Source organism: Cibotium barometz, chromosome 14 (genome assembly GCF_041138505.1).
Source record: "Cibotium barometz isolate CiBa-2024 chromosome 14, ASM4113850v1, whole genome shotgun sequence".
Taxonomy (NCBI): domain Eukaryota; kingdom Viridiplantae; phylum Streptophyta; class Polypodiopsida; order Cyatheales; family Cibotiaceae; genus Cibotium; species Cibotium barometz.
Genome location: NC_141059.1, coordinates 59,198,632 through 59,342,810, shown reverse-complemented (window position 1 = coordinate 59,342,810; position 144,179 = coordinate 59,198,632). Strand labels below are relative to the sequence as shown.

The 144,179-nt window shown below is 41.1% G+C and overlaps 1 protein-coding gene and 1 long non-coding RNA gene across 5 annotated transcripts; both read left to right on the top strand.

Annotated features, from left to right (window-relative positions):
- Positions 1-45,664: 45,664 nt before the first annotated feature.
- On the top strand, positions 45,665-100,969 carry LOC147632241 (uncharacterized). Of its 4 annotated transcripts, XR_015267434.1 has the most exons (4): positions 45,678-45,944; positions 56,690-56,778; positions 83,212-83,330; positions 98,926-99,159. XR_015267434.1 is itself a non-coding variant. In XM_086808923.1 (3 exons), the coding sequence occupies exons 1-3, from the start codon at positions 45,796-45,798 to the stop codon at positions 98,949-98,951; spliced, it is 294 nt and encodes a 97-aa protein (XP_086665049.1). In that variant the 5' UTR covers positions 45,665-45,795; the 3' UTR covers positions 98,952-99,159. The 4 variants fall into 4 exon arrangements, 3 of the variants coding, with proteins under 3 accessions (XP_086665049.1, XP_086665048.1, XP_086665047.1); XM_086808923.1 differs by lacking the exon at positions 56,690-56,778 and having other exon boundaries at positions 45,665-45,944; XM_086808922.1 differs by lacking the exons at positions 56,690-56,778; positions 98,926-99,159 and adding an exon at positions 100,835-100,969 and having other exon boundaries at positions 45,666-45,944.
- Positions 100,970-103,606: 2,637 nt separating this feature from the next.
- LOC147632240 (uncharacterized) lies at positions 103,607-107,526 on the top strand. The gene is made up of 4 exons (XR_015267293.1): positions 103,607-103,828; positions 103,987-104,097; positions 104,162-104,236; positions 107,277-107,526. It is a non-coding gene; the product is annotated as an uncharacterized LOC147632240 (long non-coding RNA).
- Positions 107,527-144,179: the final 36,653 nt, after the last annotated feature.

The following is a 144,179-nucleotide window of genomic DNA, read 5'->3' as shown; positions in this document are numbered from 1 at the left end:
TCTGTCTCTATCGATAATATATAAAATGTCTAAGTCAAAAGCAAAACTCTCTAGATTGATATGAATAATCATGTATCGATAATATATAAAATGTCTAAGTCAAAAGCAAAACTCTCTAGATTGATATGAATAATCATGTGTCTCTTATGAGATCTCACCTTAGTAAAATCAACACTACCATCATGCTCAAATATATGCACTATACCCACATAAACACTGCAAGGTAAACTATGAGAACTACGTGTAGTGGTATCACAAATATCTCCACATACAAAAGCCCTAGAAGAATAGCTTGATAGATCTAGCACAAGAAACTTAGGCCTACGCTCATGTGTATATTGTGACTCCACATGCAAAGTAACATTAACATCGTGTGTGCTAATGGATGCATCAACAATGAAATGCTAATTCACGAGATCATCTAATGAATGCTAAGCTATGATCCCTAGGAAGGTAGGTATGCCTAGATATATGAACACTCGTAATGCTCGATGACATCCCTACCCTCAAGATCATGACCACATGATCTATCTCACAACATCATGTGCATAGGTGTCCATGTCATCATGGACACATATATCACTATCATCATGTGCATGTGTAATATCATCACGTACACGTGTGTGTGATACGTCAATATCATTATATGTGTGTGTGTCAATATAATCTACACCATCAGAATCATGGTGACTCAAGAGTGTGGACACTCATACAAGTCACCAAAGAAGACTCGTCCCATGTGAACCAAGTCGAACCATTTGTGTCGAGGTAGCCAAGCAACTAGTTGATGAAGTCTCCGTATGCAAACCATTTGGACCATATATCCTCCTCATCAAAATAACACCTCATATGACTAGGCAACAAACCCACAAGCTCAAATATCCAACTGTGACATGCATATGCCATCTCCTCATAGAATGAAGTTTGAAAATGAGAGTATCGAGGTCTAAGCCTCGAAGTACCAAATGTATGTATGAAATCGGCAAAAAATATGTGAACCATGACACAAAATGGCAACTCAAAATATCAATGGTATAGCCATAAAGTCAATGCCACTCCTACGATTAGGATTTGAGATGGTAATATAGTGATGTGGATGATGAGATGGGGTGTAGAGTGTCGCTCAAGTGAATAACCCATAAAACTCTCCACAAAGTACCCTTAAATGTGTGAACACTCCACAAAGCACACAAAAATGCGTGAACACGCTCACAAAGCACTAAACGTATGAACAATCTCTAGAAAATCCAAAAGTGTGTGAAACAAGCCCAAAATGCATTGATAAGCGGGAACACTATGCCACGAACACACCCTAACAACTCCCAAAAGTGTACACTCATGCAAAAGAATCATAAGCGCATGATCCTACCTTAAACAATGCTCAAAAGCGAGCTCAACAACTCACAAATGGAAACACATACAAATAAACACCAACTGATCACTAAAAATATGCTCCACTCACCCGCATGTAACATGCTCAATAATCACTAAAAATATGTGCAATCAAACCTCACGTCCGCTCCAAGTGAGTGTATGCACAATCTACTTAAAAACAACCTCAAGATTACAGCACTAGTGTAAAGGAGGTGTGAATGAATGCGAGAAAAAAATTGAAATGAAGTTTATGCTGAAGATAAAGAAAAACCTAAAATTTTAATGGAAATAAGGGCTCTTCTTCTTATTATTATTATTTTTTTCTCGTCTCTTTCGTCACGTGTAGCGCTGGCGCATTCTTCTCACTGGCGGCGGCCAAGCTTCTTCTCTTCACAATGGTGCCACTGGCTACCCAAAGTCTGAGAGTTTGCTATAGCTCAATGAGGCTACATTAAATTTTAAAATTTTATTATAAAAAAAACTGAATATTAGAGCGATATGAAGCTTCCTCTGTACTGAAACCTCTGTTGTTGTAACATCTGCTGTATCTCTGTCCCACTCCTTTGTTGTGCTAGGCCTCTTGCTGCTGCTGCTGTATTTCAGTCTTTGAACAATACCAAGGCAATGAAGCGCTCGTTTGTGTTTGGATGATGCGCTCGCTCGCTCTGCTTTATATATATATATATAAACAATGAACGTTGATGATGTGCTCTCTACCACACCTAAATGATATGTGTGTGTGTGTGTGTGTGTGTGTGTGTGGGTGGGTGTGTGTATATGTATATGTACATCTACATGTATGTATATTCATAACCTCTATTGTTAAATGGGGATGCATATGTGATCATTATTTACACATGTTTATTTGGGATATTCTGTTTTGAATGCACCTTTTATTTATATCATTTTCTAAGATTAATCTACTTAATCAACTCTGTGCATTGGTATGATCAAAGAAGAAGAAGCAACCAACTGTGACGACTTCTGTCTCGAGCAATAGGGTAATCCTAAACATGAAGATATTTTTGATGATCTAGGTATGCCTAAACCTATTGTAAAGAAAGTTTCACCTCATATGCTTCTAAAAATGAAAGTAAAAATTATCGATAAGTAAATATCTTGCATGATGACGAAAGTGCGCATGATTTCATTTTCAAAAATCTTGTGCATTATCTTAAGTTGAATGCTATTTCTTTAAAGTATAAGATTAAGATTGCTTTTCAAGGAATAGAGTGCAAGTACACTAAGGAAGTGAAAGATGTGGTTTTATCTATTGCACCATATAGACAATCTCGCACTTTTCTTATTGCACCTTTACACTCATATGATATTATTCTCAGTATGCCATGGAGACATGAGCACAATTCTTACATTAATTATGATTATTCTCATGACTTATCTTTTGCATTCAATGGCAAGAATGTATGTTTGAAATGTTACAAGAATCTAGTGGTTATGTACTCCTTAGCTATACCCAAGCCAAGCGAGTAATAATAAGGAAAAAGGAAAAGACTTATCTAGTCATGGTTAATGAGCTTACCGCCGCTACTAAACTAACTTCTAAGGACACCTCATATGAGCCATTCATTTCACAATTTTTAGATTGTTTTCTCAATCTAACCTCTATGGTCAAGTGGAGACGCCTATGGAATCATTATGTACATATGTTTATCGGAGATATTCTATTTTGGATACACCTTTTTTTACGTCATTTTCTATTGAACTTAAATCAGGTTATCATTAGGTTAGAAGGGCCAAAGAAGATGTCTATAAGATTACCTTTTGTACCAAAATGGGTCATTATGAGTTTTTAGCAATGCCTTTTATACTAATGCTCTAGCTACATTTTTCAAATTGACCTCAAATCAGGTTATCATCAAGTTAGAATGGCTGAAGAAGATGTCTATAAGACTACCTTTTGCATGCAAACAGTTTGTTTTATAAGTTTTTAGTAATACCTTTTGGACTTACTATATATTCCTAAAGCACCAACATTTTGTGGTTGTTTTCTTTGATAACATCTTGGTCTTTAGCAAAGGTGAAGATGAGCACAAAACGCACCTAGAGACAGTATGCAATATTTTGAAGGAGAACTAACTCTATGCCAATCTAGACGCAAATGATGCACCCAAAGGAAAATGTAACAACTCCATAAAACATATGGTCGTGTCGACAATCATCTCGCAGGAAGCAAACGCACATAGCTCATAGTCAGCATCATGCAAAGTTAGTTGGGAATCGATGCCATCACTCGATTTAGCATAACTCGAAACATACGAGGCATGATCCACTGTATCTATACGTATATGCATGATCTAAACTATGCATCACATCCTCATGTGCAAATTCCTCTATGTGTGCATGATCCTCCAAAGTCAGAATATGATTAACATGATCATTATAAACGTCACTGTCACTAAAGATTGACAACATATCCACATGTTATATGTACATTATGTGTGCTATGTTATATACACATTATGTGTGCATATACTAGGAGGTTAACCCACATTAGACTTGTGAGCATGGGAGCATGGGAACAAGGTCTAGTGGAGCATGGGTTAGGACTAACCTTAAGGGTTAAGGTTAGGGTCAGGCATCCAAGGGTCACACATGAGGAATGGAAAGTCAAGAGTCACTCGAGGGCCCTCCTATATAATAGGGGCATGGGGCACACTCAAGGGGGCTTGGAGGCTAGGAAGCTTGAGGCTTATGCTATGGTCTCTTATGTAGAGGTCCATATCTACTCATCTACCATTTCACACTTTAGCTACATGCTATTGGATTGGAGCTATACCTCTTGATGGTATGGGACATCAAGGTAGAGGTATGATGTATTTCATTTATTATTCATGTGTGCATCCCTTGGGCTCAGGGGTGGTTGGGTGGTTGAGTTTATGCCTGATTTATGCATAACAATTATCTAGAGAGATCTTAGGGTTTTAGCAGTGGTATCAGAGCAATCTCTATTTAATTGTTGTTGATTTTTTTTAGTAAATTTTAATATTTACTAATAAAATATTATTTTTTATTGATTTACGTTGATGAATTGCACGTGGATCATCGATTTGGTGATTGGAACGTGTGTAACTACAATTCAATGGACGAATCGACGTTGCGGGGAAATTCCGTGAGTTAATGCTATTTTTTCCTATTTTTTATGGTTAAAATCAAGCATTAATGGAATTTTTTACAAAAATACCATAAAGTTTATGGTGGATATTTTTGTAGAATGGATTCCCTAAATTTCTAGAAATTTTAGAAATTTTATCCTAATTTTTTAGGAATTTTTTGAGCTTTTTTTTAATTTAAAATGTATTTTTATACATTTTTTGCGGGTTTTTTCCGCGGGAATGCGATCAAATTTCTGTCAATTTCTACTGAAATTCAGTAGTAGGGGACAGCGTGTTGATGCATGAGATGCTCTCCCATGTGCGTGGGACTCTCTCCATCTCTCAAAATCTGATTTTTCCTTCTTTTTTCTGTGAGAAAATCTCTTCAAAATGATTTTTTTTAACATTAATGATAATTATGATTAAAGAAAGTTTAATTAAAAACTTTAATCATGGATTAAAGTAATCTGTGATTAACAGAGGGGAGGAGAAAGAGATTGGAAGGAAGAAGAGGGAGAGGAAAGAGGGGAGAAGAAGGAGAGGAGGGAGTTTTCACTCCCTCTCTCACTGTTTTTCGCGCAGGCGGCGTGAGTGGGGGACTGCGCTGCAGCCGGGCGAAAAAAATCGCCCCCCCCCCAAAAAAAAATCAAAATGGCTATAAGCTTATTAAAGCTTTTTTTTTTCATTTTTTTAAAAAAATGAGTTTTTTTATTTAAAAAAAGCTTTTGGATTTATTTCAAAAAAAAGCTTGGAAAAATCCTGGAAATTACTGAAAAATATGGGATTTGAGGAAAAAAATCTTTGAAAAATTCCTGGAAATTTCTTAATGAAAATTTTTGGCTTTTCATCTTCCGAAAAACCTTTGGCTTTCCGTTTTCCCGAAACCTTTTGGCTTTTCGAACTCCGAAAAAACTTTTGACCTTCCGTATTCCGGAAACCTTTGACCTTTCACATTCCGATTTTTTTTTTGGCTTTTCATTTTCCCAAAACTTTTGGCTTTCCGTATTCCGGGAAAACCGTTGGAATTCTGAAATTTTTTGACCGTTCGTATTCTAAATGCGTTCGGGGTTGATTAAAAATTTCAAAAAAATTCCTGAAAATTAGTGAAAAATTAGACAAAGGTTATTTTAAATTTCGGAAAAATGTGGAGTTGGTGTTTGGCATGTGGTGTGTCCATTCGGGCGCCCGTGACCATTCAAATTCCTTTAAAATTATATTTTTTGACCCAAAAATTTAGAAAAATCCATTAAAATTAAAAATTTTCATTGGATTTGAGAATTGTCGAGCGGAATTGAAAATTTCGTGAACGATGGGATTCTTAGGAAAAATTAGGAATATTCTGAAATTATTTTTAGAAATCCTTAAAATTGATATTTTTAAAATATCAATGGTATTTTGGCAAATTAAATTGCTAAAAATTTTCTCAAAAAATATAGGTTTGGAATACCATAAGATAGGTTTGGTGGAATTCAAAATTATTATATTTTGAGGTCCTATAAATTAGAAAAAATTTAGAAAAGATCATGATAATTCTTTTTCTCGAGAATTTAATATTTTCGAGGGTTATTTAATGTTGAAGTACGTTTTCTCGTATTGACATTAGATTGATGCGGGTTATTCGCATATTATTAATACGATTTTTTCTCATATTAATGGATATTTATGTTTGGATTAATTCTAAACGATGTATTCATGATTTTTTACCATTGTTTAGCCATTCTTTTTGGACATGTTCCTTATTTTCTTTTCATGGCTATAATTTACGTTCAAAGTGTGTTTCACCTTTGACACTTTTCCATGATAATTTATTTTGCACTTATTTAAGTGTGATTTGTGCTTAATTTCTTAAGCCTCTATCATGGGTTAGTTGATCGGTTTATTTTGGTGGATTTCTATTGGATGTTTTCCAAGTTTTATATGGACTCATCAGGTTCTGCCTAGATCACTTGTGTCTAGGGTTTTTTTTTATTGAGTGCTACACACATGTGTTTCATTTTCTTACTTTGGAGTTTTATTTGAATAACATAACGTTCATATACTCCAGATTGATGAGTTGGCCACCAATTTTAAAGCTTCTTTTGGCATGATTTATGTCCATTAGATAGTATGCATTGATTTTTATGATCAACTATGGTTTTTATGGATTTAAGGAGCTTCTATGCTTTTATCCATGGTTTTATAAGGATCTTTTGATCTTTTGAATAATTACATGTGCTTTGAAGGTAGCATTTGCCTTCGTTTTTTGCACGTAATTTTGGAGTATATTTCTTATACTCTTATATATATTCCAACTCGGATACCTAGTTGCTTATATATCTAGGTGAGTTATTTTTCTACCCTAACTTTATTGTGTTTTGGGTAGTTATCATTAGAAAGGCGCCAATAATACAATTTCTTTTCTAATGATGTACTCAGAAGAAGTTATTCCTTGATGTAGTCTCAAGTATATAGAGACAGATTTAGTATGTGAAAGTCTGGATAAGGCCATCTTATTCCTTTTACACAAGATTTTATTCATATTTTCCTAGACGGCATACTAGGGAGTTTCAAATTGTTAAGGTATGTATGGGTGGTATCATGGTGGTATGGGACGCTAGTGATCCCTCACATATATTATCTTATGGGATAATTTGGGCTCAAGATTGTTGCTTTGCTTACATCACTTAGCATGTTGACCTCAACATTCAAAGACAATCTTATTTTCTAAATTCACTAGAAGTTATATTGTGGGCATTCTCTAGATAAATTTCTTTTATCTATAGCCTGCATGTTGTGATGAGGGTAATCTCATCGGTATTTTCACATATTGAAATCTCTTTCTTTAGAGTTCAAACAAGTTTATCTTGTTGTGTTCGGATAAGGAAATTTGGATTCTTCCTTTGTTGGCATTTCTTTCTCTAGTTCCGTACTTTAGGTGATTTACACAATCAACCTGATAGGTTTACGGATGGACATATGTGACTCATCGAGACGTTGATGACTCTATGTTGATATGGGTAACTCGAGACGTCGATTATTCCATATGCAGATGTGGGTATGTCGGGGCGCCGATGAATCCCCGGTTTCTGCTGTTATAATGCTATGCTTTCCTACTTACCAAACTTTTGAGCTGCAACCAATGATCCATCTATGTCTTGTTGGAACTAAGAAAGCCACACATCTGGACTTGTGACAGAGAAGGTGAAAGTGCTTGTTCACTCTAAGTACTCTTGTTTCATATGCCTACTTACCTATAGAATCTTGAGCTATCTAGCATGATATTCTAAGGATTAAAGCAAAGGAGCTGGACAATGATTAAAGCAAAGGAGCTGGACAATATCAACTCAGTATTTAAGCCTTGCCCATGTGGGACTCTCGACTTTGCCTCTTTAGGGCCCACTGGCATCAACTCAAGCTCTTAAAGAGCTTTTAGATGGCATACAACAACACTTCTATGCCAGTGCTCGAAAAAAATCTATTTTTTCAAAAGTTAGAAAACCTTCATATATAAAATTAAAAAATTATCAATGAAGAGTTTTATTTAAATTTTTGAAGGTATTTGTATTATATTCCCTCAAATTTTGCAAGCATTGGCACCTTCAAGCTATAAATGTGCAGGGTATTTTTTTAAATTTGAAAGTGATATTACACTAAACCCGAGGTTTTTTTTTTGCGCTGTGAATCTATGTTGTTGTTGCGTTGTGGAGTGGGCATATAAATCAGATCTCTATGGTGCCCACTGAGGACAACATAGCGCTTTTTCTCTAGGCAAAAGGCGGATGTTACTAGTTTTGGTTGGTACTTGCAATTGCACATCTGACCTGTTAAAGTCTTAACATCTGTGACGGCAAAATCCTGATAACAAGGAGCATCAGTACCACTAGAGGAATCAGGTGTAAGCCCAATAGCAGAAAGGCTTTGGCTCCAAGGAGATGCTCACGCGACCTCAAACTGCAACTGAGGAAGATCACTCCGCACAAGATCCTTTCCTTTCTTCTCATAGTAGTGAGCGAGCGCATCCATCATCGCTCTTTTTCACAGTGATTGAAGCATATAAGCTCATCAGAGTCCTACAGCAGCCTCGGGTGTACGCTCCAACAGCTCAACATTTTCAATTGCAGCTGCGATATTGAAGAGAAAAATTGGATAATGAGCGTAGAGTAGCAAAAAAGTAATAATAATGCGGACATGCCTGCAGGCGACTGCAGCAGATCTCTCTTTTAATAAGAGCAAATATAGGCGACAGCGTTGCAATCTCTCTCCGACTCCATTTCACTACTCGTAGTGCTCGTATAGGCGTCTGGAGCAGCAGCATTGCAGTCTCTTTCCGACTCCATTTCAATACCAGCAGGCACAACGGCTGCATGGAGTCAAGGTGTAGAGATAGCATTCTTATGGGTAGAGTTCTTGTATTTGAGAAGTCAGGGATAGTGCATGAGAGTAGTGATGAGAAAAATGAGAGTAGTGATGATTTTTCTCAGGTTAGACCTCGTAGGAGAGGTCGGATTATACATATGGATCTAGAGAGCTTTATATTTGATGTTGACATTTTTTTAGATCACGTGTTGAAGGAGATGGACGCTACCTATGAGAATGACCTTAGTGATCTTGGAGATTTTGGGGATAGTGATTTTATGGAGGATACCACTTATCTTTTATGTGTAGATACTTTATCAGTATTCAGTGAGATGATGATGCTTATGATGGGTGGTGATCCTATTGATCATGTCTTTGCTTTGGGGGACCACACATATACACAAAGTTTCACACATGAGGGCATGTTACATATTGTGGATCGTGCCTACATACACATTGATGCAGTGGATCATGCCCCAGATGATTCGAGCTATGCTATAGTGGATGACGACATTGATTCACATGAGTTCCTACATGATGCCGACTTTGAGATGAGGTGTCCATGATTTTCTATATGACCCTAGTTTCTTTAGAGCCGGGACATTCATCTTCGGGTGTGCACATCATATGCCACTTAGGATGTATAGTAGTTGATTATATGACATACCATTCTGATGCACTTGTGACATCTCTTGGTTTTGATCTACATGGACTATTCGACATTTCAGTTAGGATTTTTTCTTCCATTTGGTGGATACCTTGGATGTTAGTTCCATGTTTTAGCCGTGAGGATGGGTTTATGAGCTTTCCTTTTGACCCAGGAGCTATTGTCCATTAGGAATCTTTTGGACCCAAAGAGGGCCTCTTGGATTAACTTTTGATTAGGAATGGACCAATAGGAAGAGGGCTGGGTGCACATTTTTTACTTCTTTGACCCTAGGGGGCCTAGGCTTTGGTTTGCTAATGGGGCCTAATTACTACTCTTGTCCCCCCACCTCTTGGGCCCAAACTTAGAGGTCCCCCCACCTCTTGGGTCCAAACTTAGAGGTCCCCCCACCTAGACTCGCGCAGATAAAAAACCCTAAAAACTGAAAATTTTTAATTTTTTTCCCAAAAGTGTGTTTTCCCTCTCAAACTTCCCCCCAACATACTCTAGGTTTGGAAAGCTCATTTTGAACCTCTTTCTTCCTCTTCTAAGCTCTCCATTGCTGCAGAAACTCCATACCTCTCAAGCTCTCCCTCCTTGTCAAGCTTCCTCAGTCTCAAGCTCCCTCTCCCTCTTTCTTCCTTTTCTAAGCTCTCCATGGCTGCAGAAACTCCATCCCTCTCAAGCTCTCCCTCCTTCTCAAGCTCCCTCCCTCTCAATCATCTCCCTCTCTCTCTCTCTCTCTCTCTCTCTCTCTCTCTCTCTCTCAAGGTCCCTCCCTCTCCATTGCTGGTGTGCAGAAACTCTATCCCTCTTTAGTCTACTCTAGGTTCAGGAAGCCTATTCTCAAACTCTAACCCTCTTTTAAGCTTTCCATTGCTACACTGAAAACCCTGAACTTTCTCTCCTCTCCACTCTTCTGTTGTAAAACAAGCTTTTCTTTTCCCTTCTTCTCTTTTCTTACCACCATGGCCTTTTCCAGTAATATGAGAAGACCTAGGGAGAAGGTGGAAGAGCTTGTGCTGCATAACACAAGAAATGAGAATGGAGTTTGGGCTCCAACAAGATTCAGGGTTGGGGCTTGGGTCTACATGCAACCAAGCTCTAAGGGACCACATCGAGTGCGTCAACTAGGGAATATGCTACATCATTGGAAAGGAACCACATCGAGTGCGTCAACTAGGGAATATGCTACATCATTGGAAAGGGCAGCTACAAGGCTTCAAGCATACTAAGAAGGAAGGACTAGTTGCCATAGTGCAACATGTGTATACCCTTGGAGACCTGTACATTCAAGGCCAACGACCAAGGTTTCCTTCAAATTGTCAGTGTAACATAAACACAGCTTTAACAACATGCTAATATTGGATTTTTTGTTTCAAATTTTCTTATGATTCTCCATTTTCTTATGTCTCTCTGCAAATATTTTTCCCTCTAATTATATTGAGGAACAACCACTCCAAAGCCTCACTGGAGTTTTCTATGCTATGCATGCATCCATTGGAGAGGCAATGTTTGTATCTCAAAGCCCAAGTGATCTTGTATACAGAACAATATCTTTTTCTTTTCTCACTCATATTTTGTAGATAAAAAACCAGGTTTATTTGGCAAGCTAGAAGAGATCCCTAACCCCCCTCTTTTAACAATCCCGAATGGCCCAAACCTGATGCTTGGACCATCTTATGCTTAAAGTTTAAGATGGTAAGTGATATCAAGACATCACTCAAGCTTTCAAAGGCATCTAGGTCAGTAGGGCTAAATTAGTTTTGTCCTTTACATATTTTTGTGCACATGTTCAATTCCATGCCAATGCACCAAACAAAAATAATGTATATTTGTAAGGAGGTACGGTCTGACCTCATTCAAGGATAACTAAGAGAGGCTTGGGAGGTTAATGAGGGGTCACATCAAGGTGATGTGTACAAGTGCAATGTAGTAGATTCTATAGTGTCTTTCAGGTTCTTGAAGGCACGCTCTATTTTGTACATGCGTCTGCACTACCAAAGATGGATGCAAAAGCACAGGACATGGATCCCACTTCAAGCCTCAGAAGAAGAAATTATGCCTATTGAGGTAGCTGTGATGATGCAAAATGGATGGATTGAGCGAGTGGTAGCAAGCAAGCATTGGAGCCTAACAGACCTGCGTCAACACTTTAGCATCATAGGCTTTGACAATGTGGAAGAGTCAAGTTTCAAGTTGATGAGAAGAAAGGTATATCTGATTCCACTTCATGTCTAGAGTTAACCCTTACACTTTCTGGTTATTGTGCCACTTTCTATATTTTTACAGATTGAGAAGCGTAAGGAGGGGACAACCATGGTCTCTCAGAATCATGGCAAATGGGGGACCTTGAATTTTCAGCAGAGCAAGGTGCATAGCCCTACCAACACATAGTAGACATGTGGAAGAGCTTGAAGATGAACTGAGTATATGGGAAAATAGCCTCTGTTTTGATGCACGTGGTGAGGGGCAAGAGTTTCAGGATCGAGGTGAAGGCAATGACAAGCTTTCAAGTCAACAAGGAGATGAAGATCAACATGAAGTAAATGTCACAAGAGGGGCAAAAAATGAAGACATTATAACAATTTTAGATTAGATAACATGCTTGTAATTTTGTAGCAGGTTCTTTTTTAACCAATCTTTATTTAATTGAAATCTTAATATTTTTACAAACTGTAATTTTTTTGTCTAGCGGTCTAGTGTGAAAAGGCCAAACTTTAAATTTTAACTATAAATAGCCAAAGGTACCTTCTTTCTCATTTTCATGCAATAGAAACCAAGCACGAGCTCACACTATCTCTTTGCATTCACATGGATACCCACTTTGACAACTTTTGTGAGTTCCTCTCCACCACCCCGTGGGTGGGCAAGAGCGAGCTCTTTGTCATGTTCTCTCGTGAAGTCGACTTTGAAAAGTCGCTCGCCCTTGCATCCCAACATTATGAGACACATATTGCATACATGGAGCAATACTTGGCTCCCCACTCCATCTCCTTTCCCCATTGCCGCAATGATCGATGGGTGCCTATTGAGCTGCTTAAGTGCATTCAACAAAATGCCCACCCCTACATCCAGCGCCTTGAATGCTTCATCGACATCTGCATCCCCGCAAGAGCTTACTGTACCTTCAATAAGCAGGAGGTGAAGAGGTTGGGGAAGGGCAATTTAGGAACTAGGTTCCTCTCGTGGCTCACCACTTTTGCGTTCCTCATCAGCGAGCGATGAGGATTCGGATGAGGAGGTAGAGATGCCTGCATTGCAGTTGGCAGGGTATTTGAGGGATGACAAGGAAGTGAAGGCAGTAGGAACGAGTGCTGGTGTAGAAGAGCAGCTTGTATCAGAGCACTTTCTAGAGGGTGCACAATCTGCAGAGCTGAACAGCCCACTGTAGTAGAAGATGCGGGGCCATCTTCCCCACACGAGGAGCGCAAGGTGCTGCTAGAGCTTGAGATCAATCTCTTGAGCACCATTGTGGGTGGAAGGTGAAGAATACTTATTTCTTCATGACCTTGAAAGGACAGTTGGCTTGAGAATGGATGAATGCTTGGGCATTATATGCACGTGATGTGAGGTGGACCTTGATACGTCCAACCTCGGTCCTCACCTAGATAGTGCTATATTACCCCTTGGAGAATCTATCGCAGAGACAGTTACTTTAGTCTGTGGTTGAGACCGTGGAGCAAGCCCTAGTTCTTCCAGAGGAGGAATTCACAACCTTACAAGACAAGCTAGAGGCTGAAAAGGATACCCTTGCTCTGCTGCTGGAGTAATGGAGGAGACCAAAGCACCAAAAAAGGATGAGGCTAAGTCCTCGACGATTGACCGCCCCACCAGCACCCCCACCAGCACTTTGGCAAAAGAAGACATTGAGCAAGAGGTAATAATTGACCTTTTACAACCTAGAAACATTTGTAATTATGTATAGGAAAATATTTTGATTTTTCCTTTGATTGCAGAGGGTTGTTGAAATTGACGCATTTGCTGGGAGAGGCGGCAGAAGCAGAGACCAGGCCAAGGTCCATGGACATGATGCTGCGTTGGCACACTATCTTGGTCGACTTCCTGTGGTGGATGGCATCGCCATTATCCCCACAGGGACTACACCCCTCAATCTGCCTTCACTCTCTTCTTTTTGAAAGCCCTCTCTAAGGTGCTCTATGTAGCCTCTATGGCACAGAGCACCAAATGTATAGTTCTGATTAAAAAATCCCTTGCCTTCGATGTTTTTGGTTCTGGATTTAGGGGTAAGCTTCTTGCTCGTATAAGTATAGCCAAAAGCATAGGCATAGAGGATCCTCAAGAAATAGCCCAATCACTCCTTGAGCAGCACACTTTGCCCAATAACAAGAGAAGGAAGCTCAATATTGTAAGAAAGCTTTTGTAAAGATGATGTATCATTTCTTATTATGAATACAATATAATTTTTGCAAACTTATTTTCATCAAGTATATCATTGTTTTTTCTAGTTTGTACCATCAATGTTTTTGTGAATGCATTAGAAATGACCCTGAGAGCCTGGGGGAGTAGTGCCGCCAGAACAGTGCAAATTTTAAGCCTGCACCGTTGCTGTATTCACACTGTTTTGGCATAGCTTCCCCAGCCCTTCAGGAGCAATTCTAATGCATTGAATGATAAATAATGTATTTTTACACATGATTAAAGGTATTTTTATCTTGTAAATTATTGTTTCTCATAATCAATGTACTCAACTTGATTATAAATGCATCAAAAATGATTCTGAGTGGCTGGGGGAGCAGTGCCAGAACATTGCAAATTTTCAGCCTGCACCGCTACTGTAGAGCTCAAATTCACACTGTTTTGGCATAGCTTCCCCAGCCCTCCAAGAGCAATTATGATGCATTGGATGACAAATAATATATTTTTATACATGATTAAAGGTATTTTTATTTTATAAATTATTATTTTTATAATTAATGTACTCAACTTCATTATAAATGCATCAGAAATGATCCTGAGTGGTTGGGGGAGCAAAAGGTTACAAATGAAAACCTAACTAAACTTACTTTCTTAGCCTTATTACATCTAGATTTATGCTGGTGCGTGCACAACCCAACGCCTCCCTTGTATCCTCATTCGTGCACGCCAAGCACCATGCCTATGGGGAGCATTGGTCTGCAACCATTCAAGCCGAGCAGGACTTTTTGTAGCCTTGCATGCCTCTTGCGCAAGCTTAGATTGTTGGGCCTGCTCCCTAACCAATACCCTTCTAAAGGTTGTGCGTTAAAATCAATTGAACATCTCTTGTAGATAGTGTGTTCCTCCTACAAAAGCTCCTCCTATAAAATCAATTGAACACACTATCTCTTGTAGATAGTGTGTTCCTCCTACAAAAGCTCCACCTCCATGTCTTTGATTTTTGAAATAAACTCCTCTTGCTTTATAATGTGATTTCTCCATCCCTTGGGTACTCATGTCGAGCGATTCATACTTGTTGAAATACGCACCATGCGTATAAACTATGTGATGTACACATGACAATAGAATTTAATTAGAAAAATTCAAGGTTAAAACACCAATTTATTCTTTTATTGTACAACTTACCATATAGTGTGTTACTTTACTCTCTCCCCAAGCACCTAGCACACTTTTGGTGAATTCTATGATATGTTGTTGGAATGATGCTCGTTCTTGGGCAGTTGTGCTACTTTGATTCATAATGCGAACCATGTTTATGAAATTTATCCAAAGCTGTTTGCGCGCATATTTACAAGAGCTGGCATTGGACAATCTACATTTGTGGTGATTGCACACAGGTCTCTCCAGAGTCCCCAAGTCTTCTTTTGCTGGCTTCTCCAAAAATCTCCTTGCCTTTGATCCAGTCATGGACCTTTTGATGAGCAACCTCGTATGACATACCAGAGGCCTGCTTATTCACTCCAATTTTCACGTTTCTGCCATGGCAGCCCAGAGAATTTAAAAGATGCTCTAATTTACCAAGGGCTACAACTTTCCTCTCTTGTGTAGGCATTGTGAATGCATAATCAATATGGCACTTAAGCAATCAATCAAAGATTCTCATGAATGCATGAAGTGTACAAAAGTGAATATTCTTTAGTGGAAAATTGAATATTCTTTAGTTGAAAAGTGAATATTCTTTAGTGGAAAATTAATGATGGGGCTCCAATTTGAATTCCTGTTTGGTTCTCCTAGCATATCATGAGACATGACACCTTCCACCCATCTTGCATTTGGTTGTTCCTCATCTTCATATCAGTTGACTCGGTTGGATCTTCTGCATCTTCTTGTTGCTTCTTCCCTTTCTTGGGACCTTTCGAGGCATCCTTCCCAACAAAACCAACCTTCTGTATACCTTTTCTATTTGTCTTTTTCTGCCTAGGAATATCAATATGAGCATTGCAATATGGACAAGGCCATCTTGATGTCACGCCTTGAGCACAACCCATCATGCATTTAATTGTCTTCAAATCTCCCCCAAGATGCCAATCCACCTTGAACTTTCCTATGTATTCTACATCTAAAAGTTGACCATCAATTTGCTTTTTGATTACATCTGTTATCCAGGGAGTCCTTTCAAACATCCATGTCAATACCTCATGTGTCTCCTTCCGTACCTCGAATGCACCAAGCCACTTAAGGGCCCTCTTATATAATAGGGACATGGGGCACACTCAAGGGAGGCTTGGGGGCTTGGAGACTTAGGCTATGGTCTCTTGTGTAGAGCTCCATATCTACTCACCTACCATTTCACACTATAGCTACATGCTATTAGATTGGAGTTATTCCTCTTGATGGTATGGGACATCAAGGTAGAGGTATGATGTATTTCATTTGTGAATCCCTTGGGCTCAAGGGTGGTTGGGTGAATGAGTTTATGCTTGATTTATGCATGTTTATGCATAACAATTATCTAGAGAGATCTTAGGGTTTTAATAGTGGCATCAGAGCAATCTCTAGTTAATTGTTGTTGATTTTTTTTTTAAGTAAATTTTAATATTACTAATAAAAATGTTATTTTGTTGACTTGTGTTGATGATTTGCACGTGGATCATTGATATCATGGTTGGAATGTGTGTTACTACAATTCAATGGACGAATCGACGTTGCGGGGGAATTTCGTGAGTTTAATGCTATTTTTTCCTATTTTTTATGGTTTGAAATAAGCATTAATAGAAATTTTTACAAAAATACCACATATTTTATTGTGGATATTTTGGGTAGAATGGATTCCCTAAATTTCTAGAATTTTTATGAATTTTTTTCTAATTTTTTTAAAAAAATTAGAGCATTTTTATAGTTAAAAATATATTTTTAATACATTTTTACGGGTTTTTTCGCGGGTATGCGATCAAATTTCTGTCGATTTTCTGCTCAAATGCAGTAGGGGACAGTATGTTGATGCATGAAATGCTCTCCCGTGTGCGTGGGACCCACTCCACCTCTCAATTCTGATTTTCCCGTGTGAATTTCTCTTAAAAGGGATTTTTTAATCAAACATTAATCCTAATTAATGTTAATTATGATTAAAGATTTAATTAAAAACTTTAATCAAAAGATTAAACTTAATCTCTCTGTTATAACAGAGAGAGAAGAAGGGGAAATTGGGTGGAGAAGATGAAGAGAAGGAGTGGAGATGGAGAGGAGAGTTGATACTCTCTCTTTCTCTCAAATTTTGGCGCACGCCTGGGGGGGATTGCTGCAGGCGGCCAGCGAAAATCGCCACCCCTCCCCCAAAAAAATCAATTTTATAAGGTTTTGAAAAAACCTTAGTTTAAAAAGTTTTTTTTTTACTTTTAAAAATATATAAAACAAGAGTTTTTATTTCCAAAAAAAGGGCATTTTGAAAAAAGCCCAAAAAAGAGAGGAAAATCCGAATTTTGAGAAAAAAAATTCTCTGAAAATTTCTAGAATTTATTTTCTTGAAAACTCTTGGCTTTCTGCATTCCCGGGAAACCATTTGGCTATCCGAATTCCGGGAAATCTTTTGACTTTCCGTATTCCGGAAACTTTTGACCTTTCACATTCTGTTTTTTTTTTGTCTTTTCATTTTCTGAAAACTTTTGGCTTTCTATATTCTGGAAAAACTGTTGGGATTCTGAAATTTTTTGACCGTTCGTATTCTAAATGCGTTCGCGAGGGGGGGGTTAATTTAAAATTTTAAAAAAATTTCCTAAAAATTAGTGAAAATTTAGACAAAGGTTATTTTAAATTTTGAGAAAATGTGGGGTTGGTGTTTGGCATGTGGTGTGCCCATTCGAGTGCCCGTGACCATTCAAATTCCTTTAAAATATATATTTTTGACCCAAAAATTTAAAAAAATCCATTAAAATTATAAATTTTCATTGGATTTTGCAGGCGGAATTGGAAATTTCATGAATGATGGGATTCTCAGGAAAAATAAGAAATATTCTAGAAATTATTTTTAGAAATCTTAAAAATTAGTATTTTTAAAATATCAATGGTATTTTGGTAAAATTATTTGCTAAAAAATTTCTAGAAAAATATAGGTTTGGAATGCCATAAGATAGGTTTGGTGGCGTATTTTGGGGCCCTATAAATTAGGAAAAAATCATGATAATTCTTTTTTCTCGAGAATTTAATATTTTCGAGGGTTATTTAATGTTGAAGTACGTTTTCTCGTGCTGACATTAGATAGATGCAGGTTATTCACATATTATTAATACGATTATACCTCGTATTAGTAGATATTTTTGTTTGGATTAATTCTAAACAATGTCTTCATGATTTTTTGCCATTGTTTAGCCATTCTTTTTAGACATATTCCTTAATTTCTTTTGATGGCTATAAATTGCGTTCAAAGTGTGTTTTACCTTTGACACTTTTCCATGATAATTTATTTTGTACTTATTTAAGTGTGGTTTGTGCTTAATTTCTTAAGCCTAAGATAAATTCTATCATGGATTAGTTGATCGGTTCGTTTTGGTGGATTTTATTGGATGTTTTCCAAGTTTTATATGGACTCATCAGGTTCTACTTAGATCACTTGTATCTAGGGGTTTTTTAATGAGTGCTACACACATGTGTTTCACTTGCTTACTTTGGAGTTTTGCTTGAACGACACCACGTTCATATACTCCGAATTGATGAGTTGGCCACCAATTTTAATGCTTCTTTTGGCATGATTAATGACCATTAGATGGTATGCATTGATTTTTATGATCAACTATGGTTTTCATGGATTCGAGGAGCTTCTATGCTTTTATCCATGGTTTTATAAGGATCTTTTGAATAATATCATGTGCTTTGAAGGTAGCATTTACCTTTGTTTTTTGCACATAATTTTGGAGTATATTGCTTGTACTCTTGTACATATTCCAACTCTCAGATACCTAGTTGCTTATATATCTAGGTGAGTTATTTTTCTACCCTAACTTTATTGTGTTTTGGGTAGTTATCATTAGAAAGATGTCAATTAATTCAAAATTCTTTTCTAATGATGTACTCGATAAGGGTTATTCCTTGATGTAGTCTCAGGTATATAGAGACAGGATTTGGTATGTGAAAGTCTTGATAAGGCCATCTTATTCCTTTTATACATGATTTTATTCATATTTCCTAGACGGCATACTAGGGAGTTTTCAAATTGTGAAGGTATGTATGGGTGGTATCATGGTGGTATGGGACGCTAGTGATTCCTCACATATATTATCTTATGGGATAATTTGGGCTCAAGATTGTTGCTTTGCTTACATCACTTAGCATGTTGACCTCAACATGCAAAGACAATCTCATTTTCTAAATTCACTAGAAGTTATAGTGTGGGCATTCTCTACATAAACTTCTTTTATCTATAGCCTGCATGTTTTGATGAGGGCAATCTCATCGACATATTCACTTGTTGTAATCTCTTTCTTTAGAGTTCAATGAGTTTATCTTAATGTGTTCGGATTAAGAAAATTTGGATTTTTCCTTTATTGGCATTTCTTTCTCTAATTTCGTACTTTAGGTAATTTATACAGTCAATCTAATGGTTTACGGATGGACATATGTGATTCATTGAGACACTGATGACTCTCTATGTTGATATGGGTAACTCGGAATATCGATAATTCCATCAACAGATGTGGGTATGTCGGGGCACCAATAAATCCCTGGTTTCTGCTGTTATAATGCCATGTTTTCCTACTTGATTCCAAATGGTTTACAACGAGGAAGTTACATTGAATGTGAATTGCTCTGATCATCCGCAGTCTGATGGGCAAACAGAGCATATGAATCAGATTGTAGAGTATATGCTTTGTGTATATATCTCTAGAAAATCATCATATTGGGAAAATATATTCCAATGATGGAATTCGCCTATATCAATTTTAAACATACGGCTATTGATTTTAGTCCGTTCATGCTTATGTATGGGTATTAATCCAGGGCACCTATTGATGTCGGTCTTAAGGGCATCAAGCTTGATGCATCGAGGGATTTCTTGCGTGAAATGCTGACCGAAGCTTGGGATTCTATCAGGAGTGCTCAAGATAAGGCACGGTTTTATGCTGATAGGGGACGCTCATCTCAGTCTTTTGAACCAGGAGCATTGGTTTATTTAAAAGTTCTTAAAGATTTTCAGACTTTGTCAAAAGGAAAATGCTCGAATTTATCTCCTAGATATTGTGGTCAATTTCGAGTTATACATCGGATTGGCACGGTTTCGTTTGAACTAAAACTACCTCCAATTGTTAGAGTTCATCCAGTCTTTCATATCAACAATAGATTGAAAGGAAAACTGGGAGGTGAGGATAACACAGTTACTCCTCAAGAACTCGTTGAAGTCGAATATTTATCCTATGTTCCACATGAACCTGATAAGGTACTTGAATTCAAGGAAAGGAAACTTTGTAGTTGACTAATCCCTGAGGTTAAAATGAGGTAGAAAGATAGGGAAATAGAGGATTCGACTTGGGAGTCGGTTGATATTGTTCAGTGCAGTTCTCCTTCTTTTCATTGCAAGAGTGCAATGTTTTGAGAGAGGGGAAGTATGTTATATGCACATTATGTGTGCATATACTAGGTGGCTAACCCACACTAGGCTTGTGAGCATGGGAGCATGGGAACAAGCTCTAGTGGAGCATGGGTTAGGACTAACTTTAAGGGTTAAGGTTAGGGTCAAGCATCCAAGGGTCACACATGGGAAATGGAGTCAAGAGTCACTTGAGGGCCCTCCTATATAATAGGGCCATGGGACATACTCAAGGGGCATGGGACACACTCAAGGGAGGCTTGGGGGCTTGGAGGCTTAGGCTATAGTCTCTAGTGTAGAGGTCCATATCTACTCACTTACCATTTCACACTATAGCTACATGCTATTGGATTGGAGTTATACCTCTTCATGGTTGGGACATCAAGGTAGAGGTATGATGTATTTCATTTATGATTCATGTGTGCATCCCTTGGGCTCGGGGGTGGTTGGCTGGATGAGTTTATGCCTGATTTATGCACATTTATGCATAACAATTATCTAGAGAGATCTTAGGGTTTTAACATAAAGCCCGAGGACAAAGTCAATTTCACTCAGCTTAAGAATATGTATTTCAGTCTTTGAACAATACCAAGGCAATGAAGCGATCGTTTGTGTTTGGATGATGCGCTCGCTCGCTCTGCTTTATATATATATATATATAAACAATGAACGTTGGGATGTGCTCGCTAGTTCCCTACCACACCTAAATGATGTGTGTGTGTGTGTGTGTGTGTGTGTGTGTGTGTGTGTGTGTGTGTGGGTGTGTGTATATGTATATGTACATCTACATGTATGTATATTCATAACCTCTATGGTTAAATGGGGATGCATATGTGATCATTATTTACATATGTTTATTTGGGATATTCTGTTTTGAATGCACCTTTTATTTATATCATTTTCTAACATTAATCTGCTTAATCAACTCTGTGCATTGGTATGATCAAAGAAGAAGAAGAAGCAACCAACTGCTTGAGTCAACATGATTAATGGTGTGAGAAAGATGTGGAGGGTGACGACTTCTGTCTCGAGCAATAGGGTAATCCTAAACATGAAGATATTTTTGATGATCTAGGTATGCCTAAACCTATTGTAAAGAAAGTTTCACCTCATATGATTCTAAAAATGAAAGTAAAAATTATCGATAAGTAAATATCTTACATGATGACGAAAGTGCGCATGATTTCATTTTCAAAAATCTTGTGCATTATCTTAAGTTGAATGCTATTTCTTTAAAGTATAAGATTAAGATTGCTTTTCAAGGAATAAAGTACAAGTACACTAAGGAAGTGAAAGATGTGGTTTTATCTATTGCACCATATAGACAATCTCGCACTTTTCTTATTGCACCTTTACACTCATATGATATTATTCTCAATATGCCATGGAGACATGAGCACAATTCTTACATTAATTATGATTATTCTCATGACTTATCTTTTGCATTCAATGGCAAGAATGTATGTTTGAAATGTTACAAGAATCTAGTGGTTGTGTACTCCTTAGCTATACCCAAGCCAAGCGAGTAATAATAAGGAAAAAGGAAAAGACTTATCTAGTCATGGTTAATGAGCTTTCTGCTGCTACTAAACTAACTTCTAAGGACACCTCATATGAGCCATTCATTTCACAATTTTTAGATTGTTTTCTCAATCTAACCTCTATGGTCAAGTGGAGACGCCTATGGAATCATTATGTACATATGTTTATCGGAGATATTCTATTTTGGATACACCTTTTTTTACGTCATTTTCTATTGAACTTAAATCAGGTTATCATTAGGTTAGAAGGGCCAAAGAAGATGTCTATAAGATTACCTTTTGTACCAAAATGGGTCATTATGAGTTTTTAGCAATGCCTTTTATACTAATGCTCTAGCTATATTTTTCAAATTGACCTCAAATCAGGTTATCATCAAGTTAGAATGGCTGAAGAAGATGTCTATAAGACTACCTTTTGCACGCAAACAGTTTGTTTTATAAGTTTTTAGTAATGCCTTTTGGACTTACTATATATTCCTAAAGCACCAACATTTTGTGGTTGTTTTCTTTGATAACATCTTGGTCTTTAGCAAAGGTGAAGATGAGCACAAAACGCACCTAGAGACAGTATGCAATATTTTGAAGGAGAACTAACTCTATGTCAATCTAGACGCAAATGATGCACCCAAAGGAAAATGTAACAACTCCATAAAACATATGGTCGTGTCGACAATCATCTCGTAGGAAGCAAACGCACATAGCTCATAGTCAGCATCATGCAAAGTTAGTTGGGAATCGATGCCATCACTCGATTTAGCATAACTCGAAACATACGAGGCATGATCCACTGTATCTATACGTATATGCATGATCTAAACTATGCATCACATCCTCATGTGCAAATTCCTCTATGTGTGCATGATCCTCCAAAGTCAGAATATAATTAACATGATCATTATAAACGTCACTTTCACTAAAGATTGACAACATATCCACATGTTATATGTACATTATGTGTGCTATGTTATATACACATTATGTGTGCATATACTAGGAGGCTAACCCACATTAGACTTGTGAGCATGGGAGCATGGGAACAAGGTCTAGTGGAGCATGGGTTAGGACTAACCTTAAGGGTTAAGGTTAGGGTCAGGCATCCAAGGGTCACACATGAGGAATGGAAAGTCAAGGGTCACTCGAGGGCCCTCCTATATAATAGGGGCATGGGGCACACTCAAGGGGGCTTGGAGGCTAGGAAGCTTGAGGCTTATGCTATGGTCTCTTATGTAGAGGTCCATATCTACTCATCTACCATTTCACACTTTAGCTACATGCTATTGGATTGGAGCTATACCTCTTGATGGTATGGGACATCAAGGTAGAGGTATGATGTATTTCATTTATTATTCATGTGTGCATCCCTTGGGCTCAGGGGTGGTTGGGTGGTTGAGTTTATGCCTGATTTATGCATGTTTTATGCATAACAATTATCTAGAGAGATCTTAGGGTTTTAACAGTGGTATCAGAGCAATCTCTATTTAATTGTTGTTGATTTTTTTTAGTAAATTTTAATATTTACTAATAAAATGTTATTTTTTATTGATTTATGTTGATGAATTGCACGTGGATCATCGATTTGGTGATTGTAACGTGTGTAACTACAATTCAATGGACGAATCGACGTTGCGGGGAAATTCCGTGAGTTAATGCTATTTTTCCCTATTTTTTATGGTTAAAATCAAGCATTAATGGAATTTTTTACAAAAATACCATAAAGTTTATGGTGGATATTTTTGTAGAATGGATTCCCGAAATTTCTAGAATTTTTAGAAATTTTATCCTAATTTTTTAGGAATTTTTGGAGCTTTTTTTTAATTTAAAATGTATTTTTATACATTTTTTGCGGGTTTTTTCCGCAGGAATGCGATCAAATTTCTGTCAATTTCTACTGAAATTCAGTAGGGGACAGCGTGTTGATGCATGAGATGCTCTCCCATGTGCGTGGGACTCTCTCCATCTCTCAAAATCTGATTTTTCCTTCTTTTTTCTGTGAGAAAATCTCTTCAAAATGATTTTTTTTAACATTAATGATAATTATGATTAAAGAAAGTTTAATTAAAAACTTTAATCATGAATTAAAGTAATCTGTGATTAACAGAGGGGAGGAGAAAGAGATTGGAAGGAAGAAGAGGGAGAGGAAAGAGGGGAGAAGAAGGAGAGGAGGGAGTTTTCACTCCCTCTCTCACTGTTTTTCGCGCAGGCGGCGGGAGTGGGGGGCTGCGCTGCAGCCGGGCGAAAAAAATCGCCCCCCCCCCAAAAAAAAAATCAAAATGGCTATAAGCTTATTAAAGCTTTTTTTTTCATTTTTTTAAAAAAATGAGTTTTTTTATTTAAAAAAAGCTTTTGGATTTATTTCAAAAAAAAGCTTGGAAAAAGCCTGGAAATTACTGAAAAATATGGGATTTGAGGAAAAAAATCCAGTCTTTCATATCGATAGATTGAAAGGGAAACTGGGAGGTGAGGATGACACAGCCACTCCTCAAGAACTCGTTGAAGTCGATGAATTATTCTATGTTCCACATGAACCTGATAAGGTACTTGAATTCAGGGAAAGGAAACTTTGTAGTTGACTAATCCCTGAGGTTAAAATTAGGTGGAAAGATAGGAAAATTGAGAATTCAACTTGGGAGTTGGTTGAGATTGTTCAACGCAATTCTCCTTCTTTTCATTGCAAGAGTGCAATGTTTTGAGAGAGGGGAAGTATGTTATATGTACATTATGTGTGCTATGTTATATACACATTATGTGTGCATATACTAGGAGACTAACCCACATTAGACTTGTGAGCATGGGAGCATGGGAACAAGGTCTAGTGGAGCATGGGTTAGGACTAACCTTAAGGGTTAAGGTTAGGGTCAGGCATCCAAGGGTCACACATGAGGAATGGAAAGTCAAGAGTCACTTGAGGGCCCTCCTATATAATAGGGGCATGGGGCACACTCAAGGAGGCTAGGAAGCTTGAGGCTTATGCTATGGTCTCTTGTGTAGAGGTCCATATCTACTCATCTACCATTTCACACTTTAGCTACATGCTATTGGATTGGAGCTATACCTCTTGATGGTATGGGACATCAAGGTAGAGGTATAATGTATTTCATTTATTATTCATGTGTGCATCCCTTGGGCTCGGGGGTGGTTGGGTGGTTGAGTTTATGCCTGATTTATGCATGTTTTATGCATAACAATTATCTAGAGAGATCTTAGGGTTTTAACACCACACATGAGAGAAGTGGAATCATCATCCCAAAAATCACTAACCCTAGAATCTCCAAGGTCAGTGAAATAATCCTCATAGGTAGAGTCTATCTCTATCGATAATATATAAAATGTCTAAGTCAAAAGCAAAACTCTCTAGATTGATATGAATAATCATGTGTCTCCTATGAGATCTCACCTTAGTAAAATCAACACTACCATCATGCTCAAATATATGCACTATACCCACATAAACACTGCAAGGTAAACTATGAGAACTATGTGTAGTGGTATCACAAATATCTCCACATACAAAAGCCCTAGAAGAATAGCTTGATAGATCTAGCACAAGAAACTTAGGCCTACGCTCATGTGTATCTTGTGACTCCACATGCAAAGTAACATTAACATCGTGTGTGCTAATGGATGCATCAACAACGAAATGCTAATTCACGAGATCATCTAATGAATGCTAAGCTATGATCCCTAGGAAGGTAGGTATGCCTAGATATATGAACACTCGTAATGCTCGATGACATCCCTACCCTCAAGATCATGCCCACATGATCTTTGCGTTTGGTGCCTCTTCAACTTCTTTATTTGGTAGCACTATACTCTATGTTTGGACAGTCTGCTTCGTCATTTGGAAACAGTTCAACTCCAGCATTTGGTAGCACATCTGTGTTTTGAAGTGGGGGTGGAGCCTCGTCATTCGGAGCATCTAGTACTCCTATTTACTTTGTTGTTATATAGATCCGAGTATGGTTTACCAATGCTCCATCAAGATCCTTTGTAGTGATGATTAAAGTCAATCTTTACCATGGTCACATTTCAAATTTTTGCATAAAAAAGGTCTAGGTATGTAATCTTTACTTCCTATTACTATTTTTGAAAATCTATGTGCAACATCTTTAAATCTCGATAAAGATTCAGATTCAAAAAGTAATATAAGTAGTTTGGGATAAAGAAAGTGATTACATTAGTGGATTAATATTAATCTTTGAGTGATTAGTGATAAATATGATAGTAAAATTAAAATTGAGTTCTACAACATAATAGTACAAGAGTCTTTTGCATTATTGAGCTTTGGTTAAGCTTTCACAGAAAGAGGGCAAATAATTGGATAGTGGACAACACTATTATGGTGCATTTTTCATCAAGAAAGGGACTAAATGAGTAATGCAGATTGCAAATGCGAAATCTAAGGGCCATTACAATGTAAGAGGCTTGGTGGCGGTCATCAATTCCAATGAGAGTTTTGGCAACGAATCTACATGATGCATTACCAAACTTTTGAGCTGCAACCAATGATCCATCTATGTCTTGTTGGAACTAAGAAAGCCACACATCTGGACTTGTGACAGAGAAGGTGAAAGTGCTTGTTCACTCTAAGTACTCTTGTTTCATATGCCTACTTACCTATAGAATCTTGAGCTATCTAGCATGATATTCTAAGGATTAAAGCAAAGGAGCTGGACAATGATTAAAGCAAAGGAGCTGGACAATATCAACTCAGTATTTAAGCCTTGCCCATGTGGGACTCTCGACTTTGCCTCTTTAGGGCCCACTGGCATCAACTCAAGCTCTTAAAGAGCTTTTAGATGGCATACAACAACACTTCTATGCCAGTGCTCGAAAAAAATCTATTTTTTCAAAAGTTAGAAAACCTTCATATATAAAATTAAAAAATTATCAATGAAGAGTTTTATTTAAATTTTTGAAGGTATTTGTATTATATTCCCTCAAATTTTGCAAGCATTGGCACCTTCAAGCTATAAATGTGCAGGGTATTTTTTTAAATTTGAAAGTGATATTACACTAAACCCGAGGTTTTTTTTTTGCGCTGTGAATCTATGTTGTTGTTGCGTTGTGGAGTGGGCATATAAATCAGATCTCTATGGTGCCCACTGAGGACAACATAGCGCTTTTTCTCTAGGCAAAAGGCGGATGTTACTAGTTTTGGTTGGTACTTGCAATTGCACATCTGACCTGTTAAAGTCTTAACATCTGTGACGGCAAAATCCTGATAACAAGGAGCATCAGTACCACTAGAGGAATCAGGTGTAAGCCCAATAGCAGAAAGGCTTTGGCTCCAAGGAGATGCTCACGCGACCTCAAACTGCAACTGAGGAAGATCACTCCGCACAAGATCCTTTCCTTTCTTCTCATAGTAGTGAGCGAGCGCATCCATCATCGCTCTTTTTCACAGTGATTGAAGCATATAAGCTCATCAGAGTCCTACAGCAGCCTCGGGTGTACGCTCCAACAGCTCAACATTTTCAATTGCAGCTGCGATATTGAAGAGAAAAATTGGATAATGAGCGTAGAGTAGCAAAAAAGTAATAATAATGCGGACATGCCTGCAGGCGACTGCAGCAGATCTCTCTTTTAATAAGAGCAAATATAGGCGACAGCGTTGCAATCTCTCTCCGACTCCATTTCACTACTCGTAGTGCTCGTATAGGCGTCTGGAGCAGCAGCATTGCAGTCTCTTTCCGACTCCATTTCAATACCAGCAGGCACAACGGCTGCATGGAGTCAAGGTGTAGAGATAGCATTCTTATGGGTAGAGTTCTTGTATTTGAGAAGTCAGGGATAGTGCATGAGAGTAGTGATGAGAAAAATGAGAGTAGTGATGATTTTTCTCAGGTTAGACCTCGTAGGAGAGGTCGGATTATACATATGGATCTAGAGAGCTTTATATTTGATGTTGACATTTTTTTAGATCACGTGTTGAAGGAGATGGACGCTACCTATGAGAATGACCTTAGTGATCTTGGAGATTTTGGGGATAGTGATTTTATGGAGGATACCACTTATCTTTTATGTGTAGATACTTTATCAGTATTCAGTGAGATGATGATGCTTATGATGGGTGGTGATCCTATTGATCATGTCTTTGCTTTGGGGGACCACACATATACACAAAGTTTCACACATGAGGGCATGTTACATATTGTGGATCGTGCCTACATACACATTGATGCAGTGGATCATGCCCCAGATGATTCGAGCTATGCTATAGTGGATGACGACATTGATTCACATGAGTTCCTACATGATGCCGACTTTGAGATGAGGTGTCCATGATTTTCTATATGACCCTAGTTTCTTTAGAGCCGGGACATTCATCTTCGGGTGTGCACATCATATGCCACTTAGGATGTATAGTAGTTGATTATATGACATACCATTCTGATGCACTTGTGACATCTCTTGGTTTTGATCTACATGGACTATTCGACATTTCAGTTAGGATTTTTTCTTCCATTTGGTGGATACCTTGGATGTTAGTTCCATGTTTTAGCCGTGAGGATGGGTTTATGAGCTTTCCTTTTGACCCAGGAGCTATTGTCCATTAGGAATCTTTTGGACCCAAAGAGGGCCTCTTGGATTAACTTTTGATTAGGAATGGACCAATAGGAAGAGGGCTGGGTGCACATTTTTTACTTCTTTGACCCTAGGGGGCCTAGGCTTTGGTTTGCTAATGGGGCCTAATTACTACTCTTGTCCCCCCACCTCTTGGGCCCAAACTTAGAGGTCCCCCCACCTCTTGGGTCCAAACTTAGAGGTCCCCCCACCTAGACTCGCGCAGATGAAAAACCCTAAAAACTGAAAATTTTTAATTTTTTTCCCAAAAGTGTGTTTTCCCTCTCAAACTTCCCCCCAACATACTCTAGGTTTGGAAAGCTCATTTTGAACCTCTTTCTTCCTCTTCTAAGCTCTCCATTGCTGCAGAAACTCCATACCTCTCAAGCTCTCCCTCCTTGTCAAGCTTCCTCAGTCTCAAGCTCCCTCTCCCTCTTTCTTCCTTTTCTAAGCTCTCCATGGCTGCAGAAACTCCATCCCTCTCAAGCTCTCCCTCCTTCTCAAGCTCCCTCCCTCTCAATCATCTCCCTCTCTCTCTCTCTCTCTCTCTCTCTCTCTCTCTCTCTCTCAAGGTCCCTCCCTCTCCATTGCTGGTGTGCAGAAACTCTATCCCTCTTTAGTCTACTCTAGGTTCAGGAAGCCTATTCTCAAACTCTAACCCTCTTTTAAGCTTTCCATTGCTACACTGAAAACCCTGAACTTTCTCTCCTCTCCACTCTTCTGTTGTAAAACAAGCTTTTCTTTTCCCTTCTTCTCTTTTCTTACCACCATGGCCTTTTCCAGTAATATGAGAAGACCTAGGGAGAAGGTGGAAGAGCTTGTGCTGCATAACACAAGAAATGAGAATGGAGTTTGGGCTCCAACAAGATTCAGGGTTGGGGCTTGGGTCTACATGCAACCAAGCTCTAAGGGACCACATCGAGTGCGTCAACTAGGGAATATGCTACATCATTGGAAAGGAACCACATCGAGTGCGTCAACTAGGGAATATGCTACATCATTGGAAAGGGCAGCTACAAGGCTTCAAGCATACTAAGAAGGAAGGACTAGTTGCCATAGTGCAACATGTGTATACCCTTGGAGACCTGTACATTCAAGGCCAACGACCAAGGTTTCCTTCAAATTGTCAGTGTAACATAAACACAGCTTTAACAACATGCTAATATTGGATTTTTTGTTTCAAATTTTCTTATGATTCTCCATTTTCTTATGTCTCTCTGCAAATATTTTTCCCTCTAATTATATTGAGGAACAACCACTCCAAAGCCTCACTGGAGTTTTCTATGCTATGCATGCATCCATTGGAGAGGCAATGTTTGTATCTCAAAGCCCAAGTGATCTTGTATACAGAACAATATCTTTTTCTTTTCTCACTCATATTTTGTAGATAAAAAACCAGGTTTATTTGGCAATCTAGAAGAGATCCCCAACCCCCCTCTTTTAACAATCCCGAATGGCCCAAACCTAATGCTTGGACCATCTTATGCTTAAAGTTTAAGATGGTAAGTGATATCAAGACATCACTCAGGTTTTCAAAGGCATCTAGGTCAGTAGGGCTAAATTAGTTTTGTCCTTTACATATTTTTGTGCACATGTTCAATTCCATGCCAATGCACCAAACAAAAATAATGTATATTTGTAAGGAGGTACGGTCTGACCTCATTCAAGGATAACTAAGAGAGGCTTGGGAGGTTAATGAGGGGTCACATCAAGGTGATATGTACAAGTGCAATGTAGTAGATTCTATAGTGTCTTTCAGGTTCTTGAAGGCACGCTCTATTTTGTACATGCGTCTGCACTACCAAAGATGGATGCAAAAGCACGGGACATGGATCCCACTTCAAGCCTCAGAAGAAGAAATTATGCCTATTGAGGTAGCTGTGATGATGCAAAATGGATGGATTGAGCGAGTGGTAGCAAGCAAGCATTGGAGCCTAACAGACCTGCGTCAACACTTTAGCATCATGGGCTTTGACAATGTGGAAGAGTCAAGTTTCAAGTTGATGACAAGAAAGGTATATCTGATTCCACTTCATGTCTAGAGTTAACCCTTACACTTTCTGGTTATTGTGCCACTTTCTATATTTTTACAGATTGAGAAGCGTAAGGAGGGGACAACCATGGTCTCTCAGAATCATGGCAAATGGGGGACCTTGAATTTTCAGCAGAGCAAGGTGCATAGCCCTACCAACACATAGTAGACATGTTGAAGAGCTTGAAGATGAACTGAGTATATGGAAAAATAGCCTCTGTTTTGATGCACGTGGTGAGGGGCAAGAGTTTCAGGATCGAGGTGAAGGCAATGACAAGCTTTCAAGTCAACAAGGAGATGAAGATCAACATGAAGTAAATGTCACAAGAGGGGCAAAAAATGAAGACATTATAACAATTTTAGATTAGATAACATGCTTGTAATTTTGTAGCAGGCTCTTTTTTAACCAATCTTTATTTAGCGAGTGGTAGCAAGCAAGCATTGGAGCCTAACAGACCTGCGTCAACACTTTAGCATCATGGGCTTTGACAATGTGGAAGAGTCAAGTTTCAAGTTGATGAGAAGAAAGGTATATCTAATTCCACTTCATGTCTAGAGTTAACCCTTACACTTTCTGGTTATTGTGCCACTTTCTATATTTTTACAGATTGAGAAGCGTAAGGAGGGGACAACCATGGTCTCTCAGAATCATGGCAAATGGGGGACCTTGAATTTTCAGCAGAGCAAGGTGCATAGCCCTACCAACACATAGTAGACATGTTGAAGAGCTTGAAGATGAACTGAGTATATGGGAAAATAGCCTCTGTTTTGATGCACGTGGTGAGGGGCAAGAGTTTCAGGATCGAGGTGAAGGCAATGACAAGCTTTCAAGTCAACAAGGAGATGAAGATCAACATGAAGTAAATGTCACAAGAGGGGCAAAAAATGAAGACATTATAACAATTTTAGATTAGATAACATGCTTGTAATTTTGTAGCAGGCTCTTTTTTAACCAATCTTTATTTAGCGAGTGGTAGCAAGCAAGCATTGGAGCCTAACAGACCTGCGTCAACACTTTAGCATCATGGGCTTTGACAATGTGGAAGAGTCAAGTTTCAAGTTGATGAGAAGAAAGGTATATCTAATTCCACTTCATGTCTAGAGTTAACCCTTACACTTTCTGGTTATTGTGCCACTTTCTCTATTTTTACAGATTGAGAAGCGTAAGGAGGGGACAACCATGGTCTCTCAGAATCATGGCAAATGGGGGACCTTGAATTTTCAGCAGAGCAAGGTGCATAGCCCTACCAACACATAGTAGACATGTTGAAGAGCTTGAAGATGAACTGAGTATATGGGAAAATAGCCTCTGTTTTGATGCACGTGGTGAGGGGCAAGAGTTTCAGGATCGAGGTGAAGGCAATGACAAGCTTTCAAGTCAACAAGGAGATGAAGATCAACATGAAGTAAATGTCACAAGAGGGGCAAAAAATGAAGACATTATAACAATTTTAGATTAGATAACATGCTTGTAATTTTGTAGCAGGCTCTTTTTTAACCAATCTTTATTTAATTGAAATCTTAATATTTTTACAAACTGTAATTTTTTTGTCTAGCGGTCTAGTGTGAAAAGGCCAAACTTTAAATTTTAACTATAAATAGCCAAAGGTACCTTCTTTCTCATTTTCATGCAATAGAAACCAAGCACGAGCTCACACTATCTCTTTGCATTCACATGGATACCCACTTTGACAACTTCTATGAGTTCCTCTCCACCACCCCGTGGGTGGGCAAGAGCGAGCTCTTTGTCATGTTCTCTCGTGAAGTCGACTTTGAAAAGTCGCTCGCCCTTGCATCCCAACATTATGAGACACAGATTGCATACATGGAGCAACACTTGGCTCCCCACTCCATCTCCTTTCCCCATTGCCCCAATGATCTCGATGGGTGCCTATTGAGCTGCTTAAGTGCATTCAACAAAATGCCCACCCCTACATCCAGCGCCTTGAATGCTTCATCGACATCTGCATCCCCGCAAGAGCTTAATGTACCTTCAATAAGCAGGAGGTGAAGAGGTTGGGGAAGGGCAATTTAGGAACTAGGTTCCTCTCGTGGCTCACCACTTTTGCGTTCCTCATCAGCGAGCGATGAGGATTCGGATGAGGAGGTAGAGATGCCTGCATTGCAGTTGGCAAGGTATTTGAGGGATGACAAGGAAGTGAAGGCAGTAGGAACGAGTGCTGGTGTAGAAGAGCAGCTTGCATCAGAGCACTTTCTAGAGGGTGCACAATCTGCAGCTGAACAGCCCACTGTAGTAGAAGATGCGGGGCCATCTTCCCCACACGAGGAGCGCAAGGTGCTGCTAGAGCTTGAGATCAATCTCTTGAGCACCATTGTGGTGGAAGGTGAAGAATACTTATTTCTTCATGACCTTGAAAAGACAGTTGGCTTGAGAATGGATGAATGCTTGGGCATTATATGCACGTGATGTGAGGTGGACCTTGATACGTCCAACCTCGGTCCTCACCTAGATAGTGCTATATTACCCCTTGGAGAATCTATCACACAGAGACAGTTACTTTGGTCTGTGGGGGTTGAGACCGTGGAGCAAGCCCTAGTTCTTCCAGAGGAGGAATTCACAACCTTGCAAGACAAGCTAGAGGCTGAAAAGGATACCCTTGCTCTGCTGCTGGAGTAATGGAGGAGACCAAAGCATCAAAAAAGGATGAGGCTAAGTCCTCGACGATTGACCGCCCCCACCAGCACCCCCACCAGCACTTTGGCAAAAGAAGACATTGAGCAAGAGGTAATAATTGACCTTTTACAACCTAGAAACATTTGTAATTATGTATAGGAAAATATTTTGATTTTTCCTTTGATTGCAGAGGGTTATTGAAATTGACGCATTTGCTGGGAGAAGCGTTAGAAGCAGAGACCAGGCCAAGGTCCATGGACATGATGCTGCGTTGGCACACTATCTTGGTCGACTTCCTGTGGTGGATGGCATCGCCATTATCCCCACAGGGACTACACCCCTCAATCTGCCTTCACTCTCTTCTTTTTGAAAGCCCTCTCTAAGGTGCTCTATGTAGCCTCTATGGCACAGAGCACCAAATGTATAGTTCTGATTAAAAAATCCCTTGCCTTCGATGTTTTTGGTTCTGGATTTAGGGGTAAGCTTCTTGCTCATATAAGTATAGCCAAAAGCATAGGCATAGAGGATCCTCAAGAAATAGCCCAATCACTCCTTGAGTAGCACACTTTGCCCAATAACAAGAGAAGGAAGCTCAATATTGTAAGAAAGCTTTTGTAAAGATGATGTATCATTTCTTATTATGAATACAATACAATTTTTGCAAACTTATTTTCATCAAGTATATCATTGTTTTTTCTAGTTTGTACCATCAATGTTTTTGTGAATGCATTAGAAATGACCCTGAGAGCCTGAGGGAGTAGTGCTGCCAGAACAGTGCGAATTTTAAGCCTGCACCGTTACTGTAGAGCCCAAATTCGCACTGTTTTGGCATAGCTTCCCCAGCCCTTCAGGAGCAATTCTAATGCATTGAATGATAAATAATGTATTTTTACACATGATTAAAGGTATTTTTATCTTGTAAATTATTGTTTCTCATAATCAATGTACTCAACTTGATTATAAATACATCAAAAATGATTCTGAGTGGCTGAGGGAGCAGTGCCAGAACAGTGCAAATTTTCAGCCTGCACCGCTACTGTAGAGCTCAAATTCACACTGTTTTGGCATAGCTTCCCCAGCCCTCCAGGAGCAATTATGATGCATTGGATGACAAATAATATATTTTTATACATGATTAAAGGTATTTTTATTTTATAAATTATTATTTTTATAATTAATGTACTCAACTTCATTATAAATGCATCAGAAATGATCCTGAGTGGCTGGGGGAGCAAAAGGTTACAAATGAAAACCTAACTAAACTTATTTTCTTAGCCTTATTACATCTAGATTTATGCTGGTGCGTGCACAACCCAACGCCTCCCTTGTCTCCTCATTCGTGCACGCCAAGCACCATGCCTATGGGGAGCATTGGTCTGCAACCATTCAAGCCGAGCATGACTTTTTGTAGCCTTGCGTGCCTCTTGTGCAAGCTTAGATTGTTGGGCCTGCTCCCTAACCAATACCCTTCTAAAGGTTGTGCGATAAAATCAATTGAACATCTCTTGTAGATAGTGTGTTCCTCCTACAAAAGCTCCACCTCCATGTCTTGTATTTTTGAAATAAACTCCTCTTGCTTTATAATGTGATTTCTCCATCCCTTGGGTACTCATGTCGAGCGATCCATACTTGTTGAAATACGCACCATGCGTATAAACTATGTGCTGTACACATGACAATAGAATTTAATTAGAAAAATTCAAGGTTAAAACACCAGTTTATTTTTTTACTGTACAACTTACCATATAGTGTGATACTTTACTCTCTCCCCAAGCACCTCTAGCACACTTTTGGTGAATTCTATGATATGTTGTTGGAATGATGCTCGTTCTTGGGCAGTTGTGCTACTTTGATTCATAATGCGAACCATGTTTATGAAATTTATCCAAAGCTGTTTGTGCGCATATTTACAAGAGCTGGCATTGGACAATCTACATTTGTGGTGATTGCACACAGGTCTCTCCAGAGTCCCCAAGTCTTCTTTTGCTGGCTTCTCCAAAAATCTCCTTGCCTTTGATCCAGTCATGGACCTTTTGATGAGCAACCTCGTATGACATACCAGAGGCCTGCTTATTCACTCCAATTTTCACGTTTCTGCCATGGCAACCCAGAGAATTTAAAAGATGCTCTAATTTACCAAGGGCTACAACTTTCCTCTCTTGTGTAGGCATTGTGAATGCATAATCGATATGGCACTTAAGCAATCAATCAAAGATTCTCATGAATGCATGAAGTGTGCAAAAGTGAATATTCTTTAGTGGAAAATTAATGATGGGGCTCCAATTTGAATTCCTGTTAGGTTCTCCTAGCATATCATGAAACATGACACCTTCCACCCATCTTGCATTTGGTTGTTCCTCATCTTCATATCAGTTGACTCGGTTGGATCTTCTGCATCTTCTTGTTGCTTCTTCCCTTTCTTGGGACCTTTCGAGGCATCCTTCCCAACAAAACCAATCTTCTGTATACCTTTTCCATTTGTCTTTTTCTGCCTAGGAATCTCAATATGAGCATTGCAATATGGACAAGGCCATCTTGATGTCACGCCTTGAGCACAACCCATCATGCATTTAATTGTCTTTAAATCTCCCCCAAGATGCCAATCCACCTTGAACTTTCCTATGTATTCTACATCTAAAAGTTGACCATCAATTTGCTTTTTGATTACATCTGTTATCCAGGGAGTCCTTTCAAACATCCATGTCAATACCTCATGTGTCTCCTTCCGTACCTCGAATGCACCAAGCCACTTAAGGGCCCTCTTATATAATAGGGACATGGGGCACACTCAAGGGAGGCTTGGGGGCTTGGAGACTTAGGCTATGGTCTCTTGTGTAGAGCTCCATATCTACTCACCTACCATTTCACACTATAGCTACATGCTATTAGATTGGAGTTATTCCTCTTGATGGTATGGGACATCAAGGTAGAGGTATGATGTATTTCATTTGTGAATCCCTTGGGCTCAAGGGTGGTTGGGTGAATGAGTTTATGCTTGATTTATGCATGTTTATGCATAACAATTATCTAGAGAGATCTTAGGGTTTTAATAGTGGTATCAGAGCAATCTCTAGTTAATTGTTGTTGATTTTTTTTTAAGTAAATTTTAATATTACTAATAAAAATGTTATTTTGTTGACTTGTGTTGATGATTTGCACGTGGATCATTCATATCATGGTTGGAATGTGTGTTACTACAATTCAATGGACGAATCGACGTTGCGGGGGAATTTCGTGAGTTTAATGCTATTTTTTCCTATTTTTTATGGTTTGAAATAAGCATTAATGGAAATTTTTACAAAAATACCACATATTTTATTGTGGATATTTTGGGTAGAATGGATTCTCTAAATTTCTAGAATTTTTATGAATTTTTTTCTAATTTTTTCAAAAAAATTAGAGCATTTTTATAGTTAAAAATATATTTTTAATACATTTTTACGGGTTTTTTCGCGGGTATGCGATCAAATTTCTGTCGATTTTCTGCTCAAATGCAGTAGGGGACAGTATGTTGATGCATGAAATGCTCTCCCGTGTGCGTGGGACCCACTCCACCTCTCAATTCTGATTTTCCCGTGTGAATTTCTCTTAAAAGGGATTTTTTAATCAAACATTAATCCTAATTAATGTTAATTATGATTAAAGATTTAATTAAAAACTTTAATCAAAAGATTAAACTTAATCTCTCTGTTAACAGAGAGAGAAGAAGGGGAAATTGGGTGGAGAAGATGAAGAGAAGGAGTGGAGATGGAGAGGAGAGTTGATACTCTCTCTTTCTCTCAAATTTTGGCGCACGCCTGGGGGGGATTGCTGCAGGCGGCCAGCGAAAATCGCCACCCCTCCCCCAAAAAAAATCAATTTTATAAGGTTTTAAAAAAACCTTAGTTTAAAAAGTTTTTTTTTTACTTTTAAAAATATATAAAACAAGAGTTTTTATTTCCAAAAAAAGGGCATTTCGAAAAAAGCCCAAAAAGAGAGGAAAATCCGAATTTTGAGAAAAAAAATTCTCTGAAAATTTCTAGAATTTATTTTCTTGAAAACTCTTGGCTTTCTGCATTCCCGGGAAACCATTTGGCTATCCCAATTCCGGGAAATCTTTTGACTTTCTGTATTCCGGAAACTTTTGACCTTTCACATTCTGATTTTTTTTTTGTCTTTTCATTTTCTGAAAACTTTTGGCTTTCTATATTCCGGAAAAACTGTTGGGATTCTGAATTTTTTTGACCGTTCGTATTCTAAATGCGTTCGCCGGGGGGGGGGGGGGGGGGAATTAAAAATTTTTAAAAAATTTCCTAAAAATTAGTGAAAATTTAGACAAAGGTTATTTTAAATTTTGAGAAATGTGGGGTTGGTGTTTGGCATGTGGTGTGCCCATTCGAGTGCCCGTGACCATTCAAATTCCTTTAAAATATATATTTTTGACCTAAAAATTAAAAAAATCCATTAAAATTATAAATTTTCATTGGATTTTGCAAGCGGAATTGGAAATTTCATGAATGATGGGATTCTCAGGAAAAATAAGAAATATTCTAGAAATTATTTTTAGAAATCTTAAAAATTGGTATTTTTAAAATATCAATGGTATTTTGGTAAAATTATTTGCTAAAAAATTTCTAGAAAAATATAGGTTTGGAATGCCATAAGATAAGTTTGGTGGCGTATTTTGGGGCCCTATAAATTAGGAAAAAAATCATGATATTTTTTTTCTCGAGAATTTAATATTTTCAAGGATTATTTAATGTTGAAGTACGTTTTCTCGTGCTGACATTAGATAATGAGTGCTACACACATGTGTTTCACTTGCTTACTTTGGAGTTTTGCTTGAACGACACCACGTTCATATACTCCGAATTGATGAGTTGGCCACCAATTTTAATGCTTCTTTTGGCATGATTAATGACCATTAGATGGTATGCATTGATTTTTATGATCAACTATGGTTTTCATGGATTCGAGGAGCTTCTATGCTTTTATCCATGGTTTTATAAGGATCTTTTGAATAATATCATGTGCTTTGAAGGTAGCATTTACCTTTGTTTTTTGCACATAATTTTGGAGTATATTGCTTGTACTCTTGTACATATTCCAACTCTCAGATACCTAGTTGCTTATATATCTAGGTGAGTTATTTTTCTACCCTAACTTTATTGTGTTTTGGGTAGTTATCATTAGAAAGATGCCAATTAATTTAAAATTCTTTTCTAATGATGTACTCGATAAGGGTTATTCCTTGATGTAGTCTCAGGTATATAGAGACAGGATTTGGTATGTGAAAGTCTTGATAAGGCCATCTTATTCCTTTTATACAGGATTTTATTCATATTTCCTAGACGGCATATTAGGGAGTTTTCAAATTGTTAAGGTATGTATGGGTGGTATCATGGTGGTATGGGACGCTAGTGATTCCTCACATATATTATCTTATGGGATAATTTGGGCTCAAGATTGTTGCTTTGCTTACATCACTTAGCATGTTGACCTCAACATGCAAAGACAATCTCATTTTCTAAATTCACTAGAAGTTATAGTGTGGGCATTCTCTAGATAAACTTCTTTTATCTATAGCCTGCATGTTTTGATGAGGGCAATCTCATCAACATATTCACTTGTTGTAATCTCTTTCTTTAGAGTTCAATGAGTTTATCTTAATGTGTTCGGATTAAGGAAATTTGGATTTTTCCTTTGTTGGCATTTCTTTCTCTAGTTTCGTACTTTAGGTAATTTATACAGTCAATCTAATGGTTTACAGATGGACATCTGTGATTCATCGAGACGCTGATGACTCTCTATGTTGATATGGGTAACTCGAAATATCGATAATTCCATCAACAGATGTGGGTATGTCGGGGCACCAATAAATCCCTGGTTTCTGCTGTTATAATGCCATGTTTTCCTACTTGATTCCGAATGGTTTACAACGAGGAAGTTACATTGAATGTGAATTGCTCTGATCATCTGCAGTCTGATGGGCAAACAGAGCATATGAATCAGATTGTAGAGTATATGCTTTGTGTATATATCTCTAGAAAATCATCATATTGGGAAAATATATTCCAATGATGGAATTTGCCTATATCAGTTTTAAACATACGGCTATTGATTTTAGTCCGTTCATGCTTATGTATGGGTATTAATCCAGGGCACCTATTGATGTCGGTAAGGGCATCAAGCTTGATGCATCGAGGGATTTCTTGCGTGATATGCAGGAAATGCTGACCGAAGCTTGGGATTCTATCAGGAGTGCTCAAGATAGGGCACGGTTTTATGCTGATAGGGGACGCTCATCTCAGTCTTTTGAACCAGGAGCGTTGGTTCATTTAAAAGTTCTTAAAGATTTTCAGACTTTGTCAAAAGGAAAATGCTCGAATTTATCTCCTAGATATTGTGGTCAATTTCGAGTTATACATCAGATTGGCACGGTTTCGTTTGAACTAAAACTACCTCCAATTGTTAGAGTTCATCCAGTCTTTCATATCAACAATAGATTGAAAGGGAAACTGGGAGGTGAGGATAACACAGTTACTCCTCAAGAACTCTTTGAAGTCGAATATTTATCCTATGTTCCACATGAACCTGATAAGGTACTTGAATTCAAGGAAAGGAAACTTTGTAGTTGACTAATCCCTGAGGTTAAAATGAGGTAGAAAGATAGGGAAATAGAGGATTCGACTTGGGAGTCGGTTGATATTGTTCAGTGCAGTTCTCCTTCTTTTCATTGCAAGAGTGCAATGTTTTGAGAGAGGGGAAGAATGTTATATGCACATTATGTGTGCATATACTAGGTGGCTAACCCACACTAGGCTTGTGAGCATGGGAGCATGGGAACAAGCTCTAGTGGAGCATGGGTTAGGACTAACTTTAAGGGTTAAGGTTAGGGTCAAGCATCCCAAGGGTCACACATGGGAAATGGAGTCAAGAGTCACTTGAGGGCCCTCCTATATAATAGGGCCATGGGACACACTCAATCAAGGGGCATGGGACACACTCAATGGAGGCTTGGGGGCTTGGAGGCTTAGGCTATAGTCTCTAGTGTAGAGGTCCATATCTACTCACTTACCATTTCACACTATAGCTACATGCTATTGGATTGGAGTTATACCTCTTGATGGTTGGGACATCAAGGTAGAGGTATGATGTATTTCATTTATGATTCATGTGTGCATCCCTTGGGCTTGGGGGTGGTTGGCTGGATGAGTTTATGCCTGATTTATGCATGTTTATGCATAACAATTATCTAGAGAGATCTTAGGGTTTTAACATAAAGCCCGAGGACAAAGTCAATTTCACTCAGCTTAAGAATATGTTCATACCAAGCTTCGCTTGAAGTGGTGATAGATGAAGTCTTGTGGCTCAGCTCCATAACATCAAGCAGAAAGAAAATTAATCCATGAGGGATTATGTTTCTCAACTCAAGCATCTAAACTCAAGATAAGAATTGAGGGAAAGGCTAATTGATAATGATCAGTTATTGCCATGTTTTCAAAGAGGAGTATGAGATCATAAAAATTGAGGGAAAGGCTAATTGATAATGATCAATTATTGCCATGTTTTCGAAGAGGAGTATGAGATCGTAAAAGCACGATTATTTGGTGCTAGTTGGTGCTAGCTCGGCCGACTACTCAGGATACTCACTGTAAGTTGGCTATCGAGTATGAAGATAACATGCTTAAGTTAGTTTATGCTGTCAAGAAGTATCAACATTACCTATTGGCCAATAAATTTTTATTCTTCGTGGACCATCAGGCCTTATTGTACTTGGTGAATAAGCCTTGCACCACGCGAAGAATCACACGTTGGTTGTTATTACTATTGGAATTCGACTTCATGGTCACGGCAAGAAAGGGAACACAGCATGTATCGGCGGATCATATGTCGAGAATTCCGAATGGGGAACCAGCAACAACTGGTGTTGATGATAACCTCATAGATGCTTGTTTTTTCAAACTAGACATGGTGCCTGAATGGAGCGAAGAAATATCAGATTATCTAGACATGGTGGCCAACGTTATTCAGGGACGCCATTGAGTTTGTAAAAAGATGCGAAGAGTGTCAACGATTTGCTATTCCCCACAACAAAGAGACATGATGCCACTTACCCCTGTTATTGTAAGACAACCTTTTGAGAGATTAGGAATTGATTTTGTTTGACCTATCCATCACAAGCTCGATATGTGATCATTGGCCATAGAGTATTTCAAGAAATGGGCAAAGGCCAGAGCCTCTAAGCGAGCTGATGCACGAACAATGGCTAAGTTCTTATATGAATAAATCATTTCGAGATTTGGCTGTCCATTAGAATTAGTCAATGATCGCAGTTCACACTTCATTATTATCGCTTACTTGATGGATTCCTTATAGTCCACTGGAATTCGTCCCCTTATTATCCACAGGCAAATGGGTCAAGTGAAGAGTACAAATAAGATTTTGTGTACTATCTTATAATAAAAACATTAGAAGCGAGTCGCATGGATTAGGAACATAAGCTAATTGCAGCTCTATGGGCATATCAAACATCATATAAGGTAGCGACATAATATACTCCCTTTCGTCTAGCTTATGGCGTTGAGGCAGTAATGCCTTTGGAGTACTTAGTTCCAAGTCTGCGAATTGCGGTGCAAGAACGATTAACTGAGAATGTATTAACTGAAAGGTTGGTTGACTTAGAGAAACTTGATGAAACTAATTGCATCACATGGTCTTATAGTCAAAAAAATTTACAAAGGAAGCATTGGTTTGACAATAACCTGAAACAAAAAGAACTGAAAACGAGGGACCTCGTCCTCATGTATGGTGTCAGAAGCACCAGAAAAAAGAAACTCAAGTACAAAGGATTGGACCCTTTCGAGTGTCCCAAATCACACCCCAAGGGCCAGTTAGAATTGAAATAATTGATGGCGTACAAATGGAGGGTTACATCAATAGAAGCAAGCTTAAAAAATATTACGGACCCAAGAGATGCTCGTGCAAGAGCATTTATTAAAATAAGAGAAAGAGCTAGCCAAGAAAAAAATTAAGCAAGCTCAGGAAGAAGCCAAGGCAAGAGAGGCCAAGGCCAAACAGATACTCCAAAAGAGAGTATTGCATGTGAACATGGCTTCACTGACCCTCCTTGTTGAGGATGACCTGGACATTGAGCCAGCATGGCTCAGGGTGAAAGCCTCTACGACTAAAAGTCGTGCAACAAGCATTGCACTAATAGATACGGGATCAAGTCATAATTTGATCTCTTATGAGACATGGCAAGCTCTAGATAAACCACACCTTGAGGCCACCAATGCACAAGTACGAAGTGTGCACTTGTCAACTACCCATGTTGTGGGATTTCTAAGTGTTAATATTTACATAAAAAATAATCCCTTGGTTGGAAAGGTGTTTGTTATGCATGCAGGATCTATGGAGGAAGAAATAATCCTTGGACAATCTTGCATTTACACCAATTATTGTAATATCCAGTGGGAAAAGAGGGCGGCACAACTGGTGAGGGCAACAATGTCATTACCATGTTCTTATGGAGCCCAATAAACAAGGGGAAGCAGGCTATGATTGATGGTATGGAAACACCAATGGCAGTAAAAGCAGCTCACGTACCAGAGAAGCTATCAACTCCACAATCCATACGCCAAAATCACGAGGTACTCAGCAGTGAGTGCCTAAGAATCAACTTCAAAACAAGATATATAATGATGCAAAAGGAGTAATTAAGGAATCAATAAAAAAAGTTCAAATCACAATTCTAACCGTTTCATGGTTTCAACCCATCACGGTGCATAAACCTGCGCTCTCACAGTTTTAACTGTTTCACGGTCTCAACCCATCTCACGGATTAACTACCTCATGGTTCTAATTGTTTCACGGTTTCAATTCATCTCACGGTGCACTCTCACAGTTTTAACCATTTCACGGTTTCAACCCATCTCATGGATTAACTGTTTCACGGGTTCAACCCATCTCACAAGTTTCATACCCTGCTATCTCACGGTGCATAAACCTGCATTCTCATGGTGTGCACCTTCTCGCCTATAGACTCATACCTTGTTATTGCTCACACCACTAACACACTTCTCATCAAATCTAAAACTTGCACACACTCCCAAAAAAGAAGATGAAGATGAAGATGATGATGATAAAGAGGCAACGGGCACATGCTCTTAGTACTGACCTTCTTATCATTATTACAGATGTTGACCTCAGCTACTTTTGAACTAGAAGTTGAGGAGACTCTGGCAATCACATAAGCCAGTGCAACTGGGTCACTAATAAGCAAGAAGAAAAGACCAACACGTGACCCAAAATTAAGTTATTTGGGACAGTATGCACAAGCATTCCATGGATTAATCATAAGCAAGGATGTCCATACTACACATGGGAAGGAAGATAGCTCTGCAGTACCATAACTCGGAGTGCTTTTACAGATCGTGGATAAATCGAAAGTCAAAGACAAACTAGAAAAAGTTAGCCTAGGAAGAATGGCAGAGTGTCTCCCTCATACATTCAATCCAGAATTGTTTGCGGAGTACCTAAAATCCTATGACAAGGCCACAAAGAGAGGGAATGTGACCAAAGCAGATGGAACCATAGCATGGGTCCTACTCTTAGAGGAATTGATACGGGAAGCCTTACAATTACCACCACCAATAAAGATCCACTCTCACAACTTTGAGAAGATGCCCTTGGACGCAATGCTAAAGAAGAGCTCTTACAATTCCAATGGGGCTGAATATGACAATATTAGAGATAAGGTGACAGAGAAAGCTTGTAGAGCCATGTCCCTCATAATGCAGGTGAAACCAGTGGATCGCCAAGGTTCCCCTTAACAGAATCGCCAAAGTGCATGAAGAAAAAGAAGATGATTGGGCATGGTACATTCATAGGGAGATGAAAACTATCTAAAGGCGCACCAATCAAAGGTCTGCAATCCTTACTTATTGACAAAGGTGTTGAATCATGTAGCACAGTTGCCTCTTCCAGATCCAGTGCACAAAGAACAAGAACAACAAGCAAAACCACCAGCACTTACCTCTGGAGAGTTACAGGAAGGCCAGGCATTATTAACAGAGACCAAGTCATGAAGATGCTCAAGAAGAGTAGAAAGAAGAAAACCAACAATACCTGGTGTCGCAAAGGAGTTAGAATGCCTAGAAGCAGAACTGGCCTAGGAGATAGCTGCCTATCAGGAAGTACTGGAGTAAAGAGAAGCCAAAGGCTTTAGTTTATCAGAAACTCCAGCAAGCACAATAGCAGAAATACACCAACAAACCCCACCTCCTAGCAGCACAAACTATTTTCAAAAACCTCTCCCCACTTCGAAATTCCATCATATCAGATCCACATGCATCAGCTGAGTTGGGTATAGAAAAAGCCACAAAACAAGAGAAGTTACAAGAAGAAGGACACCAAAGCCAAGAAGAGGCAACCTCAACACCTGTAGAGGTCCCCGAAGAAAGATTGAATGCAGACAAGAGAAAGAGAAATGAGGAAGTAGCCAGCCCAGCAAACGACAATGGCTAGATGATGTAGAAAGAATTCCAGAAAAGTCTTTCTTACATAATCTAGATTACGAGAAGTTCCTCAATGAGGATGTAGAGGGCCTGGATAGTATATTACAGCTACCACACTCTGAATTAGAAGGAGTGGCTGCAACCAGTGCCTCTATTTGGGAACAAGAGGTAGCAGAGGTGTCCTTTAAATAGGAGAGATCCCCCTTACAAGGTGTGGGCATATGCTCCCACCACACATGCCACATGTCGTGATGAGGTGTCACCTTTACACATCATTGCTTCCATGAGTCCTTAAAGGGTTGTTCCCATGTACAAAGAACCCTTACACACTTAGCGGTTGTTTACACATAGGAACCGCTTTATTTAAGGCTATTTAAGTGTTAGATAAAATAACCCCTTAGGGGTGGTTCTTCCAATGCACATGTAGATGACTCCTTTTACATTGATTTCCCCTCCAACACCCACCATACCTTGTGTATGGTCCTTTTTTTTTCTTACTTACACATAAATGCACACAAGAATCGTACTTCATTGACATCTAATCTTGGTTAATATATCGATGCATATGGATTATGTGAGATGTATCTTCTATATTCAATAGTCGAAGCATAAATTCGGATGCATCACCTGATTGAACTCTATCCGGTTTTTCTTTCGTGCTCGTGCTATTGATAGATGAGACTATTCCTTTAGTGTAACCATGGGGGGACTGTTTTTCCAGCATTCCTCTCTCTTGGACCAAACTTTAATAGTGGGTCTGGTACCAACCGGGTTTTCAATAAAAGCAACAAATGATCAATTTGTTTTTCTTTGTACCACCATCTTGCTTCTTGCTAGAGGATTAAAGATGGAAGTTTTTATGTAAAATTTTGAATGAGGTGGAGTAGTAAGTGATATTCTGGTTTTGGTTGTATAACAGCTTGTGATGAACAGTTAATATAAATAATTATTATTGATTAAAAAAAAAGATGAGAGTATTCCTTTCCACAAGATTAGGTTTTCCTTTCGTTGTAGTGAGACTTTGTGTGACGACACTAGTTGGCTATGTTTAAACAGTGCGTTGAAGTAAACGTCTAACAGGCTCTCTCCGGGCACGCGCTATGGCAAGGGTGTCGTCCACTTTCTTTCTTAAGTCCATGGCCCCGGTGTCTCAGGCATGCAGCAGGTCTATCGCCCGCCGCTCCGCGCGTAGCTTGAAGAATGTGGCCTTTGAGCAACCTGCAAACACGCTCTCCTCTCGCATCTTCCGGTAAACTCTCCGTACCCAGGTGCATGTCTGCTTTTACAAGCTGAATGCATGTTTGCGAGACATGTAGCCGCGTTTTTCTGGTTTTGCTTGATTTTAATTCGTAAGGGCTTGGAAGATTAGACGAGATTTCCTGTGTATTAGACTGTGTTTTTTTCCCGATTCTGTCTGGTTTTGTTTACGGCTAGATTTTGAGAAGGCAAAGTGATTCAATTTTTGTTCTTGACGCATACGTCTAATTTAGAGTAAGGGTTAGGGTAAGATGCTGCGAGGTCTCTTATCTGGGAAGCCAAAGTGGATGCGCTTATCTATTAAATAATGCCTACTACTATAGGCCTGTTTTGCGGATTTTTAAAAACATGACCATCAGATATGGCAAGTTACTGTTTTTGTGCGCTCCACAAAGGTTGAACATGGACCCAGGTTTGTCGAGTTGCATTTCTCTGTGGTGTATTTTTTACTTGCAATACACTGGCTTTGTAAACCGGTCTTCCTCACTTTGCCCTAAAGTTTGCCTCCCAGGGTGTCTCACATTTTTTGAGTGCTACGTTTCAAATCCACATTTTGTTTTTTGTAAAGCCATTTATTGCTACAAGGTGTATGTGTGGTTTAGTATGCACTGTCATGTTTGACTACACGAGCTTGCCTATTTTGTGCTGATTTTTCTTTAATGCTGCAACTTTTCGTATAGCCTTCTCTATGTGGAGTCTTTGCCATGGTATCCTGTGAAGGAGAGACATATCTTTATGCATGCACGTGCACTAATCTTGAATGTTGATGATGTGAGGTGGGGGATGTCACAAGATGTAGTTGATGATTTGAAGCTTTGTGAGTAGATTCTCATGGTGTATGATTGTACTTTCGTTTTGGTTAAGCTTGAAATTAATCTCAACTCTGCCACTATAGCTTTGTGCTGCATTAGTGGACATGAAGATATTATTTGAAGTCTTTGTCTAAGTTGCGGCGAGTTCATTCTTTCTATCTAAAGTTGTGTAATTTTCCAACCAGCTATCTTCTGTTGTGTGCGTGTCTTTGTTAGTGCTAGCTTTCATCATGATTGGGATGCAATAGAAAATAGTCTGCTATGCATGATGAGTATGGTTTGAAGCTTGTAAGAGGCTCTTAAGAAACCTAAGGTTTTGCAACTAGAATTGTTACATCGATGCAGTCGTGTACATAGAGGAGGGAAGCCCTGGATCACCACCCATCTTGAGAGATAATGGGGAATCCTCCCCACCGCGTGGCATATATAGAGGCTTACCTGCCCACACATGCGTGGCTGCCCATGGAACTCATGGACGTCCTCACTCTTGAACCTCGGCTCACTCGTCGTCCATGCTCTGGTGGACGGTCTCATAGCCGTTTGGGCCTCTCATACGTAGCCGATAGGTCGGCTACGTAACATTACTCCCCCCTTTAGAAGAGTTTTCGTCCATAAAAACGAACTTTGGAAAGTACTTGGTTAGCATACTCAAGTGCTCTCTCGAAGAAGCTTCATGTTCGCGATCTTTCCACTTAACAAGTGCCTCACGGTACACAGTATGCCTCGTGTTTCGATCTCTAAATCCGAGAATTCTCTCGAGTTCATGTGGAAAATACATGGTAGTTCTATCAACTCTACCAAAATGCTTGGAGAAACTACGCTCTCTTGATGATCAACAGTTTTTTGTAGTCTACTGATATAAAAAACATGATGAACTCGAGAGCTCTCCGGCAACTCAAGTTTGTATGCTAATCCACCAATCTCCTTAAGGATTTTTAATGGACCGCAGGATCTATGTGAAAGCTTTTCACACTTTTCCGTCTTTAAAGTCTTCGACTTCACAGGGACTTTCAAATATACAAAAGATTGCATACGTCTATGCGCGATCTTGTGCGTTACGTATGTAATCTTTTGCTGTTTATCTTGCATGTCTTCAAGGAACTTCTTCACATATTGCAACTTCTCCTTCTCTAGCTCTATTGTTATAGGAGATCTCGGCTGGAATACATACATCAACATGAATAAACTAAATCTAGTCGCAAAATGTTTTGAACTGTTATAAGCAAACTCCAAATGCGGCAGGTACTCCTCCCAATTGAATTGCTTTTTACTGACATATGTACGGAGCATGTCTTCTAATACTTGATTAACTCTCTTTCTGACCATCAGACTGTGGATTGTTTGTTGAACTCATGCTTAGAGTAGTTTCCAGCTTTTTGAAGACATCCCTCCAAAAGTGACTATAGAACTTCCTATCTCCATCAGAGACTATATCTGCGGGTAGGCTGTATAGTTTGTAGAGATGTTCGATGAACATCCTTGCTAACTCAGGTGTTTTTACTGTCTTTTTAGTAGATATAAACTTGACCATCTTGGTCAATCTGTCAACCACTATCTAAATGGAATCATTCCCTCGATTCGTTCTAGGTAGACCAGTGGTATAATCCATGGAAATACTTTTTGATTTCTCTTTGGGAATATTCAGTGGATAAAGAAAACCTCCAACCTTGAGGCGCTCTTATTGACTTGACAGATCTTGCATTTTAGCACGAAGTCTTAGACGTCCTTAAACAAACTAGGCCAATAAAATTGTCTTTTGACTAGTGCATAGGTCTTTTGTATCATGAGATAACTATTACTCGGACTATGGTGACTTTTTATAGAATTTGGGTCGGAAAATCATCAACGTTGGTACTCAAACTCTACCTATGTAGAGCATGTACTCGTTGTCAATGGAATAGTGTTTGTACTTTTTTTTCTTACGAAGTTTATCACTCCCAACCAAGTGAATCAATATCAAATGGTTGTGAAGGGTTCACCCACGAGCTCTCCGGCTCGGTACATAACCCAAGAGACTCGTCTAGTCGTTTCGAACTAGTGCTCACTCCTCTTCCTGAAGAAACCTTGACTAATCTCTTCGGAGTAGTACTCCTTTCTGACGAGGGAGATGGCTACTGTTGTGTATACGTGCGATAGCGTACAACATGCCATATCTTTGAAAAAGGTGAATCATGATCACATAACCCACGTAGTGACTCGAAGAATTCGCTGTTCACCATCTGCATGCGGCTCAATGCATCCGTCACTACGTTTAATTTATCTCTTTGGTAACAGAGTGTAAGGTCAAACTCTTATAGGATCTTCGTTCACCGAGCTTTTCTACCTTTTAGCTCATTCTGACTTGAAAGCCATTTAAGACTTTCATGATCTGTCCGGACCTTAAACATAGCGCTATATAAATAATGTCGCCACTTTTTTAGAGCATGAAGACTAGCGAGTAACTCTCGCTCGTCAGCTGAGTAGTTACGTTAGGCACAGTTAAGCTTCTTGCATTCAAATGCAACAGGGCGATCTCTTTGCAAATAAAATCGTCCCAATTACCTCCCTACTACCGTCTGTCTCCAAAACAAATTGTGCCTAACGTAACTACTCAATGCTCAATCCTGGTGCTGTCGCGATAGCCACATTGAGCATCTTGTTAGGATTTATCCGTAAAATTTTTGGAGACAATATGGCCTAAATAATGGATTTTCTAAGCAAAAAATTTGCATTTGGATTCCTTCCCAGATGGCTTATTTTTCCTAAGGTGTTTGAATATTGAGTGCAAATGCTGGAAGTGTTCTTCTTTGGACTTACTGTATATAAGTATGTCGCCAAGAAAAATTACTATGAATTTCTCCAAATATGGATGTAAAATCTTGTCCATTAGCATCAGAAATATCGCTGAAGTATTCTTTAAGTCGAATGGCATGACTAGGGACTTTTAATGTCCAAAATGAGTGCTAAACGTGGCCTTGGAAACATCCTGTTTACTAATTTTGACTTGGTGATACCTTGATCTAAGATCAATCTTAGAAAAATACTTCGCACCGTTGAGTTGATGAATAACTCGTCAATGCGGGGCATCGGGTATTTATTTATTCTTAAAGAATATCTCATTAAGAGTATGATTGTCTATACACATCCGCATAGTTCCATTTTTCTTTTTTATCAAGGAATGGTGAAGCCCATGGTGAAGAACTCGGGCGTATAAACCCTTTCTTCACATACTCAGCTAGCTGCCATTTCACTTTCTTTACCTTGGAGTGACTTAATCTGTAAGGAGGTTTGCTTATAGGTTTTGACCTTGGTAGCAGGACAATGCCATGGTCAAGCTCCCTAGACGGTGGAACATCATTTGGGAGATCATCGAGAAACACATTCCTAAACCCTCGCAATAAATCACTCAAAGCAATTGCGTTCTCTTGTTTTATTGTTTTGGTTTTAGCCTTGATATTAACGTTTTGTTGAAAAGAAGACAAAATAGGTTTTTAGAAAACAATGGTCTCGTCCAAGAAAAATTTAAGTTATAACTTAAATTAGTTTCAACTACGAAAACTTTATCAACCATATTTATTTCATCTACGGAAACAAATTGATGTAAGAGTACAAAAGTATACTTATCGGATGTCGTTGATGTCGATGGCACGATAGAACTCTAAGGACTAAATCATAGGTGCAGTTGGAACCTCATGCTCACCCTGTAGCCTCACTATTCTTCCCTCGTGCACAAACTCTAGGCTATTGTTGTGGTAGCTACGACTCAAGGTAGGGATGAGGTTATACAACCACTTTCTCTTTTAAATCCCCATAGGATCTCCTCGTGGAACGCTCTTGGTACAAGACTCGAAACCTGCAAACAAACCAAACAAACAAGACGGGGGTGTAGGCCTGACTCACCTCCCAACCTCGACAGCCGTGGGCAAGCCCACAAGACTTGGCTGTCCCCAGCGAGCCACGAGTTGAGCTAACTAGATGGACGTACCGACAAATCTCTATCTCGTGACGTCCCATACGGCCACGGAGCTACCCTCGCGGGCCTCGAGACTCCTGCCGGCCTCGGTTGCATGAAGCAGGTGCACGTCTACACTAGATCCAGGTTCCTGACCATAGAGCTCTCACAAAGTCACGCGAGACTCTATGACTAATGACTAACCTTGGCCACTCTTTTATAGGCTCTTGGCCGGTCATCGAGCGTCCACACTTGGGCGCTCGCCTGTCCATACCGGGGTACTCACCCGTTAGTCTATCCCTAACTCAACTCGCCGATCAGCTTGCCTAGCTCCAAGCTTTCCCAAACCTCGAAGCTAGTCTTGTGTGCGTGTAGCACACGGTAGATACACAATGTACACATGACATACGATAATGTCCTGTGTACCCCAGGGTGTCCAGTAGAAGGGGTATCGTGACACTCCTTAAGAATCTTGGACTGAATGTCCGGGATCTATGGTACACAAATTTTGTCATTAAGGAATAGTAAACCATTCTGAATCATCCATTGGCCTCCTGCAGCTTGAATGATAGATTGCTCAGTCATCGAGTCTTGGTTAATCAATGAGCTCCCGTCCTAGGTCTTTTGCCAAAATGGGCCAAAATAACTATCAGTCCTGCAAAGCCCTCTCAATGACTGAAATAAGTCAGTAGAAATCTCGGTGAACGACAAAGTATTCACCTTTCTAATTCGACTAAGTGCATCTGCAACACTATTCATGGACCCTTTTCTATAACGAATCTCAAAATCAAAATCTTGCATTAATTTAGTTCATCGAGCTTTCCTTCCTCTCACTTGGAGCCATATAAATAATGTCTCCAAACCTTGAGAGCGTGAATCACAGCATAAAGCTCCTTCTCAAGGGTTGGCCAACGAGATTGAGTGTCGTCTTGCTTTGTACTTTCAAAAGCAACAGGTCTACCATCTTGAAATAGGTTTAGACTTGGAAGAGACCATTGTATCATCATAGATACAAGCTGAATGAATGGCCTCGTCCAAAGTTTTGCATTTGTTATTTTTAACCTGTAAACCGTATGAGTTGGGTAAAACCGGCTACGAAGAACCCCAAAAGAGTTGTGGGATCCATCTTCGTAGCTTTCATCTGCAAGTCCCTAAATTTTTGGAGGTATACCTCATAAGTGAGGTTCTGCGAGGTCATGGTCAAAGTAGTAAATCGGGCAACAACATCATAGTCATCCTCTTTCTTGAGGAATTCTTTCTTGAAGACGTCTTCGAACTGTGCCCAAGTCGTTGGTTTAGGGTTGAGTTCTTTCCACCAAAGCAAAGCTTTACCTGAGAGGAAACTTACTGCTAATTGGATCTTTTTCCCATCATCATATGGATGGAACTGAAAATGGACTTGCCACTTATGTAGCCAAGTGTCCACTATCTCGCTGCTTTTGCTCGTCCCCAAACTGTTCCAGAATAATGTCGGAGCCTAAAGCAGATGCCAAGGTATCCATACCCGAAAGAGTAGATAGGGTAGTGGTCAACAAAGAGATGGAGTTCTGCAAAGCCTACATGCGCGCGGCGATTTGTGCTTGACGTTCCAAAGAAGAAGCTTTGAGAGCAACTTTAAATTCTTGAAAATTTGATTTTGACACATAATCGTCGAAAAGATTGGCATCGGTATCTTCCGTAGCGCAGGCCTTCACGTTCGATAAGGGGCTCCAACTCGGATTCTTGGGTCGACATCTTGAAGAGGGCAAGGTGAGAGAAAAAATTGATCTTGCACAATAAAGTGCTAGGGAACTCGAGAGCTTGAGAGCTTGAGAACTTGAGAGATGTGTGACTAGAAGCCCGCTTAAGGGGAATATATAGGCTTCCACAAAAGCTATCTTTAGCTTTTGCTTTTTGTGTTTATATATATATATATATATATATATATATATATATATATATATATATATATATATAAAGGTTACTTGGAGGTGTTTCGTTTTTCACTCCCCCTGGGTGTATCTTTGGCTACTCGGTGGTCAAGTGTTACAACATTTTAAATGATTTTTGGCCTACTCATTTGGTGGCCATTACAATGTTGGCTTGGATAGTGAGGGAATTTTTACGCACTTATTTGACGGTAAAAATTACAAGGGTTCTATGAAAATAATTTGCTGATGATGATAATGTTGTTGTTGTTGGTGACCGTTTCGGTGTTGTTGTAGCTCTTGGTGGAGCCCAAGTTTCCTAACTGTGCACCTGTGATCTTCTTCTTCATCATGATCTCTGCATTGGAGATGGTGTACCAAAACTAACTGTTGCTCCCAAATCTCCTCCTTCAATTCGCACTTCTTGTGTTTCATTGTTTCCTTTTCACTTGCTCAATTTTGTGTATTGATATGCATGAGCACAAGGAAGCGATACTGTTGGAGATATCTTTCTTCTAGTCATTTTGATGTTGTTGAGGTGCTAAGGATGCTGCTTGTGTTTATTGGAGATCCCCTATCGGTCACCTTGCTACGTTTTCTCTAGATGGTGTTTTTACATGCCTCGATATAGAGAAGCCATCACTGTTTTGTTTGGTGCACAATGGAGAGACATTGAGGATTTAGCTACTCTTTATAACTCATAGGGAGATAGAGTGAAGATGCTTACTCTGCTTGCCACCTATAGTGTTGAGGGGCTACTCTACATGCCACATACAGAGTCAAGTTGAGGAGAAGAGATTTTGTACCTCTTGACAAGTGAGGCCACAACTATTTTTTGCCTACGTTGCAACCCTACTATGCTGCTTTTCAAGTTGCCAATATAGTTGAGATGCCTTCAAACTTATGTTGTTGCCCACGATATGTTTTCTTTCAATACCCATGACCTCTTCTCTCTTGTATTGTTTGATATACATGTAGTTGGCGACCTGCTTCTTCTGGGCTCTGATGCCTTGTGCACCTCTCTGTTTGCATCCTTCGCAGCCTGGACCTACTATATATATTCTATTTTCTTAAAAAAAAGAAAAAAAACACTTATAAAGCAATACTTGGGTTTTTTTAAAAATGAAAAAACACTTTGTCTTGTTTTTGTTTCTTTTAAAGAAAAACAAAACATAATGTAACAAAAGGTAGCTTTTTTTTTGTTTGCTTTGCTACGATTGTTTTTTTTCTTTGTTTTGTGAAGTTCTTAAAAAAAAACAAAAAGCGGTGTGTCTAAAAAAAAACCTGGGCTAAAAATGATGAAAGCAGGCTGGTCGACACCTGCAAACAGCACGTGAAGAGGAAAAAAGCTCCGCTAGACTAGCCGCCACCTGTCGGCTACAAGGCTCGTCACTTGCCACGCTTTCTCTGAAAACGGCGCCGATTGGAGTAGCTCTTCGTGCTCGCTCTGCGTGCGCAGAGCTGCTTGTGTGCGAATAATTCCAAGGCTACCTTCTTCCCTCGTAAGAGCTGCGCAGCCAAACAGTAGCCGACCAGCATCCCAATCGTTAACAGCCGTCCCTCTCTCTCTCTCTCTCTCTCTCTCTCTCTCATACAGCCGACTGGCTTTTCTTGTTTTCTCTCTTCAAAACTGTTCAAACAGTTGCAAAAACACAACCCTTCTTCTTGCTAAGCAAACCAACCCAACTAGACCACAATCTCTACCATCATGGGCTCCTACGATGAGAAAACAACATACTTAATCTGAAAAAACAGCAGTATGCACAGAAAAAACAGCAAGCTTCTCGAACTCTTACTTTTTCTTCGACCTCTTTTTCTCTACCTACCGACTTGCTCGTTCACGAGGCTTGCTCTGATACCACTGTCAAATTCCCATAGGATCTCCTCGTGGAATGCTCCTGGTACAAGACTCGAAACCGGCAAACAAACCAAACAAACAAGACGGGGGGTGCAGGCCTGACTCACCTCCCAACCTCGATAGCCGTGGGCAAGCCCACAAGACTTGGCTGTCCCCACCGAGCCACGAGCTGAGCTAACAAGACGGGGGGTGCAGGCCTGACTCACCTCCCAACCTCGATAGCCGTGGGCAAGCCCACAAGACTTGGCTGTCCCCACCGAGCCACGAGCTGAGCTAACTAGATGGACGTACCGACCAATCTCTACCTCGTGACGTCCCATACCGCCACGAAGCTACCCTCACGGGCCTCGAGACTGCTGCCAGCCTCGGTTGCATGAAGCAGGTGCACGTCTGCACTAGATCCAGGCTCCTGACCATAGAGCGCTCACAAAGTCACGCGAGACTCTCTATGACTAATGACTAACCTTGGCCACCCTTTTATAGGCTCTTGGCCGGTCATCGAGCGTCCACACTTGGGCGTCCACTCGTCCATACTTGGGTGCCCGCCCGTTAGTCTATCCCTAACTCAGCTCGCCAATCAGCTTGCCTAGCTCCAAGCTTCCCCAAACCTCAAAGCTAGTCTTGTGTGCGTGTAGCACACGGTAGATACACACTGTGCACATGACATTCTGCCTAGCTATATATCGGCTTTTGCCAAGTGCATGACTTGAAAATCCAAACTGGCCTCGTAGCTCTATATAGCTAAAGGTATGCCCAAGACCACTGTGTCCCAAATAGTCTTATCGTGACCATCAGCCAATGATATAGTATACTTATGGTCACTCTTGGTCTCTGGCAATCGCAACTTCTTAACTATTGTGTAGTTAAGAAAGTTGTAAGTGGCTCCATTATCAATCATGATGTCACGATCCCGTGAACTTATGTAACGTATGTATGAGCATGGTGGTCAGTGTGTAGGACATTGGTTATATATTCACACTTGGGGTCACCTATTAAAGATTCTTTTTACTATCCCATGTGGGGTGGGAGCAAAACAAAAGGAAGGGACAAAAGTTTAAAGGGAATCGTGGTCCTCTTTAGGGGAAGCCCATGCTTATATTGGTGGTGGCTTTTTCAAGAGTTGGGCTAAATGCTACACGTGGAGGAGATGTTGGTCGGCTGAAGATATGTGGGCAGGTGCTTCGTCGCTTGGAAAGGGATACATGGCTGGGTGCACAGGAGGGCGTGCTGAACTCTCTCTCTCTCTCTCTCTCTCTCTCTCTCTCTCCCACGTTTCTGTGAAGGACGGGGCTGGAGAGGCGACTGGCTGATTCTCTCCTTGGGCACATAGTCAGGTTACAACATACGTGGGTGGTTTTTCTCTGAAAGGCTGGTTAGTTGGGCACACAGGTTAGAAACGATCTCTCTCTCTCTCTCTCTCTCTCTCTCTCTCTCTCTCTCTCTTTGGTGACGGCTGGATTGCACGTGGGCTGGGCTATGGAGAACTGGCAGGTCTGGACTGCACGTGGGCAGATAGTTAGCAGGCGAACAGCTCTCCCTTTGTGAGTAGGCCGGTGGCCAGGACTGTAGGACAACAGATTTCTCTTTTTCTTTTTCTTTTTCTTCTCTCTTTGGGAGAAGGTGACACAAGATCTGCAGGTTTCTCTGCCTCTCTCTCTTTGTGAGCATGTGGGACTGCAGAAGGTGCACAATCGAGTCCCTCTTTCCACTAGTTCAAGACTGTTTCGGAGGTGCTATTCTGGCCCTTGAGAGGAATGGTTTGGCAGTTCGGGGGATGGAAATAGGGTAAGTTTTTGGATTGATTTGGAAGAGTTTACGGGCTGATGTATGGGTGTGTTTTTGGCTATGTGCATGGGCCAGTTAGATGCGTATTCAAGGCCTTGTGGATGTATTTATTATCTTGGTTGATTAGAGGTGAATAACACTGGTGTTTTGGGGCACATGGCTGTGTGAAATCTCTATGCTAAGAGGTCCAGAGGACTGGTAGTTTGGACATGCATATGTATAAGCCATGAATGGCAATGATGTATTCAGTTAGACTCTTTTTGTTATGCTTATTCCTTGCAAGGCCAATGTGATCGCCGAGGATGTTGTCCAATTGTTCATTCCGCATTGGTACCCGATTGGCGGGATTCCTAGGACCATAGTGTCAGATCGCGATGCCAAATTTATCAGTCATTTTTGGAGGGCATTGTTTGATAACTTTGGTACTAAATTGAAATTTTTCAGTGCATTCAACCCACAGACGGACGGCCAGACAGAGATATGCAACCAGTTGGCCTTTGATGTGCTGAAGTATTATGTCCACGATCAGCAAGGTAAGTGGGAATCTTATTTGTCTTTAGTTCAAGCTGTTTTGAATGATTCTTTTTCTTCAGCTATTGGCAGGACTCCATATGAGGCAACGTTTGGAAGACCTTTCTAGTCGTCGTTGACCAGGACCTCGTCTTCAGTACCTGAAGCGAATAGAGTGAAGGAGTCTTACTAAGAGATTTTAGAGTCAGTTAAAGACAAGTTGGCTAAAGCGTAAGAGGCCTACACTCCACAGGTCAATAAAGATCGAAGGGATATGAAGTTTCGGAAGGGGATTGGGTTTATCTCCGGATTATGAAGCAAAAGTTGAAACAGGTGGGCAAGCGATGTCCAAAGTTGTCTTTCAGGAGCTTCAGACCTTTTCCCATTAGGAAAAAGATTAATGAGGTGTCTATGCAATTAAAGCTACCTCTCAGTTGGATTATGCACGATGTGTTTCACGTCAATTGGTTAAAGCCATATGCAGGTCCTATCCCTTCAAAAGTCAAAGTTATGGTTCCAGAATAGATTCTTCTGCACCGTTTAGCAGAAGTTATGGTTCCAGAATAGATTCTTCTGCACCGTTTTAAGTATGGCTCAGGCCGAAGACTAAGACAGTTCTTCACGAAGTTTCAGGACCGAGGGACCCACGAAGCGGTATGGCTCGACAGAGTTTTTGAAGACTGTTCGGCGTTATTGACGGATTATTTGGAGGCTATGCAGCTTCCGCCAAGTTAAGCAGAAGGGGATGTCACGTGCATCTCGCACTTGGATGCCACGTAGACATATTTGTACAGAAGGTACAGGACCTGGGATGGTGAACTGGTCCCATGTGAGCCCAGAGTCAACTAGGGATCCATCTCAGTCGTCCAAGGTCAGGTGTGCATCACTGCATTGTCCTGCATAGGAGTCCAAGGTCAGGTGTGCACTGTCCTGCACATGAAACAGAGCCAGTCCGCGTTGTGAGTCTCCCTCTGGAATGATGTCAAGGATTCTGTGTATTTGGTATGGTACTGGATGCCAGATCAGTGAGTAGTTAGTTAGGGTTTGATTATAGGAAAAGGGGCCAGCCCATAGGGCTACCCCACGTCTTAGGATGGGCATGGGGATGGTGTGAAAGGGGTGAAGAACTGCAGGTCAAGGGCAGAGATTTCTCAGCCAAGAAAGGTCAAGTTTTCTGTATTTTCTTTTCAGATTCACGTCATTATAATAAAGCGAATACACCATCCGTGGTGAGGGTCCTTCAGAGGGTATTTGGGACCCAATACTGTGTCCTCTCTCTCTCTCTCTCTCTCTCTCTCTCTATTTTCTACACATCTTCATTCAGTTTTGTGCGTTAGTTCCGTCGTGAAAAGTGTGCTGATTTCTGAGCATTGAAGTTACCGACCTTCTCCGAAGCTTCCGCATGTTACAGGAACTTTCTCCGGAAAGGCCAAAAGATCTTGTTATTGATCTTATTCCTGGGAGTACCCCACCAAATAGACCGCCGTACCGTGTTAGTGTATCCCAACAAGAGAAAATTATGAGCTAGTTACAGGAGTTGTTGAAAAAGGGGCAGGATTTAGCCAAGCTCATTACCCTTTTGCTCACCTGTACTCTTAGTGCAAAAGAAAGATGGTCCTTGGCGCACGTGCATAGATTACAGGGCACTAAATAAGAATACCATCAAGAATCGATTCCCTATTCCGAGAATCGATGACATTTTGGACCGCTTACAGGGCTCCATAGTCTTTAGTCGGATTTACTTAAAAAGCGGGTATCACCAGATACGCATTAGACCCGAGGATGTGCATAAGACAACATTTTGTACCACCTTTGGGCTATATGAGTTCTTTGTCATGCATGCCCTTTGGCTTGACAAATGCTCCCGCCACCTTTAACAGGATGATGGCTAGGATTTTCTGGCCTCATTGAGTGTTTGTGGACACATTCTTTGATGACATGATTGTGCATTCACGCTCAGACGAGGAGCATAGGGAGCATTTGGCCACAGTGTTTGAAGAACGCTGGAAGCATAGGTTGGTCATAAATGGCAAGAAGACTGAGTCCTTCTTGGAAGAAATACACTTCTTGGGGCACATCGTGTCTAAAGGAGTCCGTATGGATTCTTCGTAAGTAGAAGCAATTCTCAATTGGCCAGATTTGAGGACCGTGCATGGTGTACTCATCTTTTTGGGATTGTGTTCCTATTACAGGTGGTACACATGGTATTTTGCTGAGATTGCTTTGCCTCTTCATGCTTTGACAGAGAAGGGAACTCCGTTTCGATGGGCTGATCGAGAAATTGCAGCCTTTAAGAAGCTTAAAGAAAAGCTTACTTTGAATCCCGTATTGGTACTACCGGATCTCCGAAAGGCTTTTGTTGTCCAGTGTGATGCAGGTGGGAATAGCATTGGGGTAGTTCTTATGCAAGAAGGACATGTATTAGCCTATGAGAGTCGTATATTACAGAATGCCGAGAAGCATTTACAGGTCTATGAGAAAGAGATGTTGGTTGTAATTCAGGCTCTGTCTACATGGAAACACTATTTGCTTGGGACTGATTTCATTGTGTAGACATATCATCAGACGTTGCGTTATTTCCTCGCGCAGACTAAGCTTTTCTGAGAAGCATGTGAGATGGGCCAACTTTTTGTCTATGTTCCACTTTCAGATTGTACATGTGGAAGGCAAAAAGAATGTTGTGGCATATGCTTTGTCACGCAAGCCACAGGTCTCAGCGGTTTCACTTGCTTATCATCATGAGCTTGATAAGATGAAAGAGCAGTATGCATAGGATGAGGATTTTGGTAGGGTCCATGATCAGATCTCTGAGGGTCAGTCGCATGATCATTATACTCTTAGGGATGGCTTTTTGTTGATGCATGATAGACTGTGTGTTACCAGAGAGTTACGGCTCAAGGTTATGATTGAAAGTCATGCTCCACCGTATGCAGGTCATAGGGGCATTGAGGCCATGGTAAAGACAGTTGAGGCTTTCTTTTATTGGCCAACCTTGAGAAGGGATGTTGATGCTTTTGTAAACCGGCCTGACGGGCGGTGAAACAAACACTCGCACATAAAACACTTCAACACCATTGAGGACCTAGAAAAGGAAAACAAACAGGGGGAGCTAGAGTGCTCCTGCAAATAGTACACGGACACCGATTGGCCCCAAATCGCAGTGGCGCCCCTTGCGGTATTTCTTTAATTGATTATAAGAGCTTTGATTACAATATAAAGCTGGTAATTCAGCCGTCCCAGTAGAACTCCTGAAGCCTGCAAAGAACCTGCATCTGGCTTCCTGTCCACACGGCATCCACAAATAAATCCAGCCATTGTTCACATCGAAAGACTCTCTCACATTGAGTCTGCATACAGAAGCTTTCTCCCATGATCAAGGCTGCCACAACCATCCATAGCCTCTCACTCTATGAACAACATCACACCCTGACACATCCAGTGCTCTTGCATCACAACACAGACTCCCAAACTGTCTCTCAAAAGAGTATCACAGCACAGCATACCATACAGTCGACACACCTGTACAAACCCTCTCTACCTCTCAAGGGTACTATCCATCTCTGTCATGGATTCCCTGTCCCCTGTCCAATCAGTAGCAAGGCTGTACCAAACATGTGTCCATTTCTGTACCTTCTGCCTGCATGTGACCTATCTCCTGGAGAAACCCAAAAACATGTCTCTTCGAGAAAACCTACGACCTGTTTCCACATGAAATCCTTAGGCCTGTTTCCCTTTGAAACTTCTGTCATGTTTCCCATACATCTAGTTACCTATTCCCTCATGAAACATCTGGCAACATAGAGATTCCCATAACTGTAGGTCCCACTCTTCCTTTCTAGCAGGAAGAAAACAATCTGCTCCATGAGCACGCAGCCATGCGAGCTTGCTTCACTCCCATGCCAAGAAACATAACCAAGTGACCTGTACTTGCAGCCCAAAACCCAAGTACATTGCTGAATTTGCAACCAAACAAAAACAGCCCATAAATTGTCCTGTTTCCACCCTCTGAACTGCCAAACCCTTCCTCTCACAAAGGGCTAGAGAGAACCACTCTAGAACAGTCTTGAGCCAGTGAAAAGAGAGACTCCGAAAGACATCACCTGCAGTCCCACTTGCTCACAAAGAAAGAGAGACTTACAGTCTTTATGTCGCTTTCCACAAGGAAGAAAAGACTCGAGGAAAAGCCCCGAATTGTCTTGTCCTCTTGTCTTGCAGCCGGAAGAGGGAGAATACTTGTGAGAGAACCTGCTGTCCAGCCTTGTGTTCCCTTCTCACAACTCACACTTCCCAACTGACAACCATCTTCTCGCCAAAAGCAAAGGAGAGAGAGAGAAAAGAAAGAACCTGCAGGCGCCTGTGTACTCTACAGCACAGCAGCCATCTTATCCTCCAAAAAGCCAAAGAGAGAGAAGAAAAAGGATCTGTGTTTCTGTCCTATTGTGCAACACACCAGAAAAATGGCAAGCGTCCTCGATTGCACTCAATGGCACAGTAAAGCATCTCATGAGCAAAGATACCCCATATGGCAAAAACAATGGCCCTCCAATGCATCTGGGTGATAAAATAATCATCCTGCACAATAAGCCACACTGTCCTCTTGCTTGTTCCTTCAGAACCTACAGCAAAAGTCTAAAACCAAATGGAAACACGTTACCGGTGTTAGCCAAAAACAAAACCATGCATCATTCTACATATGACACACATATGCATGACACACATATGCATTCGCAAACAATATGCTCCTCAAAATGCTCTACCTACTCCAAAGTAATAGTCTAAGGGCTGCTCGCAAGCCTTATGCCCATGGACATCCAGCAGGACCCACGACTGATGGTACAACATGAGCATATGAAAGCACTCAATGCATCCAAACACTACATCCACTAAGTACTTTCCCACATATGTCTCATGGCCATCCCGCAGGAGTCACACCCAATGGTGCATCCATGAACATAATAAAGCACTTGATGTATCATACCAACATACATGCAGCACATGACACAATGCAGAGTATTTCCCAATGTATTCTCAATGATACCAGGATCCAATGGCACCGGAATACAAAAATACCTCTACCTCAAAAAAGTGAATGCATACATGCACAAACAGAGTTCGATCCATATTTCCATGAACCAAACCAACTCTAGGACTGCTCGCAAGACTTATGTCCTCCATAGAGTTATCCATAGTTGCAGTTATAGTTCAAGGTGCGGCCGACTGTGAACCATACCCAACTTTACCATCTCACGTGTCTAGAACACAAGGTCATAGAAGTCCCATAAGCAGATGTACTGTCAGCCTCAGTACCTTCGGGTGAATACAAAGATGTCACCAAGCGACTCCTAGATGACAACTGAGCCTATCTGTAACAACAAGGGAGCGGAGGTGCTACCCCCCTCTTGAGCATCAGGCAATGCTCCAGACCTATGCTCTGCTGAACCTGAATGAGCCGTAACAATAAGAGTTGGCTCCAACTCATAGGTATCAAGATAAAGCTGCAACTCCTGAGGTGAATATGCTAAGTCACCCTCCTCCATCCACTTCGCATCCATCAGTGAACCTCCTCCATCCACTTCGTATCCATCAGTGAACAGCTCTTGAACGTCACAGGATAGCGACGGGAAACCTTACCCTGTACCTTTCTTTCCTTATGTGCCAGTATATGCTCAGGAATAGAAACCTCCTCAAGTTCCTCCACTTCCATCTGAGCCTCATATGATACATCCTCAGGCACCCAAAACCTGCTTGCACTCCACCCAAGTGGTAAGCGCAAGTCCTCGATGAAGCATAGTAGATCACCACTGCTAAACATAGAAGGAAACTGTCTTCCGAACCCATGAAGCCTCTATGAAGATACCACTGGTGACAAACTGTCGAAAGCCATAGCCTTCAACGCATTTCCTGCACCATAACACTTCAACTGCTTCTTGTTCCTGGTCGACTACTTCTTGTCCTTGGTGTCTTTTCTCCTGAGCTTCATCTTCAGCTCTTGCTCTTCACCTCATATAGGCAAAGACACAAATCCTGTACTGTGTCCTGCACTTCCTTTTCACTTTCCTCATGTTGAAGCTTTTGATGTGACTCTCATGAGACAACCACGAGCTCGTCCCCTTAGGAAAGTTGGCGATTGTCCCGACCAAAGCAACCACGGACTCGCCTCCTTGAGAAAGTCGACGACGTGTCCCGGCAACGGAACCTTGTAAACCGGCCTGACGGGCGGTGAAACAAACACTCGCACATAAAACACTTCAACACCATTGAGGACCTAGAAAAGGAAAACAAACAGGGGGAGCTAGAGTGCTCCCGCAAATAGTACACGGACACCGATTGGCCCCAAATCGCAGTGGCGCCCCTTGCGGTATTTCTTTAATTGATTATAAGAGCTTTGATTACGATATAAAGCTGGTAATTCAGCCGTCCCAGTAGAACTCCTGAAGCCTGCAAAGAACCTGCATCTGGCTTCCTGTCCACACGGCATCCACAAATAAATCCAGCCATTGTTCACATCGAAAGACTCTCTCACATTGAGTCTGCATACAGAAGCTTTCTCCCATGATCAAGGCTGCCACAACCATCCATAGCCTCTCACTCTATGAACAGCATCACACCCTGACACATCCAGTGCTCTTGCATCACAACACAGACTCCCAAACTGTCTCTCAAAAGAGTATCACAGCACAGCATACCATACAGTCGACACACCTGTACAAACCCTCTCTACCTCTCAAGGGTACTATCCATCTCTGTCATGGATTCCCTGTCCCCTGTCCAATCAGTAGCAAGGCTGTACCAAACATGTGTCCATTTCTGTACCTTCTGCCTGCATGTGACCTATCTCCTGGAGAAACCCAAAAACATGTCTCTTCGAGAAAACCTACGACCTGTTTCCACATGAAATCCTTAGGCCTGTTTCCCTTTGAAACTTCTGTCATGTTTCCCATACATCTAGTTACCTATTCCCTCATGAAACATCTGGCAACATAGAGATTCCCATAACTGTAGGTCCCACTCTTCCTTTCTAGCAGGAAGAAAACAATCTGCTCCATGAGCACGCAGCCATGCGAGCTTGCTTCACTCCCATGCCAAGAAACATAACCAAGTGACCTGTACTTGCAGCCCAAAACCCAAGTACATTGCTGAATTTGCAACCAAACAAAAACAGCCCATAAATTGTCCTGTTTCCACCCTCTGAACTGCCAAACCCTTCCTCTCACAAAGGGCTAGAGAGAACCACTCTAGAACAGTCTTGAGCCAGTGAAAAGAGAGACTCCGAAAGACATCACCTGCAGTCCCACTTGCTCACAAAGAAAGAGAGACTTACAGTCTTTATGTCGCTTTCCACAAGGAAGAAAAGACTCGAGGAAAAGCCCCGAATTGTCTTGTCCTCTTGTCTTGCAGCCGGAAGAGGGAGAATACTTGTGAGAGAACCTGCTGTCCAGCCTTGTGTTCCCTTCTCACAACTCACACTTCCCAACTGACAACCATCTTCTCGCCAAAAGCAAACGAGAGAGAAAGAAAAGAAAGAACCTGCAGGCGCCTGTGTACTCTGCAGCACAGCAGCCATCTTATCCTCCAAAAAGCCAAAGAGAGAGAAGAAAAAGGATCTGTGTTTCTGTCCTATTGTGCAACACACCAGCCAGTAGCTTCCCTCTTCAAGAGTCAGTTCAGAGCCTGAATTCAGCTGCGCCTGCATACACAACAGCTTTGCTTGCTTGCAACTCTCTCAAAAAAACAAGAGAAAGCTGAAGCGCAGCCTTGCAGCCTGCCTGTTTTCAGAAAAGCTCTCCACGCCAGCAGCCTGTATGCGCCCTGTTTTCAGAAAGGCTCTCCTCTCTCATGCGCTGCCCGCCAGCCTTCCTCTTTCCCCAGAAAGCACATGTGGCCCCAAAATAGCTTAAGGGCCACGATTTTCTTTTATGAAGGGCTTTATAAATGATTACAAAGGTTTTTAAACCTTTTAAGCTAAAATCTTTTTGCCCCCTTTCACACATGGGGTTGTCCACACATGGGCTTCCATCTTCACTCCCACCTGATGCCATTCACACTGTCCACCATGTCCCCGTGCACATCTGCATCTTGTCCAGAGAAAAACACAGGGTCGTGACACTTTTGTTAGGCAATGCATCGTATGTTAGAAGGTGAAGTTTGACTGTCAGAAGACACCAGGGTTACTTCAGCCTTTACCTATTCCAGATAGACCATAGGAGAGCATTGCCATGGGCCTTTACCTATTCCAGATAGACCATGGGAGAGCATTGCCATGGATTTTATATTTGATCTTTCGAGGACGCAAATGGAGAATGATGGCATTTGGACTATCATATGCCGGTTTAGTAAGCATGCTCATTTCATTCCCGTGCGTAAGAAGATCAAAGTTGATCACATGGTGAAGTTGTTCATGGCGAACATCTTCAAGTATCATTGCATGTCTTCGTCTATCATCACTGACTGTGATCCACGGATGACGAGTTTATTTTGGAGAGGGTTGTTTGACAACATCGGACAACTCTCAAGTTTTCATCTTCGTTTCATCCACAGAGACAGATGGGCAGTCGGAAGAGGCTAATTCCAGAATCCACAGTGTTAGATCTTCTTAAGTGCTATGTCTTAGAGCACAAGCAACAATGGAAAAGTATCTTCCTTTGGTAGAGTTCGCTTATAACAACACCGTCCGTATGTCAACGGGCAAGGCGCCTTTTGAGATTGTGGAAGGGAGGAAGGTACTACCCATTTTGCACACAAAGGATAAGATTTTTCAGGCTGACCAGGATGTGGAGAACATGGATGAAGCTTATAGAAGAGTTAAGTTGGCACTCCAAAGAACTCAACAAAAGCAAAAAAAGGCAATAGACCGTCACATGTGTGCATTAGAGTTTGCATTGGGTGATTGGGTCCTTTTGTGTTTTGAGAAATACAGGCTCAAGAAGATGAAGGTTAAAGAGCGCTTATTCCGTAAGTTGAGCATGCGCTACTATGGACCTTTTCAGGTATTGGAAAAGATCGGTGAGGTGGTGCACGTTAGGTATTGCAGTTTATCTTGATGTCTTTGAGTTGGAGCCGACTCTTGCTACGACGCATTCAGGTTCAGCAGAGCATGGGTCTGGAGCATTGCTTGATGCTCAAGAGGGGGGTAGTACCTCCACTCCCTTGATACAGACAGGCTAGATGTCATCTAGAGGTTGTTGGTGTAGCTTTTGTCTCACTCGAAGGTACTGACAGTTGACAGTACATTCGCTTATGGGACTTCTACGATATATGTGTACTAGTCACATTGGATGTATGGTTCACATTGGTATGCAACTTGGACTATTACTACACCATTGGCTTGTCGTGAACGTTGTTACATATGCATGGCTCAGAGAGATTGGGATGCTGATCTTGCCATATTGCTCTTTTTACTTTTAGAGGATCACATGGTTGATGTCTTGTTATATTGGGCAGCCTTCGTTATCACCGAGATTCTGCTTTGGATGTCATGCTGTATCACCAGAATGCAATCGAGGACGTTTGCGATTTTCAAGAGGGGGGTATGTCACGACCTTATTTTTGCAGCATATCTGTGAGCATGGTTGTCAATGTGCAGGACATTGGTTATATGTTAACACTTGGGGTCATCTATTAAAGATTCTTTTTATTACCCCATGTGGGGGGGACAAAGCAAAAGAAAGGGACAAAGATTTAAAGCCTTTAAAAATTAAGAAAACCCTTTGAAGGGAATCGTGGTTCTTTTTAGGGAAAGCCCACGCTATTATTGGTGGTGGCTTTTTGGAGAGTCAGGCTAGATGCTACACGCTGGGTGCACAGGAGGGCACGCTGAACTCTCTCTCTCACTCTCCCACGCTTTTGTGGAGGGCGGGGCAAGAGACATGCGAGTGACTGATTCTCTCCTTGGGCACATAGGCGGGTTATAGCATACGTGGGTGGTTTTCTCTGAAAGGCTAGTCGGCTGGGTACACAGGATAGAAATGATCTTCTCTCTCTCTCTTTGGCGACGGCAGGACTGCACGTGGGTTGGGCTGTGGAGAACCGGCAGGTCTAGATTGCACGCGGGGTGGACAGTCTATAGGCGAACAACTCTCCCTTTGTGAGTAGGCCGACGGCCAAGATTGCAAGATATCAGATGATTTCTCTTTTCTTTCTCTTCTCTCTTTGCGAGAAGGTGACACAAGGTCTACAGGTCTCTCTCTCTCTCTCTCTCTCTCTCTCTCTCTCTCTCTCTTTGCGAGCAGGTGGGACTCCAGAAGGTGCACAAGAGTCCCTCTTTCCACTAGTTCAAGATTGTTATGGAGGTGCTCTTCTGGCCATTTGTGAGAGTATGTTTCCCAATCACGTAGGAGCTCTGCACTCATTTATAAGGAAAAACTTTTTTCGAAACATAACATTGTGTTGAACTCTACCCAGGTCCTTAGACTTTTGACACTCTTGGCCAAACTCATCCAGCATTTCTACGCTTTGCCTATTAACGATAGGTTTGTCTCTACAGGTCCACCTCCTGTGGTGCTTGCTTGAGGTTGTGGATATCTAACCACTTCTGTAGAAAGACATTCGTTGAGTCCTGGTTGTGTTCTTTTTCTTCTCTCCCAAAGCTCGGCAGCTTGAGGTTATGGAGAAGATTAGCAGTCATTGCGGATTGCTTCGCAGGCACTCCGGCTTGCAATCCTACTCAAGGCACTACGTCCTTGGTAAGAGGAAAATACACATTCCTGTGTGTAGATCGTGGCATAAAAACATTCCCTGCAAGAGTAGCAGAACTCGCTTCTCTGATCGTGCACTAACTACATGTTGTCCGTCGTTGCGGATAGACCTACAGGGTCATCTACTGACACGAAAACATTAGAAGCTATGTCAATGAGAACATCCCCGGTCCCTCGCGAGCCCGAAGAAGATTGTATCATCTGAGCAATTACCACCTGTCGAATATGGTCAAGCTCGGCCTAAAATAGATTGGACATGGAGGACAACATTTGAGAAAACCCTCCTAATCCACCTAATGGCCAACATTTGAGAAAATCCTCCTAATCCACCTAATGGCGATGAACCACCACCACTAGCCATGTCGGAATTGGATTTTTCAAGCTTATTATTATTTTTAATTATTTTTTATTTTGCAGTTAAATAACAAAAGACGATAAATAAATAAATCACAAGGGAGAAATTGAAACTAGCTACCTAAGTCCCATAGAGTGTGCCGACTCGTTGGAGACGTGGTCTCATTGATGTCGGTGTCAATGTGTCCGCAGTCGATGCAAAAAGTAATGTCTTGCGCACTACAACGAAGTTACGCGAAGAAATGACCATCGCACTACGGCGTGGTCGATACCTTGTCGCGAGAGAGAGAGAGAGAGAGAGAGAGAGAGAGAGAGAGAGAGAGATGCTTGGTGTTGTGCTTCTGTGGCTGTCGGCTTCTCTTCCCCTTGGCTGTGCGTTGAAAACGAGAGAGGGAAAGCTTCTTTCTCTACACACACATAATTGGGATTTACTGATTCGATGAGAGAGAGAGAGAGAGAGAGAGAGAGAGAGAGAGAGAGAGAGATGTCTTCTTCTTTACATGTCTTCTCTTGTTGACTTGCTTCGTGTAGATGTTGCAATCTCTCAAAGCGCCAGTTATGTCACGCTATCCGCCCAGCTGTGTGTTGGCTCACGAAAAAACCGGCATGGCAAGAGTTGCAGCTTCTTGAGTGGGTTGCTCAAGCGTTTGCTGCTGTGTATCAGGCGCCAGACTCAAGTTCTTGTGTCACAAGTAGCCAAGGGGACACTCGAACGATAATACAGACCAACATTTCAAATACCTGACAGAGCATGATAAGACATCAGAAGAACCATAAATAATACAATAACACCGCACTGAGCCGGAACGGTCGGCCCTTGTAGGAACTTCTTTATTCACATAGAAGCTTTTACAAGATACCAAAGTGCGGGTGCATACATCGGATTTTTCCACAAAGCATTAGCACAAATCTTGTCCAGATAAACTATCCAGTGCCAAGATACTGTCACCATTTGGTCCATCTCAATTTCTGGAGCCACTTCTATGGGATTGTCACTTCATAGAGTGGCCAGATTTGTGCCATGTTCACATGTGGCTAGGCCAGCGTCCCATGTGAAAGGGTCAGTCTTCTTGTGTCACATGGACGGAAACCAATTTTGTGCCACCTGTGTCTGATCAATATTGTGCCATATGGACGGGAGCCTTTTTGTTGCCACTCGTGTATGTCTTACCCATGGGATTGTCACTCCATGGTAGGACTGATGTTTGTGTCGAGCTTTGTCTATGGGATTGTCACTCCATAGAAAGGCCCGTGCTAGGATTTTTGTTTTGTCTATGGGACTGTCACTCCATAGGAAGACGAAGACTTCATATTTTTGTTGCGCCAGTTTTGTGTCCGACAAGAAATCCTTGTACAAGTTTCATGAAAGGGAGATTTCATCTATTGCATGTGCACATGCATTCATGTTTGCATGCATAAACTTGTTTTCGCATGACTTGTTTTCGTGTGTTTGCTTGCTACGTCGTGCCAGTACACTAGACGAGGACGCTCCCAATGTACCGTGGGTGTGCTGTTTGCTGACAAGTTCATGTGTTGTGCTAACAGGTGGTAAGTATTGTTCTTTTTGGCCTTTTCAAATGTAAAATCAATAAAGTAATGTAAACCTTAATGTGTATAAGGTTGGGTGTTCACATATATTTAAAGTATTGGTTGGACACTTGTTAGTGTGCGTGCCTAAGAGTTAACCTTTGATTAAGGTTTAATAATATTTAAAGTAAGGATTGCATGGGAAACATTTCCTCTCCACATGTGGATGGTATGGGATGGTTAATGGAAGGAGGCGACTGTTGTATTGAGAGGGGGAGAGTGGTTTTTTGAACACGCCTTCTCCAATATGCCTGGTTGTTGCCACCCCTGGTATCTGCGTGTGTGTTGTCGTTACACCCACCTCTAGTTGCTATCCTGGACCCGTCTCCAAGTGACCTAGTTACTTTATCCCTAGACACGCCTTGACACCAACCGACTGTTGCTGCCTTGTACTCGCCTCTAGTTTGGTTGCCTGTTCTTGCCTACAACACTAGTGCTGTTGCCCCTGAACTGACTGGCTACTGCATCAGCACCTGTCTCTAGCCTTGCTGTCGGCTACTGCATTAGAATCCGCTTGGTTGCGGCATCAGAATCTAGAACCTGTTGTTGGTTGTTGTCTTATACTCGACTACTGTACCTACTGTACCTGTTGGTTGCCACATCTGTACCTACTGGCTGCCATACTTGTTCTTGCTGTTTGCATTGACCAGGATTACATTAAAGGGGGCGAACAGTCTCCTCACTTTACAACCCAATTTGAATCTTTATCAAGTACTTGTTTTTGTATTTTCAAATTCATATAGTAAATGTTGTTGTTACAAGTCTTGTGTAGGCTAGCATCACCCCTAGTTTCCTTCACCATGGAAGGTCACTTGGAATGGTGATCTTTCCCTCACATTTAGAGGAGTCAGTGAAGGTCATTGGGGCATGAGGAAAAACTGGGAGTGAAGGTCATTGGGGCATGAGAAAAAACTGGGAGTAAAGCTTACTTGGGAGCACGAGATATCACTTTCTCCACGGTTTCACCTTGCCAGGCATTAGTATAGGCGTACTTGTTCGTGCACGGTCCCGGAAGTCTAGTGAGGAGCGGGTGTTCACCGAGTGAAGGTGAGAGATTGCCTGTGATTTGGTCTACTCCAACAACTAATTCTTCATCGACAAAAATCTTATTGTTTTTCAGTTGTATTCACTCCATGTTATGGAGAAATCTGATCTTGGGGCCCATGACCACTTGTACATATAAATACTCTGGGAAATACAAACTGTATTGAGGGGGGAGGGGGGGAGGGGTTTCTGGCTCCAGTGATAGTGTCAAGTGTTCTTTGTCATTTTCAGTTTTAAATACTCCAGGAAATACAAACTAAGATTAGGTCTCCACGACCTCATTCACAAGTCGGTCAAAATGCTTCTCCAGCATTCTTGACATAAAACAATCATTTAAAAACAGTTCAAAAATACAGATTCTATAACGAACTCTTGTCTTTCCACATTGCTCCACATCAGCCCACATTGTTTAATTCCATAACCATTTCATAAGTATTTCTATTCTCATCCAATCACATCATTTTCATCTCATCACATCTTTCCTCAATTTATCCTCATCAGATCTCATCCACTGGCAGCTACCGATATCCACATCTCATCACATCACGTTCATTCGAATCTCATCCATTCAGACCACATCACATTTTCTCACATCTCATCCACTCGGATCACATCACATTCACTCACATCTCATCCACTCGGACCACATCACATTCACTCACATCACATCTCATTCATTTTACCTCACATCTCATCCACTCGGACCACATCACATCTCATTCATTTTACCTCACATCTCATTCTTTCACATCTATCCCGATTCACATCCCATCCCATCACATTCATTTAAATCCATCATATTCACATTCATTTAAATCCATCACATTCACATTCTTTCATATCCATCACATTCACATCCACATATATTTATGACACATCACATCTCTTTCCATCACATCACATCATTTTCATCTCATGACATCTTTCCTCAATTTATCCTCATCAGATCTCATCCACTCGCATCTACCCATATCCACATCTCATCACATCACATTCATTCGAATCTCATCCATTCAGATCACATCACATTCACTCACATCTCATCCACTCAGACCACATCACATTCACTCACACCACATCGCATTCATTTTACCTCACATCTCATTCATTCACATCTATCTCGATTCACATCCCATCACATCATATTCACATTCATTCAAATCCATCATATTCATATTCATTCATATTCATCACGTTCACAGGGAGGGGAGGGGTTCTGGCCCCAGTGATAGTGTCAAGTGTTCTTTGTCATTTTCAGTTTTAATGTTGCAAGTAATGTCCATTGTTTGTATTAGGGACAGGAGGAAAAACTAGGAGCAAAGCTTACTTGGGAACACGAGGTATCACTCCCTCCACAGTGTTTCACCTTGCCAGGCGTTAGTATAGGCGTGTCTGTTGGTGCACGGTCCCGGAAGACTGAAGACTAGTGAGGGGCGGGTGTTCACCCAGTGAAGGTGGGAGACTGTCTGTGATTTGGTCTACTACAACAACCGATTCTTCATCGACAAAAATCTTATTGTTTTTTAGTTGTATTCACTCCATGTTATGGAGAAATCTGGTCTTGGGGCCCGTGAACACTTACAAACATATAAACACTCCAAGAAATATAAACTGTATTGAGGGGGGGGGGCAGTGATGGTGTCAAGTGTTCTTTGTCATCATCAGTTTTAATGTTGCAAGTAATGTCCATTGTTTGTATTAGTTAAGTGATCTAAAAATGTGTATTTTATCTTCCGATTTGTAGGCCTCTTGTAGGGAGTGGTTACAGATACAAACATCTCTAGGAGCTGTCCAAAACAGTTTCCAAAAATCAGCTCATAAACCATCCATTAATCAGCCCGGAACAGAGCCAAAAACAATCCCAAACTTTGTGACAAAACAGTCCCAAAACTGAGCCTCAAATCAGCCCCAAAAACAGTCCCAAATTTGCTCAAAATTGAGTCGACCAGCACTGTCAGGCTCTGGGAGAAAAGGACCAGCCATCTGCTCTGTAAGGAGTCTACCAGGTCTATGGCTGCCTTGTAAGAAGTCGACCTGCTCTATGGCTGTCCTTTGGAAAGTGTCGACCAGCCCTATGGTTGTCATAGAAGGAGTCGACCAGCCTTGTATAAGGTAGGGAGCAAGTCGGCCAGCAAAGGAGAGAGAGAGAGAGAGAGAAAGAGAGGGCTCCAGAGTGATGCGCATCTCCAAAAACAGCCCCGATCCCTTTTTAAATAGTCGACTATCTATATTTGCAACACTTTTCTCTTTTTGCCCAAAATAGTTGAGCTTGCCCAAAAATATCAAATTTTTAGCTTGGCTTGTACTCCAAGTTTTAGTCAAAAAATATCAACTTTATGCTTTCCTTGGCTTGTACTCCAAGTTTTAGCCCAAAAATATAATATGTCCAGCCTGTTCATAATGATGTGTGAACACATTGACTTATAAACATTATAAGTCACTTTTATTGAATAAAATTTCATGTTGCATTTGCTGTGTGGCCATCTTTCAGTCAAATCCATGCTAGTGAATGCTTCAACTTTCTTCTGTGGAAAATGCTTGTTCACACCTTGGTTCCGCTTTGTGTGTGAAACATTGGTTAAGACTGGTGAAGGGACCAAATAGTGACATTTCATCCGTCTTATAAAGGAGTTGTCGGCAACTATATAAACCTGATACCACTGAGATATCCTTCAAGAATAGCAGATGCCACGCTAATCCATAATATTTCAGCCATAAATCCAGATCCACGATCCCAAGTTAGATACATGCACAAGAGCTAATCATATCGAAACTTTATCTATATCTCGAGTCAACAACTTTGATAATAACTAGACACAGGCACAAGAGCCAACTATGTCCCAAAAATCCATAATTCCATAAGCTGGAATCTATAAGCCAGATAATGAATAGACACAGGCACAAGAGCCAACTGTGTCTCAAATATCCATAACTCCAGAAGTAGCTTTAAGTATCTGCAAAAATAAAGCTGCAGTATACATAACCACAAAACATCTTGCCATGCTATTGTACTCTATAAGGGCACCACCCCTATGATCCATATGCATGCCCAAGCCATATGGTTTTCACTAGGGCAACAACCCTTCCATGAAACCATACATGCTCGCGAGGGCTTCCCCTTCCACGAGGCTTCTCTCACTAGGGCAACTGCCCTTCCATGAGTTCATGTGACACTCACCAGGGTTATACGACCCTTCCATGAGTTCATAGAAAGAATTCACTCACCAGGTGGTAAGAATGAATATGTTCGCCAGGGTTTCCTCTTCCACGAGGCTTCACTCACAAGGGTAACTACCCATCCATGAGTTCATGCGACACTCACTAGGGTTTCGACCCTTCCATGAGTTCATAAAAGAATTCACTCATCAGGGTTACCACCCTTCCATGAATGAACATGCTTGCCAGGGTTTCCCCTTCCACGAGGTTTCACTCACCAGGGCAACTACCCTTCCATGAGTTCACGTGACACTCACCAGAGGTTTTTGACCCTTCCACGAGTTCACAGAAAGAATTCACTCACCAGGGTTAGCACCTTCCATAAATGAACATGCTCGCCAGGGTTACCCCTTCCACGAAGCTTCAGTCACCAGGGCAACTACTCTTCCATGAGTTCATGCGACACTCACCAGGGTTTGGATCCTTCAATGAGTTCATAGAAAGAATTCACTCTCTAGGGCTACGACCCTTCCATGAATGAATATGCTCGCCAGGGTTTCCCCTTCCATGAGGCTTTACTCACCGGGGCAATTGCCCTTCCATGAGTTCATGCGACACTCACCAGGGTTATGACCCTTCCATGAGTGAATCCACGTCACATGACCCGTGGTGTAGACATAAGTCCCTAGCCAACAAGGCGTTATGTTTACTCTACCACATGCACTTCATATCGATACTTAGAACATACACTTTGGAGGGGAGATGGGCTCAAGTTCACTCTACCACATGCACTTTGTGTTGGTACTCCGACCACACACCTTACAGGAGAGGTGGGCTCAAGTTCACTCTACCACGTGCACTCCGTAGTGGTATCTTGATTACTAGCTTGGAAGGAGAGGTGGGCTCAAGTGTAGAACATAAGATGAGAATGAGTCACAGGCATAAAGATCCTGGTTCTCCGTAAGCATGTCTCCAACAGATAGTTTTATAGGCATTTCGGCTCCCAATAGTTTTATAGGCATTTTGGCCAATAAAAGAAATCCATAGATAAATCTTCAATCCATGAAATATCCATTAATTCCAGAAATCCACTGCATCCCAAATAAAGGGAGCCAATAACATACTCCACCCAAGCAGAAAGGAGCCAATGACAACCATATAGATGTGCCAAACCATCGTATATGTATAAATCCTCGAACAAAGATATGTCAGAAACTTTGTCCATAGTCCTTGAACATATCCATAAGAAAAACCATATAAACTAGACTTTTCAACCATAATGTTTACCCGAAACAATCCAAGGCAAACAAACAACACACAATTCTCCTTGTATGCCTATACAAGGAAGGGTTAAGTGTCCAAAAACATTTACAAAATTTGCAAAAAGTAGCAACTTCGCAAAACTGAAAGTATACTTAGCTTTTATCTTTGCCAGGCTCGTCATGAAGCCAAAAGAAATGTCTCCTCAACATACGCATAAAATATCTTGAGATATAACTCCATATAGCTTGCTCATAAGCTTGATTTATAATCCACAATAATCCATATGGAAAAAGTGTTTAACATGGGCACATAAAACCAACTCCATATTCCAAGGATAAAATGTGTGAATCCATAAATCCTTAGACCAAGCTGTTTGCTGCTGATGCTCATGAGTGCTTCATAAGCTCAATGTAAAAAGTGTAGTCCCCACTTTTGATCTTCCGACACTTCAAATTCCAGAAGAGCATGATAACACTGCAGAAGAACCATAAATAATACAATAACACTGCGTTGAGCTGGAACGGTCGGCCCCCTTGTAGAAACTTTTTTATTCTTATAGAAGCTTTTACAAGATACCAAGGTGTGGGTGCATACATCATCGGATTTACCCACAAAGCATCAGCACAAATCTTGCCCAGATAAACTATCCAATGCCAAGATACAAACATCTCTAGGAACCGTCCAAAACTGTCCCAAAACAGTCCCCAAAAATCAGCTCATAAACCATCCATAAATCAGCTTGGAACAGAGCCAAGAACAGCCCCGAACTCCGTGCCAAAACAGCCCCAAAACTGAGCCTCAAATCAGCCCCAAAAACAGTCCCAAATCTACCCAGAACTGAGTCAACCAGCCCTGTCTGGCTCTGGAAGAAAACGACCAGCCATCTGGCTGCTGTGCAAGGAGTCTACTAGGTCTGTGGCTGCCCCGGAACGAGTCGACCAGCCCTATGGCTGACCTGGAAGGAGTCGACCAGCCTTGTATGAGATAGGGAGCAAGTCGGCCAGCAGAGGGGAGAGAGAGAGAGAGAGAGAGAGAGAGAGAGAGAGAGAGAGAGGGTCCGAAGTGATGCGCATCTCCAAAAACAGCTCCAATCCCTTCTTAAGTAGAGAGTCAACTAGCTATATTTGCAGCACTTTTCCCTTTTATGTACTTCAAGTTTTAGCCAAAAATATCAACTTTATGCTTTCCTTGGCTTGTACTCCTAGTTTTAGCTCAAAAATATAATATGTCCAGTCCGTCTTTAATGATGTGTGAACACACCGACTAATAAACATTATAAGTCACTTTTATTGAATAAAATCCCATGTTGCTTTTCTTGTGTGGCCTTCTTTCAGGCCAATCCATGCGATTGAATGCTTCAACTTTCTTTTGTGAAAAATCCCCGTTCACATGTTGGTTTTGCACAGTGTGAAACACTGGTCAAGACTGGTGAAGGGACCAAATGGTGAGAGTGCGAATGTGGTTGTAGAGTTATGTCTCCCCCTTATGGCTGTGGTGTTACTGTGTGGCAGTTGCGTTGGCCTAACCGAGGCTCTTTGGCGCACGACGGTTCCGCTCACCCTTCTTTGGTGTTGATCGCTTGGTGTGGCCTGTGGCTCTTAGCGCACGGCAGTTTGCTCCATGTTTTTGTTGCGTAGCTTGATTGACATGGGTGCAGCGGTTGGGTGTAACCTCTCCCTACAGGAGGCTTGACAAATCGAAAGATAGAATACACATATGTTAGATCACTTAACTAAGTCAAACAATGGACAACACTTGCTACATTAAAACTGAAAAATAACAAAGAACACTTGACACCATCACTGGGGCCGGAAAGGGCTAGCCTCCCTCTCAATACTGTTGTATTTTTTGGAGTATTTATTTCTACAAGTGTTCATGGACCTTAGGCCAGATTTCTCCATAACAAGGAGTGAATACAACTGGTAAACAATAAGATGTTGTCGGTGTAGACTGTCACAGGTAATCTCCCACCTTCACTAGGTGAACACCTGTCCTCATTGGTCTTCTGGGACCGTGCACTAACAGGCACGCATGTACTAACGCTTTGCAAGGTGAACACCGTGGAGGGAGCAATATCTGGTGCTCTTGAATCAGCTTTGCTCCTAGTTTTTCCTCATACTCCAAATGACCTTCATTGACTCCTCCAAAATATGAGGGCACGGCGAGGTGATCTTGTTGGTCTTGTAAGCCTTGCACGGAGCAATACGTGTATGCCAAGGCTTTCCAAGCAATACATCACAACCATTCAAAGGCGCCACAAGAAAATCCTCATGATCCACATAGCCTTGAATGTGTATGTGCAACTTGCCAAAAATAGGCATGACGTGCACTTCTCTACCAACAAAGGTAGCCCCTGCTTCAATTTGAGGGTCCATGTCCTCCACTTCGATACCCAAAGCAGCTGGCACCTGTGTGGATATGAAATTTTCAGATGCACAATCATCAAACATGAACAAAGCGGGTTGATCCTTGAGCTGTCTCCAAGCTTTACATACAACCTTGTCTTTGCTATCATGTGAAGTGTTGCCCTGCACATCCGGAACCATATGCACATTAGGCTTTGATGCATTTGCATTATCATGCTTCCTCTTGTTTGGGCATGCCTTTGCAATATGCTCCGTGCTACCACAAGTAAAGCATTTCCCCTCGCTCATATATTGCTTTTTCTACTCTGGAGTGAGACCATAGTCTCTCAGTTTAAAGGGATGCTTCTTGATAGTGTTATTTTTAGCATTTGGACTATTTTTATCTTAGTTTTGGTCCTTTTTAGGTGGCTGTCCATCATTTTGCAGGTTTTGGACAGCCCTCTCTTTGCCTTGAAATGAGGGTTTAGCCTTATTGGATCGACTCAATTTGAGTTCCAATTGCTCGGTGGTGGTGGTGGCGGCGGTGGCGGTGGCGGCTGCGATCAGTTGGTGATCAGTTGGTGTAAGGTATGACCAGGATACATTTGTAGTCCCGCTTTGTGCACGGGTTGCAATCTCGATTGAAACCTTCTCTTCCTTTCTGCCTCGGTGACATGCATAAATGGAGACACCTCCATTTAAGCACTTTTCAAAACTTTTGTACATATGCATTTACTGATTTCCTCTCATTTTGCTTCACCCAATCCCACTTCATTGTTATCTCATTCAATGCATTGGGAGGCAAGAATTGAGCATTGAACCTCTCCTTGAACTCTTCCCATGATCTAACAGGATTCGGTGAGAGCTTATCCGTGGGCCACCAATGGGCAGCAGTGCCTTTCATAAACATGCTTACATGCCGGATCATTGATTTCTGAGTGAAATCCTCATCACTGAAAGCAATATCAAACTGGGCAATAAAAGCAAGTGTCTTTGATGCATCATATTCCCCATGATATGTGTCAAACTTCACAGATTTGTCTCCGGCTTTGAAGTCACGAGACTTTGATGCATGTGCCTGCATCTCAACATGTTTTCCCCCATGTTTGTCCATTGGGACAGCTTGGTGACTGGCATCATTTTTGGACCAAAAGGTAATGCATAAGGCATAGATATATGTGCCCTGTAAGCATGAGGCATGGCTGGTTCCTCAACATGCATTGATACATTTTCAGCCATAGCTTCTCTCTCACGAGCACGCTGGAAGGCATGAGTGGCATGAGAGATACGCGGAATACTTGTACCAACAGAAAATTGCAGCCCATGTTGCATGTGGTGTGCATGCACATTTTTAGCTGGCAATGGCATTTGACATACATTTTGACCAGTGCCATAAACATTGTATCCTTCACGGGCTACATAAGGTATTCTTGCATGGCGTGAAGTTACTGATTGTTCCTCTCCTATAGCATGGAGATTCGTCCTCTTAGACATAAGTTCTTGTTCGGGTACTTGTGGGGATTCCAAGATAAGTGGGATGGTTGCCTTTTCTGCATAGGCATCCTCGGTACGAGCTAAGTATGCACGTGCTACTTCTCTCGGTTGCATGTGCAACTCTTAAGCAATCATTGCCATTGCACGATCCATATAAGATTCAGCTTTCTTGGTCTTCAAACGGTTATGTACCAATGGATCCTCACGGCGGTAGAGATTCAATTCTTCTTGTTGTGCATGGAGAAGAGCCTGCATACGAGTAAGTTCAGTCCTCAAGACTATGGACTCTTCTTCCTGCATCTTCTCTTTGCCACGGGATGGCTGTCCCACATATTCATGTTCCCTATTGTGCACCACACGAGTTTGCTCATCTTGTAAAGCATTGGAAGCATGTATTTCATTGTCCCTACCTCTTGTGTTAGCATTTTCAATATTCATTGTATGGCTGTCCATAATGTTCTAGGTGTAGGGATAGCTAGTGTTCATGGTGATCATCTCTCACGATAGAAGTGAAAGAGAACCGTATGCTCGAACCGTATGCTCTGATACCAATGTAACTTGGTTGAACACAATGCTAATCAATACACTAGGAATAAAACGGCTTAGAAGTGTAAAAATTCGGCAAGAATTTCTAAAATTTCGGGGCGAATGATTAAAGAGTTGGACATAATGAACAACTCCTAGCCTTATCAAGATCATGGCTAGTGAGATATTCTGCCTGAGTCTTTGAAGCTGATTGGTATTGATGTTAATACATCGCCCTCCAGAGAACCACATGAGCTGACGTGGCTCTACTGGATAAGGGAAGTATAGACCCTCAAAGTGACGAGCGATCCTCGCTCTGCTTTCTCGGGTTGTAGCAGAGTTGATGAGATTTTCGAAGGCAAAGGCGATCATGGGAATGCGAGACAGATTTGGGGTATCTATCTAAAAATCCAATTACACTAAGATTTGATGGATACTTGCACAAATACAAGAAGTAAATTGTTGAATTGACAAGAGACACACAATGAGCCGGAACGGCCGACCCCTCCCTCAAATAAAGTATATTGATCTTGGGAGAATCAAGTACATAGTGTCATGGGCATTTCTGACCAGATTTCCATACCATTGCATATGAATACAGTATTGCAAACAAGTGGTTGTCGTTGTAGACTTGCAATCCACACTACCCTCTCAAGTGCCCATGTTCCCTACCATCTGCTCTCTATTGTTCTACCTACACATGGTAGCAACAATCTGCAAGAGAGCACGTAGGACAAGAGAACACTACACAGGGTATGTGATCTTGTAATCTGGTTTCTCCCTCTTGCTACTTGCTTCCATATTTAAGCGTAAAAGCTTACCAATAGCAAGTAGAGTCGATGACAGCGGAAGTCTTCGCGAGGGAAGTCCTTGGAGTGTTGAGATCTTCGATTTGTCGCCTTTCTTCGCGACAAAAGTCTTCAAGAGGATGAAGGGAACCTTGGGAAAGCTTCCCCTATGGTTCGACTTGAGAAAGGAGGGTTGAAATTAGGGTTTTCAGCAAAAAGACCAGAAAGAAATTACAGCAATAAAGAGAGCTGTTTTGCTGAATTTCAGTCATTGGAGGAGAGTGATTAGCATCCGGAATCACTCTTGGAAGCTTGTAAACTTGGAAATGGAGTTGGAAAGGAGAATGTGTAGAAAATGCAGCCCAACAGCCCTCATGAACGAGGCGCCAATCTCTAGAGAGAGGAAGAGGAGTGTGGTGAGTTGTCCCGTGTAGGTGGCAAGCAGGTGCTTTGTTGAGCAAGCTAGAGTGGACACATGGTTGGTTACTTCCTTTGTACAAAGGGGATAAGGTCTGGGCGGTGGACATTGGGTTATGTCTACCTCGGGACATGAGTGTGTGTGAACACTAGGCTGGTCATAATTTATAAGTGAGTTTTGGTCGCCCAAAACTTAATGAAGTGTGTACACACACTTATAAATTAGTGCTAACTCCTAAGACTAGGTTTATGACCAATACTTACCACCTGTCACATGCCACATAACCATGTCAGCAGACAGTTTCACACGCACTATTCGCAGGCGGGCGTCCCCTTACCTGGAACTACACATTGGTCAAGAAAGCATGAAAATAGCATGCAATTTCAATTGCAAGCAAGCACATAAAGATGCTATGCAATGCAGCATTGGTATGGACAATCCCCGTTTATGAGACTATACCAAAATAGACGTGCTCCAAGCAAGTACACGAGGTACCAGACCCAATGGAACACCAATCTACCAAGCATTTCCGGGTATGTACATGGAGGCACAAGTCCCAACGGAAAGCCAAGTCCACAGTATCACATGAGTGGCTTCAATCCCCGGCATATACAACTGCCATGGACACCAGTCCAATGTACATATATGATAAGAAAGCACGGGTGGACCAATTGGGTGGCCAAATGGTGACAGCTCGTACAAATGAGGGTACAATCAAGTACAGTAGGTATTGTAGGTACAGATGCAAGTACAACAGGTATTGCTGGTACAGATGCAAGTATTGCAGGTACAATAGGTACTGCGAATACAAGTATTGCAGCTATAGCAGGTTGGTACAGATGCAGGTACTGCTGGTATAGATGCAGTCGGGTATAAATAGGCGGGTACAGATGGTACAGATGCAGGCAGGTACAACTAGGCTGGTACAAATGCAGGCGGGTACAAACATGCGGGACAACAGGCGAGTACAGTTGATAATAACAAGGTGGGTACTTTCCTTCAATCACACTCTCATCAACTCTCCATGTGTGGGGGAAAAGAATTACCTCATGCAATAATAACTATAATGTTATTAATAATGTTGGGGATCCACACAAGAGCAAATGTCTAGCCAATATTAAAATGTTTGTGAACACCCAATCTTATAATTATTAAGGTTGACATTACTTAAAGGATTTTAAATTTGAAAAGGCCAGAAAAAGGGTATTACTTACCACTTGTTCACATGCCACACCAACTCATTAGCAAACAGCACACCACGGTACACTGGGGGCATCCCCGTCCAGTGTACTAGCACGACATAACAAGCAAACACATGAGAACAAGTCGTGCGAAAACAAGTTTATGCATGCAAACATAAATGCATGTGCACATGTAATGGACAAAATCTCTCTTTTATGAAACTTGTACAAAGATTTCTTGTTGGGCACAAAACTGGCGCGATAGAAATGTGAAGTCCTGTCCCGTAGGCGAAACACAACACGGGCCTTCCTATGGAGTGACAATCCCATAGACAAGGTCGGCACAAATATTAGCCCTACCATGGAGTGACAGTCCCATGGATAAGACGCAATCCCGGTCGTACACGGGTGGTAGCAAACAGGCTCTCGTCCATATGGCACAAAACTGGTCACACAGAGGTGGCACACAAGTGGTTCCCGTCCATGTGACACCAAATGAGTGACCCTTTCACATGGGGCACTGGCTTGGCCACATGTGAACATGGTACAAATCTGGTCGCTCGATGGAGTGACAGTCCCATAGAAGTGGCTCCAGGAATGGAGATGGACCAAATGGTGACATTGGGTGCTTCTGCTACTGTGCACGCTATCGTGGTGCTGGCTCGCCCATCAGCTATTGGAGCTATATGCTATGTGCACCTTTTATATTACCCACGTTGTCTATTTACTCTCCACGTTGGAGAGAGAGAGAGAGAGAGAGAGAGAGAGAGAGAGAGAGAGAGAGACTCCTTCCCCACACACACTCTCCCTGCAATTGTCTGCAAGCTCTCGCTATGGCGCTCCCCTTCTCCACCATTTACAAGATAGTCGCCTTGTTCTCCACACCCTCTCTCTTGCCGAAACGAGAGAGAGAGATTTTGCCACCTCAGTGGTGAGCTCCCCTCCCAACCACACAATTGTTCAGAGATAAGGGATTATCCTTCAACCCGCAAAAATAATAATATAAAAATTATATTGCTAAGGTTGATTAATCTTCATGGGCTGGCCCTGTGTTCATGCACGGACCTCGGCGAACGAGATGAGGCTGTGATACCAATGTCACATCGATGTAATCGCGTACGTAGAGCAGGGAAGCCCTAGATGACCACCCAGCCTGAGAGGTAATTAAGAATCCTCTCCACCGTCGAGTATATATAGGGGCTTGCTTGCCCACACATGCCCGGCCGCCCACGCAACTCCGTCCTAGGCATCCTCACTCCTTAACCCTAGCTCGTTGTCCACGCTCCGGTGGATGGTCTCGAAGCTGGTCGGGCCTCTTGTACGTAGCCACGAGCTACGTAACAAAAACTCTCATGGAGGTAAAGGTCGTGCTTTGGTTTTGTGGAGTTTGGGAAACTTCCATTTGTACATATATGCTACAAAATATCTATGTTTTTTGACGTGCAATGCATTTGTTTTCCTCTATATGGTAGAGACTAGTTGTAGGTTATGCTGGTATTTTCTATTTTAAAGATTTTGTCCTCGTGGCAAATAGTAATACTTTCCTCGTAACTCATGCTGTCATGCACAATATAAAATTTTGTATTGGAATGGTGCTATTTTGGCAGCTTGAGAGGAGCCGTGGTGGCATTGCAGTCTCTACAACCATTGCATGCTGCAAAGTCTGATTCTTTGCTTGTTTCGAGGCTAAGCTTTGGATCCCATGACTCTGCATTTTGTTGTCAAGGTTAGTTTCTCTTTACTATTGTGAGCTAGCTTTGATTTCTTCTTTACTTTTTTAAAATAAAGGTTTGCTTTGATAAGTGATTTTTCAATGATGAAATTATATATTAGGGGGTCAATCATCTGTTCATTGAGTTAATAAAAAATATCCTTTCATTGGTACTTTTCAGATTACAAAAAATAACTTTGTATAGAGGCAAAAGTCTAGAAAAAGTGAGGGGCTCCCTTTGTCACGGCCCTGTGTTTTTCCTCTTGACATTATGCAAGTGTGCACGGGAACATGGTGGACAGTGTGAATGGCATTAGTTTGGGGCAATAGCTTCATGGACAGATTGGTACAATTTTTGGGGTCAAAGGTGACTCTAGGAATTTTTAAGGTTTCTTTTCATTATCCCATGTGGGGGGAGGGGACAAAAGGTTTAAAACCTTTAAAAATAAAAGAACCTTTTTTTTGTGTGTGGATTGTGGCCCTTTTTGGGAGGGGTCACGTTATTTTTGGAGGGGGGCTTCTTTTGGGAGAGGTCGGCTGCACGCTGAGGACTCTCTCACGCTTTTGAAGCGAACTGTTTTGAAGGCGGCGCACAGGAGCTGAACAGCAGGAGGGCTCCTTCTGTCTATCTCGCGTGGAAAGAGCTGGTGGGCAGGGGGGCAGCGTTGGACTGAACTGCCTTCACTCTCTTTTGCTAAGAGTCGGGCTGCAGCACCAGCACCGTTTCGCTGGTGAAACAGGTGGGCTGGACAGCATAGGTCTCTTTCTCTGTTTGGTGAAAAACGGGCAGGTCTGCAGAGAGGCTTGGTCGGGCAGATGCAGCCAGAGGATACTTTCTCTCCTCTTCTTTCTGGCTCACGGCTGTCTCGGAGGTTCTCCTCTGGCCCTTTGTGAGAGGAAGGGTTTTGGTGGCTGGAGGGCAAGAACAGGGGGCTGTTTTGGACGAGCTTGTGGGCTGTGTTTACAGCTGTATGCATGGACACTTGGCTGCGTGTACAGGGACTCAGGGATGTATCTTAGGAAGAGATAGGAAACAGGCTTGTGTGGGTTTGTGAACTCGAGGTTGTTTGGCACTCCTTGTCTTGAGATTCAAGGGACCTGGTCAGAACGTTGCATTCATGTATTTTCAGTTTGTGGCAGCCTATGCAATTTAGCAAGGGCTCTTTGAGGCTGTGGAAAAAGCATATAGTTTGCTGTGGAAAACAACCTTGGTTTTGGCACTGTTTGTAGACAGTGCTGTGTATGTTTGCACATAGGAACAAGACATTGGTTTCATGCTGAGATCGACCACAGGTTTCATGTGAAACAGGTCACGAAACAGTTCTTTGATTACATGTGGAATCGGGTTGTTGGTTTCTCGTGGGAAACATGTTACATGCAAGCTGTGATGGATGCAGGGAAGACACAGGCTTGGGTATAGCCCTACTGCCGATGGGACAAGGGTCTAGGGTTCCATGTTTGAGATGGAAAGCAAGAAGGTTGTACAGGTGTGTCTTCAGTGTGCCATGCTATGATGTAACGAGAGTTTTCCTTTGGAAATAGCTTGGAGTCTTTTGCGTGTGGACGAGCACTGATGGATCAGGGTGTATTTTTCTCATCGGGTGAGAGACTACGAGTAGTGGAAGTCACCTGGATCAATGGAGAAAGCTTCTGTATGCTGGACTCATTGTATGAGATTCTTTTGATTTTGTATGGCTGGGGGTGGAGATGAAGGCATTCCTCTCTTTCAGTTCGATTGTGCTCTGAGGTTGTGTTGTACATTTTCAAAGCTCTTATATGAATTAAAGAAATACTTCAAGGGGCACCTCTGTGTTTTGGGGCCAATCGGTGTTCATGTAATGTTTGCAGGAGCACTCTAGCTCCCCTTGTTTATTTTCCTTTTCTAGGTCTTCAAAGGTGTCGAAGTGTTTTGTGTGCGAGTGTTTGTTTTGCACCACCCTTTGGTTTTGTTTGAAGACGAAGGCCGGTTTACACCCTTCATTGCTAGCCAATTTTAGAAGAGATGCCCAATAGTGATGCCTACACATTAGTATGTAGCCCTACAGGTGAAGGTCCAAAGGGGGCCAAATGATTGCACGGTTAAACCCATAGTTGCAATGAAATGTGTTTCATATCCTCGGTGAAGTATGAAATGTTGTACATTTTATATCTTTTTTTTTTCAGCTTCTTTTTTTCTAGTAGCATCCTACCTCATACAAGAAATGAGATATTGCATAGTGAAGTTTGTTCTCTAGACTCTCTATTTGGAACTCTATACACATCTTTAAAGAAAATTAAGAAGTAGGAGTGGGGTTTGCTAACTTAAAATGTTTAAAGGCAATCTATAACGAAGTTTGCCTCTAGACCCGTTATTTGTAACTCTATTCAAATCTTCCATGAGAACTAAAAATTGGGATTCAAGTTTGTCAGTTCTAATGCTAATTTTCATGAAGGAAAGTCACAATTATAGGCAACTTTTGCATGCATTTATAAGGATTTTAGCATGCTTCTTATTAACTCTTAATTTTTTTGGTCACTTTATCTCTTCGGAATGAACGAAAAAGTAATCAAACGCAAAAATAAATTGGCGACAATGGTTAAACCTCTATATGGGCCTTCACCTTTAGATGCTTTATTTATGCCTAGGTCATTTCTCGAGTATTCTCAAGTTAGTTGCCTCGTCCACTAGCTTTAGTGTCAAGGTTTTCTTGCGACCCAACTCTCTCCAAGATAGCGTGAACACAAGATATCATCTAGATTAGTTTCGGCGAGCTCATACTCACCACACAACTAGGTATCCAAACTTTTAATACATTGGATCACCGCGGAGTTTGAGGTCTGACCCACACTAGTTGTAAGGTCTTCATAGGCCAAGCCCAAGGATTATCCGACTTAGAACCGAAACCGTATGGAGGTTTCATAGACCCGTGATTGTACGCTTCGCATGAGAGTGATTTATTGTGGCTAGCGACACGCCACCCAACCGTAGGGTCCTCCAAACTCACCCTTGAGTTTGAGGTCTGATTGGATGCAACTTGCTTGATATCGATGGCTTTAACCTAGCGTTCCATACTGGCCATGAGTTCTTGCATGTCCTTGGTAGCTCGATTGTCTACCGCATGGATATCTCAATAAGTCATAAGTGCTCCCAAGGCCACTTATATAGCAATGACTTGGTTATTATCGGCCCTTACTATGCATAATGGAGGTGATAGTTATATAATCTTGTGGGCTGACTACCATGAGTATATAACATGCACGTTCCTAAAAGGTGAATTTGGGCATGTTCCTGGATTCATCTAGGTATATATATTATTGGCCCTTATTTTATTTACAAGCCTTCTTGCTTTATTTGTAAGCTTTTAGCCATTATTAGCTCTAGGCCATTAACTATAAACTTTTAGCCTATCTAGACCGCATCTTGCTACCGTCCTTAGCCCATGTGTGAACCCTCTAGGTTCCCATGGCCCAGCTAAGCCCTATCCCTAACCTGGGTTTAGCCATGTCCCTAGCCTTAATCCTAGACCTATCGGACGTACTTTTCTCCCTTGTGAATGTCTGAACATCTGTCTGTATCATTTACTCAAGTCTATTGCCTCTTATCGAGGCCATTATAAGACTCCTTTGTAGACCCTACTACAAATATCCAATCGCTTATTATTGTCAATTTAACTCTCATCCAAGAGTTGAATTGCAGTAGGACAAGCCCTAAAGTGCAACAAGCTCTACCATAGCATTTTTAGCACAGACCCACAGAACACACCAACTGTTATAACTTATACCAAATGGCATCCTGCATTAGTTGTGGACAAATACTAGTCCTCTTAATGTACAAACAAGTCCTAGTAACATGTACTTCCTGTATAATAATTCAAACCACAAAATCTTCCCTTTTCAATTCTCCTCATCTATGAAGGGTGATGAGAATTGTGGGAGACATACACAAAGAAGAAGGGAAAGAGAGAGAGAGACATGTGGGGATAAGTCAACTCATCAAGTGTGAGTGTGTGACTCCCCTATCACACATGTATATTTGCACTAGTACACATAGTGCACTTAGTACATTAAAAGTACTAAGTGTACACTATGTACTATAACTTAGGAAAAGAAAAATCAGCATGTACATGATAATATACAAGGCCATATCAAGGCTGAAACTGGCCTCATCCAATGCCCATCAAGTGTCTGCAATGAGCAAACCGCTCTGGAGGCAAACTCTTTGTCAACAGATCAGCCGGGTTGTCATCCGTATGAATCTTAACAAGCTGAATTTGCTTGTTCTCTATCACCTCTCTGATGAAGTGATACTTCACATCCACATGCTTCGTCTTTGCATGAAAGACAGGGTTCTTTGCCAACTGGATGGCACTCTGACTGTCACAATGCAACAATGGAATATCCCCTGTATAACCCAAATCAACCACTAATCGAGATAGCCATAATGCCTCCTTGCAAGCCTCTGTGGCTGCAATATACTCGGCCTCTGTAGTAGATAAGGCAGTGCACTTCTGCATCCTGGATATCCATGACACAGCACCTCCTATGAATGTAAACACATAACCGGTAGTAGACTTCCGGTTATTTGGATGACCGGCATAATCTGAATCCGTGTAACCATGCACTAATGCATCCTGTTTTGCCAAAGCAAATGCACATATCCTGTGTGCCCTTCAGGTATCTCATGACACCTTTCACTGCTTCCCAATGCTTCTTGCCAGGTTTGGCCCATGTATCTAGAAACCACTCCCACTGCAAATGCAATGTCCGGCCTGGTAGCAACCATGGCATACATGAGACTGCCACAAGCTGAAGCATACGGAATCTTGGCCATATCAGCCCTGTCACTATCCGACTGTGGGCTGTCCATAGCACTGAGTTTCACATATGGAGGCAAAGGAGTACTAGTCTTCTTCCCCCCATCCATATTGAACCTCTGCAAAACTTTGCCAATGTATTCCTTCTGAGACAAATACAACACATGCTGATTTCTGTCCCGAAGTATCTGCATACCCAAAATGTGATTTGCATCACCCAAATCCTTCATATCAAAGGTCTGATGCAGCCTCTTCTTCAAGGCATCCATCTCTTTACGAGATTTCCCAGCAATCAACATACCATCAACATACAAGATGAGGATCAATAGACTGTTATCCAAAGCTTTCTTGGTGTATAAGCAATGATCTATGTCACTTCTCCTGAAATCGTGGGATTTCATGAATGTATCAAATTTATAATACTGTTCCCTTGGTGCCTGTTTGAGCCCATAAAGACTCTTTTTCAGCTTGCATACAAGCTTTTCCTTTCCATTCACTGCATAACCCTCTGGCTGTTGCATATATATCTCCTCATGGAGATCACCGTGAAGAAAAGCAGTCTTCACATCCATCTGAATCAAATCCAGATCATCATGAGCAACCAAAGCTAATACAGCTCTAAGTGTGGTCATTTTGACCACTGGAGAGAAGATCTCATCAAAGTCCACACCATATTCCTGCTTGAAGCCCTTAGCCACTAACCTGGCTTTGTATCTTGGCTTTGCATCAGGTGCAACTTTGAGCCTGTAAACCCACTTGCATGGCAAAACTTTCTTGCCTGTAGGCAAATGCACCAACTTCCATGTTCCATTTTTGTGTAGAGAATCCATCTCTGACTTCATAGCACGCTCCCATAGAGCCTTGTCTGCCCTCTGTAAAGTCTCCTTATAACGTGAGGGCTCCCCACAGTCAGTGAGCATCAAGTAGTCAACTTGGAGGGGCTCTGGAGGGCCTTGTGGACCTCCGTACCCAATGACCATCATTTGCAGGTTGCTGTCCAGCCTGCATATCACCTATTGGTGGCTCCTGTTCCATGCCATAAGGTTGAAAAATCATGCCCGATATCTCTTCTAACTGTGGGATATCCATAGGGATATCATCTGCCATCTCTGGCTGTCCATTTGGACCATTTTCAGCACCATTTAAGGGCTGGTTTTGATGCTGTAATGGCTGATTTACAGCCCTTGGTTGTTGTCCATGATGTCCATCATCATCAAAGATGACTCTGCCAGGCTCTTGTTGCCTTGCAGGCTCCTTATACATGCATGTTTCATCAAAAATGACATCATTGCTGCGTATAATCTTTCTATTCACTGGATCCCAAAGTCTATACCCCATTTCACCTCTGTCACCATATCCTAGGAATATGCATTTGTGAGACTTAGGATCAAGTTTGGTGCGCATTTCCTTGCGTATGTGCACGTAGTCCTGAAACTGTTTGGACATATATTCTCCACCATTGTCGGAACGCAAAGCCTTCAGTGTTTTGCCAGTTTGATTCTCAACATGAGCAACAAACTTCTCAAACACTAAGAATGTATCACTCTTCAAACGAAGAGGATAAACCCACACCTTGCGTGTGGCATCATCAATAAAAGACACAATATTTTGCCCCTCCCAAAGAAAGCTGAGGCATCTCACATACATCTGTATGCACAAGCTCTAATTGAGCATCTTTCTGTCCAAGAGCTTTCTTGTGGGGGCACTGCAGTTGCCTGCCATATATACAATGCTCACAAAACTGAAAACTTGAAAACTTTAGAGAAGGCAAGTAACCCAAACGAGACAATTGCTCCATTCCTTTGACACTCATGTGTCCCAACCGGCTATGCCACAGAGATTTCCAGCAGCTCGGTTGCATTTACATTAGCATGGTGACAAACACCTGCATGCATGAAGTAAAGAGTGTCCACCTTAGAGCCTCTGGCAACAACCAGTGAGCCCTTACTAATCTTCCACTTTCCACGACCAAATGTGGTAACATAATCAGCATCATCAAGCTGTCCAGTAGAAAGCAAATTCTTCTTGATCTCAGGCACATGCCTGACATCATGGAGCATAAGCTGTGAGCCATCTGAAAACACAAGCCTCACATCACCTCTGCCAAGAATCTTACATGCATGGTTATCACCCAAATAAACCACTCCTTCATTGCCAGCAGTATACCTGACAAACAAGTCTCTGCAACCTGTGACATGAAAGGAGGCACCTGAATCAATGATCCATGAGTGCATACCATGACCACCTGTAAGAAGTGAATGGGCATCAAGTGAAGACGTAAATAGGACCTCATCCTCACTGCCACCTGCATGTGACACATTGATTTCTTCAATCTTGACTCTACTTTTGCCCTTTGGCTTTACATCTTTGGCTTCATCTTCGTCTTTGTCTTTGCCTTTTCCCTTTTCCTTTTGATCATTTTTCCATTTGTAGCATTGCTTTTTGATGTGTCCCTTGCCACAATAATGGCATTCCAAATCCTTTTTGGAGCGGGACTTGCTCCTTCCCCTTTCTTGGCTTTTTCCCCTTTGTTGGGATCTCCACATCTGCATATGTTGCATTGGACTTTCCAACAGAGTTGTTCTTCCTGTTCATGTCCTCTTGAAGGAGAGCACCCTCCACATCTGATTTGACAGCATAGCATTTGAATTGCTAGTGACTGTCCTGAATGTGTTCCAACTCTCTGGCAAAGTGCATAAGAGAAAGGTGGCTTTGAACTCATCGTCCATTGCCAACTTTTGATTGATTACCTGGTTGACAACACCATTAAACTCATTTAGATTGGCTGTCATAGACGCCCCTTCCTTCATTTGAAGACCTATGAGTTTCTTCAACCAATACACTTTGCTTGAGGCACTTTGCTGGGCATACAAGTCCTGCAATCTTTGCCACATTCCCCAAGCTGTCTTCTCTTCACGAATGCTGACAAGTAAAGAGTCTGACACAGACAACATGATAGTAGATCTTGCCAGCTCATCCATATCTTCCCATTCTTCAGCAGTAAGAGAAGCGGGCATTACACCCCTTTCTTTGATGGGCTTGTGCTGCTTCTTCTGGAGCAACACATTATAGCACTGGGTTTGCCAAATATCATAATTATGTGAGCCTTCAAGCTTCTTGATGTGAAGCAATGAAGAGCTCTCACCTGTGGTTGCCATAGCAATATGCAACCTGTCAATGCCTTACTCCCTGCGATGTGCAAACACTGCACCAAAGCACACAAAGTGCTCACAGTTGTTCTCCCAAAGTTTATCTCCCACTGCGGAAGCACAAATGCAACTCTACTCTCACTGAATGTGATAAAATCACCAAAATCTGGTTGCTGCAGATTTAGGACAGCACCTTAGATGTGCTCTGTTCCCCTTCCAAAGTATTGTACAACAGTACCAAGTGCTCACCAATGATGTACCAAATCTGTACCGGCAAGTACAGCAGCTGAGAATGAGCCTTTTCCTCACTCAAATCAATGTACAGCCATGCCAAAACTTGTACAAAATTGTACCAAATCTGTACCAATAAGTACAGTAGCAATAAATGCTTTCCTTGCTGTCCAAATGAGGCAAAATCATACCTTGACAGTCCCCACCACTGCATACAACAGTAGCAATAAATGCTCTCCTGGCTGTCCAAATGAGGCAAAATCATACCTTGACAGTCCCCACCACTGCATACAACAGTCCCGAACAGAAATTGAGCAAAAGCCCCTTGACTGCAAGTGGATTTCTGAGGGTTCAAGGCATAAAAGTCTTCCCTACTGCTTTGCCAAGCTCAACAAGCATAAAATCTTGAAAAGCCCCTTGATTCAAGATCAATTTCTGATCATACATGGTACATTAACGCACATGAAGGCATCCAGAGTCTTCACAATGCTTCCCCCTGACCACATATACATCCAATACATAAAAGCCCCTTGATTTACAGGCACATTGAGTGCTTGACAGGCATCAACACATTGCCCAAAGCATCAAATGCCAGTGCCTGCATGCAAATCAAACCAATCGGCACAAAAGCCCTTTGATCTGCATTCCAATTTCCTGCAATTTTGTCCCAAATGTGAGATTGCTCACATCATACAGCATGTATGAATGCCCAATGGCACAATTACATCAAAAGCCCCAAATTTTGACATCCAATTTCCTGCAAATTGATCCTGAATGTGACCAATGTCACCCAATTTTGCCAATTTTGCTCAAAAATTGAGCAATTTGGACCTGTACCTGCTCAATTGATGATTGTACCTGCTCAATTGCAAATCCCAAAAAAAATTGAAGCAAATACCTCTGAATTTTTTATTTCTGTTGCAGGAAAAAGGGGGGGGGGGCGTTGAATTTTCTGCTGCTGTATTGATGCTGCTGCTATTGTATACTACTGTTGTATTGTTGCAGCGATACTTGGGGAGAGTGACTCTGCAACAGGCAGGCCAAGGAGAAGTGACTCTGCAAGGAGGCGCTCGGCAGCTGTGTTCATGCAGGTGACGTCGGGTTATGGCCATTGGATGGCTGCGAGGTGTGCAGTTGGATGCGAGTGGTTGTAGTGGCCACTAGGCGCACAGACTGCGCCCAGCACACGAGAACTAGCACACACCTGCCTGCGTATGCCTGGTCGCTTCTTCTCCAAGCTTTTCTTCTCCAGGCTCGAAACTCCCGTAAAAGCAGGCGTATGCGTGCGTAGCTCTCCTCGTGGGCGACAGGACCTCCACAGGTGCAGAAGACGTCGGGTCCAGAGGCTTACGGCACGCTAGTGGGTCACCAGCCTTCGCTTCGGCCTCACCACGTTGCTGCTATTCAGCGCCACGTTGCAGCTTACTGTGACCTGGTACCTGCACCACAACGGCGCTCACGTTTTTGTTACGCCTTGTGGCCAGCCTGTTTGTTGCTGCCGCCTCTCACTGTCTTGCAGTGAACGTGTATCTTGCTGAGCACCAAAAAGCTCCAAGCAATCTCCTCTGATCGTGCCAAGCTCAAGGCTCCATAGCCGAGCTTCTTCTTCACGATGAAGACGACTCCACACACCCGCACACACACGGACACAACTGTGGCTCTGATACCAGTTGAAGGATGATGAGAATTAGGGTTTCATGTGGGAGACATACACAGAGAAGAAGGGAGAGAGAGAGACATGTGGGGATAAGTCAACTCATCAAGTGTGAGTGTGTGACTTCCCTATCACACATGTATATTTGCACTAGTACACATAGTGCACTTAGTACATTAAAAGTACTAAGTGTACTATGTACTATAACTTATGGGCTTGTACACACTACAAGGGTGGGCATAATGCCTTTATCCCAACAATCTAGGCCTGTACAGAGATTGTGTTTTCACACATTACCAATAGATACCCATGTCTATCTTAGGGTAAGCATAAAATTCCCCATCAATTTTTGCATATGTTCCATCCCTCTAATAGCCGAGAGACAATACTTGGCCCGAGTTGAACTTTATGCTAGCAAAGGTTCACGCGATACCATTAATAGAGATCTTGAATCATAAAACCTTCACCCCATGATGAATGATGCGGCAATGCTAAGACAAGTTGACAACCAAGAAAGTCTCTTATCTTTCTGTGACTTGGAGCTGCACCTCATAGGTACATGAGATTAACTATGCCAAAGAACATAGTGTCATAGACAAGAAACTTGTGAAGCCTTAGGAGATTCTACTTGGGGACACACTCTTGCATCCCATACCACCAGAGCTCACCCCACATAAAACCCATGTTAAGTTTTATAATTGGCTTGCGCTAATCAAACTTCGAGATTAGGGTGAGTTGGAGGACTCTACGGCTGGGTGGTGATTCGCTAGTTGCAGTCTATCATGGTCATGCGAAGCATACGATGTCAAGTGTATGAAACCTCGTTAACGGCTTCACTTACAGTTCAAATAATTCTTAAGCTTGGTTTGTAAAGCCTGACGGTGGTATCAGAGCATGGATCTGACAAATGCTAGAACTTGAGGCATGGAGGATGTACAAGATAGTACTCTCATGAAGGTTGATTTGGCAAGGAAGCTAATTTCTTTGCTTTCTTTGCAAGGATGTGCCGGAAGGCAAGTTGAAGAGGAGTTCCATGCGTGGATGTGCAAGGAACAAGGAACGGAGAAAAATCTACGCTTTTTTTTTTCCATTGCGATGTTTCCATGGCCTGCAAGATTAGGGGGCAGTGGTTTGTACTCTTGGAATTCAACATGAGCAGCATAACCATGGCTCTCTCAACAAAGGATCAACAATCACACATGGGATGGGAGCAACTACAAGGAGCGAACAACAGAGGAGGGTAGGGCTGATATGCGTGCAAGAAGACAGACAGTGGGACAACCATGTTGCAACTCCAAGGTAGGCAAGCTAGCACTAGGGTTAGGTTGGCCTAGGGCCGACCCTTGGACCAACCATGTGGCGTGAATAACGAGGCGACGACGACAGCCATGAGAAGCCAAGAGCGGCCAACCAAGGGGCCGGGTAGAGCAAAGGCCACCCAGAGATGGTTGATAGCTGGCCACATAAGTATAAGTGCACTCTTTTTAGTGCAGAAGCAAGAGGGCATAATTTTAAGCCCCAACTTTTTGAAGAGAAAAAACTAAAACAAACGTGTGTTTTTAACTTATTATCTTGGCCCCAACCTAGCGTTCCATACCACTAGGCCATGGCTGTGAGATCTTGTACGTCCTTGGTAGCTCTCTTGTCCAGTGCGCTTATACTTCATTAACTCAGAAGTGTTCCCAAGGTCATTGATATAGCAATAACCTGGCTATTATTAGCCCTTGCTTTATTTGTAAGCTTTTAATCATTATTAGCACTAGGCTATTAATTATAAGCTCTTAGCCAATCTAGACCTCATCTTGCTAGTGTCCTTAGCCTAGTGAACTCTCCCCTAACCCTAGCCCTATTGAGGTGTAACACTAGTCATCCTTGGTGTCCTATACCACCATGACTTTTCCTAAGGGTTCATCGGTAGAGTGGATTAGCACTCATGGTCTAGGTACTCGCTGTTGTAGCACAAGGCTACAACTGTCGCCCACTTCACAAAAACTCACTTAGAGTACTTTTGCCAAAAAAAGCTATGCTCGTGGTATTATTAACTGATAAACCTTAACTTTTATAATCAGCCTTCTTTTCCTAATCCTTACACCCCCTAGTCCCTAGAGTAGGTTCTCTGAAGACAGTTACATCCTCGTTTCAATATCAGCCAGTTCCCATAATGACCCAATGGTATCCAGGTTTCTCAATTTCTCCTTGAGTCTATTCACGTAAAAAATTAGATGAACTCGCACTCGTGGAGGTAATTCTAGTTTTATAAGCAACCTCACCCTCTTCGTGATTTTGTAAGGTCCACATGTAATTTTATAAACCATTCACACAAGTACACATTATCAAAACAACATAAGGAGAAATAGGGACCACACTAGACTGAAAGGGGTGGCCCTTCCTTAAGTACTGATATACTACTCCGGAGTTTTAGTACAAGCATTGGGGTGTCCTAAAGGACCACTAGACTTCCATATGAACATGAAAATAGCAAACGTAAATAGCGGCACAAGAAGAATACTCTTTCCGTGTCACAAAGCTTGTCTCACCATGGAGTAGGCGATACATGCTCTAGGTGACTGACACGATGAAACTACCACCTTCTGTACCGCACCCAGCCTTCGAGGCCTTACATTGTGTAGACATTTATGTCACATGCAATGATGTGCATGAATATACTTAGTTGGTCGGGCCACTTTTTCCCTCACTAGGAGGTTTTACTTCCCCCCTCCATGTGTACACCTTCTTATCCACTTAAGAGGTGTACTTTATCTTTTGTACTTGGACACAACATTTTCCTATCATTTAATCTATATTGAGTTGTGTGCCTCTCTCTCTCTCTCTCTCTCTCTCTACTATCATTGTGTGCACACTTTGTTGCAGAACCTAACCCTAAACGTGGAGGTCATCGAACATGTGGTATCAGAGTAGAGTTCTCCTCCATTGGGACTTACCTTCTGATTGCTTGCTTGCATTAGGGTTTTAATTTTAGGGTTTCTAGCATTTTTTATGGTTTTTGATTTTCCCTCAATTCGCCCTCATTGCATCTTCAGCTGGTTGCCCTCTCCATTTTCAGTTCATTTGCTGCACACAGATGCGCTTCAGGCTGCAGTGCATTTTTGCATTTTAGCCTATTTTGTCACCTTCGTTGGCTTCAAAGGAAGCTTACTAGGCTTCTTAAAGGTCCCTACAAGGGTTTCCATTTGAAAACCCTACTCTTGGTGCAGCTTGGGACTGATTAAGGCAAAGGCAAAGCTTCTTCATAGGGTGGCTGTAAGCCGAAGTCCGGTCTTCTGGCAAGGTTGTCGAGAAAGCCAAAGAAGAAGGGTAGGTGCAATTACTGCCGCAAGCCTCGGCATTACATCAATGAATGCAAGAAGAGGCTAGAGAAGGAAAAGAAGAATGATTAAGGCATGTCTGTTTGGCTGATGCATTTGCACCTAGTGCTAAGGAGTCCGCTAGTTACACACATGCTGATTGGGGTATTGTAGATATGATCCTTCTAAACATAATAGATGCACATGTTTGGTACTTTGACAGTAGTGCTAGCAAGCACATTACTTCTTAGCGTGGTTTGTTTGTCTCCATTGAGTTTGGTCTTCATGGAGGTACAAGGACATGTGCAAACAACTCCTCATATCTAGTGAAAGGAGTTAGAAGGGTTGTGCTCATCGTTGGAATTGGTGGGACAATCACACTCTCAGAATTCTTGGAAGAAGAACTTTTTGTTTGTCTTGGCTATTTCAAGCGTAGGTCTTGTTGCTAGATATGTTGATGATAGATTGAAAGTTCATGATCGGAGTGATGGTGATATTATGGTCGGGTACATTATGAGAACCTTTGTAACCTATAAAGGTAGATGTACTTCATTGAAAGAATACAAGCTAACGTCACATCAGAGTCACTACTTTACTCTCTCTAGCATTCTCTCTCACTCTTCACTACATCAGTTGATGGAGGCCTCGGACCAGCGACAGCTTGGCAGACTACTACTAGAGCTTCATAGTTCTCGAGAGAGACTCCTCCAGACACCCGCTCCCACTAGGGGTGGGAGACAGTCCCAGCTCACAGATTTCTTCCAGAGAGCTATGCCAGTGCCAGCTGATGTACCACGTGGGGTGACCGCACAGAGAACAGAGGAATTGAGAGCCAGGAGGAGACCTAGACAGACTGGACATAGAGCACCCCGACTCCGTCACCGAGAGATAGCAACTATCCGAATGAGACACCAGATGGAGACACAGGAGAGGCTAGCTCGCTTTCATTCAGACTCAGGGTACATGCTCACGCCATTCACAGCCTTAGCATCGGCGATGTATGATATCTTATATCCCTCTTATGGCACTGGATGGAGTTAGACATAGATCTGCATAGCATGCTTGTACTACCCCTTCAGCATATAGAGATGCATCTTGCCTTAGCACTCCATCCACATCCCCACCCCCCCTTATATTGTTTGTAATGGGCTCCACCGATCCATGATGATTCACAGTTTTATCCAGACACATGCACACTTTTTCTTTTCTTTCTTTTCTTCCGATGACCGGAAGAACACAGTTGTATTATTTTTTGTCTCATAGGCCAACTTTGGCCTCTCGTAGATGCTAAAATATCTTTCTTTCTCTCTCTCTCTCTTTCTCTCTCTCTCTTGTTTATCTCTGTTAATTAAATGCCGTGATGATGTTTGCGTTCCAATCCCCATAGCCTGGCTATGTTCAACCCTATCTCATACTTGTGTCCTCCATTTGATCAAAGCTGCCGGCCTGTTTGCAACCCCTTTGCCCACGCTGCCCGCAAGGTCTCCATCTATCCTTTGCTGTCCACGCTGCCTGCCACCTATCCCACACTGTCCTCTTCTATCGCCTCTGACCTAGCTGCTGCCCACCATTTGCTGTCTGCCATGCGCAATGTGTCAACCATGTCATGCTAAGCTTAGCTTAGCTAGCTAAGCCTGGTGGCTCCCTATCAGAAGAAGCTGTTACCCAATGAACAACATCATCACAAATTGAAGTATCTGATAGGAAAGTACAAACCAATTTGCGGCTGCCTTGATCCGCTGCCCTTTGCTTGCTCCATGCGACTGATTTCTTTTGAAGACTGACATGCTATCTTGTTGTGAGGAGTTTGTCGCAATTAAACCTTCTTCCCTCTTCAAGATTCCCTACACAACTTGCAAGCATTGTTAGTTCTTTTTATATATAAATAATAAGTCGGCCCTCTCGAGAGGCAGCCCTATCACATAATCACTCGTGCCGGTCTTAACCCTGAATGATCAATAAGGCCAAAACAGGTGAGTCTTTTACCTTAGGCTTGAGAGTACGAAAAGCTTCATCAAGCCTCTTATTTCAGGTTATAGGACTTTTGTTTCGGTTCATTAAGGAGGAACAATTAGATCGGAATAATCTCTCATTACCTTTTTCAAAAAGACACTGAATCTCAAAAATGCTTGAAGTTGCGCCCGATTTGAGGAACTCCCTAATCTAGCACACCTTCTAGATCTTGCTCATAGCATCCTTTGTAATTTGATGACCTAGGTATATGAGCTCTTTGCACACTAAGGGTTTAGCATACAATCATTTTTGTCTTAGAATGCTCGAGAGGTGCATTTTTTGTAACCTGTAGGTGTGGTTGGGCCTGAACTTCTTGTAATCTTACGGTTTTTGAACATTTGTCACCAGTTTTTGAAGGGTTTTTGATCGTGTGTTTTTTCCCTTGGATGAGGTGGGTTTTATCACTATTGACGTTAAATACACTGGCTTCCTTGTGTGACTAAGTTGCAAGCTTTGTTTTATCAGATTTGTATGGCTCAAAAAGGAGGTGAATGGCATGGGAGACTGAGTAGAGTAGTACAACTTTTCCCCAGTTTTCAGGATTTTGTAAAGGATACTGTCGGAATCATGATGCTCGGCTATTTTCATGACGTTTTTAATTGGAAGTTATAGAAGAGATGTATGTGGTCCTTCGATCCCTAGCATGAATTTTATGTATTTGCTTTATAATTTTAATTTATTGTACTGCGCACAAAGAAACACTTGGTCCTCAAACAAGTCCTTACTCTTCTGGAACTGAGTGAGCAACTTATGCGTGATGCTGTGTGTGTGTGTGTGTGTGTGTGTGTGTGTGAGATACACACAAGCTCTCTCTCTCTCTCTCTCTCTCTCTCTCTCTCTCTGTCTGTCTGATTAGCACAAGCTCTCTTGCTCTTTCTAGTAGCTCCACAGCTGTTTTTATTTTTGATCATTCAAAGCCTTAGTGTTCGTATTGGTACCATAGGTTAGCCTTAGTTTCTCTCTCTCTCTCTCTCTCTCTCTCTCTCTCTCTCTCTCTCATAGGCGCATACACAAATGATGTTCAGAAGTGCTGGCATAGTGTCTCATGCAACAGGCTCTCAATCAAGAGATCCTAGGTTGTCCCTTCTGGGATGTCTGAAGTCCTTTTTCTTGTATTGTGGTGTGGTCGTGCTCCTCTTAGGCCTGGTTATGATGGTGAAAACCCCACCTTTTTTCCCTTCCCCAAGCTGCCAATTAGTTTGTTAAACCAAGCCCGCCATGCTCGTTTCTGTATTAGCACGTCTTCACCGGACTCGATTGATTTGAGCATCCTCAAGCTTTGCTTACAAACAAAACGAACTCACGCATGATTGTAAATCAATTTTACAACAAACTTAACCAAAACCAAAAAAAAGAGAGTACTCATTGAATTCTATGTTAAGCAACATTGAACAAGATTTACAAGAATATCTAATGAACTGGAAGTGTGTGGTCTTGTATCTTGGTTGTGACACTTTTCTCCTGAGAGTTAGCATTTAGTGAACTTGTTTGCAACACAATTGTTACTACATTAGAAGACCTTATCATTTGCTTTAAATTTGGAGTTCTTGATATGGCTGATCCTTTCTTTTGTTACCCTTAGGTACCTGCTTCTTTCATGTTTTGCCTCAGGGAAAGGTGGATTGTTCCTTTACTTAATTGATCATGTGTTAACTATCTTTAACTTTGAATTTATTAAGATTAAAATTGCAATATTGGTCTTTATGTCAGAAGATGGTATAAGGTTTGTAAACTGTTGCATTGTGAAAGATAAATGAGCAAGTGATTTTAGGGTGTCTTTACAATGTTCTAGGATAACCAAGATTCTTTGTAGTGGAATTGCACCTTTGGTCTTTTGGAACATGTGAATGATGCAGTTGAGAACATTGGTGGAGAATAGTAATGGCGCAGTTGACAGTTGGTTGAAAGCTACTGTTGTGTATTATTGTGAAACTTTGGTTGACAGAGACAACTAATATATAAAAGTATACTTAGAGCATGGAGTAGATGGGGCACTTACAGGTTTTGCTCTGTGATTCAGTCAACATTAAGAAATTGTAATATAACATGGTAAGATGTATTAGGCCACATAATTCAGGATGTGGGTTGGAAAGGCTTTGAAAGGTTGGTGTGCAGACCCTCCAGTTCCATTATTGGCTTCCCTTTTGTCATAAGGCTTGGCCCATAGGGATGATGGCATGAACAACCACACAGCCTCCCTTGCATGTGGGTGTGTGTGAGAGAGAGAGAGAGAGAGAGAGTTAAATAACTAGAGACAGTATATTGTCTCTCTAGATATTGTGTATTATGCCTATTTCTCATTATCTCGTTGGGATTGATTGATGCGACTTCAATTGATTGCTCAATTGACGTGGATTATGTTTGTGAGTTTTAGGTTATGAGCTTTACAAGGGCATCGATAGAGGTGTCGCATAATGCGAGGGTATCGATTGAGGTGTCACATGGATGGTGGATTGAGTGGTGTTGTAAAGACTTGAGATTTAAATATTTAATATAATATTTTGTAATTGTGATGGCATTTGAGTATTGAATATATATACTATTTGTATAGCCCGACATAATAATGCATGTGTAAATTGATTTATTATGGCAAGGCGTACACATACATAATTGTTGGGCAAGGGTTATTATTTTCTTAATACCTTTACATTGGACAAAGGCTATTTTTATTGTAAAGAAAGCCCAAATTTGGATGCTATTTATAGCTCCAAGGACTAATTTATGAATATGATCTAAATAAGGTATATGGGGAGTAGAGTCACACACGTTGAGGAGGACCCAATGAGTTTGGCTTTGTCTTCTTGAATATTTCTTGAGTTTGATTATTTTTTGTTATACTTGAAATAAAGGTCATGTTTTCAGAGTTATTAGAGCATAGGCCAAGTATGAGAGCTTTTTGATATGACTTTAAAAAAGGAGTTTTATTCAAGGGCAAGGTAAGTTTTTCTCTTATATAGTTTGTTGAATTAAAATTCATAAAAGCATGTAAAATTTTTATGAGCCTACTTTGTACAATTAAAAAATCCTCAAACTTTTGGGTAAAAGAAAAGGTTTATCGAGAAAAGGGAAGAAGGCTATTAACCTTTGAGCAAAAACAATAGCTAAAGCCAAAAGCTTGGCTTAAATCAAAGCCGCTAAACGGATTCTCTTCCTCAAAATGACGGTTTCCTTTGTTGCAAGGAACACACATGGGAGCTTAGGGTCATTCATACATAGGGCACATGGGCCTTGGGACTATAAAAGGCACATGCCTATGTGTATTCGGTACCTTACTATCTCATTACTGTTTTGATAGAGTATACATTCTTACCTTTCTTGGAGCTTATGATCTAAGCATTCATGGGAGGGATTGACTTTCCATGTTTAGGTGCTCCTTCCTATCATGAGTGGGACGTGTGTATACACCATGCTAATAAGCGTAGTTTCGTTATCCCTCACTAGATCTCTTTCTTGCATTGGTATCAAAGCTTTGCTTAGATCCTTGCTAATAAGGAAGTGATTAGTGCTTAGATCCTTGCTAAATCATTTAGAATTAGGTTTTACATAGTTTTTTAGATTTGTTTTGTTCTTCGTTGAGAGCAGATTAGCAATGGGATTAATGTCAATCATTTTCGTATACATATGCTAATCATAGTTTTCAAAAATCTTAATCTACACTATTTCTTGATTAGAGTTTCTTTTACCATAATCTTAGATTAAACCTTGATTTTCGTCACTTTATAAACCATAGTTTCTACAAAGGATCCTAGAACCAACAATTTCTTGAAAATCTTGAGAGAGTTCTTGTTTTAGTGAGGAATTTTTCAAAGATCTTTGGTCTTGTGCAAATCTTGGTGGAAAAAGATGAAGCAATAGTTGTGCAAATCTTTGGAGAATCTTAGAAGTGATGATTGCAAATCTTTGAGAATCTTGGAAGTGATGATTGCAAATCTCGATTCAGAAAGTGTGTGGAGTTAATCTTGGAGTGCTGGTTACAAATCTTGATCAAGAAAGTGTGCCGAGTTGAAACCTGAGTGTTGAGTGCAAAATCTTGATCAAGAAAGTGTATAGAGTGAAGTTCTTGTGCAAAAAATCAACCCACAACAAGGTGTTGGTGTGCAAGAATTAGAGTAACTACTCAATCTTGTAACCCCTCTCTCTCTGTCTCTCTCTGTCTCTCTCTCTCTAGCTAACTCTCTCTCTCTCTCTCTCTCTCTCTCTCTTAGTCAACATTAAGAAGTAATATAGCATGGCAGGAGTGTTATATGTATTAGGCTACATAATTTAGGATGTGGGATGGAAAGGCTTTGAAAAGTTGGTGATCAAACTCTCCATCTTCATTTATGGCATGAACAAGCACACAGCTTCCCTTGCATGTGGGAAAAAACAATCATCCAAACATGCGTAAGAAATGTGTCCTACGTGGAGTAGCTTAGCTCCCTAGGGAATCAATCCTGTATGATCTAGCTCCTTGCAGTAAGAGGGCGTTCGCGTACGGAATTGAAAAATCAGTCCTCTACGTGAACTCTCTCCTTGGACTAATAAGAAGGCGTGGCGAGGTATATCTGGAAGCCGTCGCTTGCGTGGCTTGAGTATTGAATATGGCACCAAAATGTTTTTTGTGTTTTCATTAAATATATTCTGTGAGATTTTAAAGAATAAGAGTGTGTTTCTAAGGTTTCATTCTAGTATGTAATGACTAATGCTTGAAGAAGTCAATGAAATGATGACCCTCCATATACTTTCTGTTTTAGGGACTGAAATGATGGCCCCCCATATGCTTTCTATTTGCATGTATTCACCCCTTCATGTCCTCTCTATTCAAGGCAATGAAATGATGACCCCCCATATGCTTCTTATTTGCATGCATTCACCCATATCCTTTGTTTTTAGGGTCTCACAATTCTCTATAAAAGGCTCAAAGGAGTAGAGGGAGGGACAGAGAGAGGAGGAAAGGGAAGGGTCATGTAACTAAGGTTGTATTAATTAAATGCCACATCAGTGGCATCTATCTATAAGATAACGGGCGTTGCATCTATCTATAAGATAACGGCGTTGCATCCCTATTGACACCTGGCAGTTTTTTAGGCGCACTCTACAACTTCCCCCTCTTTTCACGTGTCGCCCCTCTTCGCCTCCCATCCCACGTTCACAGCAGCCGCCTCTCTCGCACGTTGCAGAGATGTAAACCTGCCTGCATGCAATAGCACTGCGTCTTGTCCCACATTCAGAGCCGCCCTTCATCAGTGCAAAACGCATAGTATTTTGAATATCATGTAGGCACACGTTCTCTTCCTCAGTTGTTCGAAGCTATGCATTTTCTGGTTGAGCCGTCCCCTACGTTTTCTAGTTGGTGCCTCCTCTTCGCCCTTTGTGTTGTAGTATGCTGGTGAGTGCTCCCTTTCTCTCTCTCATTCTCTCTCTCTCTCTCCCCCCAAGTACTCAGGTTTCTTTGTATGGAAGGTTGCCGACGTTTTGCTATGTGGAGGTGTTCACCAACGACTCTCTCTCTCTCCCCCCAAGTACTCAGGTTTCTTTGTATGGAAGGTTGCCGACGTTTTGCTATGTGGAGGTGTTCACCAACGACTTTTTGCGCCTCGCGCCATCGTCCTCTTCACCCTTTTTGCTCCTCGTGCCACCGTCGTCTCTATTGGTGTGGTGCGCTCCTTATCTCTCTCTCTCTCTCTCTCTCTCAAGTTCTCATGTCCTCTTTGGATGGTAGGTTACCGCCGGGTAGGGCGTTGCATCCCTATTAACACGTTCACCATCGACGTTCTGCTCCTCGCGCCATCTTGAGGTAAGTCTGCACGAATCCAGTCCTTTTATGACTCCCGCGTATGCGTTTGTGTGTGTGAGAGAGTCAAGTGCCATGTATGCTTTGTTGGTGGTGGTGCGACCGGATAGTAGCTGCTACACTGCTCCCACATGCATGAATGGTGCCGCGTTCTATGCTCTTTTTTTTGTATGCGTTTGTGTATGAGAGAGAGAGAGAGAGAGAGAGAGAGAGAGAACAGCTTTACGCCATGCAAGCTTCACTCGATCAGTTTGTGTGTGTGTGTGTGTGTGTGTGTGAGAGAGAGAGAGAGAGAGAGAGAGAGAGAGAGGAGTTGTGTGTATGCGCGCGCGTGTGTGTGGCACATTGTGTGCTCTTTTTTTGTATGTGTACTAGATATTGAATATAGAAAAAAAAGGTCAAAAGATTAAGACAAGTCAACTTTTCTTTCTAGTTAATAATTTTAGCTACCAAAAAAGTCTCATCCATAGCTTTCAATAGTTAAAAATGTTTCCTTGCTTTGTATTTTTTCTACTATTTGTCCTCAACTTTTATTTTTACTGTAGGTCTATAATGTTCATTTAAATCTGTACATTATTCAAAATTCAATAACGTATCAAAACCAACGTGGTGTTGAGTGTGTGTGTGTGCGCGAGAGAGAGAGAGAGAGAGAGAGAGAGAGAGAGATTTCACTTTGTGAGTGTGTGTGTGTGTGTGTGTGTGAGAGAGAGAGAGAGAGAGAGAGAGAGAGAGAGATTGTGTAGGTGCGTGCATGTGTGTATGAGAGAGAGAGAGATTGTGGGTGTGTGCGTGTGTGTTTAGTTTGTGAGAGTATGGGTGTGTGTGTGTGAGAGAGAGAGAGAGAGACAGAGAGAGAGAGAGAGAGAGATTGTGGGGGTGGGGTGTGTGCGTGTTTCTATTTTTTTACAAAAAGCGTTGTATGTTTGGAAACCAAATCTATGTGTGGTGAATTTTTAGATACAATACTGATGAGAGTATCAGCCATGTAGAGTATGAATCTCACTTTAAAAAGGTTTCCTTTGAGACTTGAGCCTTGGGTGAGACGAAAGGATGAGCCTACAAGTAGGAGGAGTTTAAGTATGCCAATGTCTTATCTTTGAAAAGACGTACTATGTTTCTCTTTTTTTTAAAAAATCTTCCTTCTCATATTCTCTAATTTTCCCTCACGTTTTTTGTTTGAGTGTGTGTGTGTGTGTGTGTGAGAGAGAGAGAGAGAGAGAGAGAGAGAGAGAGAGAGAGTGCAAACTAAAGTATACGGGATCAAAAGCCATCATGGGATCACATGTGTACGAGAGAGAGAGAGAGAGAGAGAGTGCGAACTAAAGTATACGGGATCAAAAGCCATCATGGGATCACATGTGTACGTATATATATACACATACATGCATGATCACACAAATACATACATACACATTCATAAGCATAGACATCCTACACACACAAACATATAAATATACATTTATATGGTCTAACTTTGAATTTCTTAGTAATTCTATATGAGTAATTTTTTGTAAGATGTAAGTTTGCGTAATTTGGGCAAATGCTTTACACACAACTATGTTCAAGACATAAGTGTAGGCCCCAACGAAAAGAAAAACAATTTGGAAGACCCCAAGTTGCTCGATTTTGATTGGTTTTAAGTTAGCATGCACATGAATGCGTTGCCAAGGTGGTTGTCAAGCTTGAAAGACAACCAATTCACTATTGCCACCATTGAGTCATTGAGTTAAAGCAATGGTGGAGTCAGTTCCTTGGACAACCACACTTGATAGAGATGTAGCATGTGGATTGGCAAACCTTCGTGGATTGGCAAACCTTCGTGCCCACCCACACGAGACCACCGTGTGAACTCTTCCCAAAAGAGTTGGTATCCTTACCCCTATAGAGAGGGGGAATCGAGCACATAACTCTAAGGTTGGAAATCCAACGTCTTACCACTACACAATGATAAGGATATCCAAATTTCATTTAAAAAAATGGAATGGTGTGTGTGAGAGGGAAAGAGAAGAGAGAAGGAGAAGCTTTGCACCATGCAAACTTCAGTCGGTCAGTTTGTGCGCGCGCGCGCGTGTGTGTGTGTGTGTGAGAGAGAGAGGAGTTGTGCATATGCGTATGTGACGCGTTCTGTGCTCTTTTTTTGTATGGATGCACTAGATATGTATGTATGTATCTAAAAGAGTGTATGTATGTATGTATGTGTGTATATACATACATAGACAAATGAAAAAATTATCCTTTTCAAGTTACACCCTTCATTGTTAGAGGAGGACCCTTCTTTTGAATGTTCATGTTTTTTATGTATGTATGTTTTTTAATTTTCATGTTTTTATTTTATAATTACATGTGTTTATTTACATATCGCAGCCACCTATATGTCATACATCTTACTATATAAGTATGTATGTATGATGGACTAGATGAAAGCGGTGACTTGTTTTTTTTTTGAGCACACGAGGAGCATGAATTTGGCTACATAGTTCAAGCATTGCTTTTTTACTATATAAGTATGTATGTATGATTGACTAGATGAAAGAGGTGACTCGTATTTTTTTTTAAGAGCACATGAGGAGCACCCTTTTCTTTGAGAAAAGGGTGAATTTGGCTACATAGTTTAAGCAGCGTTTTTTAAATGGTGGATGGGATGGGCTATGCCAGGTTGAAGCTGCTAGATGGGATGATATTTTTAAAATTATTATATGTTTACGTCTAGAAAAATTAGAAGAAAATATAACCCTCATGTATATAAAAGAAAATCTATGCTTGATAGAGTTTTATCAAATAGACTATATGGTCATTAGTGACAAAGATCAAACACAACAGATATTTGATAAAGCTATCAAATGAAGCGCTAATTCATTAAATATTAAATATGGGTATGTTTTTTCTTCTAGAAAGTTTCTTTAAGTATATATATATATATATATATATATATATATATATAGTCTTTGTTTCTCACTCCTTTTCTTTTACTTTCCCTCTCTTGCTTACTAAAAAAACGATCAGGATTGTTATTTAATGTAAAGTTTGTTTATGTTTTATGCAGAGATATGCCATTAGACATATTAAAGTTTATCTACGAAAATAACAAATTGTCAGATATGCTCTTTTTTGAAGAGATTTCACAATTGGGTTTTTCTGGATACCATGGATACCAACCCAGTCCAAATGGGAAGTTTATGGATTTGATGTATGGGATGATGCTAATCCATGATATATTTATATAGTGTTAGACCCCTGTAGGTTAGAGGACAATCTCAAGCTCCTTTTAATCTAAGAGGCATTAGGATTATTAGAAGGGTTCTATTTTGTGGGTAGCAGATGTAGGAGCCCTGAGGAAAAGCGCTTCATTCTTAGGAAAATACTAAAGTGCATTCCTAGAAGGAAATTGATGAAGTTAATGATGTAATAATCTTTGAGGTTATTAATGAATACCTTTCTCTTTTTCTATTCTCTCTCTCTCTCTCTCTCTCTCTCTCTCTCTCTCTCTCTCCCTCTCTCTCTCTCTCTCTCTCTCTCTCTCACACACACACACACACACACACACACACACACACACACACACTGATACATGTAACACACAAATAGTTACTCTTGCCTTTGAGAAATTGAGAGAGACCATAAGTTTTTTTTTGTTTTAGTTTGTGTGTGTGATTGTGTATACACAAGGTTTCTAGCCCAGCAAAGTTGGTGGTTTCGAATATCATTCTCTCTTCAACTTGAGATGGGTTTTATTGTTGTTCTTTTTTCTCTATCTATTTGTGTGTTTGCAGTTAATATGTAGTACATAGACAGAGATTTGCTTATGTTGATATGTTTGGTTAGCTCTGAGAGAGAGAGAGAGAGAGAGAGAGAGAGAGAGAGAAATGAAATGAAATGAAATGTTATATTAACGTCTTCAAAAGGCCATAATGACCTATGAGACCAAAAGTTACATCATGGTGGATCTGATACAATGTCTGGATAAAAAAACCCAGAGAGAGAGAGAGAAAGAGAGAGAGAGAGAGAGAGAGAGAGAGAGAGAGAGAGAGAGAGGTGTTCACATAAATAGTGTTTAATATCTTAGTGGTAAGGCTAGCTAAGCTAGAAACTTTTCAATTATTAGACCAATGCGTTTGATTGTAGAGTAAGCTCTAGAGAGAGAATATATGACCTAAGAGAATATTCAAATATAAATTATTTTAGTACTTTGACTATATTAGCCTTTAAATAACAGCGAAATATGCTTGAAAAGTAAAAAACTTCTTTATGGTTGCTAATATTAGGCTTTAGAGAGGAAATTATAGGGCTCGCTAGAGTATACTCTATTTTCTTAAAGTCTTTATATCTCCCTTTCTATTTTATTCTCTCACTCTTTCTTTTGTTGTCTCTCAGCATGTTTTATAGTTCTATGTCTCTCTCTCTCTCTCTCTCTCTCTCTCTCTCTCTCTCTCTCTCAAGTAATTCCTTCGTTAGCAAAGAAAGGTGAGAGATGGAGTGAGGTTATCACTTATTAGTGTAAATTGATTGTATTTGTTAGACACACTTTTCTATTATAAATTTCTCTAATAATTACATTATGTTAACTAATATGCGGAGTCTATTCTTGAGTGAAGATGGTTAGGAGTTGTATATACCTAAGTTCGAACCAAGTTCCTCGGCTTCTAATTTTGAGTGTAACACGTGCATCTCGGCGTAATTGTTCGTGAACAAGGGCTAGCATTTGAAAATAAATTCATGCAAAGTCGAACCAAGTTGGTCGGCTTCGAATTTTGGATGTAATACGTGCATCTCACCGTAATTGTTCGCGATTAAGGGCTAGCATTCACAAACAAATTCATGCAAATTTAATAGAGTATTTCAATATAAATAAAATCGAAACATTTGGAAGGGTTAAAGATGAGGAGCATAAAGAATTCTATGCTAGAATCCACTTGGATTCTGGTAACAGAGCAACTCCTACTGTTAGGGTTCTTTAAGAATCTATCAATGAACATCCGAATATTCAGGTACATAGAGATATGGCATGAGGCTCTATTTCTTTTGATTTAAATGAGTCACATATAGATGAGATTGGTTGTGTCGATAAATTTCAACCTATTTTCTATTCGGATAAAAGGTATTAAATCTGGATGTCATTTTATAAGGCATGTGTTTTCATTTTCTCTGAATGTTAAGCACCCAGCAACCATGGTGTTATGTTATGGAGATTGTACTCTTCACTCTTTAGGGACCCTTGCTTACAAGTGTTAAGCACCCAGCAACCATGGTGTTATGTTATTAAATCTGGATGTCATTTTATAAGGCATGTGTTTTCATTTTCTCTGAATGTTAAGCACCCAGCAACCATGGTGTTATGTTATGGAGATTGTACTCTTCACTCTTTAGGGACCCTTGCTTACAAGTGCCATTTTTGTGGGGCACTAATTTGGAAATGTGAGGCGTCAAGAAAGCTTCGACAATATGTGGGAAAACATTATTGTGGAAGTGGGAACATCTCTTTACTGCCTTTGGAAAATTCTCCTCCTACATTGGTTAATCTGTTACTTTTGGTAATGATAATGCAAGTAAGGAAAACATGAAGAATATATGTTCTTATAACAATAACTTAGCATTTGTTTCACTAGGTGCTCACTTAGATAATTCGTTCACTATTAGGGGGTGAAGTGTATTTAATTTTTGAATCCATGGTACTGTGTATTATTGCGTTGGCTTTGTAATACGTGATGAAACATGAGATGCAGCTCCTCAATTTGCCCAATTGTATGTGTATGATACGGAGCATGAATTGGATAATAGACTTCATGGGATGCCTTCTTTAAATCATAATATGCTTGAAAGGTTTACAAACAATGATGTATGAACACAATCGTATGCCAGTGCATTTTGTATAATGAGAGAGATGTTATAGTCCAGTACACATGCAGATTTGAGAATGGTCATCACTGAAGCTTGATCAACCTCAAGGTAATACTTGGTTCCTACTATGAGTAGTGAGGTAGCTGCTATCATGCCGGGTCAAGGGGATAATTTTCACGTAGGTCATAGAGATATTCAAATAATGTATTGGACAGGTGCTATAAAAAGAATATCTAACTTGCATCGTTCATATATGCCTCTATTACATGTGCTTCTGTTTCCTCGAGGAGAGGATGGTTGGCACGTTGAAATTTCACTCCATGGTAGGAATAGACAAGGTTCAAATGAGGAGACAAAGATTGTAAACTCAACGAAAATATTATGTATATAGATTAGAAATAAGGGAAGATACAAATGCTTGCCTTCTATACGACGGTGGTCGACTTTTGCAATAGTATATTGTTTATACGCAATAACCAGAAAGCATTGCGTGCTGAGCCATACGAAGGGCTTGTGGTAGATATGGTTAATATAAGGGATGGGGTCAATAGAGTCTTTGGGAGCATTGGGATGCAGGATAGTTCTACCATATACTGAGGGCATCAATATATGCATCAATTGTATTACGATTCAATGGAGAAGATAGGTAAACCTGACCTATTTATTACCTTTAATTGCAATTTAAAGTGGGATGAAATAAAAAATGCTTTATTGCTGGGTCAAGCTGCCCAAGATCGACCTGACTTGACGGCATGGGTCTTCTATGAGAAGCATAAGGATATGTTGCACTTATTGGTAGAAGGGTAGTGGAACTTGTTTCTGTTATTGAATTTCAAAAAAGAGGCTTGCCACATGCACAATGGGCAGTTGTATCCTTATTTTAAGGCTGCATGTGAAGCGAGAGGAATACTGGAGAGTGATGATGAGTGGTATGTGTCTTCAAGAAGCTGCATTTCAGAAAACAGGATTCCAACTGCATCAACTTTTTGTCATCATTCTGGTTTTTTGTGAGCTTATGTGTCCCAGAAGTTAAATTTTTTCCAAAATTTCAAGTGATTTTTTCCATGGCTTGTAGAGAAGGTGTGCTGACATTGGTGTTTGTCAATCTATAGCTAAGAATGAAGCTTTGTTACACATTTAAGACCTCTTACAACAATATGGAAAACATCTACATGATTTTGAAGGGTTGCCTCTTCCTAATAGATCAACTGTTGCTACTCTTTACAATGGTTTGTTGTTGAAAGAGATGATGTTTGATGTTGTTTAACAAGCTGATTTGACTCTTTCAATGGAAAGGAGTCTGAATAGTTGTCAATCAAGAGCATTTCGTACTATCCTTGAGACTGTTAATATGAATAATGGTGGTGTTTTTTTTTCCTCGATGGACCAAGTGGATGAGGTAAAACATATCTTTATAATGCCTTTCTATCTCGATTACGTGGAGAAAATCAAGCTGCTTTGGCATGTGTATCTTCTGGAATAGCTGCATTGTTACTTTCAAATGGACGCACTACATACTCACATTTCAAAATCCCATTAGTTTTGAATGCTTTTAGCACATGTAGTATTAAAGCTAATAGCTGATTGCCCGAGATGTTGAAGCTTGCAAGACTGATCATTTGGGATGAGGGATGCATTTGTATGTAGATGAATGTATTTAATTTTCATGGCTCAATTGTAGACCCTCCAACTTGGAAAGGATAAGCAACACCATCTCTAATGATTGAACTATTAAAGTGTACATGTATATTATGGTTTAAAAACTTGTTTGTTTGTAGTTTTTATAGTTATTTGTAAATATAAATTGTTATTGATATATCTTTTTGAAACAGGGAATATCTTTATATTTTGAAACCTAGATTAGTGCTAAGTTGTATGGTTCAGACGCTATTTAACGAGAGATTTGGGCTCCTTGGAATTTACAATCTAAGATTGCAAAAGATTGCGGATCAGCTTCATGTACATGTAATGTTTGTAGACTATAAAAAGCGTAATGAGTTAATTTTTTGGTGCATTGACACTTGACATACAGAATTTTTCGATTTACAGTTTACAAGCCTATTCAAACACCATTCTTCTCAAATGTTGATCTACATAATAAGTTTTGTGAGGTTCTATCTTTCAGCTTTTTTATTCTTTAAAATTATATCTTGCAATAGCTAATGTTATTGGCTTATATATATTTTTTGGACAGATGGCAGTGAGGAGTATTAGGCTTCCAAGGAGAGATAATCGAGTTGCTTGAAGATTGTTTTAATGGTTTGCTCACATGGGTTTGGTGAAAAGATGCAGGGGAGAAGAGAGCTTAAGCTCTTGCAAGCACACACACACTCACACAAACCCTAGAAGAGAACACACAAGGTGAGAGGCTGAAAATTCTTCTTCTTCTTCACACAATAAAAGAGGTCTACAAAGAAGATAAAGTGACTAAAACACATAATAGAGTAAATACAAGCAGTCCATAATGTGAACACGCTAAGAGGAGTGGATAGGTATAGACTAGTCCGTGTAGTCTAGCTGCTATAGAATTGTTGGTGAAGATATGTCGGTGCCAACTACTACCAAACCCGCCCAATGATGTAAATGTCGAACGGTCATGCATGCACCTCGTGAGTGTCAGCTCATGTTGAGCTTGACATCTCAACATTCCCCCTCAAGCTCAACTCCAGCTCATGAACTCCAAAATCTGTGGAGCTTCTCAGCTACCAAGGCCTTCATGAAGATGTCAGCGGCCTGATCTTGTGTGTTGATGTAGGCCAAATCAATCTCGCCTTCTTCTGCTGAAATTCTCTCCCTGATAAAGTGGTAATGTACCTTAATGTGTTTTGTCGGCGCATGGAAAACTAGGTTCCTGGCCAACTGTATACTGCTAAGATTGTCACAATATATGACAACCTTTCTCTCCACGTGCAACTCCAAATCAGCAAGTAGCTTGCGTAACTAAGCTACCTCACACGCTGCCACCGTAACTCCTCTGTACTCAACAAGGCAAATGTGGAATGCTTCTTGCTACTCCATGTCATAGTAGTACTCCCTAATGAAAACAGAAATCCATTGGTAGATCTCCTGTGTGAGATGCTACCTGTCGAATCTACATCTGTGTTCCCATATATCTCCAATGGTACACCTACTGCTGCTGCATAAAACAATGCATAATCAACAGTGGTCCTCAAATACCAAAGTGTGTGGTGTCGCACACTGTTAAGATGTGGTTTGCGCGGAACCTGCATAAACTGGCTCTCTAAGCCAACAGTGTAACTCAAATCTGGCCTGTTGATCATGACATAGATCAAACTCCCCACAATCTTCATGTACATAGTAGAATCTTCCAACACACAACCTGCATCCGCACACTAAGCTTGCCATTTTGATCTAATGGCACTGAGATTGACTTACAATCAGCCATCCCATACATGTCCAATACATACTATCTCTGTGATAGTCAAATACCCTCAGGTGTGCGAATGACCTCAATTCCCAAAAATTAGTGCAGATCTCCCAAATCCTTCATCTCAAACTTCCTTTTGAGAAGACTCTTCACATGCTCAATCTCATCCAAGTTGTCACCCCCAACAATAAGATCATCTATATATATGGTGATGATCACAATACCCTTATCACTCTTGTGCACATACAAAGAGTGATCTGCATCTGCCATATGAAAACCAGTAGTGACAAGATACTTAGCAATCTTGGCATGCCATGCTCGTGGAGCTTGCTTCAGTCCCCATACAAAGCCTTACGAAGCTTATATACATACTCCGGGTGACCTGTATCCTGAAAACCAAGTGGCTGATCCATATACACTTCTTTTTGTAAGTCACCATGCACGAACACATTTTTTACATCCATTTGATGATGTAAAAACCCACCTTTAGAGCTGCAGCCATTGCAATCACAACTCTCACAATTGCCATCTTTGCAACCGGGATAAATGTCTCCTCATAATCAATCCCATGTGTTTGCGTATATCCTTTGGCTACCAATCTAGCCTTGTACTTGCTTATGCTACCATCACTGTATGTTTCACCTTATACACCTACTTACAACCAATAGCTTTCTTATCTTCAGGCAATGGCACCAAATCCCAAGTCTCTACACCTGCACAACTTTTGCCATATAAGCATAGTGATGTGCCACATAACCATCATAAGTCAACCTTTGCACCAGGGTTTTTGACTCTTCGAGATCTTCGTAACTTTGTATTCATGGCTTCCATAGCCTTCTTCACACCAGGTGTCCTCATTGCTAGAATCCCAAGCTCCTCATCAAGGCTCATCTCTGAGCCATTAGACTCTCCATTAATATGAGAATGCCTTTTGCAAAAATATCAGGAGTACAAAGGGGCTTAACCACTTTCTCTTTGCCTTTATGTGATGTACCAACAACATTTCCAGGATTGGTATTATGATGTAGCCTGCCATTCCATGGTCTATCAACAGAACCACTGGATGAGGACTCTCCCGGTCCACTCAATGACTGTGAGATTTCTGACTTGCATTCTGTGCAACCACGTTTCCACTTACATCAGGTCCCCAACACATTTTTCAGCAGCGTACAAGCTACTCATCTCATCAAATACAACATCCTTGCTTACGTCAATTCACGTATTGTAGGATTATAGCATCTATATCTCTTTTGCTGAAGGGAATACCCAATAAACACACATTTTTCTGCCTTTGGATCTAGCTTGGTACGTAACTCATCTGGCACATGCACATATGCAATACATCCAAAACTTTCGAGACAAATCAGGTTTCCTGCCAGTAAACTTCTCCTCTGGCGTTACATTATATATGGATGTAGTAGGAGTCTTGGTCATGATATAAACTACTATAGACACAACCTTAGCCCAATAGCTGTGCGGCATATTCTTCTCTGCCATCAATGCCCGTGCTATCTCTGTAATGTGCGTGTTTTTTCATTCAACAACTCCATTTTGATGTGGAGTGTATCTACATGTAAATTGCCTTTGAATGCCATTCTTTTGCAAGAAATCAGAGAACTCATTGGAGAAGTATTCTCCCTCTCCATCTGAAATTAGGCACTTCATATGCTTTCCTGTTTGTTTTTCAGTCATCACTCTGAAATTCTAAAAATGAGTGAACACTTCACTCTTCTCCCTCATGAAATACACCCACCTGGTCATCAATGAATGTTACATAGTACCTACAGCCCCCCATAGACATAGTCTTCACAGGACTCCATACATCTGAATGCATAACATCTAGTACATTCCAGCTCACATTTCTGTCATGTGGAAATACATGCTTTGTTTGCTTTCCAAATTGACATGCTTTATATTTTTTCTACATATCTTCAACTTTAAACTTAGGCAACCTTGTCACAATTTCTTTAGTCTGCATAGACTTCATTCTTTGCACATTTACATGCCCAATTCTCTTATGCCAAATGTTTGTATCTGTGCAACAACTCCCTCTTGAACCATTTTGCAAACATTGCACCTCTCACTTCAGGCATATTTACATTCAATGTAAACATTCTACCCACTCTGTTGCCTTTTGCAACCAACCTACACTTATCTTTAAAGTCTTCTACATAATAGCCACCATCAGGGTTGAACTAGACCTGCAAACCCTGCTCATTCATCTGGCCAATAGAAACCAGATTCTTTGTAATGTTCAAAACATGAAGTACATTTGCAAGGTAATTCACCTTACTGTTCTGCATAGACAATGGCACATCTCCAACATGGGCAATCGGATGAGTAGTGTCATTTCCTGTTTCAGCAAAACTTGGTCTTTCAAGACTCTTCGTTTCCTTAAACCACTCACCATGACTTGTCATGTGGTTTGAGGCACCTGAATCAATATACCATACATCATCCTTACATGTTGCTATATCATTTCAAGACACAACATTAACCACATGTTGCATAATAAACCACCTCTCATTATCCTCATTATTTTTGCTAGAGGACACAGTTGTTTTGCTGCACTTTTCCATTTCACATGTCACTCTGTTTCTTTTATAGCAATCTTCCTGCACATGTCCAGGCTTACCACAATAAAAATAGCCTCGTGTATCATTATGCTGCCTTTTCCAATTACCACAACCTTGTTGACTCCCCTTGCCTCTAAACTGGCCTCTTCTAGCTGTGTGTTGTTGCGAATCCTGGGACTGTTGCTGTTGCTGAACCATAATTCAAATTACCTATTCGGCCACCACCTTGGCCACGTCCGCGTCCACGTCTCATGACCTCTACCTCTTCCTCTACTTGAACTTGTGTAGAAGGCCTACTGCTCTGAACTATTTTTGTTTTGTGAAGACTGTTGATGTTCACCCAAATTCTTCTCTTCAATGATTAGCATTGACACCAAATCTGTGAAGTTGGGAATGTTCTCCCGAGTCTAAATAGATGTCTTGAACACCTTGTATTGTGGCCTGAGACCACACACTTCCATCTTATTATCATCATCAATAGAAATACCAATAGATGCAAGGGATTCCACAATGCCCTTGATCTTCAAGGCATAATCATTCACATATATATTTTTCTTCTCCACAGTATGAAGCTCATTCTTTAACTAAATCTCTCGTGCCTTGGTGTTAGTTTCATACAGCTTCACCAAGGTATCCCATGCCTCCTTAGGCTGCCTCCTTAGGCGATATGGCATCCTGTATATGCTCAATCATAGTGTCCTGTATGTTGATAGAAAGCCAATACACGAATTTCCTTGCTCCTTGATTCCAATACACGAATTTCCTTGCTCCTTGATTCCAATCCTTGAATTCTTTTATATCTGCAGAGCAGTTGGATTAATCTCTGATATCTTTGGTGCCTCCTCATGTTCACCTTTAATGTAGTCCCAGTAACCTTTTCCTCCCATTAGGAAATTTGTCAATCTAAACCTCCAAGCACGGAAGTTGTTCTTGTCAAGCTTCTCGCCAATCTGGTTTATTCCATCATTCGACATCTTGTCTGCACACAACACAAATTTACCAAAAACAACACTCTTGTTTGACCTGCACAATTTGTTGTTCTCTGCAGCGGTACTATACTGCACCCAAACTATCACAACCACAGTGACCTCAATTTGCATACATACACCCAACGGCAACTTTGAGACCTCTTTGTATTACACATAGTGTCTGCACAACCAAATGCCCTTCCTGCAGTTCCCAAAAACAATTCCCAAAAACAAAGTTCTACAGAGAATTAAACCTTACCCGCAATGCTCGTGATGCCTGTGAACTGAAAAATGGAGGTCTAGACGCACCATCCAATGGATAGCATAGTTTCATGTAGTTTTGCTCTTGCAAAGAAAGCTCCTCAATTGGAGTTCGTTTGCCGATGCCTCCCGAAGAGCTCCCGACACAAGGGTATAGTAGCCAACACAAAGGGGGAAGAGTAGATGAAGCTCTTACCCTCGTACCGCTTCTGGTGCTTCTCTTGCTTATCGCTCAGCCCTTAGCATGAACCAGGCCTGCTCTCATACAATGAAAAGATGCAGGAGAGAAGAGAGCTTGAGCTCTTGCAAGCACACACACACACACACACACACTCATGCAAACCCTAGAAGAGAACACACAAGGTGAGAGGCTGAAAATTCTTCTTCTTCACACAACATAAGAGGTATACACAGAAGATAAAGTGACTAAAGCACATAATAGAGTATATACAAGCGGTCCATAATGTGAGCATGCTAAGAGGAGTGGGTAGGTGTGGACTAGTCAATGTAGTCTAGCTGTATAATCTCTGGCAAAGATATGTCGGTGTGCTAGCTACTACTAAACCCGCCCCAATGATGTAAATGTTGAACGGTCATGCAGGCGCCTCGTGAGTGTCAACTCATATTGAGCTTGACATCTCAACATTTGGTTGTCACCACTACGCTGGGTTGGAATGCTAGATACATATGTATGCCAAGTCTGGTGCTTATTCAAAGAAAAGTAAGTGTTTTAGGAGCTTTGATATTATGGCAAGCATGGTGTGTTGATATATATATGTGGGTTGTCAAGTTGAGGACCATGAGGCCCAAAGTGGGCTTCAAATATAATGCCTTTTTCTCCTCTTCGCAGGAGGACAAGAATACTCTTGCCCATCAGAGATGGGTCATGCCGCTAATACACCTATGATTTGAGGGTGTGATGAAATGTAAGATTTAGGTTCACAGTTTTGTTTTAACAAAATCCCAAAGGTCATTTTGTTTTGTTTTGTTTTTTTTTTTGGGTTTTTGGCTTATGCCTTAAATGAACCACGTGCAAATTCAATTGGTGGTGGAATTTATTTTATCCTCGCAATTAAAGTTTGGTGGCTATTAAAAGTGGAGTTCTCACAAACTCTTTATAGCTGGTTTTTAATGATGTGGTGAAGATGACATCAGGTGGCATCTCAAGTGGTTGTCTTCTTAATTTGTTTCCATATGGCTTGGTTGTCGTTCTCGCCATAGATCAGCTTGATGGAATGCCAGGATTTCATGTGGAACTGAAATTGAAGAGGTATGAAGCTAGATTTTCGTATGTCCAGATCAACAACATATGAACATGTGTAGGTGTGGTCATTGTGCTTGCATTTTTTGTAAATTACAAGTGTTGGTTGGACAGTAGTTAAAAGAGTTTTTTAAAGGTTGATTATTATGTTTTTCTCCCTTGGACTAATGTTGCTTTACATGTAAACTTTGCGGTGTGCCTTCTTAAGATTGGTGCTCCCCTGTTTTTAGTTCCAAGGAAGAATCCTCACTTTGGGCATTTGAGCTCAAAATTGGTTTAAAATTATAATCAAATCAGATGTTTAGATGTTTTGGGCATTTTGCATGTGTTGGTGTATTTACAAATAAAAAACCAAAGGTGTAGATCACTTTTTTGTCTTACCACAGTTGATGCACTTGTTTTAAGTTCTAAAATACTGATAAAAATTTTGGCTTGTTGAAATGCACCTTTTTTTTCTAAAATATGTGATTGTAGAAATGTATTTTATTAATACATTATACATTTATAATATGGCATTTAAAAATTATTTATTTGTCATATAGTTCTCTCTCTCTCTCTCTCTCTCTCTCTCTCTCTCTCTCTCTCTCTCTCTCTCTCTCTCTCTCTCTCTCTCTCTATCTATCTATATATATCATATTATAATTTCATATAAAAGTTTGATACTTTAAAATGTGAAAATATTCATAGGGGTATATCGAGAAAACATGGATAAATTTTAATCAGAAAGAAGAATCACGAACATATTTGGCTTTTGGAATATGTCTAGATTCTTTAAAAAAAGAATATTGGGTACATTCTGAACGAGAAAAGGATTTCCCAGAAAAAGACCAAAAACATATGTAGTTGGATGAACGTAAATAATTGTGACTGACTTATTCCTAGATTCCCTAGGAAAGGAATATGGAATCCTTGAAAGGATCGAGAATCCAAAATTGAATGGGAATTCAAACTTAATTAAGTTGAGTCGAGAAAAATTTACCTTTAACTGAGCCAAGTAATTGGCCGAGACTTAAAAAGTCCTATCAGTATGAAAAGTAGAGTAACTGTACTCTTAACCTGGTTGATGTGGAACAAAGATTCTGATAACTAGATCAAGGAAAGTTGATAATAAAAAATAATTCTCTCAAAGCGAAAAGAGACCATCTTGTTTGTATAAATTGGATTGAGGTGAGGAAATGATGTGGGGTGATGTGTGGAATGATGTGGGTGATGTGTGGAATGATATGGAGCGATGTGTGGAAGGATGTGGAATGTATGGATTAATGTGGACTGATGTAGAGTGATGTGGAATAATGTGGGATGTTGTGAATTGATGTGGAATGATGTGATGTGAATTAATGTGAAAAAATATGGAATAATGAGAAATGATGTGGAATGATGAGAACTGATGGGAATGATGAGAAATGATGAGGAATGATGTGGAATGATGAGGAATGATGGGAATTTTGCTTGAAAACTGTATTTGTATGTGAAACCTATTTTTTAAAGAGATTGTTTTACGTCAAGAATGTTGGGGGAAGTATTTTGACTATCTTATGGAATGAGGTCATGGAGACCTACGTGGAAAATGTTGTAACTGTTGCCATATATATAGGCAGTGATGTGCGTGAACACACTTAGGACCGCCGGGGCACTTTTTTCCTCTTTAGGAGGTTTTTTTCCCCGGCTTGTATATACACCCATCATTCTAGGGCTAACTTATCTTTTGTACATTGACACAATCTAACACACTTTGTGTTGTGTGCATTCTTGCTGCTTCTTCTCCAACCTTTGTGTGCTTTCCTGCAACCCTAATTCCAACAATTGGTATCAGAGCAGGCAGCACCGGCTCCCAGGGCTACGCCGCCAGCACCCTCCGACTCACGTTCTCCGATTGAGGTGAGTTTTCACGAGCGTTTACAGGTCCCTATACTCTGCAAATAAGCCCATAGGGCTTAGCGTTCTCAGAATTTGCATCTGAGGTCGTTTCGGGCTCCGTTTTTGCATTTTAAGTTCTGCACAGGTGTTCCATTTTCTACAGAAATTTCGACAGTGCAGTTTTCTGCAAAACAGGCATACGTGTTCTATTGTGAACCGTGCTACATAGCACAAGTTGTCTTCTGTTTAGTCTTTGCTTCATTACAGGTAGCTTTTGCATCAGTTTCAGTCAGTGGCCATGGCTGATAACAGCAATGATGTATTTCGCATGTTATCTGCTGATGACAAATTGGATGGAGACAGCAACTACCCACTTTGGGCATACATGATGCAGCATGTTTTGGTTGCAAAAGGAGTGTGGAACATTGTGCAAGGTATGGATGTACGTCCAAGTTCTGTGGATGTAGGATCTGTTGAGGATGTTGCAGGTTCTAGCAGCTCTACTGTTGCTACTGTTTTACCCACTGCTGAACAAGCTCGTTGGGATGGTAAAGATGCGCAGGCTCATGCCTTGATTGCACTTTCTGTCAAATGTAATATCACCCCACATATTCGTTCAACTAAAACAGTAAAACAGGCTTGGGATATTCTACCTAGTTTGTATGCAGGTCGTAAACGAGGCAAAAATCGCTTACCTGCGTAAAGAGCTAGAATTGAAGATTATGCAAGAAGATGATGACGAATGTTTTTCTTGCTGAGATTAAAGATCTCAAAGAACAGTTGATTTCTGCACGTGAGATTATTCCTGATCATTCTCTTGTGCAGAATGTTCTTGATGCTTTACCTGAGACATATCAGACTTTTGCTTCCACGTGGAGACTTCTTAATGAGGATAGACCTGATGCTGTCAAGTATGATACTTTAGTCAACAAGCTCTTGTAAGAAGCGCAGTCCAGGCAAAACAGGGCAAGGCAGCGTGCAGTTGATCAAGCATTTATTGCTGTCCAACAGTAGAGAAGAAGCGATAAGGCAGCCCCTTCCACTTTTTCTTCTCCTATCAGTAGGTCTGCAACTTGGTAGCAACAATAAGTCTGAGAAGGCTCTTGATAAAGGCAAGAAAAAGACCAGGTGCAACTATTGTAAGGCAAATGATCATGTCATTAAGAATTGTCCTAAGCTAAAGGCTAAAGAGGCAAAGAAGAAAGAGTCAAATGCAGCCACAATAGCGGATGCTTCTACAAATGCAGATTCTGCAAATGTTGTGCAGGATACAGAATGGGCGTTTAGTGTGTATTGCCAGTATGATCCATCTGTACATGATGCATGTTTGGCAGTTTCTGTTGACTCTCATGTATGGTATTTTGACAGTGGTGCTACAAAGCACATTACCTCACATCGTGATATGTTCACTTGTCTTCTTGAGGCTGTCCCTAATGGGAATACTGTCACATGTGCCAATAATGCTTCTTACCCAGTGAAGGGCATTGGTAAAATTATGCTTACTGCTGCAAATGGCAGCGCTTTCACACTTTCAGATGCTTTGTATGTGCCAGGGATAAAGAAGAATCTATTGTCTGTCTCTGCGCTTGCTAGACTTGGACTTGTAGTCAAATTATGCTTACTGCTGCAAATGGCAGCGCTTTCACACTTTCAGATGCTTTGTATGTGCCAGGGATAAAGAAGAATCTATTGTCTGTCTCTGCGCTTGCTAGACTTGGACTTGTAGTCAAATTTGTGGATGACAGATGTACTGTTCATGATTTGACTTCTGGTGATACGATTATTGTATCTGGCACCTTGTTTCGTGGACTGTATAGGCTCAATTCTTATGACAAGTGTGTGGAAGATTCAACAAATACAGTTTCTGATGAAAAGACAGTTTTAGATGCAAAACTATGGCATGCTCGTTTTGGTCATCTGAACTTTGCTAGTTTGCTGCGTTTGCAGAAATTTGATATAGTTGCTTCATTGCCCCCTCTTGAGGCACCATTGAAACATGTTTGTGAAGGCTGTATTTTGGGCAAAATGCAGCGTTTTGCATTTCCAAAGGATGGTTCTGTGCGGGCCATTCGCAAATGGCAACTTGTACATAGTGATGTATGTGGGCCTATGCAAACTCCGTCATTTGGTCAACACTTGTACTTCGTGACTTTCATTGATGATTACTCGAGGCATGCATGGGTATATCCACTGAAGGCAAAGTCCGAAGTGTTTTTGTGCTTCAAACAGTTTTTTCTTATGGTTGAAAATGTATCCAATTGTACTGTGGTCACCCTCCGTTCTGATCGAGGGGGGGAGTACTTGTCTAAAGAGTTTGATGCATTTCTGGCTAGTCATGGGATAAAACACCAATGTACAGTGCCATATACCCCTCAGCAAAATGGTGTTGCTGAGAGGAAAAACAGGTCACTTATGGAGATGGCACGATGTATGGTCAAGAGCCAAGCTTTGCTACATGCGTTTTGGCTTGATGCTATCATGTGTGCTGTATATGTACTCAATAGGTGTCCCACTAAGGCCTTGCAGTCTATTACTCCATACGAAGCTTGGCATGGCAGGAAGCCTTCTATTGGTCCCTTGCGTGTCTTTGGTTGCTTGGCCTATGCTTTAGTGCCTGTGCAACAACGCAGAAAATTGGATGATAAGGCTGTTAAATGCATTTTTGTTGGTTACAGTGCTGAAAGCAAGGGTTACAAATTGTATCATCCGCAGTCAAAGCGTATCTTGATTAGTCGAGATGTTGTTTTTGTGGAAGATACTGTGCAACCCTTGTTATCATGTACCAAAGAGACAGGTGTGAGCTCACGGGATGTATTTGATACGTTGTTGCCTCTCTTTACAGGTGGGAATTCAAATGTAAGTCCTAATGAGGTAAATATTCAGCCTATGTAGATTTCAAACGACATCATAGATCAGCCTATTTCTGATGCAGATTTACAGGATGTAATTCATGAGGATAGGGCTGAAAATGAGCAGGCTAGAGGTATGCCTAAATGGCTGGTGCAAACCTTGCGTGATAGTAAAATTGATGCACCTATATCTAGTCGTACTCATTCAGGTTTTCAGCATGCCTCTTATGCATCAGATTGTTATGCTTTGGCTGTGTCTAGTATGTGTGAAGAGGAAGAACCTCTTTCATTTGATGAGGCACAAAATTCAGAAAATTGGTTGGCTGCAATGCAAAGTGAATATGATGCTATAATGAAGAATGGTACATGGTCTTTGTGTGATTTGCCTATTGGTAAAAAGGCCATTGGATGTAAGTGGGTTTTTAAATTGAAACGAAAGCGAGATGGCACTGTTGATTGCTATAAGGCTAGACTTGTTGCAAAGGGTTATGCTCAAGAAAAGGGCATTGATTTTGATGAGACCTTTGCTCCCACTTGTCGTATGACTACCATTCGTAGCATTTGTGCATTGGCAGCTCATAATGGTTGGAATGTACATCAGTTGGACATAAAGACTGCGTTCTTGAATGGAGATTTGCATGAGGAGGTATATGTATCGCAGCCTCGTGGTTTTGTTCAAAGAGGGCAGGAAAACAAAGTGTGCAGGTTGAAAAAGGCTTTATATGGTTTAAAGCAAGCTCCACGAGCTTGGTATGAAAAGATACATGCATATTTGACTGCACATGGTTTTCAGAATAGTCCAACAGAAAGCACTTTATATGTTCAATGTGTGGATGATGTACATCTAATCATTGCTCTCTATGTCAATGACATGCTGCTCATAGGACCAAATGAAAGTCATATTGGTGATTTTAAGGCTGATTTGAATGCCTCTTTTGAGATGTCAGATTTGGGGCATTTGCATCATTATTTGGGGATACAATTTAAGCAGTGTGATGGAGGTATTGCTTTGTGTCAGACAAAGTATATTGAGACATTGTTGCGGCGGAGATTTGGCCTTGAAGACTGCAAGCCTATTGCTACTCCAATGGAGACATGTTTGAAGTTGAGTCTTCATGATGCTGGAGATCACTTTGATGTCACACTCTATCAGACAGCTGTTGGTTGCCTCATTTATGTATGCATTACGAGGCCGAACATTCAGTTTGCAGTCTCACAGGTAAGCAGGTTTATGCATAGCCCAGGGTCTCAGCATTGGAAGGCAGTTAAATGTATCTTTCGCTACTTGAGTGGCACCATATATCTTGGGTTGTTTTATCCCAAGGGGGGATCGTTGCCGCCAGATTTGCATGCTTTTTCGGACTCAGATTGGGCTGGTTGCTATGACACAAGAGTGTCCACAAGTGGTTTTTGTTTCATGCTCGGTAGCTCATGCATATCTTGGTTGAGCAAGAAGCAACCTACTGTGGCCACTTCTAGTTGTGAAGCTGAGTACAGGGCAGCTTTCACAGAGCTACGGTTGAGTGTGTGTGGCTCAGACGGCTTATGGTGGCTGACTTGGGTGTTGGACAGGAGTCTGCCACCTCTATCTTCACTGATAGTCAGAGTGCATTGGCAGTTGCGAGAAACCCAGTTTTTCATGCTCACACAAAGCACATTGAGGTGCATTATCACTATGTCAGGGAGAGACTCTCAGCAGGAGAGATCAGCTTGGTCTATGTGCTAACACAGGACAACCTCGTCGATCTTTTCACAAAGGCGCTTTCTCGTGAGAAATTTGAAGCTTTTCGCAAAGCTTTGGGCTTGCTCCCCTTTGTGGATTGATCTACTTCAGGCATGGCACTCCCCTATACATGAGTGCCAGCTCTCGTTCACACCATCACTCCCAGGGGGGATTTGTTGCCATATATATAGGCAGTGATGTGTGTGAACACACTTAGGACCGTTGGGGCACTTTTTCCTTCTTTAGGAGGTTTTTTTCCCCGGCTTGTATATACGCCCATCATTCTAGGGCAAACTTATCTTTTGTACATTAACACAATCTAACACACTTTGTGTTGTGTGCATTCTTGCTGCTTCTTCTCCAAGCTTGTTTCATGCTCGGTAGCTCATGCATATCGTGGTTGAGCAAGAAGCAACCTACTGTGGCTACTTCTAGTTGTGAAGCTGAGTACAGGGTAGCTTTCACAGCTACGGCGGTTGAGTGTGTGTGGCTCAGACGGCTTATGGCTGACTTGGGTGTTGGACAGGAGTCTGCCACCTCTATCTTCACTGATAGTCAGAGTGCATTGGCAGTTGCGAGAAACCCAGTTTTTCATGCTCGCACAAAGCACATTGAGGTGCATTATCACTATGTCAGGGAGAGACTCTCAACAACAGGAGAGATCAGCTTGGCATATGTGCCAACACAGGACAACCTCGCCGATCTTTTCACAAAGGCGCTTCCTCGTGAGAAGTTCGAAGCTTTCCACAAAGCTTTGGGCTTGCTCCCCTTTGTGGATTGATCTACTTCAGGCATGGCACTCCCCTATACATGAGTGCCAGCTCTCGTTCACACCATCACTCCCAGGGGGGATTTGTTGCCATATATATAGGCAGTGATGTGTGTGAACACACTTAGGACTGCCGGGGCACTTTTTCCCTCTTTAGGAGGTTTTTTCCCTCGGCTTGTATATACGCCCATCATTCTAGGGCTAACTTATCTTTTGTACATTGACACAATCTAACACACTTTTGTGTTGTGTGCATTCTTGCTGCTTCTTCTCCAAGCTTTGTGTGCTTTCCTGCAACCCTAATTCCAACAGCAGCCGAGGTCTTGACCAACCTCGGTTCTGTTAAAATGGTGAGCTTCCAGTATGGTGGATGAGGGGCCAAGGAAATGACCTATGAGTGAAGCGCTAGGTCACTTGCTGCTGCCTGTGCGAAGGTGCCTCGAGGGTGCTGACCATACGGTGCTCCGGCTCTGGGTTACCAAAGATACCCACACGTGCGACGAGGAAGAAAATGAGTTGGAGTTGTTTTTTGAACACGGGCATGGATCTGGTTAATTGGCCTTGCTGGTCTTCAACGAATGAGCCCAGGGCTCTTTTTGGTAAATGGATCTTGTTGGTTGATCTAGCTGATCTTCAATGGAGAGTCCATATAGATTTTATGAAAAAATCGTGATTATACTCCTGGGTACTATGGGCTAGGAACTATTGAAAAGGCCCCTGAGTGAAGTACTAGTAGGTGAGCCTAGAGGGACTAACCAAGTGGTGAGCATTTTGGTTGCCGATGATGCCATAGAGACGCCGAGGAAGGAATGATTAGAAATTGGATTTCATGTTAGAAAGTGAAAAAGTTAGAATTAGATCCTCGAACTAGAATATTGAGGATTATAATGGAAACACTGTGGTTTTATTGCAATGTTGTTTTGGAAATAGTTGAGTCTAAGAAAAGGTAATTTCATATTAGGTGCATAAGTGGTGTGTCTATTCAATTTTTGCATGAGTGCCGGCAAGGGGGCGTGGGAACTCTTTTCCCTGGTACTCGAGAGACAAAACATAACCAAATTTTTATAATGGATCCTATCAATACAGTGGTTGGCGGTTTGCTAACCCATGGGATTGGATGGGGTTAGGTTGGATCAATGGATTCCTATAATAAAATTCAATTCTGTTCAAGTTACGATAGTTGAAGTAAGTCACTGGATAATTCTTGTTCTATGGAAAAGAATCAACAGTTGTGCCTCTTTTAATGGGAAAAAAAGTGTTGGTCTCCATGAACCAAGTGCAAGTTCCTCCTTTGAACTGGCCATGTGACCCGTGGGTTTGGTCAGAATACAAAGGATAGTTAAGGCTCTTAACTACATTAGAAGATTTTTCCTGGAGTAATCGCCTATGCTTTAGGCGAGAGAAGTTTTTTCTGGGTTTGGTTTTGGAAGAACCAAGGGATTAGTCTCTTTTCCGGACATTTGTGGGCAAGGCCCCAAGTGGGAAGCTCTACCCTGTGTGCAAGGTTGCTACTTCCGCTTCCAGCACTCCAAAGTTCGATACGCAGAGGGGGCAGGGATCTCACAGGGATGGTCAACTGTGGGCAGAATATCTGCACAAGGAGATTCATGCAGTGTGCTCTAATCCTCAAGGGAAGCTCGCCAAGTAAGAGGAGCTACCCCACGCAATCTAGCTCGCCAAGTAAGAGGAGCTACCCCATGCAATCTAGCTCAGTGGCCCCGACATGGTGCCCATATCCATGCCCCCACTGCAATCCTCTCCACCACCCAGAACCTAAGGGCAAGGAGCAAGTACCCCCACTACCCAATCGAGGCCCTACACAAGAGGAGCTGGAAGCTAGAAGAAAGGTCGCAGAGGAGGAGAGGCAGAAGAAGGATTTCTTTAATCAAAATCTATATGAAACACTGTCCCCAAAAAGCTTCACAGATTTCCTCCCTCACTTCACAGAGGTAGGACCCTCCTCCCCTCATTTTTCTTATCTTAACACACTGGAGACTCTCCGCTGGGTGAGGTCAAGAAGATTTAGATTGAGCCAAGCATATGCGGAGTGTGTGCATGTGGCCCATGGAGCAGTGCCCAATTTTGCAGTCGTATTTTCTCATATGGACTGGGAGTTGATCACCCAAATGATAGATTTCATATACTGCCAACAAGAGGTGGCCGCAATTTCGCAAAGAGAGATGTTGCTGGCAAAGGCTCAAGAGTGGCAAATCTCTGAAGATCTATACATGACTAATCTAAACAACCTCCTGTAGAACATGCTCAATGAGAGGGAGCAGCAGCTCGAGAAAGCAATCACAAGGATCACATAACTCCGGCAACATATCTAGCATGCTCATGAAGCTGCACTAGGAACTCTCGTTAGCAGAGACTCCCAAAATAGAGCTCAAGCTGTGAAAGAGGTCCTTATTACAAAGACCCAGATGGATTTTCAGAGATACAAGGAGGTCTTAAAGGACACCATCCGCGAGATGGATAAACACCTGGATGCAATAGAAGCCAAAGCTGCACAGCTGCCACCAACTCCCTTTGCTCCTTCCTTAAGCACCACAGACCAAAATGTGGATGCACTTATGGATACAACCATAGAGCTATACCCCTTCTCGCCCTCCCCACACAAAACCCCTTCCAATTCCTTGACCTCCACTCCAGGAGTGTCTGGATCAACCAACTCTCCAACACAACGTTTTTCTGGACGAGCCCCTCTCCTGCCAAACCTACACCTACATCCTCACAAAACTCCCCCTTGCCAGCATTTCCCTCATTCCCCATTTTTTCTTCTAGGGACTCATCTCTTTCACACACCCCAACAACTTCTATGAGCTACCTCCCCACCCTCTCTAAGCCACTCTGATCAGCTGGTGTCATCTCCTCATATTCGACCAACCAACAAACCCAGCTAATCCTATCGACCTTTCCTTCCTTGAAGGCCTATGTCCATACCTCTAATCCTCCCAAAGGACCGCCAAATCTTCCATCGAGCACCCCTACTCCTACCTCGCACTGTGACTTTATCCGCACTTATTTGATCAACTATCGATAGATCCAGCCAACTCCAAGGACATACCTAAATTAGGGAAGGGGATATGTTGACTACTCTGGTTAACATTACTTTTCAAGCATGGCTACACTTATTATACTCATTTTTTGTAACCACGTAAAGTGCTTAATGTAAAAGAGACATGGGATGATCAAGCTTACGGCTTGTGTAATGCCATAAGGAATGGTTGTACATAGAGCTAGGAAGATTAGCTTTGGACCCCCAATTGTAAATGGGTGGCCGACCATTGTAAACTATGAGTTCTTGTATATAAGACATTTGATGAAATATGAAAAGAGACAATCCCATTAGTCTCATTTGAGTCTTGTGTCTCTGTCTCTCTCTCACTCTCATGAACTTGTGGTTGTATGCTTGCTTGTTGTGCTTACATTCTTAATTGTTAGTGTGTGCTTGTAGGGATGGTGATGCTCTAGCTTCTCTCCTTTCCTCCCCTCTCTTTGCTCTCTATTAAGTCCTCTTGAAATATACAAGTGAATAGGGTGTGTGTGGGAACAAGCCCTTAGCAAGAGGCTGTAAAAGAGAATCTATAAATGTGAGAGAAGCTGTGAAAAGGTGAGAAGTATCTACTCAGAGAGAATAAAGGGTAGCATGAGGAGATTTAGGAGGTGTGGAGATATTTTGGGAAGAGATGAAGAGAATCAAGCAAAAGAGGTGGAGTGAATCAAGGAGAGATCAGTGGGATTAGATGCTTGGATGTAAACTCTATAAATTAAGGCATTGGCCTAATGAGAATTTGCTAGTTTTTGATTATCCATGTCTACATTAAGCTATCAGTTAATTACTCACTAATCACGTCTTAATTATCATCTAATCTCTTTTCTAAAATGATATTGATTCTAGCATTTGATCCACCATAGCTCATCACATTGCTGCAAATTTAACATGGTATCAGAGCCTAGACTAGAATCCATCAATCTTATGAGCCCATTATCTTGCTAATCACTTAGCTAATTAGGATTAATATAGATAATTAAGATTTTTACCTCTGTTTCAACAAGCTCTCTGCACCCCCAGCTAGTGGAGGGGCTTGATCTCCCTCTAGGATTAACAATAGCCTCCAAGATTTTAGACACACATAGCCACAAGCCCCATGCTCTAGCCCATTAGCACAAATCGTCAAACCGCCAAGCGCTGTTGTGCCGATTTTTGCTAAAATGCTGGCACCTTTTTTCTGAAGAGAATTGGAGTTCTTGACTGCACTAGATGAAATGGCTCTAATTCCTCTTGGCCCTAGGGGTTTTCAAGGATGCTCTACAAGGTGGTGAAGACAGTTTTTTATTTGATCAAGTCTACAGTGAGATCCAAGCTCTTCATCAAATCTGGTAAAATAGAGATTAAGCATTTAATGTTTGGTCAAATCTTGTGTTTCTTGGCTTAATCCTCTACTAGACTAATTGCTATTTTGATGGCCTTGAAAGGATTTGAGCTCATATGAACTCTAAGGCCCCAGATCTGGACTCCTCGCATACTCTGTTTTCTGCACACAAAATAGAGGATTAATTTGGATGGTTTGATACTCCAACCATTCCGTACAGATTTATTACCCTTGGTTTAATGTAGTTTCTGGTGAATTTATGCTGATAAATCTATTGTAATCATCACCTAAACACTAGATTGAGTTGTAAAAGGGTAGACGCTGCCCTTGGAAGCTTCACCAGGGCCACTTGCCCACATCGGACTAATCCTATTTGGGGCCTTCTTTGGACATGTCTTTGCTTCATGGACACATCATCATCATCATCTTTGTCCTTGGTAGTGTCCATGGTGTCTCTTTCTCTTTCTTTACCTTGAGTGTTGGCTTCATAATTTGAGAAAACTTGAGGACCTTCCTATATTATTCTTTGGAGATGGCCTGAGGGTAGGCCATGTGCACCATGTTGAGAGGTGGCACTTCTCATACAACTTCTTCCAATTCTATGGTACAAGATAAGTATGTCAATAGGGGCATAGGTAGTGTTGGCCTCTATTGTAGTGAGATGGTGTAGGTCTCGTCCATGGCTAGCCATGTGTGTTCATCCATTGAATGGCCCTAATAATGTCAATGGAAGCAAGGTATGGGCATAACTTGATGGGAACAAAAAGGTCAATGAAGTCACCCTCATCCAGGAAGTTGGAGAAAGTGAGGACTCGGCACCAAGACTAGAGATTGAGGTAGAGGGAATGGTGATGGAAGAAAAAGATGGTGGAGGACTCAATAAAGGCGATAGTGTTTTGGAACAAGAGCACGATGAGGGTGGTGTAGGAGGCGTAAGGGATTTTGGAGAGGATTGTGAAAAAGGTAATGGTGGGAATCTCCTCATCGATGAAGATGTTGTGCTAGAGGAGGTTGAGCTAAAGGGTGCAATGTTGTAGTTTGAGGAGGCTAAAGGGTGGTTGGGGAGGGATGGTGAGATTGGGTAGGTCAGTATAACCGCTTCCATCAGGCTATCCACCTTCGTCTCGATTTTGCAAAAATAACTTGCTCTTGTTGGGAGCCAAGCCTTCACCTCTATAATGTGTTATTTGAGTTGAGCAATGGTCAAGTCAATTGCATCGATGGCCCTTCGAAAATCCTTGCAGTGCTCAAACATCTGGTTATGGGAACCAAATTAGCAAGCATCACATACATGCATACTTCCATCATATTTGAATCTGGACAACCCACTAACTATGCCTCTTGCTTACATATTCTTCAACTTCTATATATTCACATGCCCAATACTAGGCGATTTGAATCCTGCTCGATCGATAACTCCAGGTGAAGCCCCTCACCAAAGTTACAGATCGCATGGACATCCACATCATGCACGAGCACCCTCCTCAACAACATTGTGGTGGCTACCACACAGGCCACCCACCACTGCTCGTCCCATCACGTTTGATCTCATGGGCCAGCGGCTTAGTGGCAACCATTCCTTCTGAAGCCTTACAATCTGGGAACAATACTGCAAGAAGGCACCGTGCCAACTCAAAATCAACCTCAAATATCTGTCGATCCGCCTATAGATTCCATGAGGAGCAGGCCAAGAACCCGAAACTTCTCTACAATTTCCCATGGTTCGCTCCTCCAACGCCCCATAATCCATGCACCAAAGCTAGCATGCTCAAGCGCATCCATGAGTTCATCGCGGGGGAGGGGAGGGGGGAGATATGATCAAGCGCCAGATCCCGCCGTGGTCGCCACCAACAACTGATTTTTCAATCTGATCATCACACTACTAGAGACGTTCCCATATTGGAGACATTACCTTTTGGCCTTCGACATCAACAAAGGGCCAACACTGAAGGTAGCTATTTGGCTACTACAAGCGCATCCAATGGATGCTTTCGTGGTGCCTCCAAACATTCAAAGATATGATGGAGACAACCTTCTAGACAAGCCACCCTACCATGTCTTCCATCAAGTCCCCCTACCTTGCGACATGACTTTTTTTGGACTTGCTCGATCCACTATCATTAGATCCATTACTAGCTCCGAGGAGGGGGGATACGTTAACCACTCCGATTAACATCATTTTTCAAGCGTGGTCACGCTCTTTTAACTTATCCTTTTGTGACCGTGCAACACGCTTATTGATAAAAGAGATATGGGATGACCGAGCTTATGGCTTATGTAATGCCGGTGGTAGGAATGAGATGTACATAGAGCTAGAAAGCTAGTTTTGGGCAACCAATTGAAAATGGGCAGCCTGCCATTGTAAAAAGTGAGCTCATGTATATAATAAGACATTTTATGGAATATGAAAAGAGACAATTCCATTTGTCTAATTTGAGTCTCTCTCTCTCTCTCTCTCTCTCTCTCTCTCTCGTGTTGTATATGCTTGCTTACTTGATTGTTGTGTATGCATGTTAGAGATGGTGTTAATCTAGCTTCTCTTCTCCTCTCTCTTCTCTTATCTCTCTACCAAGATCCCTCTTGCATGCATGTTGGCATTGAGTGAAGGTAGAGCTTTCCATAGCTCCCTCCTTCTTTGCTCTTCACCTAGCTTGTGAATCTCCACTTGGGTGACATAAGTGGTGGTGAAGTGAGCCCCTAGCAGCCTCACATATGGGAGTTAACCCTCATTAGGGTTGGCTAAGTGCTATTCTCTAAATCGATCCTTGCATGGTTTGTTTCTCTTCTTCTCTCTCTCTCTCTCTCTCTTGTTTACAAGGTAGTATGTTTAGGTTAAAACTTCTATGCTTGGAGGTTTAGATTAACAAATTTTCTAATGAGAAAAGACTACTAGGACTACATTGAAGGTGAACTTGAGGAGGCACCCGAGATACCTAAGATTAATCCAACTGTCGTAAATGTAAGAGAATACAAGGATTGAAATCAAGGAGGAAGGAAAGTCATGTATTAGCTTTTTATTAGCATATATGACACCATGATTGGGTATATACAGGATGCCAAGTCACCCAAGGAGGCATGGGACACCTTGGTGAAGTTGTATGAAACTAACACCAAGGCTCGAAAGATTCAGTTAAAGAATGAGCTTCATATTGTGGAGAAGAAAAACATGTATGTAAATGATTATGCCTTGAAGATCAAGGGCATTGTGGAATCCCTTGCATCTTGGTGTTTCTATTGATGATAATGATAAGGTGGAAGTATGTCTATGTGGTCTCGGGCCACAATACTATAAGGCATTCAAGATGTCTATTCAGACTCGAGAGAACATTCCCAAGTTTACAGATTTGGTGTCAATACTGATCATTAAAGAAAAGAGTTTGGGTGAAGACCAGTCTTCACAAAACAAAGGTAGTTCGAAACAATAGGCCTTCTAACACAGGTGCAGGTAGAAGATGAGGTAGAGGTCCATGCCATGGCCAAGGTGGTGGCCGAACAAGTAATCAAAATTATGGTCAGCAACACAATAGTCCCATGAATCACAACAACAACAACACACAGGTGGAAGAGGCCAATTCAGAGGTAGGGGGAGTCAAAGAGGTTATGGAAGTTGGCAAAGGCAGCAAAATGATACACGAGGCTAGTTTTACTATGGCAAAGCTAGGCATTTGCAGGGAGATTACTATAAGAAGCAAAATGATATGAGAAATGAAAAAGTGCAGCAAAATAACTGTGTTCCCAGCAGAAGTAATGAGGACAATAATGAAAGGTAGTTTGTTATGCGGCATGTGCTTAATGATGTGTCTTAAAATTATGTATCCAAATGTAATGATGATGTATGGTATGTGCATTCAAGTGCTTCAAACCACATGACCAATCATGGTGATGGTGAGTGGTTAGAGGATATGACAAATCTTGAAAAGCTAGGTTTTGTTGAAACATGGGATAATATTACTCATCCAATTGCCCATGTTGAAAATGTGCCATTGTCTATGCAGGATGGTAAGGTGAAGTACCGTGCAAATGTACTTTGCGTTCTAAATATTATAAACAATCTAGTTTTTGTTAGCTAGATGATGGAGCAAGGTTTGGTGTGCCTTAACCATGATGGTTATTGTGTCGAAGACTTTAAAGATAAGTGCAGGTTGGTAGCAAAAGGTAATAGAGTGGGCAGAATGTTTACACTAGATGTAAATATGCCTGAAGTGAAAGCTACAATGTTTGCATATAGGGATCATGAGTTTTTGTGGATGCATACATTTGGCATAAGAGAATTGGCTATGTAAATGTGCAAAGAATGAAATCTATAAAGACTAAAGAAATTATGACAGGGCTGCCTAAGTTGAAGGTTGATGATATGTAGAAAGTATGTGAAGCAGGTCAATTTGGAAAGCAAACAAAGCATGTATTTCCATATGACTCTAATGAGTTCTCGTATTTTTTGTGAAAGAATGGCATTCAGAGATAGTTTACATGTAGATACACTTCGCAGCAAAATGGGGTTGTTGATATCAAAAAAACAAGCACATTGCAAAGATAGCACGAGCATTGATGATAGAGAAGAATATGCCGCATAGCTATTGGGATGAAGCTATTTCTACAGCAGTTTATATCATGAACAGGACTCCTACTACAAGCATACATGATGTAATGCCAAAGGAGAAATTCATCGGCAAGAAACTTGATTTATCTCACTTGAAAGTTTTTAGAGGCATTGCCTATGTGCATGTGCCAAATGAGTTGTGTACAAAGTTGGATCCAAAAGCAAAAAAAAATATGTTTTTATTGGATATTCCATATCCCTTGAGCAAAAGGGATATGGATTCTATAACCCTACTACACGTGAGTTGAGGGTAAGCAGAGATGTTGTGTTTGATGAAATGAGTAGCTAGTATGCTGCTAAAAAAGATGTTGTTGAGGTTGATGTAGTTGGAAATGTGATTGCACAGAATGCAAGTAAGCAATCATAGTCAATTGAGTGGACCTGGAGAGTCCTCTTGTGATGGATCTATTGATAGACCATGGAGTGGTAGGCTGCGTCAAAACACCAATCCTAAAAATGCAATTGGTACATCATGTAAAGACAAACAGAAGGTTGGTGAGCCTCTTGGTATGCCTAACATTTCTGCAAGGCATTCTTTTGTTGATGGAGAGTCTAGTGGCTCAGAGCAGAATCTTGATGACGAGCTTGGGATTCCAGCTATTAGAACACCTAGTGCAAGGAAGGCAAGAGAAGCTGCAAAAACGCCAGGTAGTAATCATGAACAACGCAGGCTAGGGAGATTTAGAAAACCTATTGACAGGTTGACATATGATGGTTATGTGGCTCATCATTATGCATATATGGCTAAACTTGTGTAAGATGTTGAACCCACACACCATGAAGAAGCTGTTGGGAATGTAGATTGGGAGAAAGCCATGGATGAAGAAATGACTGCATTGGATGCAAATGAACTTGGGACTTGGTGCCATTGATTGAGGACAAGAAGGGTATTGGATGCAAGTGGGTGTACAAAATAAGGCACAACTCAGATGGAAGTATTAGCAGGTATAAAGCAAGATTGGTTGCAAAGGTTATGCTCAAACTTATGGCATTGATTATGAGGAGACATTCAGCCCCATTGCCAAGATGGAAACCATGAGAGCTGTTATTGTGGTGGCTGCATCAAAAGGATGGGTTTTACATCAAATGGATATTAAGAATACGTTCTTTCATGGTGATTTGCAAGAAGAAGTGTATATGGATCAGTCACTAGGCTATGAAGATGTGGGTCACCCTAAGTTTGTATCCAAGTTGTGTAAAGTCTTATATGACTTGAAACAGGCACCGAGAGCATGGCATGATAAGATAGCACAATATCTTATCACCATTGGGTTTCATTAGACAGATACTGATCATTCACTCTATGTGCAAAAGAGTGATAAGAGCCTTGTGGTCATCACAATCTATCTATGTGGATATACTTGATTGTTGGAGGTGACAGTGGAGAGGAAGTTGAGACTGTGAAATGCCTCCTCAAGCAGAAGTTTAACATGAAGGATTTGGGTGAGCCAAGATACTTTCTTGGTATTGAGGTTATTAGGACGGCCAAGCACATATGGCTGTCTCACAGAGGCAGTATGCATTGGACATGTTGTCCAAATATGGTATGGCTAGTTGTAAGACAATTTCTATGACATTAGATTGAAATGGCAAGTTGAGTGCAGTTCAGGTGAGATCTTGGAGAACCCCACTATGTACAAGAAGATAGTGGGCATGCCAGATTTGAACTATACAGCTGGATTGGAGAGTCAGTTTAAATGCAAGTTCCTTGAAAGCCACATTTGGATGGTGTGAGGCACACATTGTGCTATGTGAAGTCCACATTAGACTATGGTCTCTTTTATGAGGCTAGTAGTATTAGAGCTAGATTGGAGAGTCAGTTTAAACGCAAGTTCCTTGTTGAACGCCACATTTGGATGGTGTGAGGCGCACATTGTGCTATGTGAAGTCCACATTAGACTATGGTCTCTTTTATGAGGCTGGTAAAAAGTTATAGGTGTTTTGATACACTAATGTAGATTGGGCTGGTAGTATCACAAATAGGAGATCTACCAGCAGATTTATCTTCTCCTTTGCGAGTGGTGCTATGACATGGAGCAACAAGAAGCAGCCACATTTTCCTTATTGTGAGTATGGAGGCAGAGTATAGGGGGGGTGATTCAATGCCAGCATGTGAGGTAGCTTGGTTGCATAAGCTACTTGGTGATTTGGGGCTACAGGTTAACAAGCAAGTTGTCATCTATTGTTGCGATAACCTTAGCAGTATACAGTTTTGCCAAGGAACCCAATTACGTGGACCAAACACATAGAGGTCCACTATCACTTAATCAAAGAGAGTAGGGTCTTAACATGAGATATTGATCTCATGTATGTTAGCACAGAGGAGCAAGTAGTAGCTGACATTTTCAGGAAAGCCCTGGGAGCAGAGAAGCTTCACAGATTCCAGACTATGCTTGGAGTCCTAGAGATGGAGTTGAGCTTAAGGGGGAGTGTGGAGATGTCAAGATCAACACGAGCGGACACTTATGATATGTGTGGGTGACCGTTTCTGCCACTTACATCAATGGTATGTTTGGTAGCTTGCTGACATGATGGATCTTTGATAGTGATTCTACAACTTGACTATACCATTTGCTACTCCACCACTGAGTTGTGGCATACTTATCTTGCCAGCTCACTAACATAGTGTGTTCATATTATGTACCGTATGTACATAGTACTTTGGTACTTATGTTGTATTTTCCTTATCTCTTTGGTAGACCTCTTTTTGTTGAGAAGAAGAACACATTTTCAGCCTCTCATATTGTGTGTTCTCTTCTAGAGTTTGTGTGAGTGTGTGAGTGTGTGCTTGCAAGAGCTCAAGCTCTCTTCCCCCCTGCAAGAGCTCAAGCTTATCTTGCCAGCTCACTCACTTAGTGTGTTCATATTACTATGTACCACATGTACATAGTACTTTAGTACTTACGTTGTATTTTCCTTATCTCTTTGGTAGATCTCTTTTGTTGAGAAGAAGAAGAACAAAGTTTCAACCTCTCATCTTGTGTGTTCTCTCCTAGGGTTTGTGTGTGTGTGTGTGTGCTTGCAAGAGCTCAAGCCCATTAAAATTGTAAATTTTCATTGGATTTGTGAGGCACAATTGAAAATTTTGTGAACGATGGGATTCTCAAGAAAAATTAGGAATATTTTAGAAATTATTTTTAGAAATCCTAAAAATTAGTATTTTTAAAATATCAATGGTATTTTAGCAAATTTATTTGTTGAAATTTTTTTGGAAAAATATAGGTTTGGAATGCCATAAGATAGGTTTGGTGGAATTCAAAATTATCGTATTTTAAGGCCCTATAAAATTAGAAAAAAAACATGATAATTCTTTTTCTCGAGAATTTAATATTTTCGAGAGTTATTTAATGTTGAAGTATGTTTTCTCGTGTTGCCATTAGATAGATGTGGGTTATTCGCATATTATTAATACGATTGTATCTCGTATTAGTAGATATTTCTATTTGGATTAATTCTAAACGATGGTTTCATGATTTTTTACCTTTGTTTAGCCATTCTTTTTGGACATGTTCCTTAAGTTTTTCAATGATGGCTATAATTTGTGTTCAAAGTGTGTTTCACCTTTGACAATTTTCCATGATAATTTATTTTTGCACTTGTTTAAGTGTGGTTTGTGCTTAATTTCTTAAGCCTAAGACAAATTCTATCATGGGTTAGTTGATCTGTTTGTTTTGGTGGATTTTATTGGATGTTTTCCAAGACTTTTTATATGGACTCATCAGGTTCTGCCTAGATCACTTGTGTCTAGGGTTTTCTTATTGAGTGCTACACACATGTGTTTCACTTGCTTACTTTGGAGTTTTGCTTGAACGACACCACGCTCATATACTCCAGGGATTGATGAGTTGGCCACCAATTTTAATGCTTCTTTTGGCATGATTAATGTCCATTGGATGGTATGCATTGATTTTTATGAGATCAACTATGGTTTTCATGGATTCGAGGAGCTTCTATGCTTTTATCCATGGTTTTATAAGGATCTTTTGGTCTTTTCGATAATATCATGTGCTTTGAAGATAGCATTTGCCTTCGTTTTTTGCACGTAATTTTGGACTATGTTCCTTGTACTCTTGTACATATTCCAACTCGAATACCTAGTTGCTTATGTATCTAGGTGAGTTTATTTTCTACCCTAACTTTATTGAGTTTATTGGATAGTTATCATTAGAAAGGCGCCAATAATTCAATTTCTTTTCTAATGATACACTCAGAAAGAGTTCTTCCTTGATATATCTCAGGTATATAGAGACATGTTTTAGTATGTGAAAGTCTGGATAAGGCCATCTTATTCCTTTTATACAGGATTTTATTCATATTTCCTAGACAGCATACTAGGGAGTTTCAAATTATTAAGGTATGTATGGGTGGTATCATGGTGGCATGGGACACTAGCAATCTCTCACATATATTATCTTATGGGATAATTTGGACTCAAGATTGTTGCTTTGCTTACATCACTTAGCATGTTGACCTCGCATGAGTTTGGTGCCCAATCTGGGCACTTCGTTGGTTATGATATATTTTATGTGGGAACGAGTAGTTATTTAGGGTTTGCTTTTCTTTAAGGCATGAGTTGTAGCCTATGCTTAAATTCAATGATCCTCATGGGAGATGGATGGTTATGCAATGTATGTTGCATGGAGAAGTATACCTGTTTGTAGGACTTTATGCTTCTCAATTGTCATTTCCGAGACAAAGGTTGTGGCAAACTTTTACCTCCTATCATTGGCTCCCAAATGCTTTTGTGTGTGGGGATTTCAATAGCTTTCCCAAAGATGAAGATAATACTTCCCATGCATCTCATATGTTGGTGAATGAAAGACATGAATTATAAAATTTCATCCTTCAAACGATGCTAGTGATATGTGATTGGCCAATATGGTACATGTACCTGGATTTACTTTCAAACATAATGTTGTCAATCACTATTGGGCACGTCTTGATAGATGGTACATGCTAAATGCTCAACAATATGATGCATTCACATGCAAGCTATGGGTGGATTATGTGCTCAACGATATGATCATGTACCTTTATGGATGGGCTTGTGTTTTCAATGCATGTCCACAAACGTCCATTGCAGCATCAATGCCTTTTGATTGTTACACATAGCATATTTCAAGCAATGGTGAAGGATGCTATTGCGCCACTTTGGGGTTAACTGATAAAAGATTTAGATGTAGCTTGATATCGCTTTGCTCATCACATGCAAACTGTCATTGCAAACTATGGTAGATAGTACATGGGAGAACAAAGCCAAAGGGCAGATGATGCAAAACAAATAGTACAATCATTGACAAAACTTAGCCATTTTCATGCATTATCAGATGTCTAGCATATGGTATTATGTGAGGCCTATACTTGTATTACTCTAGATGAGCAACAGAAGATACAAAAATGCTAGGCACGCTACAAACAAAAAATAGACAAAGGTTGCTCTTCCAAGGCTTTTAATAGTCTACATGCAAATAGACGAAGGCAAAAGATTTCTCGAAGTAAAAAAGCTAATGCTCATTGGACGAGCACAAAAGTTGAGCTGGTTGACATGTGTGCAAAATTTCACTTGGATTTTTTAGCATCCTTCACAAATCATAGTTGATGTTTAAAACACAAGGCGTGAATTCTTGGCATGTGTAAACCCTATAGTGACTAATGGCGGGTACGCCATACATTTTGATGTATTTTTTAGTAAAACTGAACTAGAAGATGTATTAAAAGACATGGGTCATTGGAAATCGGGCCTAGATGGGACATCCTGACGTTGGAATTCTCCCAAATGTTCTGGGAGGATCTAAAGAACCCAATCCCGTATATGAGTAATGTTACATGGGTGAGCAATGAAGTGCCAGCATCGTGGAAAGAAGGGTTGTTTACATTGGCTCCTAGAAAAGGAATTTTGTGAAACATTGAATGCTTGTGATATATAAGCTAGCTAGCAAAATGATAGACAACCACCCGAAAGGTGTTTTGTACGATGGATTGCATCATCAACGGTATGGTTTTGTGCCAAGAAGGCAAATAACAGATAATATTGCTAATGTCTATATCACTATGGAATATGCCAAATATACAAAACAAGATGTACTTATCATGCAGGTGGATGTGGCGAAGGCATTTGATACAGTGCAATAGGATTACATAGCTGATGTAATGGCTACTCTGGGATTCGAGACAAAAATGTAGTATGTAATCTATTGGTTGCGTAGCACTTGCCAATGTATTCTGGTATAGCATTGACCAAAAATGCAGTATGTAATCTATTGGTTGGATAGCACTGCCCAATGTATTCTAGTAAGGATCTCTCCAAACAATGGACATTGGAAACATCAATAAGACAAGGTTTCCCTTTGAGTGCATTGTTATACGTAATTGCTATGCATTCTTTGCTCTTGTACATTGACAAATGAACACAGACAGGACAGCTTCATGGTCTGTAGGAATCGGATGGAACTCACTTTATTGCATAGGCCTATGCAAAGATGACATTTCTTCATGCCTAAAAATGATTCGGCTCATCTCACACCCATCATGAGTGTCTTAGAGTTGTTTGGTAATGTTGCGGGACTTTATATAAATTTTGAGAAGTCAAAGTTGATTCTGTTACGCTATATGGATTGGCACCGACTTCTATGGCCAGGTTTAATAGTTCAACCCCAATTTAAATGGTAAGGCATCTTGGATACCCACTGGGATGGGATATGAAAGTCGAGAAGGTGGCACAATAGATACTATAGAGGCTCAAAATGAAACTTGCTGATTGGATGCTGATTGGAAGCTATCTACATGGCCCTTACATGTGAGATTATGCATTGTACAATCAATGATCATGGCTTATGTTCAATTCCATTTTCCATTGCTTATTTCGAGAAAGAAAGATTTGCATGCTTTCATGTCTAAAGCTTTGGCATTTTTCTAGAAGACCAAGACAAATAAAAAAGCCTTGAGATTGTTGTGATGCAATTGTGTTTGTTTGATGAAGATACATGGTGGTTTGAATATTCTCAATATTCACTACGATGTTTTAGCTCAAAAAGTTACCATGATTCCAATGTTTTCTCATCGGCAAGAGAAGCCTTGGGCAATCATGCTTGGAGCTATGTGTAGTACAGGCATGAAAACTGTGGCTTATGGACTTTGGGTAAATTGCATTGGGAGAAGTGATGCTAGGCCATTTCGACAGCCGCATTGTGGGTTATCCATATGCTACAAGAAAGGTGCAAGATTGAAAGACTGCATTGCAAGGCCTCAAATAGGTGGGGGTTGATTCTGTAATTGGTATGCGAGTGGAAAGTCTACATTGGTCCTCTTTGTTTGCAGAACCACTAGCTATGCAAGAGCCACAAAAGGCATGCTTTTTGGCATCCTTGGGTATACGTACGCTACATGATGTTGTGGATGATACAGGGAATGTGCTATCCTTTCTAGTGAGCATAACTTGGGTTTGCTTTCATAGACCGATTTGGAGGAAGATTAAAAGGTTATTGCAGCCATATGAACCATTGCTCCCACTTGTTGAAAATGACAAGTTGCATGACTAGAAAGTGAAAGGGCAAACCAACAATGCTCGGGGATTACATTTGGATAAGATTACTGTAGCTAGCATGTATAACCATTTGCTTCCACCAACTTGGATTTGCACAGATGACACTATTCTATGGGGTAAGTAAGTTGCCTTCTTTAAAGCAAAGATGTTTTTTTTTGCGTTGTTTAGTGGCTGTCCTTGCTACGAGGATGTTCACAAAAGAGGGATAGCTGCAAATGTGGAGCTCGTAAACTGTACCACATCGTTATAGCATTGTTTGGAGACAAGGGAGTTTTTTTGGATGCTTGGACGATGATATCACAAGTCGCTTTCCAAGTATGCGATATGGAATGCCATTCTAGATATTTGGGACTGGTGTGCCTAACTCTCCTGATTTTGATGTTTTCTTTCTATGGACTAGATATTGGGCTCTATGGAAAATATGGAAACAATGCTATATTTGAGAAGACGCCTCTAGAGGCATATTGCTTACTTTAAGATGAATTTGTGATAATCCCTCCATGATTGAGTTGGAAGACATTGCTTTGATTGAGTAGGAGGACATTGCTTTTAGCCAGTTCAAGGTGTTTTTCTATTGCTTCTGAAGTTCTTTGAAGATGGACTTATCTTGAGTCCATCTCCTATATTGTACATAAGTCATTGTTAATAGAAGCATGGTTTTCACAAAAAATAAGTGTGCGCGTGCATATGTTTGTGTTTGTGTTTGTGTTTGTGTGCGCGTTTGCGCTTGCGCATTTGCCTTTGCGCTTGCATGTGCATGTGCGAGAGAGAGAGAGAGAGAGAGAGAGAGAGAGAGAGAGAGAGAGATTTATTTGTTCCAAAATATCGAAAGGACAAAATCCCCTATGAGACCAAAGCACAATAAAATGCAAATAGAATCGATAATAAAAGATACAATGAGTATCCCTAAAAGTTATTTAACACACAAATATAAGACAATGAAGTAACTTTTACACACAAATATAAGACAATGAAGTGGGCAAGTCATTATAACAAAGCATTTGCAAAATTAGTGCTAGTGGCCTTTTTTGTCCCTTCGAGGATTGTAATATCACTCTTTGTTAAAACAATTGGGTTACAAAGGTGGTTGAGAACCTCATCTTCCAAAAGTTCAGATGGTGAGCCCTTCACATGTTCGTTGGATCCCCTTTGAACTCCCTATGTTCTCCATTGGTTAGTGAATGTTACATGCATGATGAAGAATCTCCAAGTTGGAGGCCCGCTCTGGTTGTGTCATTGTGTCTCAGTTGATTTGGCTCCTCCTAATCATCATTGGCTCTCCTCGACATTCGAGTGTTTATCCATGGTACTATTCGGCCCTTTGTTTTCGTCTCTTTATTTCGTGCATAAAAATTCTCCATGGTACCCTTGTCTCGTACCTCCTTATTTCGTGCATGAAGAATCTCAAAGTCGGAGGCCTCTATCACTTGATCGGCTTTGCATTCGAGTGTTTATCCATGGGACTCTCGGATCTCTGTCTTGCCATGAGTATACACACGTCTGTGTATTCCGTGAACTGGACCAAACCTTTTTATGATTACATAATTGAAGCACCCTATAATCCCGCGGTATTTTGGGCACCTTAGTCTCAACCTCATGCTTGTAACTACTGATGCTCTTGCATGCCACAACATGAAGGCCTTTCACCAACTTTGGCCGGTATTGACCGACGTAACCCACCCTTGACACTGATCCACAAGATCACCTACTCAAAGCTCCAATCAATGCGCACCAGTAAGGACTCGTCTTGAGACATCTTGACGAATCATGATGTGCGCAAACAACATCTAGTACTCGTATATCACACTAAGCCAAGAGGAGGCTCTAGCTTGCAGCCATCCATGGCAAGCAATAATCGCGGATGTGAATGCATATTTGGAGGTTGAATATCTTGTGCATTTTAGCATAGAAGCACTTGGACAAGTGTGTCCATTAACACC

What these genes read in the sequence shown, in the direction of transcription:
- LOC147632241 (XM_086808921.1), top strand. Translation starts at nt 45,796, where the DNA reads ATGGCAAGGGTGTCGTCCACTTTCTTTCTTAAGTCCATGGCCCCGGTG. An exon ending in CTCTCCTCTCGCATCTTCCG is followed by an intron (nt 45,945 to 56,689) that starts GTAAACTCTCCG and finishes GAAATTTTTCAG; the next exon opens with TGCATTCAACCCACAGACGG. An exon ending in TTATGTCCACGATCAGCAAG is followed by an intron (nt 56,779 to 71,729) that starts GTAAGTGGGAAT and finishes TGTTTGTATTAG; the next exon opens with GGACAGGAGGAAAAACTAGG.